The sequence below is a fragment of the Pogoniulus pusillus genome, chromosome 35 (genome assembly GCF_015220805.1).
Source record: "Pogoniulus pusillus isolate bPogPus1 chromosome 35, bPogPus1.pri, whole genome shotgun sequence".
Classification (NCBI taxonomy): domain Eukaryota; kingdom Metazoa; phylum Chordata; class Aves; order Piciformes; family Lybiidae; genus Pogoniulus; species Pogoniulus pusillus.
Genome location: NC_087298.1, coordinates 1,943,731 through 2,065,081, shown reverse-complemented (window position 1 = coordinate 2,065,081; position 121,351 = coordinate 1,943,731). Strand labels below are relative to the sequence as shown.

Sequence of the window (121,351 nt, the reverse complement as noted above, 5' to 3'; positions counted from 1 at the left end):
GCAGGACTGGACGTGGCACTTGGTGCCATGGTCTGGCCTTGAGCTCTGTGCTAAAGGGTTGGACTTGATGATCTGTGAGGTCTCTTCCAGCCCTGATGATACTGTGACACTGTGACACTGTGATCCTGTGATAACCAAATGCTGGATTACAAGCCCCAGGTGTGCCGGTGGCAGGGGACAGGAGCAGGGAGGGTGTGAGGGCAGAGTGCCAGTGTGCAGCACGGGCAGCAGTTCCTGGTGGTGCCAGGGCACAGCTGAGGTGGCTGTGGGGCTGGTTTGTGACATGTCCAGACGCAGCACATACTGCTTGAGAGGGAGGTAGGGCTGGCAGCAGACAGAGCTGCTGGGGCAGCCCAAAGCGTGGCCAGGTGAGAAGAGCACAGTGACAGAGCAGGGCCCAGCAGGACTTGGAGAAGGAGGATTTCACCTCCAGCCCCTGTGGGGCACATCTGCTCCTCACCCTTTTTTAGGGTGGAGTGAACCTCTGCCTGCACAGCAGCTTCCACTCTCTGGGTTTGTGTCCATCACACCACCAGAAGTGACAGGGCAGGAAGGCAGAGGGGAGCAGGGAATAGCTCAGAAGAATCCCTTGCAGCTGGGCTCCTGCAGCAAGTTTGACCTTGCAGCTCTGGTGCTGATTTAAAACTAGGACTATGCAGACATGGAATGGTTCTGGGGGGGAAGGACAAAGACCATGCCCCTAGCCAGCAGGTGCTCCAGGCTCCAGCCATGCTCCAAAGGCCTTAGGGAGCTGGTGGGAAGAGGTTAAAAGGAGTTTCTGTCGTCTGAGATGGACACAGCAGTGGTGGTTGGACAGGCAGAGGAATGTCTCCAGCTGGGGAAGACAGAAATGAAGACTGAGAGATGCCAGCCCTGAAGAAAAATGCCTTAAGTGACTGAGTTGCCCAGGCTCTGCCTCTGCTCAGAGGGGCTGCAGCTGCCCCAGCTAAGGGGAGATGGATCTGCAGGTGGCTGTCAGCACTGGAGACCAAGGGGGAACCCACAGCTGGGACCCAGGCCAGACCTACTCCCTCTGGCAATTAACCCAAGCAGACCACAGGAGTTCAGCTTCACTGCCCTCTGCCCTCCTGCGGACCTGCTTTAGTTTGGAGCTGCTTGTTCCGGAGCACTCCAAATTCCTTTCTTCTCCCCCCTGCCCCGCGGGTTCGAATGGAGAGGAGAAGGCAGCACAGAAGCTGCTCCCCCTTGCCCTGCAGGCTCGAAGGGGAGCAGCAGGAATCCTTCCCGCACCGTGCTGAGCCGGTGTCGGCTGGCGCTGGGGTGGGTTTTCGTGCCCAGTCTGAAATGGCAAATGGACACTGTCTGGAAAAGCATTGATAGAGCAAGGGAGAAGGTGCCAGGTGACCCCCACCTTGAAAGAGCTCCTGCCGTGGCAGAGCTCCCGCCGGGACAGGTTCCTGCCGTGACACACGTCCCGTCGGGGACTGGCTCTGCCGTTGGACGGCTCCTGCCTTTTACACGGCTCTCAGTTCTACACCGACCCTGCCTATGGATGGTTCTCCCCACGTGGCACCATTCTGTGCAAGCTTGCAAGCTGGGCAAGCCCTGGGGGGCACTGAGAGAGCTGCCAGTGGCACCTGGACCCGGCTACTCTCAGCCCCTGTCACAGCCAACTGTGCAGACCCCAGCAGTGGCTCTCCCCTGCCGCTGCAGCGTCGCTTCCACGAACCCCTGTCTTGTGGCAGCTGTGGCCAGAGACATTGCTGAGCTGGGCAGCTTTGCCACTGGCCTTGGGCTTCTGCTGCCTGGGTCCAGGCTGCTGGATATTGCTTGCAGCATCGGGAGGCAGCTGAGCGGCAGAGAGATCCAGCAAGGGATCATTGCCAGTACCTTTCTCACCTGTGTGAGCAAAGCCTGCTGCTGCCTTGATTCTCTGCTCAGCCTGACTGATAGTGGGGTAAAGCTGTGCTTGTAGCTTAGCCTTTTCCATTGCCTGACTTCCTACATCTCTCAATTTGTCCCTAACGTCCTTTGAAGAACTCCAGACTGAATCAGAATCTGTAAATAAACCTAAACAGTTCTCTGTGTGTAGTCTGGGGGCAGGGGCAGGGCCTCCAGCAAAATACAGTGATTCTGGGTTTAGAATTCATAGAATCACAGAATCAGTCAGGGTTGGAAGGGACCACAAGGAGCAGCCAGTCCCAACCCCCCTGCCATGCCCAGGGACACCCTACCCTAGAGCAGGCTGCACACAGCCTCAGCCAGCCTGGCCTCAAACACCTCCAGCCATGGGGCCTCAAACACCTCCCTGGGCAACCCCTGCCAGGCTCTCACCACTCTCCTGCTCAACAACTTCCTCCTCACCTCCAGCCTCACTCTCCCCACCTCCACCTTTGCTCCATTCCCCCCACTCCTGACACTCCCTCACACCCTCAAAAGTCCCTCCCCAGATATTTTGTAGCCCCATGCAGATGCTGGAAGGCCACAAGAAGGTCCCCTGGGAGCCTCCTCTGCTCCAGCCTGCACAGCCCCAACTCTTTCAGGCTGTGCTCACAGCAGAGATGCTGCAGCCTCTGAGCATCCCCCTGGCCCTTCCCGGACACTCTCCAGCACGGCCACATTAATTCCCTGCCTCCACAACACTGCTCTGCCTTCCTCAGAGGGATTATGAAGCCTTTTGCCTCTGATGAAGCTCCCCAAGGTTTTGGTTCTAAGTGTCAAGGATGGTGCTCAGAGATAAAGCCTTCTTCCTAAGAAAAAGAAGGTTAATGCTCTGTAAGAGCCTTAATGATCCAGTCCCTGCTCACTAAGCCACTGCTGGAGCTGAGAATCCCTCTGTGCCCTCCCCAGCACTGGATTTCATACAGTCACTGAATGGTTTGGGTGGGAAGAGACCTTCAGAGATTACCTACTGCAACCTTTCTGCATTCAGCAGGGACAGCTGCAGCAAGAGCAGGCTGCTCAGAGCCCCAAACAACCTCATCTGCAACGGTACCAGGGCAGGGCATCTCCAGCCTCTGGGCAATCTGGGCCAGGCTCTCCCCACCCTCAGTGTCAGACATTTCTCCCTTCTCTCCACTCTCAATCACCCTCTTTTAGTTTCAAACCCTCACCCCTTGGCCTGTCCCAACAGGCCCTGCTCAAGAGTCTGTCCCCAGCTTTCTGATCTGCCCTTGAAGCACTGCAAGGCCACCAGAAGGTCTCCCTGCAGCCTTCTCCTCTCCAGGCTGAACACCCCCAACTCCCCCAGCCTGGCCTCACAGCAGAGCCCTTCCAGTCCTGCCAGCACTGCTGTGGCCCCCTCTGGCCCTGCTCCAACAGGTCCCTGCCTGTGCTGAGGGCTCCAGAGCTGCCCCAGCACTGCAGGGGGGTCTGAGCAGAGCACAGCAGAGGGGCAGAATCCTCTCCCTGCCCCTGCTGCCCAGGCCTGGCTGGGGCTGGGCTGGCAGCGCTTGGTGCCAGCTCATGTCCAGCTCTGTTGGCACCTCTCAGACATTCCCTTATTTAAAGCATCAGCAGTTTCTACCTTCCTCTTCTTTCATCTACATCTGGGCCATTTGTACCTCTGGAGCTCTGATCTTGCCTTTTCAGCACTGCCCTCACTGCTGCCTGGTTCCTCACCTGCCAGCAGAGCAAACATCTGCCAGGTGCCACTTCCTGGCTCTAGGAAGTCAGCCAGAGAGCAACAAAAACACAAACGAGAGCCTCCTGCTTTCCCAGAAACGTCTCTTTTTATTAACCCTTGTCTGAAAGCCTAGAAACATTCACGTGTTTGTACCACACACAAAGCAGCAGCAGCTGCCCTCAGGCATGAGAGCAGGGGCAGCAGTGGTGCCAGATGTCCCTGCACCATGGCCAGTTTGCCCCACACCTGGGCAACAGGCAGGCAGCCAGGAACCACCCTGAAAACAGGGGAGAAGGCTTTGGAGTAACCTTCTCACTTTCCCAAGGAGGCAACCTGCTGGTCCAGGGCCCACCAAGACCTCAGAGTTTACAATCTTTGTTTTCAGACCTCTCCATTGCTGGCCCTAAACCAGCCTGTCTCAGGCTGACCTCTTTAACCCAGAGTGTTTCATGGTCCTTATGAATCTGTTCTGCCTTCAGCCTCCCCCTGCAATGGATCAGAAGAGGGACCTGACTGCTGGGACCCATCACTGGCCCATGTGTGGCCCTGGCTTTGCCTGAGCAGTGTGGAGCAGCACAGATTGGTGCAGCCATAGCACAGAATCCCAGCATGGGTGGGGTTGGAAGGGACCTCTGGGGATCATCCAGTCCAAGCCTCTGCTCAAGCAGGGCACCCACAGCAGCTTGCCCAGGAGCACAATGGCCAGGGGGGGTTTGGAAGCTCTCCACAGGAGGAGACTCCACAACCCCTCTGGGCAGCCTGCTCCAGGCCTCCAGCACCCTCACACCAAACAACTTTCTCCTCCTGCTGAGGTGGAACCTCCAGGGTTCCAGTTTGTGCCCACTGCCCCTTGAACCATGCTACCCCACAGCATGTTTGTTTGAAAGGAGCAGGATGCTGTCAGCTGCCCTCTGAACTCGTCTGAGGGTAGAAGCAGAAGCAGACCAAAGTGCTTTGCCTTCCCATGCTTTAGCAAATGGTTCATTTCTCTTCACCCTTGGTTGGTTTGAGGGTTCCCCTCCCATTACTCTGCCAACTCTGCTTCCTTTTCTCATTGGGATGGAACTTGTTCCAAGACTGCAGCTTTCAGAGGCATTAGTGGACAGAACCTGCTCTTCCCCACACTACCAGGTCATTTGCAAAGCCTGCACTGTTTTCTTTTCCACTGTCACTCATGTTTGGTTTTCTTTACAGAACACCAATGATCCCCCCCCACCATGCAGCCTTGCAGCAGCAAAGGAGCTGGAAATGAACAGCAGCACCTGAGTGCTGAAAGAGCAAAGATCCCCAAAGCTCATTGCCTGCCTGCCCTGGGGGAGCTCAGCTCTTGCTGCAGTCACAACAGCAACCATTCCAGTTCCAGTAACAGCGTTAGAGAACAACAGGAAACACACAGTGGAAAAGCTGCAGCCCCTTCTTGCTCCTGGTTTCCTGGGGTGGGGACCAGCAAACTCAGTTTCTGCAGTCATCCCCACCTCAACAATCAGCAGAACACCGTCTGGTGCAGCACAGAGCCAGAGCAAGTGCAGGAGAGCAGGATCTGGCTGCAGAGGGTCTTGCTTGGCTGCACTTAGCTGGCCTGCTCGTAGGGCATTTGAAGGGGCAGGGGCAGACACCTGTCCTTGCGGTGCCAGCTGCCTGTGAGCAGGCCCTCCTCGTGGGGGCTGTGTCACTGCAACTCCATTTTAGCACTACAAAAGTAAATTACAACTCAGTTATCCCTCCCACACTGTCGACTGAACTGCTGATGTGCATCTGTGCTGCTCCTTGAGCCCAAGGCCAGGGCAACCAGGGCAGTGGTCAGTGCCTGGCTAGATGCTGCTGCAGCCTCCTACAGTTCAGTCTCCAGAGGGAAGAAACGTTCCCCAAATCCAACCCATCACATCCCCTGCACAACCATGGGAGGCCAAAGCCACTCAAACACCCAGAAACCCCACGGGCACCAGGGAGCCAGGCAGGGGCCTCGAGTCCTTGGTGAATGCCAAGAGAGGCCACCCCATAAGGCAGGACATGAGTTTGGCTCCATCAGCTGCTTGAGGGGCTCAGTACTCCAGGCTGAGCAGGTCAAGAGGCTCTGCTTGCTAAAGGTCTATAGAGACAGTAGTGCTGTGATTGCTCAGCAATCATTTGGCTGCTGAGATGAGGAAAGAAGAGTGGAGTGCCCCCAGGACCTCACCAAGTGCAGCCTGTGTCCCTAAATGCAGCCTCTGCCCCTGGGATCATCCAGAACAGCCCTGGATTCACACAATGGTTTGGGTTGGAAGTGAGGTCACTGGATCATCCAGCTCCAACCCCCCTGCCACTAGAGCAGGTTGCTCAAGGCCTTCAACACCTTTAAGCCAATTTGAAGGACACTCTGACAGCAGCACAGTAACATGACACATTATTAGGCTGTATTAGTTACAACTTACTAAACACTCATGGAGAGATGAGGTTTAGCTTCCCTCCAGGTGGATTCCTTCTATCTCACATCCACAACACTTATTCCTTCCAGTCTTTTTCATGCTCTGTCAGGCTGAATCCATTTCTGGATCCAAGCATCTACCAGTTCCTGCCACTCTTCCATAGGTGACAGGCAGCCTGGGCACTATGCTGCACTGCAGGCAGAGACAGCAAACTCTGGGATCTCACTGCTAGCTTCTGCAGGACCGCCTGGGACAACAAGCACCACGGAGCAGCCCCACGGGCACTGACCCACCCATTCACCCATCAGCTGGGCTGGCAGCAGCAGGCTGACCTGCCAGCGAGACCAAACCAATCTGCAGTTGACTTTGGCTTTTGTTTCCACAACTGGGAACTGAAAATCGTTCCCTGGCAGGTGCAGAAAGCCAGGGGGGCTCTGCAGCCGCTGCGACAGGCACAGAGCCACGGGCAGCTGCACAGACGGCGTGGGAGGTGGCACTGCTGCTGGCTCTGCCTTGGGAGGGCACCTGTGTGGCTCCCCTCAGGAAGGGCTGGCTGTGTTGTCACCTCCAGGGGCTGTCCCAGCGAACCCCCCGGCATGGAGCGGCTCAGGGCTGGGCGTCCCTGCGGGTCGGTGTCCGGAGCTGGCAGCGTGGCTGGGGAAGGGTGACTCAACCCAGCACATCCTCTGAGGCACGGTTCCGGCAGCGTGTGCCAAGGGCCAGGGGCCCTGAAGGGCTTTTCAGCCACACACTAAGGTGCCTTTTGCTGGACCAAGACATTAATCAACGCTAAGTGTGGCTCTCAAACTGGGTTTGGGTGGGTTGAACGTTTGCACCAGACAGCAGGGCGAGCTTGGCCTTCCACCTCCTTCCCAGCTGGGGCGAAGGACATGCTCCCTTGCCCAGATCCTGCCAGGCTGGCCACTTCAGTTTCCATTCCTTCAGCCAACCCCACTCCTGCTGCCTGAGGGTGACGAAGCAAAGCAGCCTCTGGAGTCACTCTGCCTGCAGAGCCCTGGGAACCGGAACTGCCAAGCACAGGTCACTCAGGCACTCACGTCCCAGAACAAGAGCAGCTGTTTGTGAAGTGCAGGAGCGATGCTAATGGGCACGGAGAGGGAGAGCTCTGCCTTCCACATCCCTGCTCATGGCAAAACAACAGGGGGCAGCTGCGGGAGCATCTCCCCCAGACCCCAGCAGCAAGCCTGTGTGTGGAGACACAAAGCGAACACATACACAAGCACTCCAGCAGCCCCTGGGGTGCAAAACCTGTGCTGGGCTCCAGGCAGCAAGTCCAGGCTGAGAGACAAGGAACAAATCCACTTCCAGAGTCCTTCTGCAGAGGCAGAGCTGAGCCCCCCACGGGCCCTGGCTCCAGCAGGTCCAGAGGCAGCAGGAGGCAGAAGCCGGTGGGACCCCGTGGCGTGCACAGCGGAGTCCTCGCCCCGGGTGCAAGGAGCTGGCTGCTTGCCCTCAGCAGCCAGAGGTTTTGCTGCAGCTGCAGGGGTTGTTCTGTTGGGGTGTTTCATTTAGTGCAGGAAGGCATTCCCTGATAACCCATCCGTTCCCCACCCCAAGCCTGCAGGGCAGCTGCAGAGGGAAGCTGGAGGCTGCAGCGTGAGGCAAGGTGGGGAAAGCTCCATCTCAAATGTCTGCCTATTTCTGTGTCCCCCAGGTGACCTCAGTTTTCTTCTTCCCTTTCCTTCCCAGCCAAATGAGGGGAAAAGAGAAAAGCCTCTCTGGAAAACCCTGGTTTAGAGAAGTGCCACATCCAAGAACATGGCCTCCACCTCTGCCTCTGCAGCTGAGTGAATATCCTCTTCAGGCACCAGAGAACGTGGCCAGGGGCAGCAGACTGGACAGCTGATGCACTTGCTGCCTGCCCTTCTCTCCTCTCTCCTGAAGGTGACAATCAATCCCAGCCCTGCCATGACACAACCAGCAGAGCTCTCTGCTGACATCCACCAAGCCAGGCAAAGGGCTGGAGTCACATCCTGCTGGAATGCAGAAGCTTCCACAGGTGGCTGTGGTGAACGGCCAGGGCTGGCACCCATTCTAGCTATGCCAGTTTCATCTGCTTCTCTCCAGGGTTAACCAAGCGCCTACATTCCTCCAGCCCTTGCCAAAAGCAAATCCAAACCACACAGGAACTGCAGCAGCACTTCCCCATGGTGGTGCTGAGCAGAGTGGTCTGGCAGAGCCTGCTCTGCTCCTCGATGGAGCTCAGCTGCACCACAACCTGCTGGCTCCAACTACCCTGACGAGAGAGAAGCTCCAGCAGAGGCCATTCAGACAGCAGTCAGGGACTGGGAACCAATTGGCTTCGGGGATCCAGACTGACAGACCCCAGCGGCAGGCCCTTGATGGCTGGGACAAGCAGGGGGAAGGACAAATTGTGCCTTGTACTCAGCACAGCTTCTTCAGGCACAGAGCCCTGGGCACACAGGCACTGCCCGGGCCCATCCTCAACCTGCCACAGGGAGGATGCTGCAGAGGCTCTCAGGGCATGAGGAACAAGTGCTAGGAACAGGTGCTCAGGGCACTCAGCCTCTGCTAGGGGACATCCTGGCTGTGACCCTGCTGCATGCCGGCGGCAGGAGCACACCCAGAGGTCTCCCTTTGCAGGTCCAGCTGAGGAAGTTACAGGCTCTATTTTTAACTTTAAATAATTACAACTCTGGGGGGGCTTTGGTTTGGTTGTTTTTTTTTGCACCCTAGCCTCTGCTGAGCCCTTCCTTTCCCAGCAACCAGTCAAAAAGGGGGAAGAAATTAGCTCTCCTCTGCAAAGAACGGTTAACTTCAATGATGCTACTGGCACAAAGGACTTGAAACATCACAATTCTATTGTCTCTCCAGTCACAGCTTTTAGAGCATCTCAGCTCTTTAGTCAAGTGAACGCTACACAGGAAAGAATGAGGTCATAAACAGCACAAACGAGGAGGAGCAGAGATCTTTGGAAAAGAGAGGAATGCAGTTGGCGTTTGGCATCAGACCGCAGTCAGCTGCGCCGGGACGAGAGCCTGAGGCTCATCCGAACCTCCTCCTACAGGACTTATGCAACTGTACAACCTACCTTTCTACTCGGCACCCCTAGCTCTACAAGTGGTCAGTGAGCAGAGAGACAGCCTAGTTCTACAGGGGAATCACTCAGTGGATACACAGGCAGGGCCCTGCGGAGCTAAATACGACTTCAACAGTTCCACAATGCTACATTCATGCTACCAAGTTCACTGGATTGGGGGTTTACATCAGAAAAGAGAAGGGAAGAACAGTTTGTCTGCCTCAGGTGAGGGACATAACCACAGGAGGTAAAAGGGTCAGAAAGGGAGAGAGTTTGGGGTCAGCTTTTTAACCCTGCCACTGCCCTTTCCCTCCCCAAGTCACGTCCCCAGGCTCGCATCCTGCCTGCGGCTCCCACCTCTCATAGGCGCAGCTGGCAGGACCGACCCTGCTAAACAACAGAGAACTGCCACCAAACCTGCCCTCTATGCTAGCTGGCATTTCCCTCCAAAAGCCACAGACCAGTGTCTGTTAGCCCCTGCACCCCAAGCCTGGAGAACACGACCGAGTCAAGAGGACAAGAGTCCAGCCAGGGCTGAGTGGCAGCCACTAAACCTCCCAAGGTCAGGGCAGCGCCGCGGAGCAGCTCCCCACAGCTCCCACTTGCCTTCGGCCACTTCAAAGCATCTCTCCCTACCCAGTCCTCCTCTTACTTACTCTATGTACATTATTTCTTCACAAGTTTTTGCTATAAAACTGCTCTAAATGTACAGGGGTCAGCAGTTCCAGCCAGGAGTCCTGCTCCCCAAAACCACAACCACAGGTAAGTCACAGGGAAGGAGTAACTACAGAGCAGAACAAATTGCTCTTCTTCTAAGTAGTGAAAAGAAGATTTGTACATCTATTTTTTTTTTTTTTCCTTCACAATCAACTGATTTTAGGCACCAGGAAGCCAGGAAACCAAAGGAATCCTTCCTGGTTACTGCCCAGTGTATTTTGCTTGTATGAGAAACACCTGGTCTCAGCTCCCAGAGCCGCCAGAGTGACCTACACAGGCTGCAGGCACCGATTATCCTCTGAGCAGCAGAGCAGAAGATAAAAAAAACCCTTCCCAAAACAAAAAGTATGGAATTGTTTGGGTTGGAAAAGACCTCCAACTCGTTTTGAGTTCTCAACCCTCTTGCTTTTACCCTGTCCCTACCCAGGAAGGGTGGCGAGCAGCTCAGAGGCGAGTTACGCACAAGCAGCAATCGAGCGGAGAAGACTCAACCTCCTGCTCCATCCCCCCTGTGCTGTGCCCCTGCGAACACCTCAGTCCAGGGAGCATCTTCTGCTGGCTGTGCTGCTCCACAGGGCAGAGCAGAGAGCTGGTCCCCTCCACACACAGCAGCACACGGGCACGGACCAGTACTTACCATGGCTATTGATAGCTAATTCATTGTCGCGCCACAGCCGACCTGGCAGAGGCTCCCTCTCAGCAGCCAGGCCCTGCGGTTCTAACCTAAAGTAGTGCAGCAAAACTCAAGCCCCGTGGAAGTTTTGCAAAGCAGCAAAAATAGGAAGTAACAAAGCTGTGTCTAACTGGAGGAGAAATACAGGTGAGGGGCAGCGGGGAAGGGGAAGAGAGCAGGTAGGGATGGGGAAGAGAGCAGGTAGGGATGGGGAAGAGAGCAGGTAGGGATGGGGAAGAGAGCAGGTAGGGATTAGTGCAACACAGCTACTCTGAAAGGAACAACCAAACCACTGTGGTGGACAGCAGCAGACATGCAGGGTCTGCTAAGTTACCTTAACCCCATGTTTGCTGGTGATTAAATATGTCTACAGAAGATATATTACCCAGGTCTTGAATATATTTTCAAGCAGAACCCCCCCCCCCACCTCCCCCAAAAAATACCTCATCTATTGGTTACTGGTGTGATACTTTTAACTAATTAAATACTGGGAGGGATTTAAACCCTCCCTCCCAATTAAATACTGGGAGGGATTTAAACCCTCCCTCCCCACCCCCACCCCACCCCCCAGCCTCTCGCTGTAAAAATTGCACTTATTTGCTATTAAACAACCCAAAAAAGATTTCAACTCTATGCTCCAGTAGGTATTCACATGGAAACTGGATGATCTTGAGCTAAGCTTGCAGGAGTAGGTGCAGCAGTCCTTGCTCTCCCGAGACACCCCCCAGCACCGAAGGTCCCTCCTCGCGCCGTGCTCTGCTCACGTCATCGTAGTGCATGGGGAACTGATTCTGGTGGGGTTTTGTTGTGTAAGAAAACCTGAGCTTCAAAAGTCTTTAAAAGGACCTGGAATCAAATCTTGGCCCATTCTGACCCAAAACAGCTCAGTTCTGCAAGGATCTCTCGTCCTGTCCTCCTTTCACGCAGCTCCTCCCGAGGCGCCTGGGCTCCGAGCCGAGGCGAGCGAGGCGTCAAACCCTTTCCCCTCCAGTCTCTTTTGACCCAGGAGGAGACTTCCCTCCCGAGGGCTCCTCCTTCCCTCCCTCGAGCACTGCTGCTCCCTCTCAGGGCTTCGAAGGGCTCCCTGTGCCAATAAAAAAGTCTCTCTGCCATCAGCACGACTTCTTGGACACCGGCGATCGACTTCCTCCCGCGGCTCATAAAATGTCGTCGTAGTCCAAGAGCTTGGAGTGCTGCCGACTCTTCCACAGGCGGTACAGGCGGAAGTCAAAGTAAGTCTCAATCATCTGCTTACCTGCAAGGGAACCAAGCAGAGGGCTCACAGCCTGCGACCCAAGGCACAGATCACAGAATCAGCCAGGCTGGAAAAGACCTCCGAGATCGTCTGGCTACAGAGAGGCTGGGGAGGTGCACACAGGTTGCACAGAGTGCATCGGGTTGGAAGGGAGCCTCCAAGGGCATCCTCTCCAAGCCCCTACAGGCAGCAGGGACACCTCCAACTAGAGCAGGCTGCCCAGGAACCAGCAAGGCTGAGCTTGAAGGTCTCCAGGGATGAGGCCTCAACCAACTCCCTGAACAACCTGTTCCAGTATTTCACCATCCTCACCGAGCAGAACTTCCTCCTGATGTCCAACCTGAGCCCTCCCTGCCCCAGTTCAAACCACTGCCTCTCGTCCTGTCACCACAGCCCCTTCTGAACAGTCCCTCCCCAGCCCTCCTGCAGGTCTCCTAATGCAGCATCACAGCCCAAACACCACCAAAAAACTACCCAGATGACTCTGCAGCCACACACTCAGAATCTCAGAGTCAATCAGGCTGGAAGAGACCTTCAAGACCATCGAGTCCTACCTAGCACCCAACACCTTCTAATTCACTCACCCATGGCATTAAGTGCCTCATGCAGCCTCCTTTAAACACCTCCAGCCACAGAGACTCCACCACCTCCCTGGGCAGCCCATTCCAATGCCAATCACTCTCTCTGACAACAACTTCCTCCTCACATCCAGCCTCAACCTCCCCTGGCACAGCTTCAGGCAGTGTCCCCTTGTTCTGTCCCTGTCTGCCTGGCAGCAGAGCCCAACCCCACCTGGCTACAGCCTCCCTGCAGGCAGCAATGAGGTCTGCCGTGAGCCTCCTCTGCTGCAGGCTGCACACCCCCAGCTCCCTCAGCCCCTCCTCACAGGGCTCTGCTCCAGGCCCCTCCCCAGCCTTGCTGCCCTTCTCTGGGCACCTCGCAGCACCTCAGCATCTCTCTTGAATTGAGTGGCCCAGAACTGGACACAATACTCAGATCTCAGAGGCCATAGCAGCCCCAACCCACCCACAGGCAGAGCCATAGGAGAACCTGTCCAGATGCTCTGCTCTGAGAAGAAGCATCCAGCAACTCCTCAGGGCATGTGAAGGTGCCTGTGGGAATCAAACATCGCTTTAGGTCTCCCTTGCTCCTCTTTGCTGGATAAAGCACTGTTGGATGGGGTGATCAGTGGAGCTAAATCAGCTGGCAGCTGCTCACAAGTGGTGTCCCTCAGGGCTTAGTGTTGGGACCACTTCCCTTTAACATCTTTACTGATGATCTTGATGGAGACACAGAGTTGTGTCAGCAGGAAGCTGGCAGGTGGCACCAAGCTGGGTGTCATGAGGGCAGGGAGGCTCTGCAGAGGCACTTGGATAGGTTGGATCCATGGCCAATGTCAATGGGATGAGCTTCATCAAGGCTAAGTGCCAGGTCCTGCACTTGGGCCACAACAACCCCAAGCAAGGCTACAGGCTTGGGGCAGTGTGGCTGAAAGCTGTCAGCAGAAAGGGACCTGGGAGTTGTAATCAACAAGCAACTGAGTATGAGCCAGCAGTGCCCAGGGGGCAGAGAAAGCCAAAGGCAGCCTGGCTGGGATCAGAAGTGCTGTGTCCAGCAGGAGCAGGGAGGGGACTGTCCCCTTGGGCTCTGCTCTGGTGAGGCCACAGCTCGAGTGCTGTGCTCAGTTTGGGGCACTCAGTACAAGAGAGCTGTGGAGGTGCTGGAGTGAGTCCAGAGGAGGGTCTGGAGAAGAAATCCTGTGAGGAGAGACTGAGGGAGCTGGGGATGGTTGGTGTGAAACAGAGGAGGCTGAGGGCAGAGCTCATTGCTGTCTGCAGCTACCTGAAAGGAGGCTGTGCAGAGGCTGCTGCTGGGCTCTGCTCACAGGGAGTTAGTGACAGAACAGGAGGGAATGGCCTCAAGCTGTGACTGGGTAGGTTCACACTGGACATTAGGAACAATTTTTTCCCAGCAAGAGTGGTCAGGCACTGGCATGAGCTGCCCAGGGAGGTGCTGGAGTCACCACCCCTGGGTGTGTTTGGAAGTCCTTTGGATGGCTTGGGGCTGTGCTTTGGGGTGCACCTTGTAGGGCAGGGATTTGGGTTGGGCTTGGTGCTCCTGAGGGGCTTTGCCAAGCTGAGTGTTCTGTGATTCTGTGAAACCATGAAAGGCTTCTTACCAATCTCCTTGGCAGAGTTTCTCCATGGGGGAGGGAACTGAGCACAAAATCTGTCTCCAGACTTTGACCTCTCTGCACTGGCTGCAGAAAGAGGGGGCAGGAGCTTAGAGTGTCAGACACCAGCTCCAAAGCCTGGCACGGGGACGGCAGAAAACTACACACCAAGAGTGCAGCTTTGTGGGAAACAGCAGAAATAACCAACATGGAATACTCTAAACACTACTTTGGGGGTGCAAAATTAACCAATTGTCCCTGCCCTGCAGAGCAGAATCACAGAATGGGTTGGGTTGGACAAGACCTTTAAGACCACTGAGTCCAACCACTCCTAACTCTACCAAGGCTGGCACCAAAGCATGCCCCTGAGCACCACATCTCTGCCTCTGTTAAACCCCTCTGGGGATAGGGATTCAACCAGCTCCCTGGGCAGCCTGTTTGTGTCTTTGAGAACCCTTTCAGTGCAGAAGTTTCTTCTTATGTCCAACCCAAACCTCCCCTGGTGCAACTTGAGGCTGTTTCCTCTTGTCCTATTACTTGTTCCTTGGGAGCAGAGTCCAACTCCCACCTCACTGCAGCCTCCTCTGGGGGAGCTGCAGGCAGCAATGAGCTCTGCCCTCAGCCTCCTCTGCTCCAGGCTGCACACCCCCAGCTCCCTCAGCTGCTCCTCCCCAGCCCTCTTCTCCAGACCCTTCCCCTTCTCAGGACCTGCTCCAGCCTCTCAGTGTCCTTCTTGGTGTGAGGGACCCAAAACTGAACCCAGCACTGAAGCTGTGGCCTCACCAGTGCTGAGTACAGGGGGGCACAAGCCCTGCCCTGGCCCTGCTGCCCACTCTACTGCTGACCCAGCCCAGGAAGCCTTCTGACAGCAACCAGCTCAACAGGACACCCCAGTGCAGGCACTGGCACCAGTGCCCCCTGGCACTTCTGAGTGAAGGTGGGGAAGGGGCTGCCCAGGCAGCCAGGGGCTGGGCACTATGCAGGGGGCTGGCACTGCAGGCAGGCAGTGCATTTGAAAGCAGCAGGGCAAAGAACCCTGCCCTTGGGCACAGGCCTCAGCCAGAGGATTTCTGCTTCTGAGGCCTGATTAAGATTAGCTGGAGATGACTTTGGCCAGGATCAGAGAGGCTGTGCTCCTAGCATGGCCTGGATTGATCGAGGGGATCAGTTCAGACTCACTCTGCTGCCCAGCTTCCTGCTGAAATGCTCACACACACAGCCCAAGGCTTGGCCTGCCAAGCAGAGACACCCAGGAACTGCCCTGCAAGTGGTTTCTCAGCACACAGATCACAGATGTTAGGGGTTGCACCTCCATGGGTTGTTGATGCAACCCCCCTGCCAGAGCAGGAGCAGAGAATCCAGCACAGGTCACACAGGAGCACATCCAGACAGGGCTGGGAAGACTCTGGAGGAGACTCCACAGCCTCTCTGGGCAGCCTGTGCCAGGGCTGTGACCCTTACAGTACAGAAGTTCCTGCCCATGTTGAGGTGGAACCTCCTGTGCTGCAGTTTGTATCCACTGCCCTTGTCCTGTGCCAGGGCACAACTGAGCAGAGTTTGTCCCCCACCTCTTGACCCCCAGCCCTCAGATAATAATAAACATTGATCAGGTCCCCTCTGAGCCTTCTCCTCACCAGACCAAACAGCCCCAGGTCCCTCAGCCTCTCCTCATAGGGCACTGCTCCAGCACTTTGATCATCCTCACAGCCCTCCCTTGGACTCTCTCCAGCCCCTCCTGAACTGGGGAGCCCAAAACTGAATACAATATTCCAGGTGAGGTCTGACCAGGGCAGAGTAGAGCTGGAGAAGAACCTCCCTGGATCTGCTGGACACACTCCTCTTAATGCACCCCAGGATCCCATTGGCCTTCTTGGTCAGGCAGGAGCAGGTTCACTGTGCAAGCACTCTGAACGTGGCTCTGGAGCTCAGCAGGACTCACCCACAGAGCTCTGCACAGCAAGAACGTGCCCAGCTCCTGCCCCTTCCTGTGGCTGTGAGTGGGAGTTGAGAACAACCCAAGGGTGCTGCTGCCAGCTGTGAGCAGCAGAGGAAGTAGCTACAGTGCTGCATGGTTTTATCTTCCAAGATAACAAAGAGCCAAGGATACAGCAAGGACAACATAACAAAGGCAAAGGCAGAATGCACTGCACCCAGAATCACAAACTCATGGGGGCTGGAAGGGAGCTCTGAAGATCATCAAATCCAACACCCCCTGCCAGAGTAGGATGAGGTGGGGCAGGTCACACAAGGACACCTCCAGCCAGGCCTTGAAAGTCTCCAGAGATGGAGACTAAATAAATTTGCCAAAGAACAGGGAAAAATCTGTAGTCATCCTTGGAAGTATTTTGAGCTACAGGCAAAAAAAAGGGCTCAGGTCCAGCCAACATGGGTTTAGGGAGGGCAGATCCTGCCTCTCCAACCTGATCTCCTTCTATGCCCAGGTGACTGCTTGGTGGATGTGGGGAGGCCTGTGGATGTGCTCTGTCTGGACTTCAGCAAGGCCTTTGACACTGTCCCCCACAGCAAACTGCTGGCTAAGCTGTCAGCCCATGGCTTGGATGGCAACACTCTGTGCTGGGTTAGGAACTGGCTGGAGGGCTGAGCCCAGAGAGTGGTGGTGAATGGTGCCACATCCAGCTGGCAGCTGTCACTAGTGGTGTCCCTCAGGGATCAGTGCTGGGCCCCATCCTCTTTAACAGCTTCATAGATGATCTGGATGAGGGCATGGAGTCAGTCATCAGCAAGTGTGCAGATGACATCAAGCTGGGGGCAGATGTGGCTGGGTTGGAGGGCAGAAGGGCTCTGCAGTGGGACCTTGACTGCCTGCACAGATGGGCAGAGTCCAAGGGGATGGGGTTCAATAGCTCCAAGTGCAGGGTGCTGCAATTTGGCCACAACAACCCCATGCAGAGATACAGGCTGGGGTCAGAGTGGCTGAGAGCAGCCAGACAGAGAGGGATCTGGGGGTGCTGATTGATACCCACCTGAACATGAGCCAGCAGTGTGCCCAGGTGGCCAAGAGAGCCAGTGGCATCCTGGCCTGCATCAGGACAGGTGTGGCTAGCAGGAGCAGGGAGGTCATTCTGCCCCTGTACTCTGCCCTGGTTAGACCACACCTTGAGTGCTGTGTTCAGTTCTGGGCCCCCCAGTTTAGGAGGGACATTGAGATGCTTGAGCGTGTCCAGAGAAGGGCAACGAGGCTGGGGAGAGGCCTTGAGCACAGCCCTACGAGGAGAGGCTGAGGGAGCTGGGATTGGTTAGCCTGGAGAAGAGGAGGCTCAGGGCAGACCTCATTGCTGTCTGCAACTACCTGAGGGGAGGTTGTGGCCAGGAGGAGGTTGCTCTCTTCTCTCAGGTGGCCAGCACCAGAAGGAGAGGACACAGCCTCAGGCTGTGCCAGGGGAGATTTAGGCTGGAGGTGAGGAGAAAGTTCTTCCCTGAGAGAGTCATTGGACACTGGAATGGGCTGCCCGGGGAGGTGGTGGAGTCGCCGTCCCTGGAGCTGTTCAAGGCAGGACTGGACGTGGCACTTGGTGCCATGGTCTGGCCTTGAGCTCTGTGCTAAAGGGTTGGACTTGATGAGCTGTGAGGTCTCTTCCAACCTTGGTGATACTGTGATAAAACCCCAAACTCCAAAGGCCAGGCAAAGCTGCCTGAGATGCAGAATGGGTCTAATGGATTCCATCCCAAACACTTGCTGATGACACAACTCACTTGGTACCAGTGGTTTGAGTCCTGGAGAAGACAGCCCTGCACACCTGGTGACATGAGCAGCCAGTGTGAGCTTGCAGCCCAGAAGGCAAATCCCATCCTGGGCTGCAGCAAAAGCAGGGTGGGCAGCAGAGCCAGAAAGGGATTCTGCCACTTTGCTCTGCTCAGACCTCACCTGCAGTGCTGTGTCCTCTTCTGGAGCCCTCACTAGAGGAAGGACATGGACCTGATGGAGCAGGTCCAGAGGAGGCCATGACAATGAGGACAGGCTGAGGGAGCTGGGGGTGTGCAGCCTGCAGCAGAGGAGGAGGAGGCTCCAGGGGGACCTAACAGCAGCCTGCCAGTGCCTGAAGGGAGCTACAGGAGGGATGGAGAGAAGCTGCTGACAGAGGCCTGCAGTGACAGGATGAGGGCAATGGGTTCAAGCTCCAGAAGAGCAGATTTAGGTTGGATGTTAGGAACAAGTTCTTTACCATAAGGGTGGTGGAGCACTGGAACAGGCTGCCCAGGGAGCTGGTTGAAACCTCTGCCCTGGGGACATTCAAGGCGAAGCTTGATGGGGCCCTGGGTGACCTGGGCTGGGGGGGATGTCCCTGCTGACTGCAGGGGGGACAGGACTGGATGATCTCTGGAGGTCCCTTCTGGCCCAGACCAGTCTATGATTCTATGACAGCCATTGCCATCCTGGGCTGGCTCAGGAGCAGTGTGGGCAGCAGGACAAGGGAGGTTTTTCTGCCCCTGTGCTCAGCACTGCTCAGGCCACCCCTTGAGTGCTGTGCCCAGCTCTGGGCTCCTGAATTGCAGAGAGCTGTTGAGGTGCTGGAAGGTGTTGAGAGAAGGGCAGCAAGGCTGGGGAGTGGCCTGGAGCAGAGCCCTGTGAGGAGAGGCTGAGGGAGCTGGGGGGGTGCAGCCTGCAGCAGAGGAGGCTCAGGGCAGAGCTGATTGCTGCCTGCAGCTGCCTGCAGGGAGGCTGTAGCCAGGTGGGGTTGGGCTCTGCTGCCAGGCAGCCCGGGACAGAAGAAGGGGACACAGCCTGAAGCTGTGCCAGGGGAGGTTGAGGCTGGATGTTAGGAGGAAGTTGTTGTCAGAGAGAGTGATTGGCATTGGAATGGGCTGCCCAGGGAGGTGGTTCCAGTCCCCATCCCTGGAGGTGTTCAGGCAAAGCCTGGCTGGGGCACTTAGTGCCATGGTCTGGTTGGTTGGGCAGGGCTGGTTGCTAGGTTGGGCTGGCTGAGCTTGGAGCTCTCTTCCAACCTGGCTGATTCTGTGATTCCATGACAGAAAAGGGGAAGTGCTCCACACCTTCAGGCACAGCCAGCAGCACAGACTGAATGAGAATGAGGAAGAACTGCAAAAGGGCAAGACTAGGTTCAACAACTGAACTGCACAAGGTGGTTACAAGCAAAATGAAGCCCACAGCAGGACTTCAGAGAGCTCAAAAGTGCTTTTTCAGGAGGATGGCCACTGCAGGAGTCAGGCCAGGTGGGAAGGGCTGTGTCCTCCCACAGAAAGTAACCTACCTTGAGCTGATAGTTCAAGTGGAGACTCAAAAGCAACCCTATAAGGATTCATTAAGTTTTTCAGATTCTGAAATAGCTGAAAAAAAACAAAACCCAAACAAATCCAGAGTTAGGAGCTGGAAACAAAGATGAATTCTAGGGTACCCCAAATTCCCCATCCCTGTTGCCTGCCTCTTCCACTCTTGTCACAGGATCTCAGAATGGTAGGGTTGGAAAGGACCTCCAGAGAAGATTAAGTCCAACCCCTCTGCCAGAGCAGGGTCACCTAGGGCAGGGCACACAGGAACACATTCAGGTGGCTTTGGATGTCTCCAGAGCGACTGCAGGAGACTCCACAACCTCTCTGGGCAGCCTGCTCCAGGCTCCAGCAGCCTCACACTGACAAAGTTTCCCCTCCTGTTCCCTTGGCACCTCCTCTGCTCCAGCTAGCACCCAGTGCCCTTTGTGCTGCCCTTGGCCATGCCTGAGCAGAGCCTGGCTGTGTCCTCCCAACACTGCCCTGCACATCTTCAGCACAGCACTGAGGGCAGCCCTCAGGCTGCTCTGCTGCCAGCTCCCAGCCCCAGCTCCCCCAGCCTGGCCCCACAGGAGATGTTCACTGCCTGCAGCAGCTTTGGCTCTGGGCTGGACTCTCTCAAGCAGTTCCCTGAGGTCTTCCTGGACTGAGGGGCCCAGAACTGGACACAATATTCCAGATGTGACTTCACCAGGACAGGGTAGCAGGGAAGGAGAACCTCTCTGACCTACTCACCACAGCCTTTCTAATCCACTCCAGGATGCCCCTGGCCTTCTTGACCACCAGAGCACACAGCTGGCTTGTGGCCATCCTGCTGTCCACCACTCCCAGGTCCTTTTCCCCAGAGCTGCTCTCCAACAGGTCAGCTCCCAACCTGCTCTGGTTCATGAGGTTGTTGTTTCCCAGATGCAAGACTGTTTTGTCCTTCAAAACACCCAGCCCATCAGTGCACAAGAGAAGTGCTCTGAACACCTGTTCTCCTCCAAGGCTTCACTGTTTGTCCTGCTTGTCACTTGCCATCCCTCCCTGCCCTCTGGGGAAGGCACCATCCACTCCCTGGCCAGGCTGGCAGTGTTCCCACATGGCAGCACAAAGTGGTGCAGCCTTCACAGCCTGACTGCTGCCTCCCTGGCCTTGGTGCTACTCTGCAGACATGCCCAGAGAGGTGCCCTGGGCAGCTCTTACCTTCTCCCCATTGGGGTTTCCAAGAACATAGCAGCCCATGATGTGAATGATATTTGGTTCAGGATTGACTTTGCTCATCAGCCGGCTCAACCTCTTCCAGAAGCTGGGAGAGAGAGGAAAACAGCAGAATGTACAACTGGGAAAAAGAACTGTCCCTCGCATGCAGGAGTGTCTGTGCACTGCTCAGAGGGGGGTGGCAGCCTGAGGAGCAAGCTGGATCTTAGATGAGGAAGAGCAGGGGCAGAGCAAGGGCTGAGGAGCAGGTTTGAGTCATGCGGTAGAGACGGAGCAGCCAGGTCCACCAGGAGTGCTTCCAGCCTGAGCTTTACTAAGCACCCTCTTCTTGCAGCACTTCCTCCCAGTCTCTTCTCCCATTTCTGTCAACCATTTGTCTTTCTCAAGCTAGGAGTGCTAGCAGTGCTCTGCTTCCTCCCCAGGGCATGGCAGCAGCAGGAGACAGCTGCAGAGGATGTGCTTCTGCACAGGCTGTTTGACGTCAGTACCTGGTGCTGCCCACCAGTCAGACCCAGTGTTACTCTGTGCCTAAGCCCCATAAGGCACCACCCCCCCCCGTGCAGAGAGTTGGAGCAGTGGCTTCTGCTGAGCCCCAAAACCCTGCAGCTCCCCTGGGGGGGTCTGCACCTGACTGCAGTTTCAGCTTTCCTCAGGCCTTCTCCCCAGGGACACACAAGCTGGATGGGGAAATTCACTTCCAAGCATCCAAGCTTCCAGCTGGGTGCTGCTCACAGCTTGCTGAAAGTCTCCAAATTGCCAACTACAGCCCAGCTCTGGCTGGGAAGTGCTCAGGAGCAGGTAGACACAGGTGCTGCAGAGTTTTATCCCCAGTGTTTTGTGCCAGAGCAGGAGGGCACCCAGCAGGTGTTGATTCCCATGCCAGCAGAAAGCTGTGCAGCAGCAGGGTGTGCAACCTCTGCCCCACAGCACAGCACTGCTGGCCAAGTGAGCTGGAGCCAGCACAAGTGAGCAGGCAGCAGAACAGGCAAAGCTGAGCTCTCTGCAAGCAGCAGAATCGCCTCAGCAGCCCTGGCTGGCAGGGGCAGGCCACTGAAATTCCTTCTTGGGAACCTGCTGGACTTTGAGCAGGCTTTGCAGAGGCCAATTTCATTTCCCTCTGCAATTAGGAGGGCAGTTAACTGGAGACAGCTGAGGGGGAACCGTTTGGATTTCTGCCAGCTGCTTAGGAATGCTGACACAGCCACCTCTGAGGTGCAGAGCCACCAGAGGCATGTTCTGGTTTCTGGGCAGCAAAGGCTTTGGTTAGCAGAGGAAATATATTTCCCCCTCCCCCACCTCTCGGGAGCCTCTCTGAGCCAGCCAGACACTGAACAGCAGATAACAGCAGAAATCTCCTGGTGACTCGTCCCAGGGCTGAGATCAGCTCTGGCTTGCCTGCAACTCCCTGCAAAGGAGCTGAATGTTGCTCTAGATCCCCCCCTCAGCCTCCTCTTCCCCTGACCAAGCCACCTCAGCTCCTTCCACTCCTCCTCCACCACATGCTACAAACACTGTGCAAAGCCAAGCAGAAAAATGCTGCCAGAGCCCAGAAGCAGCAGCAGCAGCAGCAGGCACTCACAGGATCATATCTTCCTCCTTCTCCACCTTGGCAAAAGTGGCAACCTTGTTCTTTAACAAGTACAAGTGACCAGGACCTCCCTGCAAGAGACAGACAGACAGACAGCTGCACACACTCTGCACAGGCCCTGGAGACACAGAGCCTGCCTGGCCCCGGCCCTTGTCCTGCGCAGCCATACCCAGCAGTGCCAGGAGGGAGCAGAGCAGGCACACCAGGCTGCTGCAGCCTCCGGAGCAGACACTGCAGAGCTGAGGAAACAGCCCTGGGAGGTGGATTCTGCAGTGTTCACTGGGCTGTGCCCACCTCACCGCAGAAAGGCAGAGCAACAGGCAGGAATCTTCCCTGTGGGTGGCTGGAGAGCAGTAAGGAGGCAGAGAAAGCCTCTTTGGTTAGGGGATGCCAGGGGACTTGCTGTGGTTGGCAGATGAATCACAGAATTGTTAGGGTTGGAAAAGCCCTCTGAGAGCATCCACTCCAAGCAGCAACCCAACGCCAACACAGCCACTAAACCATAGAATCATAGAATCATAGAACCATAGAATCAAGCAGGTTGGAAGAGACCTCCAAGATCATCCAGTCCAACCTAGCACCCAGCCCTAGCCAGTCAACCAGACCATGGCACTAAGTGCCTCATCCAGGCTTTTCCTGAAGACCTTCAGGGATGGTGACTCCACCACCTCCCTGGGCAGCCCATTCCAATGCCAATCACTCTCTCTGTGAAGAACTTCTTCCTAACATCCAGCCTACACCTACCCTGGCACAACTTGAGACTGTGTCCCCTTGTTCTATTGCTGGTTGCCTGGGAGAAGAGCCCACCCCTCACCTGGCTACAGGTGTCTGGAACACCTCCAGGCATGGGGACTCCAGCACCTCCCTAGGCAGCCTGTGCCAGTCCCTGACCACTCTTGTAGCAAAGAATTTTTCCCTAATCTCCAACCTAACCCTCCCCTGGCACAGTTTCAGGCCATTGCCTCTCATCCTATCAGCTGATCCTACGGAGAAGAGACCAACCCCACCTCATGCCAATCATTCCAATGAGCTGAAAGAGCAATGAGGTCTCCCTCACTTTGTTAATGAGCAAAGCAGGAATAAGCAGATAAGAAGAACTGCACTTTGGCAGTAGCAGGCATAAAAAGATTGAGCACAACACCAGGGAAATGAAGTCAGAGTCTCCAGGTCAGCCCAGGTCAGCGTGCTGCAGGCTGCAGTTGCGCAGCGTGAGGCACGCAGGAGGAGCTCCATTCAGTTGCCTTCCTAACTTCTCCTTTCAAGGTTCCTTGCACAGCTGCTGGCAAAGCCTGAAGCAGACCACCCTGGGGAACAGGAGACTCAGCGAGGAAGTGAGCTCCAGATGGAGCAAGGCCTGACTCAGTCCCACCCCCAGCTCACAGCTGTCCCCTGGGTCCTCTCCACCTGCCTGTCTGCTGCACAGCACTGTCACACCCAAGCTGTGCGCAGGCTGCAGCCATCACATCCCAGCTGCTTCCTGCTTTCCCAGGAACCCTCCTTCTGAGGGCTGTGCTAATGCTGCTTAGCCTGGGGTTCCTTGAAAGCAGCTCAGGAGCAGCCCAGCTCTGGGCTTGGCCACACGAAGTCAGGTTTTATTTCTTGCTGTCACAGCAGCTCGAGGCTGCTCAGTGTCTGGGGGAGTGGGAAGCGAAAGCTGCACTCATCCAGTTCCTTTGACAGAGAGCTGACTTGGCAGTATTGGTTCCTCTGGGGCATGTTCCCTGGAGAAAAGAAAAGCCAAGTCTGTAACAAGCCACCCAAAAGTGCTTCAAGACTTTCACATACCTGGCAAAATATCAGCATCTTCCAGATCCTGCAGCCTTTCCGGTAAACGTTGAGCTTCTTCTCTATTTCCTCTGCCCAAAGGAAACATAAAGCAGCACCGTGGGGAAAGGAGCCAGGGGAGGAGGCAAACAATTCACCTTCCTCTCCACTAATCCAGCCCTGAACACGGGAGGGAAGGCTGTGAGAGGAGGGAGGGAGAGGTGCGAGAGGGAGGGAGGGAGTGCTGCAAGAGGAGGGAGGGAGGGAGTGCTGCAAGAGGAGGGAGGGAGGGAGTGCTGCAAGAGGAGGGAGGGAGGGAGGGAGTGCTGCGAGAGGATGGAGGGAGGGAGTGCTGCAAGAGGATGGAGGGAGGGAGGGAGAGCTGCGAGAGGGAGGGAGGGAGTGCTGCAAGAGGAGGGAGGGAGGGGTGTGAGAGGAGGGAGGGAGGGAGGGGTGCGAGAGGAGGGAGGGAGGGAGGGGTGTGAGAGGAGGGAGGGAGGGAGGGGTGTGAGAGGGCAGGAGGGAGAGGTGCGAGAGGGAGGGAGGGCAAGGAGTTTGAGGCCAGGCTGGCTGAGGCTGTGTGCAGCCTGCTCTAGGGTAGGGTGTCCCTGGGCATGGCAGGGGGTTGGAACTGGCTGCTCCTTGTGCTCCCTTCCAACCCTGACTGATGCTATGGTTCTAACTGAGGCACAGGTCAGTGGGAGGACTGGAACATACTGACCACTTCTATTTGCAATGGGCAGGAGTTAAGAGAATCATAGAATTGAGGGCTGGAAGGGAGCCCAAGGACCATCCAGCTCCAAACCCCTGCCATGGGCAGGGATACCTCACACCACATCAGGTTGCTCAGAGCCACATCCACTTTGGCCTTAAACACCTCCATGGATGAGGCTTCCACCACCTTCCTGGGCAACCTGTGCCAGTGTCTCACCACCCTCATGGTGAAGAACTTCTTTCTAACATCCAGTCTGAATCTCCCCACCTCCAGCTTTGCTCCATTGCCCCCAGTCCTACTTGACAGCCTAAAAAGTCCCTCCCCAGCTTTCCTGTAGGCCCCCTTCAGATACTGGAAGTAGGCAAGAAGGAAGTTAACACTCACATACCTAGGATGTCATCAAACGTGGCATGTTCATGGTCCTGCAGATCAAGAGAGAAGAGATACCAAGGGTCCCTGATGTGATATCAGCTCCACCACCTTGTGATAGCCTCCCACAATCCCACCCCCCAGGCAAACAGATGCTTTAAGAGCACTCTTCTATCAGCTGATGACTTCTAGTCACACCACAGTAACTACCACCCTAAAACATGTCTCAGCAAAGAAGCTGAAGCCTGAATGGTCCATGAGGACCAAGTCCATCCAGAGACTTGAAGATGAATCCTGCAGACAAGCCCCAGGCACACAGCATCCATCGGATGCCGCCAGCAGCAGCCTGTTTGCCTCTTGGCCCATGTTTTTCAGCCAGCCTCTGGACTTACAAGCAGCCTTCTGCCTCTCTGCAGCCAGACTCTGTCTCCTGACACGTCTAAGCAAATGGCCACACCCCCAGCACACCTGCCCCTGGCACATCACAGCCACCTGGGCAACTCTCAGGGGAAGAGAGAGGCAGCAAAGCTACCCCCCAGCAGCACTGCCTGCTGCACGTTGAGTTTTGGGGCTGCCAGTCCCACCCTTCCCTTTCAGATGAAGTGAAGATCAAGTGATTAGGGAAAAGACACCCAGCAGGGTGGACTCCTGCTCAGGCAAGACTCCGAGGTTCAAATAAGGACTGACACGGAAGCATCACCGTAGAGAGAGGGTGATGAGGCTCCAGGGTCTGAGCACAAGGAGGAGCCCTAAGCCCGGCAGCAGACAGCTCCACCTTCCCCCTTTCATCTTTCCCTGCTGCTGTTCTGTCTGCGCAGCCTGGCAGCCAACAAAGCAACTTTCACTCCGCTTTGCCCCTTCTACCCAGACCTGAGCTCTCACAAAGCTGCCCCAGACACCACGTCTGAGTCGAGCAGACCCCCAGCCCTTCCCTGACAGCTTCTCGAGTGTTTCAGAGGCACCAGGGACAGAGGTGATGTACTCACGTAGAGGATGGGGATGATGGAGGGATCGTCCCTGCGGATAATTGTTGGGACATACTCTGCTTTGGGCACCTTGGAAGAAATGAGCTGGAAAGGAGGGAAAAGAAAGGGTGCAACAGCCTGAGAAGAAGTCAACAGAGTCTGGACAGAAGCCCCAAGGCCATGACAACAGTGCTCTGTTCAGCTGCTCTCAAGTGTTACCCAAGCCAGCAGCATATCTGCACCCCTGGGGAAGGTCTCCAAGCCTTTGTTTCACTGCAGAGCAGCCCCAGGCCTGCCAAGCATCTCCACGTGTCACAGTCTCCTCAACCCCCAACAAATGAGCCTTAAGAAGCAGGACTGACTCTGAGAGAACAGTTTATAAAGGGCATACAGCAACTTGCAGTTATGCCTGCAGGCAGGATGAAGCAGCTTGTGCATTGCTACAAGTTGCTGTATCCCAGTAAAGACCAGTTCTGGACAGCCTTGCCTTGAGCCAAGGTCTGTGCTGGAAAGGGGCCTGGGGTGGAATGGCTGCAGGCCTGAAGAGGACTCAGCCACGGGATGGAATGGCCTCAGGCATGGGTAGGATGCCAGGCAGATGGAGGCTGCTTGGCAACCCTGGCTGAAGCTTCTGCTGGCTCCATCAGCATGAGAGCTCAGGGGGATAGAATCATTGAATGGGTTAGGTTGGAAGAGACCTCAAAGCTCAGCCAGGTCCAACCCTATGCCATAGGCAGGGACACCTCCCACTAGCACAGGTTGCTCATGGCCTCATCCAACCTGGTCCTGAACATCTCCAGGTAGGTTGTGGAGCACAGAAGCACCCAATGTGATCTTTGATCACATTGGGTGCTTCTGTGCTCCACAACCTCCCTGGGAAACCTGTGCCAGTGTCTCACCACCCTCAACCTGTGCCAGTGTCTCACCACCCTCACCCTGTGCCAGTGTCTCAGCACCCTCACTGCAAACAACTTCTTTTTCCTAACATCCAGTTTCAATCTCCCCTCTGCCAGTTTAAACCCATTCCTCCTTGTCCTGTCTTTACAAGACCTTTTAAACAGTCCCTCCCCAGCCTTCCTGTAGCCCCCTTCAGATACTGGAAGGTCACTCCAAGGTCTCCTCGAAGCTTTCTCTTCTCCATCAGCACCAGCTACAGGGCTACAGGCCTGGGGGCAGCTGGACTGTGCTGTGATTTGAGGCACCTCCGTTCAGTGCTGTGAGTGGGGCAGGCAGTGGTGCTGATGGGTTCCTAAGTGCAGCCTGGGCTCCAGCTGGCAGGCAGCACATCACTGCTTTGGCCACACTAGAGGTCAGGTGGTGCTTCTGAAGAGGCACAAAGTAAAGAGTCTAGGGATGGGCAATCACCACCTGGGGTGACACAATGGAAGTGCCAAGGAGTGAACAAATTCAGGTGTTTGGTTCCCAGTGCCAGGGTTTCACACCTGGTCACCCTGCCCTGAGGGTGCCTGAGGGCTGAGTCTGCCCAGCCAGCCTGGGAACACACATCACAGGCTCACAGGATATTAGGGGTTGGAAGGGACCCAAGGAGATTATCAAGTCCAACCCCCACTGCCAGAGCAGGACCATACAATCTAGTTCAGGTCACACAGGAACACATCCAGACAGGCCTGGAAAGTGTCCAGAGGAGGAGACTCCACAACCCCTCTGGGCAGCCTGTGCCAGTGCTCTGGGACCCCTACAGTAAAGAAGTTCTCCCTAGTGTTGAGCTGGAACCTCCTGTGCTGCAACTTGAAAAACATGAAAGCAGTTTCCCTGGCCAAGCCTCAGCAGGACCCAACCAAACACAGCACTGCTGGTGCTGGGCTGGGAACAAGCTGCCAGAGTCAGCCCCCACTCTGCCTGTGGCCAGAGGAGAGGTGGGACAGAACCTAATCCTGCCTGCCAAACCCCAGAGAGCAGAGCAGCAGGGAGCCCAGGGAAAGCCTAGCCCTGAGGAATGATACCAAAGCAGAAAGCATCTCAAGGGACAACCTCCATCTCCACAGCCAAGCAGGCAAGTAACAACAGCAGGGAGTGAGCACTGGGACTGTGGACTCAGGTCTCTCTTGCTGGGGTTATCAAGACTCAGGCTAACTGAATTCAGTGTGGGTGACAGCCCTGGTCTGACCTGGGGATGGGCTATGGGTCCCTCCACTTCTGGTTTTCCTTCACCACATTGTCCCCAGCTACAGCAGCTGCTGGGTACCCTGCCCTGTCCTGGCTGGTCTGTGAGTCCTGACAGCCCTGGTCTGACCTGGGGATGGGCTATGGGTCCCTCCACTTCTGGTCTTCCTTCACCACATTGTCCCCAGCTACAGCAGCTGCTGGGTACCCTGCCCTGTCCTGGCTGGTCTGTGAGTCCTGACAGCCCTGGTCTGACCTGGGGATGGGCTATGGGTCCCTCCACTTCTGGTCTTCCTTCACCACATTGTCCCCAGCTACAGCAGCTGCTGGGTACCCTGCCCTGTCCTGGCTGGTCTGTGAGTCCTGACAGCCCTGGTCTGACCTGGGGATGGGCTATGGGTCCCTCCACTTCTGGTTTTCCTTCACCACATTGTCCCCAGCTACAGCATCTGCTGGGTACCCTGCCCTGTCCTGGCTGGTCTGCGAGTGACCCTCAGGCACAGCTGAAGAGGTGCCCATCCAAGTCTTGCCTCTTCCCATGAAGATCTTAAACTTGGCAGCTCTGAAAGCAGAGGCACAGGCAGCTGAGCCGGAACCCCTCACCATTATTTTTGGTGGAATAAAGTCTTCTCCATCACAGGCCATGGCTTCAAGTTCCTTTTCTGCTTCCCAGTTCAAGTCGAAGTCTCCATCCAAAGTGCCGCAGGAATCCTGAAGGTCATGGCCTGCCAGAACACAGCCTGCATTACCAGGGTGCCCCAGGCTGCCTTCCCCACGCCATCCTGCCTGGCATCACAAGGGTGCAGCAGGCTGCCTTCCCCATGCCATCCTGCCTGGCATCACAAGGGTGCAGCAGGCTGCCTTCCCCATGCCATCCTGCCTGGCATCACAAGGGCGCAGCAGGCTGCCTTCCCCATGCCATCCTGCCTGGCATCACAAGGGCGCAGCAGGCTGCCTTCCCCACGCCATCCTGCCTGGCATCACAAGGGCACACCAGTCTGCCTTCCCCACGCCATCCTGCCTGGCATCACAAGGGCACACCAGTCTGCCTTCCCCACTCCATCCTGCCTGGCAGCCACCTCGCAAGGGGTGCCACCAGACACGAGACTCGGCGCCCTCCTTCCTTCCACAGAGCGACAGACAGCAGAGGCTGGGGCTGGCGTCTCCAACCAGACAGACACAGAACAATGAGGAGCACACAGAGCCCCAGGCCGTGCCACAGACCTGCTCACAGCCACCACTCGCAGCCACCGCCTGCCACGCTCAGACGCTGAACCACCACAGCCACCCTCTCGCTTCAGAGATGGAGAAGGAGACAGGACACAGACAGACTCTCTACGCTTCAACACTGCCAAGCTGATGAGCAAAGTCCAAAGACTTCCAAGCTGGTCTCCTTGGAACAATGACTGCTCTGACTACATCTTCTGAGTGACTACAAAGAAGTTCTGCCTCGGTGGTCAGACTGATCCTGGCAGAGACGTCCCAGAGCGTGAGGACAGCCGCAGCAGACACAGGAGTAGTGCCACAGTGTGCTTGGATTTGGTCTCCAAATGGACCTTACCTGTTGGCCTTCAATGCCTCCTGGGGAAAAAAACATCTGGAAGGAATATAATTGACCATTAAAGGTTAAAATTAGAGACGGTGCCCTGAAGCCAGGGACTGAGGAAAGAGAACCCAGATGCCTCTACTCGTGCCTTTTGGGATGTCCAAGTGCCAGTGGGCAGTGCCTGGAGCCTGTCTGAACCATGTCCTTGCCACTTGCCTCCGAGTTGGCTGAGGCAGAGGGGAGGAACCAGACTGCAGAGGAACGATCGGGTCGTGTTTTGAAGGTGGCCTCGCACACATCTCCCCTGCAGCCTGCTGCTGTGTCTTCTACAGCTAGGAGGGCTGCATCTCGTGCTTACCTGGTAGCTCAGCTCCTGTCACCTACAATACAACCCCCTGCAACGTGGGCAAACTCATCCACCGAGGCCCCTGCCTACAGGACTTCAATAAAAGCTGGGTAAGAGAGCTGTGCCCTTTATAAAGAGCCAGTGGCAAGATGCTGGCGTTGCCTCCTGTAAATGAACACAGCAGCATCTCAGTCTCCTCCAGCAGAACACTGCAGCATTACTGGGGATTACCAGGGGGATTCCTGGTGGCCCAAAGGAAGATCAGGTTGCCCCAAGCTATCATCTACGCAGGCGGCACGGGCAGGAAATCAAAGCTAGGTCTCACGCAGCGCTGCAGCTGTGCTCTGGAGCTGTTCTAGCCTAGGAAAGAGCTCCGAAGGGGCTTCTGCATGGGAAGCCAGGCAGGTCAGCCCCACCGTGGTGAGTGTAGCCTTGGACTGGTGTGCTTCCAGGTAGGTTGTTTAGGTCCCAAGTGAATAAAGGATGATGGGAAGAGAGGGCTGTAAGAGAGCTGCACCACTGGGTATCCTCTGGGAAGTGCACAGTGAGAGGAGGTCGGATGAGTCGTGCTCTACAGGCAGAGGTACAGACAGACGGACAGCAGCATCTGCCCAGGGGGTTACTGCCTCAGGTCTCACAAAGCTAAAAGGATCACAGATGGGACAAAAGGGCACAGAGGAGCTACTCCAGGCGACACCTCAGCTGGAGGGTTTGGCCACAGGAGGAAGCTCAAAGGACTCAGCACTCACTTTCTCGGGAGTCATGGAAGGGATCGGCTTTGATGGGAGTCGGGTCACTCCAGGACCTGCTGAAGCTCCTCTCACGCCGTTCGGCAAAGGCTAGGATAAAACCAAAGCACCACATTAACAGACTCCAAAGCCACCTCTGCTGCTGCCAGCAAAACAACACAGCCAGCAGCCACACATCACAGACTCCCCTGGGCTCCTCCTTCCGCTGGCCAAACGCGAGTCCTCTCCACACAACAAAGCAGAGTCTCTCTTCCAGACAGCAGAGGGCAAAGGGATGGCTCTCCGAGCAGGACCGTTACGGGGGAACACAGAGAAGGAAGGACACTTGGTGGTCTCTCCTTTGCACACAGCTCAAACCTCAACTTAATCCAGGCTACTCCAGCAACCCAGAGGAGATGCTCTGACTCACAAGTCTCACAGGATGGACTCAACAGCTAATGACGCACAGACACCAGAAGAAGGCAGTAGTGCTCCAGCCATGAAAGGAGTTTCATGCTCTACAGACATCCCAATCAGAGCTGGACCAAGCAGAGCAGAGGCTCTGGACAGCTCATGCATTCTAAACTCTGCTGTGGAAGAGGAAATCCTTCAGCTTCCCTTGCCTGCACACTCGGGAACACTTCCCCTCAGCACTTCTTTCCCCTGGGTGCATTAGCTTGTACCAGCAATTCCCAAGTGGAATCCAGGGAGCTTGGCCCAGCTGGCTGCACCGCAGGCTAATTCCTGGGAACTGCCAACCACCATCTCTGACTTGCCAAGCCCTGGCAGAGCCCTTACTCCTAGATTAACAGCCACTCATAGCCACTAGCATCTACTGCTGGCAGCAGACAGAGCAGGTTTGCTGCAGCGTGCCCAGTGACAGCAGCTCACGTCAGCAGCACAGCAATGCACTGCAGAGCTGCACTGCAAAAGCTGAGAAGCAGCCTGTCCTCTGCTGCAGTGTGTCCAAGTGTGGGTGTCCAGGGAGACAAATCACACAGGAAGTGCTTCAGCTGATCTCCATCCTCAGCCTTCATTTCCAAGCAGGCCTTTAGCTCTTGTGCAGAGGAAGAAAGCTTTGAAAACATGACCCGAGAGTTTCCAAGGCAGAGAGGCATGGCTGAGCTCACAGACAGCTCCAGGGGAGCTCAGCACAGGCAGTGCTGACTCAGATTCCAGTGAAGACACTTTCAGGGTAAGGCTCTTTGCTGTTCACCTCCCACAGCCCACGAGGAAGGAGAGGGAAGGATGCAAATCCATCTCAGCCACACACTGCCGTGGCCTGTCCGTACAGGATGCCTAGCCAGGGGGTGGGAAGAACAAGCTGCTTCCTCTTCTGCAGCAATCCTCAGCTCTTGGGAGCCACTTGCCCCAGCCAGGGGAGGGAGGAGAGTTGCTTTCCTCGGGAAAAGGGAGCTGCTGTTACCCAGGCCCAAGAGGTGATTTCTTTCCCAGTGAGGCATAATGCTCCTTTATCTCCCCCTTGCACCAGTCTCTTCCCTGTTCCTCTTCTGTCTGCCGTCCCCCATCCTTTTAGCTCCCACAAGGCAATGGTCCTCAGGTCCTGCTGTGGAGTAGATAGGGGAGGAGGAGGAAAGAGAAAGCCACCAGTCCTCTTGCACATGTTCCACAGCTTCCATAAGAGCCAGGCAGCCCTCACCAGCCCTGCTGAGCTCTCAGCTCAGCTTCTTCTCACAAGCTGGTGAGCACCAAACCCCACAAGCACACGGAACGAGGATGCTGCAGCTCTCCTTCCACTCTTTGCACTGCAGCCACAGAGATCTCCCACAGCCAGGGCAGAGGGTCCTCGGGAACAGCTTCCATCCACATGTCCTGGAGACTTGCAGCAGCCTGGCTGCTCTTTCACAGGGCAAAACGGCACCAGCAGGTCAGATCCTTCCTCTGTCCCAGCGCTAGGTCCTTCCTACCCACAAGGTTAGGTCCCCCACGTCCCACTGGCACCACCCCAGCTCCTGACAGCCACACCTGACAGGTTCTCACTTACTTTGTGCTTTAACCCTTCGGCTGCCCACCATGCGGAGGTGCTTCCGGAAATTCCTGCAAGAGAGGCAGACAGAGCTCTGAGCAGAGCGAGACAAAGCAGCACCTGGGGCCAGCAGGGCAGGCAAGGCAGGCAGGAAATGGAAGTGGGAAGACAGTGGCACTCGAAGGCTGGAGACCAGGCTGCCAGCCTGCCCCTGCTCACTGCTGGGGACAGTTATGCCTGCCCAGGGCAGGGCTGGCTTCTCTCAGCTCCCCGGGGCTGGTGGCACAAGGCAAGTGAGGTCCTACAGGGCAGTCCTCTTATAGCCTGCCCTCACTCCCCTCTGGCCAAGGCACACCTGTGCTGTAACTCTGCCAAGGACATGGCTGCTGGCTCCCTCTTCTCCTGGGGAAGAGCAGTAACTGCTCCCCTCTCACACTGAATGAAGCACGTTGGAAAAGCCCTCTGAGATCATCGAGGCCAACCCAGCACCTAACACCTTCTAATTCACTAACCCTGGCACGAGTGCCTCATCCAGCCTCCTCTCAAACACCTCCAGGGACAGCGACTCCACCACCTCCCTGCAACTGCAACTGCAGCCCATTCCAATGCCAATCTCTCTTGCTGGGAAGAACTTCCTCCTAACATCCAGCCTGAACCTGCCCTGGTGCAGTTTGAGGCTGTGTTCTCTTGTTCTGTCTCTCTCCCCTTCTCCCAGCCATGATTCAGCAGGCAGTGGGCACCCCAGGGCTGCCCTGCCAGGCAGCAGGCACACACCATGCTCATGGCTGGGCTCCCTGTTCCCAGCAGCTGCTGAAATCCCACCTGTGCTCTCAGCAACCATGCAGCCCATCCTGATCTCCAGGGCAAAGAACTGCAAGAGACTGAAGCATCTTCCTCCTCCTCAGAGAGCAGCATTGAGCAAGGCTGAGTGCCCTCATGGGTCTGCTCCCTGCTAATGCTGCCCAACCACATCCTTCCCTGGCCAGCACTCAGGCAGAGGTCAGTGGGGCAGTGGAGCACACACAGCTCCAGGGGAAAGTCCACCAGAGGGTAAGCCCTGGGGAGCAGCTGCACCTCATAGCCTGTGTCACAGGGACTGTCCTGGCCACTCCAGAGGGACTATGGCAAAGGGACTCTGTCCAGCCCCTCCCAGTGCAAGGGACATGTTGCCTTTAGCTTCTCAGCACTCACCCAGACAGGAACCAAACAGGACAGGAGCCAAACAGGACACCAGAAGAGATACAGGGAAGAAGCAGCATGTGGACTGTTAGGAAAAGTGTCACCTCTCTGTGACCCCACTTAGAGTGACTTCACCCTGCAGAGCAGCCCCTACAGTCGTGGAATCAGCCAGGCTGGAAGAGAGCTCCAAGCTCAGCCAGCACAACCTAGCACCCAGCCCTGCCCAACCAACCAGACCATGGCACTAAGTGCCCCAGCCAGGATTGGCTCCAACACCTCCAGCCACACAGACTCCACCACCTCCCTGGGCAGCCCATTCCAATGCCAATCACTCTCTCTGACAACAACTTCCTCCTAACAGCCACCCTGAACCTGCCCTGGCACAGCTTCAGGCTGTGTCCCCTTGTTCTATTGGTGGCTGCCTGAGGGAAGAGCCCAACCCCACCTGGCTACAGCCTCCCTGCAGGCAGCTGCAGGCAGCAATGAGCTCTGCCCTGAGCCTCCTCTGCTGCAGGCTGCACCCCCCCAGCTCCCTCAGCCTCTCCTCACAGGGCTGTGCTCCAGGCCCCTCCCCAGCTTCATTGCTCTTCTCTAGACACCTTCCAGCACCTCAACATCTCTCTTGAATGGAGGAGCCCAGAACTGGACACAGCACTCAAGGGGTGGCCTGAGCAGTGCTGAATACTGCTGGTTGCTCCCTAGCAAGAGTTCTTCACCCTTCAAAGGCCAACGAGCACCCCTCAAGCTGCACTGATAAAGTTTCCTGGTTACTCCCTTTCCTCAGCAGTCCCCTTCCTCCTGACAGGCTCCAGCTTGCTGTAGTCTGCACCATTTTGCCACCTCCACAGCACCCACCCCACTCGAAGGGTGTCCAAGACCCAGCAGCTCCACATGCTGCCTGCAGCAGGTCCCTTGGTGCCTGCAGAGAAGCATCTTCACCTCCCAGCCACAGGATTCCTGACACACATCGAGGTCTGGCAGAGCTTCAAGGGCACTGCTCACATCCTCCTCCCCAGCTCCTCCTTGCAGCGCTCACAGGGCTCAGCTCCTGCTCTCAAGGACACATCCACTGCGGGCACACCACACTGCAGCCTGCCTGGGCACCGGGCACATGGGGCAAGCACTGCCCAGCTCAACTCCCACAGCACTCTGGCAGGGCTGTGATGGACCTCACTGCCTGGGCAAGAGAGCTGAACACTTAACTGCCAGCAATCCAACCATGCTGCCTGCATGGCACAGCCAAACACCCACCAGTGCCAGGCTTGCCTGCGTGGCACAGCAGCACTGAACAACCACCAGCACCAGGCCTGTCTGTGGGCACAGCCAAACACCCACCAGTGCCAGGCCTGCCTGCATGGCACAGCCAAACACCCACCAGCACCAGGCCTGTCTGTGGGCACAGCCAAACACCCACCAGCACCAGGCCTGCCTGCATGGCACAGCCAAACACCCACCAGCACCAAGCCTGTCTGTGGGTACAGCCAAACACCCACCAGCACCAGGCCTGTCTGTGGGTACAGCCAAACACCCACCAGCACCAGGCCTGTCTGTGGGTACAGCCAAACACCCACCAGCGCCTCCTCTTTCACGACCAGACACCCGCGGGTGGGGTCCCACTGTGCCTCCCTGCCCAGCCCTGCAGTGCCCAGCAGATGAGGAGAGCCTCACAGCCGCTCATGCCAAGCAGCCAGCACTGCTCCCACTGTGCCAGCCTGCCCAGCCCTGCAGTACCCAGAGGACGAGAGCCTCACAGCCGCTCATGCCAAGCAGCCAGAGCTGCTCTCACTGTGCCACCCTGCCCAGCCCTGCAGTGCCCAGAGGAGGAGAACCTCACAGCCGCTCAGCCAAGCAGCCAGAGCTGCTCCCACTGTGCCACCCAGCCCAGTCCTGCAGTGCCCAGAGCAGGAGAGAAGCCTCACAGCCGCTCATCCAAGCAGCCAGAGCTGCTCTCACTGTGCCAGCCTGCCCAGCCCTGCAGTGCCCAGAGCAGGAGAGAAGCCTCACAGCCGCTCATCCAAGCAGCCAGAGCTGCTCTCACTGTGCCACCCTGCCCAGCCCTGCAGTGCCCAGAGGAGGAGAGCCTCACAGCTGCTCATCCAAGCAGCCAGAGCTGCTCTCACTGTGCCACCCTGCCCAGCCCTGCAGTGCCCAGAGGGTACTCATCCAAGCAGCCAGTGCTGTGCTCTCCCTGCTGCCGTCGCCGCCTCAGCCAGGGCAGGGCTGCCCCTCCTGCGCCCACAGCACCAAGCCTCCCCCCGGCAAAGCCTTCAGACAAACCCTGGCCCCTCTCTTTCTTTTTCAAGCCACACTGTCTGCTTATTTATAGCCCCTGCAAGCTGGCATCCTCATTTCCCTTCACCAGCCAGGAAAAAAATCCCCTTAAGCTGCTAAAAAAAAACAAAAGGCAATCAAAGTTCCTGGCAAATTCCCAGTTGAGGAAACCTGAAGGGTTCCCCCCCCTCCTCCCCACTTTGTTAGGAGCAGTGCTGGAGGGATGGTGACAGCTCTTAACCAGTGCCACAGATGCTGTGTTCTGCTGCTGAGCAGGCTGCCAAAGCACACCAGCCTCGCTGCACTCAGACCCCCTCCAGTGGCTCTGCTTGCACAGTGGCTACCTGGTGAAGCCAGCAGAGGCAAACCAGGGCTCCTCTGGAAAGGTGGTGACCTTCTTGGGGCCTTCCAGGATCTGAAGGGGGAGAGTGTCCAGAGCAGGGCCAGGAGGATGCTGAGAGGCTGCAGCAGCTCTGCTGTGAGCACAGACTGAAAGAGTTGGGGCTGTGCAGGCTGGAGCAGAGGAGGCTCCCAGGGGACCTTCTTGTGGCCTGCCAGGATCTGGAGGGGGCTGCAAAAAAGCTGGGGAGGGACTTTTGAGGCTGTGAGGGAGTGTCAGGAGTGGGGGGAAAGGAGCAAAGGTGGAGGTGGGGAGAGTGAGGCTGGAGGTGAGGAGGAAGTTGTTGAGCAGGAGAGTGGTGAGAGGCTGGAATGGGTTGCCCAGGGAGGTGGTTGAGGCCCCATGGCTGGAGGTGTTTGAGGCCAGGCTGGCTGAGGCTGTGTGCAGCCTGCTCTAGGGTAGGGTGTCCCTGGGCATGGCAGGGGGGTTGGGACTGGCTGCTCCTTGTGGTCCCTTCCAACCCTGCCTGATTCTGTGAGTCTATGAAATACCCAGAGGAGGAATCAGCCCAGCCCCAGGCCCTTTTAGTGCCTTTCTCTTTGTAACAATAAAAAATAAAATGAAGAACCAGAGTTGTAGCCACCAGAAAAGTTAATTTTGCCCAGCTCACAGATTCCTTGGGGTGCCATTTGTAGATGCAGCAGTAGCACATAAATGTACTCAGCTGTCCTCAAACAAACTGGGATTGCTCAGCCTGGAGAAGGCTCCAGGGAGACCTTCTGGTGGCCTTGCAGGGCTCCAAGGGGCTGAGCAGAAAGCTGGGGACAGACTTCTGAGCCAGGTCTGTTGTGACAGGCCAAAGGGTGATGGCTTGAAACTAAAAGAGGCTGGAGAGAGGGAAGAAATGTTTGAGACTGAGGGTGGTGAGAGCCTGTCCCAGGTTGCCCAGAGAGGTGGGAGCTGCTCCACCCCTAGAACCATCCCAGGTGAGGTTGTTTGGGGCTCTAGTTGCAGCAACCTGCTCTAGTTGCAGCAACCTGCTCTAGTTGCAGCTGTCCCTGCTGAATGTAGGGGGGGTTAGGCTGACCTTGAGAAGTCCCTTCCAACCCAGACTATGGACCTAGGAAATGCAGTCAGCTTTTCATTTCTTTTCTCATGTCTGACACATTTTGTGCCTGAGCCACAGCTCACATTGGGAAGCTGTGCTAGTTTGAAGCAGGCTAGAATGTTTTGGTGAGAGAAAGTAGATAATTGGCTATGAAAGGAAAACCTGGTGGTGTCTCTTCTCTCACAGTCCCACTGAGAAGTATGGGAACAAGAAGTGAACATGAGATAACATTCTCCATTTTTGTCTCTCACTTTGCTTTTGCCTTCAGACTGAGCAACATCTCCTTAACCTCACTGCCACTAACATTGCTCCCTAACCTCTTGGCTGCACCTCTATTCTTTTCTCAGGATTGGGGTAAGGTTGAGAGGGGCAGGGGGAGGTGTTGGGGTGGTTTGAGAACCCCTCCTGGGGACTCAGGTTTCTGGGAGGGGAGTTGTGCTTCTGTATTACTTTTTCCTTTGTATATTTCTGTATCTAACTGTATATATTGTAAATAGCTGCTTGTGTATTGTGCTGCTGTAAATAAATAGCTTCATTTATACTCCCAGAGCCAGTCTGAGTAGGCTGGGGCAATTTTCTACAGTGTGGGGGGGCAGGTAACAGCCAAACCACCACAGAAGCTCAAAAGAAACTTGACAGTGTCCCTTTAAGAAGAGACAGATCTTGAGCACGGCAGCATCCTTCACTCCCACACTTCCAACACAGCCACTGCCAATCACAGTATCACAGTATCCCAGTATCCCAGTATCATCAGGGGTTGGAAGAGACCTCACAGATCATCAAGTCCAACCCTTTAGCACAGAGCTCAAGGCCAGACCATGGCACCAAGTGCCACGTCCAGTCCTGCCTTGAACAGCTCCAGGGACGGCGACTCCACCACCTCCCCGGGCAGCCCATTCCAGTGTCCAATGACTCTCTCAGGGAAGAACTTTCTCCTCACCTCCAGCCTAAATCTCCCCCGGCACAGCCTGAGGCTGTGTCCTCTTGTTCTGGTGCTGGCCACCTGAGAGAAGAGAGCAACCTCCTCCTGGCCACAACCTCCCCTCAGGTAGTTGCAGACAGCAATGAGGTCTGCCCTGAGCCTCCTCTTCTCCAGGCTAACCAATCCCAGCTCCCTCAGCCTCTCCTCGTAGGGCTGTGCTCAAGGCCTCTCCCCAGCCTCGTTGCCCTTCTCTGGACATGCTCAAGCATCTCAATGTCCCTCCTAAACTGGGGGGCCCAGAACTGAACACAGCACTCAAGGTGAGGTCTAACCAGTGCAGAGTACAGGGGCAGAATGACCTCCCTGCTCCTGCTGGCCACACCATTCCTGATGCAGGCCAGGATGCCACTGGCTCTCTTGGCCACCTGGGCACACTGCTGGCTCATGTTCAGGTGGGTATCAATCAGCACCCCCAGATCCCTCTCTGTCTGGCTGCTCTCCAGCCACTCCAACCCCAGCCTGTATCTCTGCATGGGGTTGCTGTGGCCAAAGTGCAGCACCCTGCACTTGGAGCTATTGAACACCATCCCCTTGGACTCTGCCCATCTGTGCAGGTGGTCAAGGTCCCGTTGCAGAGCCCTTCTGCCCTCCAACCCAGCCACATCTGCCCCCAGCTTGGTGTCATCTGCACACTTGCTGATGACTGACTCCATGCCCTCATCCAGATCATCTATGAAGCTGCTAAAGAGGATGGGGCCCAGCACTGATCCCTGAGGGACAGCAAGACAGACAGGGACGGCCACGTTCAGAGTCACCCACGGTCACTACTGGCACCCAAAGGGCCCAGGCACACCAGGCAAGGTCACAGCTGCGGGAGGAAAGGGCCCTACCTCTGTATAACAGCAGCAGAATCATGCTCTCGTTTCCGTCTCTTCCTCTCTGCGTAGCCCCTGAACGCCCTGGGAAACCATTTTAAGCCATTAACCAACTACACAGCTTTGAACTGGGGAGGACACCAAACACAGACAGGGAAGCTCTCACCAGACACAACAGAGAGAGGTTAGGTTGACCAAAGAAGAGAGCCAGCCCTGGCAGGACCGCAGGAGAATCACCAAACCCGAAGGTCTTCGCTCTCTAGGGTAGGAGGAGGCTGGAGGAGTTGTTCCTAAAGCAAGTGTAAGAGTGGCCAGAGTGTGGCCCCCCAAAGAGTGGAGGCCAGCAGCCATCGTCCCTGCTACAGAGGAATGGACCTAGGAGGCTGCAGGCAGGAGCTCAGCATGCCAGGCTCAGGAGGGCCAAGGCAAGCTGGCAGCTGCAGCCATCTAACCTCTCCTGCCAGCTGCCAGACAGACCTAGCACAGGGAAAGCACGAGTGAGTGCGAGGGGCAGCAGAGGAGACTTTACCCAGGACAGCAGCAGACAAGGAAACCAAAACTCAACCCAAAAGAAGAGGGTACTTACGAGATGCTAGGGATCCCAGGAGGTGCAGGCAAAGAGGAAGAGAAGAGGAACTCGTTAGTGCCCAGCCCCAGGCAGCGTGCCGAGGGCATTCTCGCCCCGGGAGGAAGGGCTCTTGTTAGGTGGAAGGAAATGGCTTTTCAATCAAACACTGCTCAGAGGTGAGACTCCTCCTGGATGGAGCTAAGTCCTCCCCGGGGTGCTGCTGGCATGTGGCTTGGATGCAAATGAACTCCACGCAGACCCAGACAAGGTGCAGGTACACAACTGACAGCTGAATGTGGCCCACTGGGCTCCAGCAGGAGCTTGGCATCGTGGGCCTCTGGAGCAGGGAGACCTTCTCCACAGTGGCAGAGACCTGTGAGGTCAGCTCATGCTCTCTGCTCTGTGAAGGAGCCAAGCACACTGGCTTTGACTCCTTGGTGGACAGAGGCACCTGAAGGAGTCAACTCAAGCAGCCTGGGCAGTTGCTTTCGACTCCTGGAGAGGTGGCACAGGATCTCCAGCAATGGTAACCATGGAGCTAGATGCAGGGCAGGAGCTGTGCTCCTCCAGGCTTTCCTTAGGGCACACATCACTCCCCAGCACAACCTCACTTTGGTCTTCAATCCCTGCAAGCTCTGCCATGGGCCAGCATTCTGCAGCAAACTTTGTGCCCACCAAAGATGACTCCAGGCAGCAAAGGATGTGCCCAAAGGTTAAGGAGCTGATTCTGTGTGTGGTTTGGTGCACCAGGTCAGAACTGTACCACAACAGCCAACACCTCTGAAGAGCAAAGCCAGTGCCTGCCAGATTGCCCTTGGACTGCCCCCAGGCCCTGCCAGCCTGGTGCCCAGCAGTGTAACCATCTGGGATGCCAGATTTAATTCCCCTGCCTCCTTCTCAGGGACTGTAGGGTTCAGGTAAGAGAAGCAGCATCAGGACAAGAGACAGCAGAAGCCCACAGGAGCTCCTCACTCCCACTGTCAGGGTGGGATTTGCACCACATCACCACACATCAGACTGGCACCAGGCAAATGCCTTCCCCATGCTGCTCGCCCTGCCAGAAGGGTGGCTCACACCTCCTGGGAGGGCTGGAGGGGAAAGGCACAAAGATAAGCACTTTTGGGGGGATGCAGATCCTTTTCAATACCTCAGCAGCTACCCTTCTGCCCACACTGGTCCTTAGAGGTCTGATCCAGTCTGGGTTATCCAAAGATCAATAATCAGCCTCTTTTGGGACTTGGGAAGGGAAAGGCACAAGGGAAAGAAAAACAAGCAGAGAAATGGGGTACAAAAAGGGCACCAGATTAGAAAAGGAGAAATAAAGAGAGCAAGAGTGCTGAGGGTGACACAGCCATGGGAAGAACACAGGGACAAGGTGAGAAGGCTGGAGAAGGGCTTTAAAAGGCAGAACAGTGTCTGTCTGCTTCCCCTCAGTGCTCACCTTGGCTTTGCAGCCAGGAGGAAGGGAGATGACATTTCCTGACCAGCTGCTTACAACCCAGAAAGGTTTCTCTTACTCTCTCCAGTCCTTTCAGAACTGCCTCCTGCCAGCACACAGCAACCAGGGACACCAAACCCTGTGTGCAGTGTGGAGGGAAAGGCTGCTCCTCACTCTTCACACTTTGCAGAGATCTTAACCAGCACTTTCCTCCAGCAGCCAGAGCAGCACAGAAGCTGCAGGCTGAGAGCCCATCCTGCAGAGACACTCCTGTGAGCCAGGAGTGCAGGGCAAGCCTGGAGCAACACATTCCTTGGGGCAGTGGCCACAGCAGAAGCAAGTGGTGGAGGGTGTCAGGTGGTGCTCCCACAGCACCCTTGCCCTGCAGAAGCAGCCAGGGAGAGGGCACAGCCTCACACAGAAAGTCAGGGAAGCAGAGAAGAGCTGAGTAGCCCAAGGAGTTCAAGAAGGTAAACCCAAACCAGTGGGTGCAGCAGGAAAGAGAATCAGTGAGTGTGAGACAAGGTTAGTGTGAGACAAGGTTCTGTCTCTCAGCCCCAAAGTGAGGTGCCCAACACAGAGTGGGACTGTCCAAGCTCCCAGACACAGCTGGGACTGGGTCAGCAGCCCCCAGAGGCAGAAGAAGGGCTACAGCAGTCGCTTCACTTACGCTTGCATAGTTGTAGTAGCGGTTTGGAAACTGAAGAGGTTCTCTTTGGGGAACCAGGTTCGGATGGGGACATCATCTGGAAGAGAGCAGAGACATTGCTCAGACAGCAAGGCTTGCCAAGCTTCTTTTCTTCTTCCTGCCCTGTCCTGCATAGGAGAGTCTTGGCCTCCTCTTATATCTAAGGGAGACTCAGACTAGAGAGAGGGAGGACATTCTTTACACTGAGTGCTGAGACCCTGGCCCAGGTCCCAGCCAGAGGGGGGAGATGCCCCAGCCCTGGAACCATTCCAGGTCAGGTTGGACAGGCTCTGAGCAACCTCACAGCATCATAGAATGGTCTGGGTTGGAAGGGACCTCCAAAGCTCATCCAGTCCAACACCCCTGCAGTCAGTAGGGACATCCTCCACTAGGTCAGACTGCCCAGAGCCTTGTTGAGCCTGACCTAGAATATCTCCAGGGACGAGGCCTCGACTACCTCCCTGGGCAACCTGATGCAGGGTTCCACCAGCACCAAGTGCAGAACTTGTTCCTAACATCCAATCTAAACCTGCTCTTCTCTAATTTCAAACCATTGTCCCTTGTCCTGTCACTCCCAGCCCTTGTCAAAAGTCCCTCCCCAGCTCTCCTGGAGCCCCTTCATGCTGCTCTAAGGTGTCCCCAGAGGCTTCTTTTCTCCAGGCAGAACACTACCAGCTCCCTCAGCCTGTCCTTGTAGGAGAAGTGCTCCAGCCAATTACCTTCATGGCCCTTCTCTGGTCCAGAGGAGGCCACAAAGATGATCAAAGGGTTGGAGCAGCTCCCATAAGAGGAAAGGCTGAGAGGGTTGAGGCTGTTCAGCCTGGAGAAGAGAAGGCTGCAGGGAGACCTCATAACTACATTTCTGCCTTGGTGTGCTGGTTTGAGGCTAACTGGGGTATCTTTACAGGAGAAACTAGATCATTGGTTGTGAGAAGATAATAATGCTGAAGTCTTTATCATTCCTGGGTTTACTGAGAGGGGTAAAAGGCCAAAATGGCAACAGTTTGTCCCACTCTGGTCTGTGATGCTGCTCCCTTTTGCTTCTCCTTTGATCTGCTCTAATCTCTCTCATCTCAGCTAACTTTTGACAGCCTAAGCTTTGCTGCTGGCTTTGTCTGTCTGGGAAAGCAGAGGGAGAAAGAGAAGGTAGCTCTGAGCCCCTCTGGGCAGTTTTTGTCCAGGAGGCAGTTTGGGTTTCTGTGTTGTTTCTGGTTTGTCTGTAGTTGCAAATCCTTGTAAGCCTCTTGTGTCTATCTGCTTGTGAGCTGTGCTTTGCTGTACCTAGAGCTGTACCTGACTGCCAAACCCTCTGAGCTGGGCTGGACAATTCCAGTAGTGTGTGGGGAAGTTTCTAACCTACCACACTCAGAAGGGAACCCACAGGAAGGAAGGAAGGCTGAGGAGGGGCTGGTTAGAAGGGCCTGCAGTGGTTTGGAACTGGAATTTAGGCACTGGAGTGGACTGCCCAGGGAGGTGGTGGAGTCACCATCCCTGGTAAGAAGATGTGGCACTTGGTGGTTTGGTTTAGCTGAGGTGGTGGTGTCAGGGGATAGGCTGGACTTGATCATCTCAGAGGTCTTTTCCAGCCTCACTGATTCTGTGAAACTGGAGCAGGAGAGATTTAGGTTGGGTAACAGGAGGAAGTTCTGCACAATGAGGGTGGTGAGAGACTGGAACAGGTTACCCAGGGATGTGGTGGAGGCCACATCCCTGGAGACACTCAGGGTCAGGCTCAAGAAGGCTCTGAGCAACCTGGGCTAGTGGAGGACATCTCTGCTGCCTACAGGAGGGCTGACAAAGACCTCTGAGGGTCCCTTCCAACCCTATGCCATCTGTGAACAATTAGCAGCTGCAGAAGCTGTCATGCTTATGGTGACATCATTAGGAGGGGCTCTTTTTATGCCCTGTTGTTGGCCAAAGCCCAACTGAATCCCATGTGCCTCCTGTAAACAGAATCACCATGGGGCAGGGACCTCACCACATGGTTTGCAGAGATCATCTGCTGCAGGCTGCTCCTGCTCTTCCCTGGAAGCACAAAAAGTGGCTGCAATTCCAGATGTGAAAGAATGCTCAGCAGAGCTGGGGAGGCTTCCTTTGACTGAAGCTTCCAAGAGCTCCTACAGAAAGCTCTAACAGAGACTCAGCTAACAGTTTCTGTCAAGCCCTGCACAAAGGCACTCTAAGGAAACCTGGATCCCAAGTGAAAGCTGCATTCCAGCATGCTAAACACTGGTGATGAAGTTCCTGTGGCTGCTCTTCTCCAGCAAACACAGAAGAAATGCCAAGCAGCTCAGGCTGGAAATGAGGTTCCTGTTGGAAGTCTTGAGCACATAGCAGTGGTGATGGAGAAGCTGCACAAAGGCCTCTTAGCCAACGACTCTGTCCTGCCTCTTCAGGGACCACACATCATGAAGGACTGACTCTCTTCAGATGTTTTACAGCTTTTGAGCCACAGCTTTGACTCAAAGCAGAGCTAATGAACAGCAACCTTCTCTTGAGGAGAAGGCCTTGGGGGTGTCAGTTGGTGCCCAAGTGCCCCACAGCCAGCACTGGTCCCTGGCAGCCCAGAGCCAGCTGTGTGCTGGCTGCAGCCAGAGCAGGCAGAGCAGCAGCACAGGGAGGGGATTCTGCCCCTCCAATCTGCTCTGCTCAGACCTCACCTGCAGCACTGCCTCCAGCTCTGGGAACCCAGCATGAGGAGGACCTGGAGATGCTGGAGAGGGCCCAGAGGAGGCCACCAAGATGCTCAGAGGGCTGGAGAAGCTCTGCTGTGGGCACAGGCTAGGGAGAGTTGGGCTGTTTAGCTCAAAGAAGAGATGGCTGCAGGGAGACTTTAGAGCAGCCTTCCAGTGCCTGAAGGGGCTGCAGGAGAGCTGAGGAGGGACTTTGGAGAAGGGCTGGGAGTGCCAGGATGAGAGACAATGGCTTTGAGCTGGGAGAGGGGAGAGTGAGAGTGGAGAAAGGAGTCTTTTGAGTGAAGGTGGGGAGAGACTGGCACAGGCTGCTCAGAGAGGTCACAGATTTGAGTAATGGTTAAACTGTGACAGACAAGCAGGAATTCTTTGAATGGAATGGAATGATTGCAAGCCCTGTTCCCTGAAAACACTGAGCAACGGCTGGAGAGTGGAGGGGGAAGGTCACTGCTGTATTATCTGCTGCCGCTTAAGGAAAGGCCCCGAGGTGAGGGAGCCTGAACTGCCTCCAGCCATGCAGAGCAGCGTTTCAGGGACACACCAAAGCACAGCCCTGAGCACCTGAGCTGAGGCTCCGTGAAGCATCCTGGCACATTCAGAAAGATCCCACCTGCCTCAGAGGCAGAGGAGAGAGGGTCCTGCCTTGAGCTGCCTCCCAGATGAGCATGGATGTGGGGGCTTTGACACAGCTCTTGCTCTTCCTTCAGCAAAGGGGAGAGCAGCCTCACTAAGCTGCACGGAAAGCTCCCAGGCTGCCTGCTGCTGGCCGGCCAGGAGCAGGGACAGGGGAGCTGGAGTGAGCTGCCCTCAACCTGAACTGCCCCTTTGACAATCCCTCTCCACAGGGGTGCCAAAGGGGAGACCAGAGCAGGGCAGACTTAGGTTGGACGTCAGGAAGAAGTTCTGCACGGTGAGGGTGGGGAAAGGCTGGAGCAGGTTCCGCAGGGGACGTGCTGCAGAGCCAAGCCTGCGGCGCACGGCAAGGAGACCCCCACGCCAGGTCCTCCCAGCACCCCGCAGCCCTCCTCGCTTACCAGACACCCGATCCACACTGTACATCCTCTCCAGCCTCTTCCTGTGCCAGCCGGCGTCGCCCGCTGGGTGCTGCTCCAGGTCGAAGGACTGCTGGGAAGGGGCAGCCAGGCGGGCGCAGGTCGGGCACTCCTTGGAGCCCTGGCGGCTGCCCGGCCAGCCCTTGCAGTGCCTGCCGAGGCCGTGCGAGCCGCCGGCGCCCTGCGCCTGGTGCCCGTGGTGGCATTCCTCCTGGGCGGCTCCCTTCATCACCACCAGCTCCACGCCCTCGCTCCCGTGCTCCGCCAGCATCGGCCGCTCGCCGGAGATGGTGTAGACGCGCGGCTTGGGCGCCTCGCTCGGCAGCTTCTCCGCCTGCTCCTCCGAGAAGCTCCGCTCGAACTTGCCGTCCGAGATGACCGAGAGCCTGCGCTTGTGCTGCGCCGCCTGCTGCACCTCGGGGGAGTCCTCCTGCCCCACGTAGGAGTCTGCCAGCAGGTGATCTGCAACCAACAACCCCAAGCAGCGCTATAGGCTGGGGACTGAGAGGCTGGAGAGCAGCCAGGAGGAAAGGGACCTGGGGGTACTGATAGATAGTAGGCTGAAGATGAGGCAGCAGTGTGCCCAGGTGGGCAGCAGAGCCAACGGCATCCTGGGCTGGCTCAGGAGCAGTGTGGGCAGCAGGACAAGGGAGGTTCTTCTGCCCCTGTGCTCAGCACTGCTCAGGCCACACCTTGAGTGCTGTGTCCCGTTCTGGGCTCCTCAATTCAAGAGAGATGTTGAGGTGCTGGAGCATGTCCAGAGAAGGGCAACAAAGCTGGTGAGGGGCCTGGAACACAAACCCTGTGAGGAGAGGTTGAGGGAGCTGGGGGTGTTTAGCCTGCAGCAGAGGAGGCTCAGGGCAGAGCTCATTGCTGCTTGCAGCTGCCTGCAGGGAGGCTGTAGCCAGGTGGGGTTGGGCTCTGCTGCCAGGCAGCCAGGGACAGAACAAGGGGACACAGCCTCAAGCTGTGCCAGGGCAGGTCTAGGCTGGATGTTGTTAGGAAGTTGTTGTCAGAGAGAGTGATTGGCATTGGAATGGGCTGCCCAGGGAGGTGGTGGAGTCTCTGTGGCTGGAGGTGTTGAAGCCAAGCCTGGCTGGGGCACTTAGTGCCATGGTCTGGTTGACTGGATAGGGCTGGGTGCTAGGTTGTGCTGGCTGAGCTTGGAGCTCTCTTCCAGCCTGCTTGATTCTATGATTCTATGACTCAACAGTGCACAGCCCTTAATGCCCAGGCGCCGCCGCAGCCTGCAGGCTCTTGGTTACTGCTGCGCGAAGGGGAAGGAGGGGAAGAGATGTGGCAAGTGCCCTCCGGGGGGCGCTCTCCTGTGCCCATTGACTTCTAAGCCTCCAGAGCTGGCAGCAAAATCACAGACTTGTTTGGGTTGGAGAAGGCCTCTGAGATCATCCAGTCCAAGCAGCAGCCCAGCACCACCATGGCCACTGGACCATGGCCCCAGGTGCCAGGGGCACTCATTTCTTGACCACCTCCAGGCATGGGGACTGCACTGCCTCCCTGGGCAGCCTGTGCCAACTCCTGACCACTCTTGCAGCAAAGGCATTTTTCCTCATTTCCAACCTAGACCTCCTCTGCAGAGTTTCAGGCCACTTAGTCTGATCCTGTCACTTGTTACTAGGGAGCAGAGCCCAACCCCCACCTCACTGCAGCCTCCTCTTGGGGAGCTGTAGAGAGCAATGAGGTCTCCCCTCAGCCTCCTCCACACCAAACGCCCTCAGCTGCTCCCCCCCAGCCCTGTTCTCAGACCCTTCCCCTGCTCTGTTGCCCTTCTCTGGACCAGCTCCAGCTCCTCAATGTCCTTTTTGGAGTGAGGGGCCCAAAACTGAACCCAGTACTCAAGGTATGGCCTCAGCAGTGCTCAGTACAGAGGCACAATCCCACCTCTGGTCCTGCTGGCCACACTATGGCCTCAGCAGTGCTCAGTACAGAGGCACAATCCCACCCCTGGTCCTGCTGGCCACACTATGGCCTCAGCAGTGCTCAGTACAGAGGCACAATCCCACCCCTGGTCCTGCTGGCCACACTATGGCCTCACCAGTGCTCAGTACAGAGGAACAATTCCACCCCTGGTCCTGCTGGCCACACTGTTGCTGATCCAGGCCAGGATGCTGGTGGCCTTCTTGGCCACCTGAGTGCACTGCTGGCTCCCCTTCAGACAGCTATCAACCAGAACTGAGCCACTTCTCCCAAATGCATCCCACATGTGAAGCATGCATGGCCACCAAAGAAGGCTAGAGGCAAACACAGGTCTCACTGCACAGCCTGAGAAGCCTTAGGGGCAGAGCAGCTCCTGCTCAGCCCTGCCTGCTGCAGCCACACAAGAGCTGCTGGTCACAGCTGGTGGCACCAGCACCACCGCCAACCTCTCTAGGGAGTGACAGACTCCAAGTGGTTCTGTGCATCAAGTTTCTATTTCTCACCCCAAAAAGAAAAGGGTGAAGCAGCAGGGCTTGGGTTTCTCCTCCTCCCTGATTTTCTGCCAGTTGGTTTGACATGAGAGAAGCACAAAAGGCCTTGAGCTGGCTCCCTGTGGCACCCCTGGCCACTGGGTGCCCAGATGGCGAGGCCAGGGCCAGCAGAAGCTGGCCTGAAGTGAAAGACAGCACTGCTGTGTAGGGTGGGAAGATGGAAAGCAGACAGGCCCAGGAGTGAACTATCTTTGGAGCCCACACGCTGGATGCAGTGCCAGGAGATCTCAGCATTTCCATGGCAATTCCATGCCTGAACCCAGCATGCTCCCACCCACCTGCTAATCCTTCTTCAAGGGGCTGCTAATTACCTCTTCCACTTCCCTTCAGATGGGAAGCAGCCAGGGGACTGTTCTAAAGGCTCTGGCAGGAAATGCATTATTCAAGGGACTACTGCCCTAGCAAAACCAAACCCATTAATGTCCAGCCCAGACAGCACTTTGGGAAGCAGAAAGCAAGCTCAGGCCTTTACTCCACTGGATATTTAATGAACATTTTAGCCTGAGCTACTGAGTCATGGCCTGGAAGGACCTGGCAACAGCCTTGAGCTGGCCATGAAGAGATGAAAGAGGAAACATGGGACACGGAGATGTTGGGTGGAAGGTTGGACATGACAATCTTGGAGGTCTCCTCCAACCTTCACGACTCTGTGATGCTAGGAAGGGACCTGTCTCAGGACAAGTCTGATGTGGTACTTTCTGTCACCTTCTGCTTCCTAGGAAGTGCTCCTGTGCCCCTCTGGAAAGAGCCCTCCCAAGCTCAGGAGGCACACTTGCAGCTTCTGAATCTGAAGCCCACCCTGGATGCCACTCACTTGCCCAGGGTCTCTCCTCCTGCTCTGTCTGCCATGGAGACTGAACCAAACTGAGCTGGCACTGCCATGGTGTGCCACTCTCACCTCACCTTTCTGCTTGAGACACAACTTCCTCCTGCACTAGGAGGTAAATCCACCTCTGGCCACCCTGCTCAGGAAGTGACTGTCAGGACCACTCAGGCTGATGCAACTCAGGATCATTTCAGGTGTCTCCTAGGGACACCTCTCAGTCTCTGGCTACTGCAGCTGGCAGCTCTGTGGCTCCCTGAGCTGAGCAAGAGGCAGAAGGCCTCAAGGCAAAGCTCTGCCTCCTGGCTCTACAGCTGATGCTGGCCTGGAAGGCTTCACATGAAGTCCAAAACACAACCTAGGTGTGGTGTGGATTCAAGCACTTCAGTGAGACTGTCCAGGCAGATGCAAAAGTGAGCAGAGCTCTGCTTCAGCCATGGCCTCCTGCACCAGATACACCATGGACATCTGCTCCTCCTCCAGGAGAGCTGTGTGGACAGAGCCATCACTGGCAGGGGTAGGATAAAGGACAGAGGTTTGAAATTAGAGCAGGCTGGATTTAGATTGGACATGAGGAGAAAGTTCTTCACAAGCAGGGTGGTGGAACACTGGAACAGGTTGCCCAGGGGTGTCATAGAGGACTCATCTCTGGAGACATTCAAGGTCAAACTTGATGTGGCCCTGAGCAACCTGAGCTGCTCTAGCTGGAGATGTCCCTGCTCACTGCAGGAGGTTTGGACAAGATGACCTTCCAGGGTCAGCTCCAGCCTGATGCACTCTGTTCAATCACCAGAACCACTGCAGTCCAGTCAAGTGCTCCACCAGCTGCCATTCAGTAGCTTGTCACAGAACTGACCAGGCTGGAGAAGTCCTCTGAGCACCCAACCCTTCTAAGTCCCTAAGCCAGGGCACTGAGTGCCTCATGCAGCCTCCTCTTAAACACCTCCAGGCATGGCCACTCCACCACCTCCCTGGGCAGCCCATTCCAATGCCAATCACTCTCTCTGACAACAACTTCCTCCTAACAGCCACCCTGAACCTCCCCTGGCACAGCTTGAGCCTCTGTCCCCTTGCTCTATTGCTGCTGGCTGCCTGGCAGCAGAGCCCAACCCCACCTGGCTACAGCCTCCCTGCAGGCAGCTGCGGACAGCAATGAGCTCTACCCTGAGCCTCCTCTGCTGCAGGCTGCACACCCCCAGCTCCCTCAGCCTCTCCTCACAGGGCTCTGCTCCAGGCCCCTCCCCAGCCTTGCTGCCCTTCTCTCAACACCTTCCAGCACCTCAGCATCTCTCTTGAATGGAGGAGCCCAGAAATGGACACAGCACTCCAGGGGTGGCCTGAGCAGCACTGAGCACAGGGGCAGAATGCCCACTGTGTCCCACTAGCAGCAGCAGGACAATGTCCCCCCAGCCAGTGCAGGAAGTGTTCACAGGCCCCAGAGCCTCTCCAGCCACCTGCCCCCCCTCAGGAGGCAGCAGCACACCAGTGGCTCTCCAGCAGCTCAGACTCTCCTCGGTTCCAAGACTGAGCACGCTCTGGAACGAGCATGTCTTGGGGCCACACCACCAAGAGATGCTTCACTACCTGCCAAGACCTGAGCTGGCTGCCAGTGCCAGGCTCTCCACCTTCAGATGCAAAACAAAGGCCAGCCCCAAGCCCTCCTCTCAGCTACTCACACTCACTAATCACAGTACCACAGTACCATCAGGGTTGGAAGAGACCTCACAGCTCATCAAGTCCAACCCTTTAGCACAGAGCTCAAGGCCAGACCATGGCACCAAGTGCCACGTCCAGTCCTGCCTTGAACAGCTCCAGGGACGGCGACTCCACCACCTCCCCGGGCAGCCCATTCCAGTGCCCAATGACTCTCTCAGGGAAGAACTTTCTCCTCACCTCCAGCCTAAATCTCCCCTGGCACAGCTTGAGGCTGTGTCCTCTTGTTCTGGTGCTGGCCACCTGAGAGAAGAGAGCAACCTCCTCCTGGCCACAACCACCCCTCAGGTAGTTGCAGACAGCAATGAGGTCTGCCCTGAGCCTCCTCTTCTCCAGGCTAACCAATCCCAGCTCCCTCAGCCTCTCCTCGTAGGGCTGTGCTCAAGGCCTCTCCCCAGCCTCGTTGCCCTTCTCTGGACACACTCAAGCATCTCAATGTCCCTCCTAAACTGGGGGGCCCAGAACTGAACACAGCACTCAAGGTGTGGTCTAACCAGTGCAGAGTCCAGGGGCAGAATGACCTCCCTGCTCCTGCTGGCCACACCATTCCTGATGCATTCCTAATGCATGTGGGCACAGAGACTCCCTGTGTCTTGTGACGCCACAAGGCAGAGCCTCTCAGCTCTCTGTGCTTCCCCTGCCAGGGAAGCTGTGGAGCTTCATCAAAGCAAACACACAGAGCTGCAACCCAGAGAGAGGGTTCCTGATCTCTGCTGTCTCTGAACCGCTGAGCACTGGAACAAGAGAGTGCCCAAGGTACAGCATGGCTGAAAGGGCTGATGCTCCCCAGTGCAAACACCACTTCCAGGGGCTGGCTGATAAGCACTGAGGTCTCTTCAGCTCCAAGAAAGGTACAAAGGGAGATGTGAGTGCTGCAAGTAAGAGTCAGAATGGCAGGGTTAGAGCTCTTCATAGAAGGGCTTAGGCTGGAGGGGACCTCAGAGCTCATGACTCCAACCTCCCCAGCATGGGCAGGGACACCTCTCAGCTAGATTTGGCTGTCCAAGGCTTCATCCAGCCTGGCCTTCAACACCTCCAGAGAGCAGGCATCCACAAGGCTCCCTGGGCAGCCTGTGTCAGACTCTCACCACCCTCAGACTGAAGAACTTCTTCTTCAGATCCAGTCTAACTCTAATCTGCCTCAGCCCCAAACCAGTCCCCCTTGGCCTGGCTCAGACACCCTCAGCAAAAGTCTCTCTGCAGCCTTCCTGCAGGATCCCTTCAGGCACTGGCAGCAGCTCTGAGGTGCCCCTGGAGCCTTCTCCTCCCCAGGCTGCACCCCCCCAGCTCCCTCAGCCTGTGCTCACAGCAGAGCTGCTGCAGCCCTTGGAGCATCTTTGTGGCCTCCACTCCACAGCTCTGCATCCTTCTGCTGGGGGACACCAGGACTGGAGGCAGAGCAGAGCCAAGGGGCAGAATGTCTCCTCTTGCCCTTGGCCAGACTCCTCTGGCTGCAGCCCAGCACACAGCTGTCTGCTGCTCAGCAGCTGCCTCAGCTCCAAACCACCTCCCCTTGTCCTGCTGTTAGCCATCCATAGGAAAAGTTCCTCTGCAGCCCTCCTGTAGGATCCCTTCAGGTACTGGCAGGCAGCTCTAAGGTCCTGAAGGAATCTTCTCCTCCATGCTGCACACTCCCAGCTCCCTCAGCCTGTCCTCACAGCAGAGCTGCTCCAGCCCTTGCTATCTTGACTGGATCCATCTGACATGAGCTACCTGTCTGCAGGTAGCAAAATGCATGGACAATTCTTTCTTCCTGCCTTATCTTTTCCTCTAGGTGCTCTCACTTGTACCTGCTGGGACTGTTGTGGTCTGCACTGCACAGAGCTGCCATCACCCCAGGCTTTCCCCTTGCCAAACAGCAGGAGAGTTCTTCCCTTTTCATTCCCTTTAGCACCTGCAGTAATTACACACTGGAGAAGCAACTTCAGATACAAAGGGAATGTGAAGCTTTGTTCAAGTCTGCTACTTAATAAAGAATTCACCTACAGGAGAAGAAGAAAAAAACCAGGATGGAAGGAAAAGAGATGCCAAGAGCCAATAGAATGAGTTATTGGCTTCTAGAAACGTGGCTGCAGCAGCTCAGGGAGCGAGGCTGCCCTGGCACTCACACCCCCAGGCACTCACATGCACTACCTGCCCTGAGATGGTAACAGGGACCAGCTCCTTTGGTGGCTTGCAGTGAGCTGGATTTGGGTGCCAAAGCACTACACCTGCTTCCACTATGGTTTTGTAGCTGAATGGTTTGCTTCTGCTAAGAAAGAATCACAGAATCACAATGGTAGGGGTTGGAAGTGAGCTCTGGAGATCATCCAGTCCAAGCCTCCTGCCAGAGCAGGGTCACCCAGGGCAGGGCACACAGGAACACATCCAGGCAGGATTTGCAAGTCTCCAGAGAAGGAGACTCCACAGCCTCTCTGGGCAGCCTGCTCTTCTTTATACCCCTGCCTCATGCTTCCATGTTTTGAACAGTTTTCCTGACTCAGACCATGCCTGCCTCTTGCCTGCCAGAGCAGTGAGCTCAGACTCACAGAGTGGCAGGGGTTGGAAGGGAGCTCCAGAGATGGAGTCCTGGCCCCTGCCAGAGGGGCACCCAGGGCAGGTCACACAGGAACACATCCAGGCAGGGTTTGCAAGTCTCCAGAGAAGGAGACTCCACAGCCTCTCTGGGCAGCCTGCTCCAGCAGCTTCACACCAAAGAAGTTTCTCCTGATGTAGAGGTGGAACCTTCTGGGTTCCAGCTTGTACCTGTTGTTCCTTGTCCTGTCACTGGGCACCACCACAAAGAGCCTGGCACCTTCATCCTGACACCCACCCCTGGGACACCTACAGACATTGTCCAGATCCCCTCTCAGCCTTCTCTTCTCCAGACTGAAAGCTCCAGGGCTCTCAGCCTTAGAATCATAGAATCAGGCAGGTTGGAAGAGAGCTCCAAGCTCAGCCAGCACAACCTAGCACCCAGCCCTGCCCAACCAACCAGACCATGGCACTAAGTGCCCCAGCCAGGCTTGGCTTCAACACCTCCAGCCACACAGACTCCACCACCTCCCTGGGCAGCCCATTCCAGTGCCAATCACTCTCTCTGGCAAGAACTCCCTCCTAACATCCAGCCTGAACCTGCCCTGGCACAACATTCTCCACAGGAGAGATGCTCCAAATCCCCCAGTCACCCTCACAGCCTCCTTTGCAGAGCTGCTCCAGAAATCAGCACTGAATGAAATCTGAGAACCAAGGAACACTACCAGAGGACTTCAGCACTAACTGGAACCATCTTCTAAGAGTCAGCTGAAGCAGGCTGCTGTTAACAGCCTCTGCCTGGTTACTGCTGCTCCATTTCACCTGCACATTGCTCTTGCCACCTCTCCCACAAGCAGCTGCTGCAGCAAGCTGCCATGGACAGCAGGACTCGGGGAGCCTGGCAGGCAGCCCTGCTCTGCAGCCACTCCAATGAGCTGACCTGCTGACAACTTTGCTCTCCCACTTGCTTTCATCAGCAACACCTTTGCCTCACACAACTGCAAAGCTACCTTGGAGCAAACCAAGTGGCTCACACAGTGCTTTTCATCTGGGTTTGTGCTCTATGTGGGTGCCTGAGAACAGCAAAAGGAAGGGAAGAGGATCAATGTGCTTGAGCTGGAGCTCATGTTGGTGACAGAGATGTCAGAATCACCTTCTCATCACTTCCTTCTCTAGCTGAGTGGAGTCAGAGGAGGCCACAGCAGTGCTGGCAGGGCTGGAAGGGCTCTGCTGTGAGGCCAGGATGAGAGAGTTGGGCTTGTTCAGCCTGGAGAAGAGAAGGCTCTGGGCAGCCCTGGTGACCTTTCTGCACTTAAAGTGGGCTACAAGAAAGCTGGAGAGGGACTTTTATCATGGAGAGTACTGATGGGATGAGGAGAAGAGTTTCAGACTGAGAGGGGAGGGTTAGATGGGAAGGTAGGAATAAATCCTCCTGGTGAGGGTGGTGGCACAGAGGCCTGGGCTGCTCAGAGAAGCTGTGGATGCTCCATCCCTGAGGCGGTCGAAGCCAGGTTGGAAAGGGCATTGAGCAACCTGGGCTAGTGAGTGGTGTCCTTGCCCATGGCAGGGGGGTTGGAACTGGATGATCTTTCAGGCCCTATCCAAGCAAAACCCTTCTGTGACACCATGATTCTAACAGCCTGCCCACCCCCTGCAGGCTCAACAGCCCAGTCCCAAGGGCCAAACCATTTCTCCTCCACCTTATTTACCTGCACAACTCTGCTTAGCCTCAATTGCTCCTCTCTGACATTTACTTAGAATCACAGAATCAGGCAGGGTTGGAAGGGACCACAAGGATCAGCCAATTCCAACCCCCTGCCATGCCCAGGGACACCCTACCCTAGAGCAGGCTGCACACAGCCTCAGCCAGCCTGGCCTCAAACACCTCCAGCCATGGGGCCTCAACCCCCTCCCTGGGCAACCCATTCCAGCCTCTCACCACTCTCCTGCTCAACAACTTCCTCCTCACCTCCAGCCTCACTCTCCCCACCTCCACCTTTGCTCCATTCCCCCCACTCCTGCCACTCCCTCACACCCTCCAAAGTCCCTCCCCAGCTTTCTTGTAGCCCCCTCCAGATCCTGGCAGGCCACAAGAAGGTCCCCTGGGAGCCTCCTCTGCTCCAGCCTGCACAGCCCCAACTCTTTCAGTCTGTGCTCACAGCAGAGCTGCTGCAGCCTCTGAGCATCCTCCTGGCCCTGCTCTGGACACTCTCCAGCATCTCCACAGCCCTCTTGTCCCAGGGGCTCCAGACCTGGATGCAGTTCTCCTCCCCTTCCATGCAGCACTGCCCAACACACACCTGCCAGGGCATGTGCAGCACCCACAGCACAAGCACTGCCAGCAGCCATGACCTGCAGCTGTTCACTGGTGGCATCTTGGCAAAGGAAGAATCCCCACCCCAGTACATCTGCTTCCTGATAATTGGACACTTATTTCTGTTAGACACTTTGAAATCAATCCTTTCCCACTCAGTAGCTCTCACCTGAGCACTTGCTCTGACCCAGGTAACTACCCATGACAGCAGCCTGACATTTCCTCTGGTCACATTTTGAGGAGGAGGCAAAGTGCTGGGATGAGTCTCAGCTGAGTGATGCCCATTCACAACCGTGGAGAGAATCACAGAGCCAAACCCCTGCCTTGGAGCCCCACGGGAGGAGAAGTTTATAAATCAAAGCAGAAAACAGCCACAAGGCAAAGACAGAAGCTTGGGGCGGGGGGGGGAGAAGAGAAAGACCCTAATTTATTACTGCATTTAGCAGCCAAACTGATGATTAAAGCATCTTAGACTTAAAACCTCAGCTCCAGCATCAGTAGCTAAGTGGCAAAGGGGAATCCAGATAAGCCCCACAAGCCCTGCTGTCATCTCAGGAAAATGAACCTCAGTGAGACTTCTCTCTTCCCTACTGCACCTCAGCTGGAACCTCTCTGAACCTGGTGTTTAAGGCACCAGCTTTAAATAATAGAATCACAGATTCAAGCAGGTTGGAAGAGAGCTCCAAGCTCAGCCAGCACAACCTAGCACCCAGCCCTCCCCAACCAACCAGACCATGGCACTAAGTGCCCCAGCCAGGCTTGGCTTCAACACCTCCAGCCACAGCCACTCCACCACCTCCCTGGGCAGCCCATTCCAATGCCAATCACTCTCTCTGACAACAACTTCTTCCTAACATCCAGCCTAGACCTGCCCTGGCACAGCTTCAGGCTGTGTCCCCTTGTTCTGTTGCTGGCTGCCTGGCAGCAGAGCCCAACCCCACCTGGCTACAGCCTCCCTGCAGGTAGATCAGCGACAGGGAGGTGGTGGAGTCTCTGTGGCTGGAAGTGTTGAAGCCAAGCCTGGCTGGGGCACTTAGTGCCATGGTCTGGTTGGTTGGGCAGGGCTGGGTGCTAGGTTGGGCTGGAGGAGCTTGGAGCTCTCTTCCAACCTGCTTGATTCTATGAAGTCTCTCAGCCACCAAAGGTGACTTTAGGTGCACAGTATGTGGAGTTGCAGTATTTTTGGGTAGTATCCCAGAATCCAGCATGGGTGGGGTTGGAAGGGACCTCTGGAGGTCATCCAGTCCAGCCCCCTTGCAGAGCACCCACAGCAGCTTGCCCAGGAGCAGTTGGAAGCTCTGCAGAGCAGGAGACTCCACAACCTCTCTGAGCAGCCTGCTCCAGGCCTCCAGCACCCTCACACCAAACAACTTTCTCCTCCTCTTCAGATGCAACCTCCTGGGTTCCAGGTTGTGTTCATTGTCTCTTGTCCTGTCCCTGGGCACCACTGACAAGAGTCTGGCCTCAGCCTCTTAACTCCCAACAGGTCCTTTAGCTGTTGCTGAGCATTGTTCAGATCCCCTCTGGGGCTGCTCTTCTCCAGGCTCAACAGCCCCAAGGCTCTCAGAGATGCTCCAAGCCCCCCAGCATCTTTGTAGCCTCTGCTGGATTCTCTCCAGTAGCTGCCCATATGAATGAAATGAACGATTCTTTTACACCAGCAGGAGTGCAGCTGATGGCCTCAAGGACAGCAGTGGCTGCAGTGGCTGCAGCCCAGGACGTGTCCACACCAGGAACATCTTTCCAAGCAGCAGAGCTAAGCAGTTTCTCCTGCAGTTCTGAGCCCTTGCATATGCCTGTCAGAGCTCCTCAGGTGGAGTAAGAGGCTGTCAGGTCCTGTTCTCCTCTGCTGCCTCTCTGAGCGTGCACTGGAGCCTTAATGCAAAGCTCCCACCCATGTCAACTCTGCAGCTCCAGTGCTCACATACTGCAGCGTGCACACACCAGCACAGGGCTCCTGCCCCCAGACACCTCCCTCTGCTCTGCCCTGCTGAGACCACACCTGCAATCCTCTGTCCAGTTTTGGGCTCCCCAGTTCAGGAGAGACAGGGATCTGCTGGAGAGAGTCCAATGGAGAGCAAGGAGGGTGACTGGGGGACTTGAACGTTTCTCCTCTGAGGACAGGCTGAGAGCCCTGGGGGGGTTTAGCCTGGAGCAGAGAAGGCTGAGAGGGGATCTGGACAATGTGTGCAAGTACCTGAGGGGTGGGGGTCAAGGTGAGGGGCCAGGCTCTCTTGGGTGCAACGAAGGCTGCAAGCTGGAACCCAGGAGGTTCCACCTCTACATCAGGAGAAACTTCCTTGGTGTGAGGCTGCTGGAGCAGGCTGCCCAGAGAGGCTGTGGAGTCTCCTTCTCTGGAGGCTTGCAGACCCTGCCTGGATGTGTTCCTGTGTGACCTGCCCTGGGTGCCCCTCTGGCAGGGGCCTGGACTCCATCTCTGGAGCTCCCTTCCAACCCCTGCCACTCTGTGAGTCTGAGCTCACTGCTCTGGCAGGCAAGAGGCAGGCATGGTCTGAGTCAGGAAAAATGTTCAAAACATGGAAGCATGAGGCAGGGGTAGAAGAAAAGAGAGCTACAACAATTAGGGGAAGGTCAGAGTGGCATTTCAGCCCTGCAGCAGCTTGAGTCACACAGCTCCTGGCCCACACCACCTGCGCCAGGGACTCTCCCAAAGCCAGACCACAGCAGCCCTGCTGGGAATCTCTGGGGCACCCTGACCATGCTGCTCCCCAGGAAGGAGCCTCAGACACTGCTCTGCAAAGCCTCAGGCACAGCAACTCCACCACCTCCCTGGGCAGCCCATTCCAATGCCAATCACTCTCTCTGACAACAACTTCCTCCTCACATCCAGCCTAGACCTGCCCTGGCACAGCTCCAGGCTGTGTCCCCTTCTTCTGTCCCTGGCTGCCTGGCAGCAGAGCCCAACCCCACCTGGCTACAGCCTCCCTGCAGGCAGCTGCAGGCAGCAATGAGCTCTGCCCTGAGCCTCCTCTGCTGCAGGCTGCACACCCCCAGCTCCCTCAGCCTCTCCTCACAGGGCTCTGCTCCAGGCCCCTCCCCAGCCTTGCTGCCCTTCTCTCAACACCTTCCAGTGTCTCCCATCTCTCTGGGATGCATCACTGCTCCCCCAGACAGGGGAAGCTTCTCAGCTTGCTGCTCTTTCTCCTTTCACTGCTCTATGCCCTGGGTAGCTTTTTTCCTCTCCCAGTTCCAGTACATGGAGATCAAGAAATCTGAATCAGGATCACACATCCCCTGACCCTAAGCTGAGAGAAGAGGACTCAGGGCATGTCCAAACCTCCTTATCCCACGAGCTCTGGTGAGACTCCAGCTGATTCTTCTTTGTTTTGCTCTCTGCAGCCACCTGACACTTCCCTTTCTCAACACTTCAATCCTTTTCCCACTCTTCCTTCTGCCCTAAGGGACACCCACTCCTACACTAAAACCATGCCACAGACAAGATGAGAAACCTTCAGAAGGTACCAGAAAGCTCTCAGAGTCAGCAAGGACCCTGGCAGCAGCCCTGCAGGCAGAACAGATGCTGAACATGAGAATGCTCTTCTTGGGCACCTTCCCAGACCTTCAGCCTGCATGACTAAACCAGCAGCAGACAGGGGCAGGAGGGCAGCAGAAGCATTACCACCTCAGCTACCCTAACAGACTGTGTCCTGGCAGCTGCAGCAGAGCCCAGCCCTGCCTTTGGTTTCATTTCCCAGGGTCTCTTAAAGGTCAGGGCAAAACTGAGAGACCCCCAAGGGCCAAGTCCATCATCCAGAGGAGGCCACAACATTGACCAGAGGGTTGGGGCAGCTCTGCCCTGAGGACAGGCTGGGGGAGCTGGGGGTGTGCAGCCTGCAGCAGAGGAGGAGGAGGCTCTGGGGGCACCTGACAGCAGCCTGCCAGTGCCTGAAGGGAGCTACAGGAGGGATGGAGAGAAGCTGCTGACAGAGGCCTGCAGTGACAGGATGAGGGCAATGGGTTCAAGCTCCAGAAGAGCAGATTTAGGTTGGATGTTAGGCACTTAGTGCCATGGTCTGGTTGACTGGATAGGGCTGGAGGATAGGTTGGACTGGATGAGCTTGGAGGTCTCTTCCAACCTGGTTGATTCTATGATACTATTAACAAGTTCTTTACCATGAGGGTGGTGGAGCACTGGAACAGGCTGCCCAGGGAGCTGGTTGAGACCTCTGCCCTGGGGACAGTCAAGGTGAGGCTTGATGGGGCCCTGGGTGACCTGGGCTGGGGGGGGAGATGTCCCTGCTGACTGCAGGGGGGCAGGACTGGATGACCTCTGGAGGTCCCTTCTGGCTCAGAACAACCTATAACACTGTGATGCTCTGCCAGCAGCTCACATCCCATCAGCAGAGATCAGAGAAGGGTTTGGTGGGTGGAGGAGACCTCCAAAGGTCATCCATTCCAGCCTCCTCCACACCCAGCAGGGACACCCTGCACTAGATGTCCCTGCTGAGTGCAGGGGGCAGGACTGGATGACCTCTGGAAGTCCCTTCTGGCCCAAGTCTGTGATTCTATGATCCTCTGCTAGCAGCTCAGATCCCATCAGCAGAGATCAGAGAAGGGTTTGGAGTGGAGACCTCCAAAGGTCATCTAGTGCAGCCCCCTCCACACTCAGCAGGGACACCCTGCACTAGAGCAGGTTGGACAGAGCCCTGGAGAGCCTCACCTTGAGTATCTCCAGGGATGTGGCCTCAACCACCTCCCTGGGCAACCTGTGCCAGTGCTCCACCACCCTGGAGGTGCAGATGGGATGGGCTGCCCTGCTCCTGCGTGCCCTGCTCTAGGTGACCCTGCTCTGGCAGGGGGGTTGGACTGGATGAGCTTTCTGGGTCACTTCCACCCCTGAACATTCTGTGACAAGGGAAGCAAAGAGAGGAGAAATCTCTGTGGCCATCATCCCTCACTGGGGGTGACTCCCCAGGCTCCAGAAGAGGACAGAGAAGAGCTGCACAGACACAGCCACAGTGTGCTGAGCCATGGGGTGCTCAGGGCTCACAGCAGGAAGAACCAGAAGCTGTAAGCAGCAGCAAACTCTCTGCCCTGCCTGCCTCTCGCTGCATGCAGCCCCTGCAGCCCTCCTCACCCCCTGCTGATGTTCAGTCCCCCATGTCCTGCTCCAGTGAAGGCAGCAGAGGGTGGCCAGGCTGAAGTTTCAGCCAGAAGGGGAGGGAAGCAAAGCCTTGCAAGCCTCCCAGCACCAGCAGCTGGCCCACCCTGCTGAGGAACAGTCCCTCTGCAGCCCCTCAGGACCACTGCCCAGGCTCTCAAAGCCATTCTGCCACACACACAGAGCTCCCCAGAGGAGCCACCAGGAACAGCCTGAGGCTGCAGAGGTTACCAGCAAAGAAAAAGCTCCTCCAGCAGCGGTGGAATGTGAGGTAAGAGGAGGGATGCAAAACCCATCTCCTTTCCTTGGAGTCAAGGGACAGGACAAGGGCAATGGACACCAAGTGGGACACAGGAGGTTCCACCTCAACGTGAGGGAAAACTTCTCTGCTCTGAGGGTGCTGGAGGCCTGAAGCAGGCTGCCTAGAGAGGTGGTGGAGTCTCCTCTAGAGACTTCCAACACCCACCTGTGGTGTTCCATCTGTGGATGTGTTCCTGTGTGACCTGCCTCAGGTGATACTGCTTTGGCAGGAGGTTGGACTCGATCACACAGGATCAAGCAGGTTGGAAAAGACCTTCAGGGCCATCAAGTCCAACCTACCACCTACCACCTTCTCATTCACTAACCCCTGGCACTCAGTGCCTCATGCAGCCTCCTCTTCAACACCTCCAGGCACAGCCACTCCACCACCTCCCTGGGCAGCCCATTCCAATGCCAATCACTCTCTCTGACAACAACTTCCTAACAACATCCAGCCTAGACCTGCCCTGGCACAGCTTCAGCCTCTGTCCCCTTGCTCTGGAAAAATGTCTTTGCTGCCAGAGTGGTCAGGGATTGGCACAGGCTGCCCAGGGAGGTGCTGGAGTCCCCATGCCTGGAGGTGTTCCAGACACCTGTGCCCATGGCACCTGGGGCTGTGGCTCAGTGGCCATGGTGGTGCTGGGCTGCTGCTTGGTCTGGATGACCTCGGAGGGCTTCCCCAAGCCACCCCAGCCTGTGACTGCATGAGAAGAGGCAGAGCTGCACCGCGGCCGTGGCTCCCCAGCAGGCTGAGCTCCCTCCAGCCCAGCTCAGGAGCACCTTTGGGTGCTTCTGCACATGGTGCTGCACCTCCAGCCTGCAGAGAGCCCTTCCCTTGCTTCTCAGGGGCCACTGGCTGACAGCAGCCTAACAACCCAGCCTGAGCACTGTGCTGAGCCTTGGGTGAAGCCTTCAGACCCTTGCAAAACCAATGCTGAGATATAAAATGTCTCACTCCAGTCGATCCTACATCCACAGTCTCACAGTATCACAGTATCCCAGTATCATCAGGGTTGGAAGAGACCTCACAGCTCATCAAGTCCAACCCTTTACCACAGAGCTCAAGGCCAGACCATGGCACCAAGTGCCACGTCCAGTCCTGCCTTGAACAGCTCCAGGGACGGCGACTCCACCACCTCCCCGGGCAGCCCATTCCAGTGTCCAATGACTCTCTCAGGGAAGAACTTTCTCCTCACCTCCAGCCTAAATCTCCCCTGGCACAGCCTGAGGCTGTGTCCTCTCCTTCTGGTGCTGGCCACCTGAGAGAAGAGAGCAACCTCCTCCTGGCCACAACCACCCCTCAGGTAGTTGTAGACAGCAATAAGGTCTGCCCTGAGCCTCCTCTTCTCCAGGCTAACCAATCCCAGCTCCCTCAGCCTCTCCTCGTAGGGCTGTGCTCAAGGCCTCTCCCCAGCCTCGTTGCCCTTCTCTGGACACGCTCAAGCATCTCAATGTCCCTCCTAAACTGGGGGGCCCAGAACTGAACACAGCACTCAAGATGTGGTCTAACCAGTGCAAAGTACAGGGGCAGAATGACCTCCCTGCTCCTGCTGGCCACACCATTCCTGATGCAGGCCAGGATGCCACTGGCTCTCTTGGCCACCTGGGCACACTGCTGGCTCAGCACAGATACTCAGGCTGTACCAATACTCTGTTATTAGCCACTGGGACAAAGAAGAAGGGAGTCAAATTTTCTACTAACAACATCTGAGAGGACAGCAACCTTCCCACCATGGGGAGCTACAAAGAAATGACTGAATGATGACATTCTCCTCCCTCTCTCCCCTTCTTTGAGCATGCAGAGTCATCTACATTTCATAGACTCCTGGAATTGTTTGGGTGGGAAGGGACCTTAAAGGTCATCAAGTCTGAGCCCACTGCAGCCCCAGGGACATGTGCACCTAGAGCAGGTTACTCAGAGGCCCAAATAACCTCACCTGGGATGGTTCCAGGCACGGGGCAGCTACCAGCTCTCTGGGCAACCTGGGCCAGGCTCTCATCATCCTCAGTGTCAAACATTTCTTCCTTCTCTCCAGTCTGAATCTTCCTGGTTTAGTTCAAACCATCACCCCTTGGCCTCTCACAACAGCCCCTGCTCAAAAGTCTTTCTGATCACAGAATAGAACCAGTCAGGGCTGGAAGGGACCACAAGGAGCAGCCAGTCCCAACCCCCCTGCCATGCCCAGGGACACCCTACCCTAGAGCAGGCTGCACACAGCCTCAGCCAGCCTGGCCTCAAACACCTCCAGCCATGGGGCCTCAACCACCTCCCTGGGCAACCCATTCCAGCCTCTCACCACTCTCCTGCTCAACAACTTCCTCCTCACCTCCAGCCTCACTCTCCCCACCTCCACCTTTGCTCCATCCTCCCCACTCCTGGCACTGCCTGATCAGCCCTGCAAGGCCACCAGAAGGTCTCCCTGCAGCCTTCTCCTCTCCAGGCTGAACACCCCCAACTCCCCCAGCCTGCCCTCACAGCAGAGCCCTTCCAGCCCTGCCAGCACTGCTGTGGCCCCTCTGCTCCAGCAGGTCCCTGCCTGTGCTGAGCACTCCAGAGCTGCCCCAGCACTGCAGGAGGGTCTCAGCAGAGCACAGCAGAAGGACAGAATCCCCTCCCTGCCCCTGCTGCTCACACTGCTGGGGATCAGCCCAGGCCAGGCTGGCAGCACTCAGTGCCAGCTCATGTCCAGCTTCTCACCCACCAGCACCCCCAAATCCTTCTCCACAGATCTGCCTGTGCTGACATTGGGGATTGCCCTGACCCAGGACTTTGCACTTGGCCTTGTTGAACCTGGTGAAGTTCACATAGGTCCAGGTCCCTCTGGATGAACTCCAACCCCTCATGCAGGTCAGCTGCACCACTCAGCCTGTCTTCCCAACTCAATACTCCAGTATATCCTAAGGTGGGCAGCAGAGCCAATGGCATCCTGGGCTGGCTGAGGAGCAGTGTGGGCAGCAGGACAAGGGAGGTTCTTGTGCCCCTGTGCTCAGCACTACTCAGGACACACCTGGAGTGCTGTGTCCAGTTCTGGGCTACTCAATGCAAGAGAGATGTTGAGCTGCTGGAAGGTGTTTGGAGAAGGGCAGCAAGGCTGGGGAGGGGCCTGGAGCAGAGCCCTGTGAGGAGAGGCTGAGGGAGCTGGGGGGGTGCAGCCTGCAGCAGAGGAGGCTCAGGGCAGAGCTCATTGCTGCCTGCAGCTGCCTGCAGGGAGGCTGTAGCCAGGTGGGGTTGGGCTCTGCTGCCAGGCAGCCAGCACCAGAAGAAGGGGACACAGCCTGAAGCTGTGCCAGGGCAGGTCTAGGCTGGATGTTGTTAGGAAGTTGTTGTCAGAGAGAGTGATTGGCATTGGAATGGGCTGCCCAGGGAGGTGGTGGAGTCTCTGTGCCTGGAGGTGTTCAACACTGGCTGGGCCACTTAGTGCCATGGTTGATTTGGTTGGGCTGGGTGAGCTCGGAGGTCTCTTCCAACCTGGTTGAGTCTATGATTCTATGACTGCAGTACCTCATACATCTGCTGCAGATCACTGCTTGGTTCTTATCTGCAGCAACTAAACTTGCTGGGATTCAGGAGCAGAGGCCAGCAAGAGGGCAGTGCTAAGCAAAGGTTTCCCTGGAGAGCTTCCTGGTGTGTTACAAGCACAGAGAGGTCTTAAGATCAGAGCGTGGAGCTCAGCAGTGCTACATTGCCCAGGAGCCACAGCAGCTCTGTTTCCATGTTCTCCTTGTCTACAGTCAGACAGAGGAACAAGCAACTAGGAGCACCCCTAAGGCAAACAACAGCTTTGCAAGCCAGCATCAGAGAGGCTCCTTCTGCCTGGCTCCCCAGAGAGGTTGTGGAGTGTCCTTCTCTGGAGACTTTCCAGCCCTGTCTGGATGTGCTCCTGCCTGACCTGTGCTGGATTCCATGGTCCTGCTCTGGCAGGGAGGTTGGGCTCGATGCTCTCTGGAGGTCCCTTCCAACCCCTAACATCCATGATCCTGTGACCAGGGTCCCCCAGGTCTCAGACATCTGAACAGATCTCCAGTTTCCCCTCAGAGGTCCTCCACCTGGCCTGAACATGAGCTCACAGCTCCTCTGAGGGCACCACCAAGGGAGCAGGAGCCAGCACCCCTCCCTGCTGGGAAGAGGGGTAGGGCACTGCAGCAAAGCCTGCAGCTGACAGAGGCAGCTGCAGCAATGCCAGGGCAGAGGAGCATCTGCCACCACCTCTGCTATTCAGAGCTTTTATCAAGGACAGAGGCAGTGGGATCAAGGGCACCATCAGCAAGTGTGCAGATGACACCACACTGAGGGGTGGTGTTGACACACCAGAGGGACTGGAGGGCACCCAGAGGGACCTGGACAGGCTGGAGAGGTGAGCCCAGATGAACCTCACCAAGTCCAACAAGAGCAAGTTCAGGGTCTGCAGCTGGGATGGAACAATCCTCACTGTCAGTACAGGCTGGGGGAGGAGGGGTTGGAGAGCAGCCCTGTGGAAAGGGACTAGGGGGTGCTGATGGATGAGAAGCTGGACACGAGCAGCCAGTGTGAGCTTGCAGCCCAGAAGGCAAATCCCATCCTGGGCTGCAGCAAAAGCAGGGTGGGCAGCAGAGCCAGAAAGGAATTCTGCCACTTTGCTCTGCTCAGACCTCACCTGCAGTGCTGTGTCCTCTTCTGGAGCCCTCACTAGAGGAAGGACATGGAGCTGATGGAGCAGGTCCAGAGGAGGCCATGACAATGATCAGAGGGTTGGGGCAGCTCTGCTATGAGGACAGGCTGAGGGAGCTGGGGGTGTGCAGCCTGCAGCAGAGGAGGAGGAGGCTCCGGGGGGACCTAGCAGCAGCCTGCCAGTGCCTGAAGGGAGCTACAGGAGGGATGGAGAGAAGCTGCTGACAGAGGCCTGCAGTGACAGGATGAGGGCAATGGGTCCAAGCTCCAGAAGAGCAGATTTAGGTTGGATGTTAGGAACATGAGGGTGGTGGAGCACTGGAAGAGGCTGCCCAGGGAGCTGGTTGAGACCTCTGCCCTGGGGACGTTCAAGGTGAAGCTTGATGGGGCCCTGGGTGACCTGGGCTGGGGGGGGGATGTCCCTGCTGACTGCAGGGGGGCAGGACTGGATGACCTCTGGAGGTCACTTCTGGCTCAGAACAACCTATAACTCTGTGATCCTCTGCCAGCAGCTCACATCCCATCAGCAGAGATCAGAGAAGGGTTTGGAGCATGGAGGAGACCTCCAAAGGTCATCTAGGCAAACCTCCTCCACACTCAGCAGGGACACCCTGCACTAGAGGCAGGACTGGATAAGAGGTCCCTTCTGGCTCAGACCAGTCTGTGATTCTATGATCCTCTGCCAGCAGCTCAGATCCCATCAGCAGAGATCACAGAATCAGAGAAGGGTTTGAGGTGGAGGAGACAAAGTCTATGACTCTGTGATCCTCTGACAGCAGCTCAGATCCCATCGGTAGAGGTCATAGAATCAGAGAAGGGATTGGGGAGAGGAGAAGACCTCCAAAGGTCATCTAGTCCAGCCCCCTCCACACTCAGCAGGGACACCCTGCACTAGATGTCCCTGCTGACTGCAGGGGGCAGGACTGGATGATCTCTGGAGGTCCATTCTGGTCCAGACCAGTCTAGGATTCTATGAACCCACATTAGGCCTGCCCTGCCTCACAAACACTGCTGTGCCCCAGGGGTCAGTGCTGGGCACAGTCCTGTTCAATATCTTTACTGATGATCTGGACCAGGGGACTGAGTCCAGCAGCAGTGAGTTTGCAGATGGCACCAAGCTAGGAGCAGATGTGGATCTGCTGGAAGGTAGCAGAGCCCTGCAGAGGGACCTGGCCAGGCTGCATGGGTGGGCAGAGGCCAAGGGGATGAGACTGAACGAGGCCAAGGGCAGGTTGTGCACTTTGGCCACAACAACTGCAAGCAGCACTACAGGCTGGGGCCAGAGTGGCTGAGAGCAGCCAGGCAGAGAGGGCCCTGGGGGGGCTGGGAGAGAGGAGCTGCAGATGAGGCAGCAGAGTGCCCAGGTGGGCAGCAGAGCCAATGGCATCCTGGGCTGGCTCAGGAGCAGTGTGGGCAGCAGGACAAGGGAGGTTCTTGTGCCCCTGTGCTCAGCACTGCTCAGGCCACCCCTGGAGTGCTGTGTCCAGTTCTGGGCTCCTCAATGCAAGAGAGATGCTGAGGTGCTGGAAGGTGTTTGGAGAAGGGCAGCAAGGCTGGGGAGGGGCCTGGAGCAGAGCCCTGTGAGGAGAGGCTGAGGGAGCTGGGGGGGTGCAGCCTGCAGCAGAGGAGGCTCAGGGCAGAGCTCATTGCTGCCTGCAGCTGCCTGCAGGGAGGCTGTAGCCAGGTGGGGTTGGGCTCTGCTGCCAGGCAGCCAGGGACAGAAGGAGACACAGCCTGGAGTTGTGCCAGGGCAGGTCTAGGCTGGATGTTAGGAGGAAGTTGTTGTCAGAGAGAGTGATTGGCATTGGAATGGGCTGCCCAGGGAGGTGGTGGAGTTGCCATGCCTGGAGGTGTTCAAGAAAAGACTGGATGAGGCACTTAGTGCCATGATTTAGTTGACTGGATAGGGCTGGGGGATAGGTTGGACTGGAAGAGACCTCCAAGATCATCCAACCTGCTTCATTCTATGATTCAGCTGCATTAAACCCCAGCCTGCTTCTGCCTTGCTCTTCCTACCCCCATGGGCTGAGCTTAGCCCAAACATTTCAGTCATGTGTCAGAATTCCTCATGCCAACAAGGCAAGAAAACAACCCCTCAGGGGAGAAAAAACCCCCAACCCTCAGAGAGGACTGCAGTGTCTTCTTTTCAAGTCCTGCCATGCACCAAGTTATCACAGATCACTCAACAACAACTTGAAGGTCAAAGCCAAACAGCAGTGACTCACTCAGCTGCCTGACAGAGACCAGCATGGTTGGGCTGCTCCTGCAGCAAGAGGCACAGAATGGGTTGGAAGGGACCTCAAAGATCATCCTGTGCCAACATCCTTGCCATGGGCAGGGATACCTCTTACCAGCAGCACAGCTTGCTCAAGGACTCACCCAGCCTGGTCCTGAACACCTCCAGGGAGGTTGTGGAGCACAGAAGCACCCAACGTGATCTTTGATCACGTTGGGTGCTTCTGTGCTCCACAACCTCCCTGGGAAACCTGTGCCAGTGTCTCCCCACCCTCAACCTGTGCCAGTGTCTCCCCACCCTCAACCTGTGCCAGTCTCTCCCCACCCTCAACCTGTGCCAGTCTCTCCCCACCCTCACTCCCAACAATTTCTTCCTCCTCTCCACCCTCACTCTCCCCTCTCCCAGCTCAAAGCTCATCCTGGCACTCCAATCCCTTGTCCAAAGTCCCTCCCCAGCTCTCCTGCAGCTCCTTCAAGCCCTGGAAGGTTGCTCTGAGGTCTCCCTGCAGCCTTCTTCTCTTCTCCAGGCTGAGCAGCCCCAACTCTCCTGCCTGCAGGGGTTTAAGCATGCTTAAGAGCTTACATAAAACGATAACATCACTCTGCATTACATTCCATTTAATAACTTTATCCACTGCAAACCAGCTGAAGCTACAGAATCCCCTCCCTCCTTGCTCACACAAGGATTTTCCATGGATTCCACAGGATTTCTAGGTAGGTTTTGCAATGGGTTTATTGTCTGCCAAACATTGCCTGCCCTCCCAAAGCACACAGCCCTGTTCGAAGGTGAGTGAGTTTCTCTTGCAGAACTCATCCCAAGCTGACAGGGACAATGTCAGGGCAATGGCAAGCACCAATGCAGGCTGGACAGTGCCAGGCTGGAGAGCAGCCCTGAGGAGAGGGACTTGAGGGTGCTGCTGGAGGAGAAGCTCAGCAGGAGCCAGCAGTGTGCACTTGCAGCCCAGAAAGCCAAGCAGAGCCTGGGCTGCAGCAGCAGCAGTGTGGCCAGCAGGGCCAGGGAGGGGATTCTCCCCCTCTGCTCTGCTCTGCTGAGAGCCCACCTGGAGTCCTGCATCCAGTTCTGGAGCCCCTGGGACAAGAGGGCTGTGGAGATGCTGGAGAGTGTCCAGAGCAGGGCCAGGAGGATGCTGAGAGGCTGCAGCAGCTCTGCTGTGAGCACAGACTGAAAGAGTTGGGGCTGTGCAGGCTGGAGCAGAGGAGGCTCCCAGGGGACCTTCTTGTGGCCTGCCAGGATCTGGAGGGGGCTGCAAAAAAGCTGGGGAGGGACTTTGGAGGGTGTGAGGGAGTGGCAGGAGTGGGGGGAATGGAGCAAAGGTGGAGGTGGGGAGAGTGAGGCTGGAGGTGAGGAGGAAGTTGCTGAGCAGGAGAGTGGTGAGAGGCTGGAATGGGTTGCCCAGGGAGGTGGTTGAGGCCCCATGGCTGGAGGTGTTTGAGGCCAGGCTGGCTGAGGCTGTGTGCAGCCTGCTCTAGGGTAGGGTGTCCCTGGGCATGGCAGGGGGGGTGGAATTGGCTGCTCCTTGTGGTCCCTTCCAACCCTGACTGATTCTGTAATCCTTAAAATCATCAGCCCATCTCTTAGCTCATAGTCTTAGAACTCCAAGCTGGAAGACTCTGAAATCCCTGCTAGATGTGCTCCATGGTTAGACAGGATGCTGAGATATCAGATTTGTCACCTGGCTGCTCCTTGTGGTCCCTTCCAACCCTGAGTAATTCTGTGAGTCTCTGACTCTATCTGCAGCTGAAGGAGGAGCACACCAGGCAGCATGTGCTGCTGTGCCCCACTGACAAGGCAGATCTCCTGTCAGTGCCTGTTGAGGCAAATGCTGGCAGTGAGTGCAGCTGGCAGTGAGTGCAGATGGCAGTGAGTGCAGATGGCAGTGAGTGCAGCTTCACCAGCCCACGGCACAGGCACTGAGCACAGCAGTCAGTGCTCCAGAGCTCACCTTTGGCTACTCCCCAGGGAAAGCAAGATCTGGCAGGGACAAACCAGTGCAGGAGCCTTTCACCTCCCAGCTGCAACTCCTTCCAAGGAGATGAGCTCTGGAGGGTGAATTTATGCCAGGGCACCTGTCCACTGAATCTGACCCCACACTCCTGGAGACACCAAGCTGCCTTTCCTCCTCCTCCTGCCCCTCTGCTGCTGAGACCTCAGCCTGCTCCCTGGAGATCAGCAAGGGCAGTTCTAAGGCCTGTTAGCCAGGAGCTGCATGCACAGGTGGAGCTGAAGGAGGCTCCCATCCTCTTACCTGAGCCGTTCCTACCCTCGGGGTGGTTCTGTGACAGGTACTCTCCAAAAGCCCGAGCCGCTCTGCACCCAAGCACCACAGAAGGCAGCCAAGGAGAGAAAGAGAGAAGGGACAAGGTTAGAGGCCAAGGAAAGAAGGAACAGTTCATCACCAACCTACTGCCGTTCTCTTGCAGCTGCTCCTTCCCTCAGCTTCAGGTGACAGCAATTTCAACAGGCTGCAGCAGCAGTGGGGCTCCCTGGTGCCACACCTGGGCCAGAGGAGACACAGCTGAGCTGCACGCCCAGGGCTGCTTCAGGCTTTGGCTTCTCTGCTCAAGCAAACAAACCAAACTGGAATGCAGCTGCATTAAACTCAGCCTTGCTTTGGTGGTGCTGATAGGAAATGGCTTCCTGCCTCTAACCACCCTCTGGCAGCAGAGGAGAAGGAACTTCCACCCCAGTCCCAACCATCTCCAAAGCTTTGGTGCTGAATGATGCTGGCTGAGAGCTATCACAGCTCAATCCTAGCACCCATTTTACCTACCTTAGGGCAATGCCAAGCACTGATATAGGCTGGGCAGTGAGTGGCCTGAGAGCCACCCTGGGAGAGGGACTTGGAGTGCTGGTGGAGGAGAAGCTCAGCAGGAGCCAGCAGTGTGCACTTGCAGCCCAGAAAGCCAAGCAGAGCCTGGGCTGCAGCAGCAGCAGTGTGGCCAGCAGGGCCAGGGAGGGGATTCTGCCCCTCTGCTGAGACCCCACCTGGAGTCCTGCATCCAGGTCTGGAGCTCCTGGGACAAGAGGACTATGGAGGTGCTGGAGAGTGTCCAGAGCAGGGCCAGGAGGATGAGCAGAGGGCTGCAGCTGCTCTGTTATGGAGATGGACTGAGGGAGTTTGGGTTGTTCAGTCTGGAGAGGAGAAGGCTCCAGGAGGACCTTGTTGGGGCCTTTCAGTATCTGAAGTGGGCTACAAGAAAGCTGAGGAGGGACTTTTTAGGCTGTCAGGTAGCAATAGGAGTGGGGGAAATGGAACAAAGCTGGAAATGGGGAGATTCAGACTGGATGTTAGAAAGTAGTTCTTCACCATGAGAGTGGTGAGAGACTGGAACACGTTGCCCAAGGAGGTGGTGGAGGTGTTCAAGGCCAGGCTGGATGTGGCTCTTGAGTAACCTGATGTAGTGTGAGGTGTCTCTGGGCATGGCAGGGGGTTGGAACTGGATGATCTTAGGGGTCCCTTCCAGCCCTGACCATTCTGTGATTCTATACCTTAACCCTCAGCTCTCAAGCACCAGCTATGGCAGCAGTTGGATTACTGAAGAACTTCAGCTGAGGACCCCCCCAACCCCCCTCAAAAGCAGCTGATGGTTCTCTGATGGATCCAGGTCCCATGGATGGCTTTGGTTTTACACCAAGGCCCATGGAGGAGAGCAAACCTATGAATATCCCAAGCAGGGAGAAACTTTCTGCTTGCAGCCCACACTGGAAGGGAATCCTTGGGCAAGGCATGCACTGCTTGGCACACAGCAAGGGCAGTCTCCAGTCTCCTCCTGCCAGGACGTTCAGAGCACCCTGGTGCTGTGCTGCCCCTCTGGTGCCCCAGACCTGTGACTCAGGAGGGCTAACACCACAGAATCACAGAGCTGTCAGGGTTGGAAGGGACCTCAAGGATCCTTCAATTCCATCCTCCTGCCACAGGCAAGGACACCTCACACTAGATCAGATTGCTCAGAGCCACATCCACTTTGGCCTTAAACACCTCCATGGATGAGGCTTCCACCACCTCCCTGGCCAACCTGTGCCAGGCTCTCACCATCCTCACGGTGAAGAACTTCTTCCCAACACCCAATCTGAATGACCCCTCCATTTCCAGCTTTGCTCCATTCCCCCAGTCCTATCACTACCTGACACCCTAAAAAGCCCCTCCTCAGCTCTCCCATAGGCCCCCTTATGACACTGGAAGGCCACAACAAGGCCCCCCCTGGAGCCTTCTCCTCTCCAGACTGAACAACCCCAACTGCCTCAGTCCATCTCCACAGTAGAGGAGCTGCAGACAGCGCCCATGGCCCTCCTCTGGGCAGCTCCAGCAGGTCCATGCCCTTCCTGCAGCAGGGGTTCCAGACCTGGCCACAGCACCCAAGGTGCCCAAGTGTCACCTGGCCACAGCACCCAAGGTGCCCAAGTGTCAGCCTTCCCCCAGCCATCCACTCGCCCCACGCCTGTGGATCCTGCACAGCAGCGTGTCCTGGGGGAAGAGACACAGACTTGCTGCTACAGGGGAGACTTCTCCACACCAAGGCATCACCTCTGCTGTCCTTCAGAGCTGCCCAACCCCACAACATCCCTCCCCAGTCCAAGCTGCCACAAAAGGCTAAGCTCCTAAGAGCCATTAAACATCCAAGTGGAAAGTGGCTTTGACCTCCAAATCAACCTTCTGCTTTGCCACTCAGTGCAGCAGTGCATCCCAGCTTGGGCTGGACCCTCTGCTTTTACACAGCTCCTCCCAAAGGGGAGAGATTAACAAAGCCACAAGGCAGCTCCCAGAGCAGCTAGAGCTGGGAAGGAGTGGGAAGTCCATCTGTCATCCACAGCCAGCAAGAAAGGATCGATATGAGGGATGAAGAAAGAGTCATTTAACCTCCCTGGGACTACATTTCAGCACAGCCAGATACAAAACGCTGTGGAGCAGCAGCTGGAGCTGCCTGAGAAGCAAGGTTCTGCATCACTACAGCCTACCACACAGTGCTGAGGGCTGTTCTGTTCCCAGATTCTTCCTGTCTAGAACCCAGCTGCACCTTTAGAGACCAGCCTGGGGTGGTAGCTGCCCAAAACACCTCCCCGAGTGAATAAACACCTCCAGAGATCACAGAATGGTCTGGGTTGGAAGGGACATTAAAGATCCTGTGGTTTTAAGCCCATGCCATGGGCAGGGACATTTTCCACTAGACCAGGCTGCTCAAGGCCTCATTTGACCTGGCCTTCAATGCCTCCAGGAAGGGGGCATCAACCTCCCTGGGCAACCTGTGCCAGTGTCTCCTCACCCTCACTGTCCAGAAAACCACAAGGATGCTCCAATGACAATGGACAGCACCACCAGCATGCAGCTCCCACCAGGAAGGACAAAGGCAGAGCTGTCACAGGAGGTCAAGTCCCTGCACTCCACACCTGGGCAAAAAGCAGCACTTGCTGCTGGAGCAATACACAGATGAGGTTGGGAGCTGAAACGTGACAGCTCCAGGGGAAGTGGCTGAGTCACCATCCCTGGAGGCATTCCATAGATGTGGCACTTGGTGACAAGGTTTAGCAGTGGACTTGGCAGCATCAGGTTTGGTTGGACTCAGTATCTTTAAGGTCTTCTCCAACCTAAATGATTCCATGCAGCAACAAGAGCACTCCTGAGCTGCTCCTGCCCTCTGCCACTCAGGGGTGGTTGGGGCTCAGGCAAAGCCATGCCTGACCCCACCTAGCACTGACAGCAGCCATGCTTTGAGCAGAAGGCTGGGCTCGAGGTTGCCAAGAGCTCTTCCAGCAGCAATCCAAGGCTTGCCATGGGAATGCCTGTCCTTGCAAGAGAGCACCAAATCCATTCACAAAGACTGAGGCTCCTCTTGTCCCTCAGCAGTCATTCCATGCACAACAACACTAACAACAAGCATCTACTCAGGGAAATACTCAGAGAGAAAAATCTCTGAACCAAGCAGGTTGGAAAAGACCTTCAAGCTCCTCCAGCCCAACCTAGCACCCAGCCCTGCCCAACCAACCAGACCATGGCACTAAGTGCCCCAGCCAGGCTTGGCTTCAACACCTCCAGCCACACAGACTCCACCACCTCCCTGGGCAGCCCATTCCAGTGCCAATCACTCTCTCTGACAACAACTTCCTAACAACATCCAGCCTAGACCTGCCCTGGCACAGCTTGAGGCTGTGTCCCCTTGTTCTGGTGCAGCACTTCTCTCTGCCTCTGTGGCAGCTACTTGCAGTTTGGAGCTTGGGAAGTGCTCAGTCTGACCTTTTGAGCCTGTGGTTTACAAGTTAAGGGTGAAGCAACAATTCAGTTTTTCATGGGGCTTTGGGCACTGCTGGAGAGATGAAGAAGGGAAATGACAGATGAGCTAACATGGCCTTGGAGCTCTGAACTGCTTACAGACTACATTTTTAATCATATTTTTGGACCTCACCACTTAAGAAAGATGTTGAGATGCTGGAAGATGCCCAGAGAAGGGCAGCAAGGCTGGGGAGGGGCCTGGAGCAGTGCCCTGTGAGGAGAGGCTGAGGGAGCTGGGGGTGTGCAGCCTGCAGCAGAGGAGGCTCAGGGCAGAGCTCATTGCTGCCTGCAGCTGCCTGCAGGGAGGCTGTAGCCAGGTGGGGTTGGGCTCTGGGACAGAACAAGGGGACACAGCCTCAAGCTGTGCCAGGGCAGGTTCAGGCTGGATGTGAGGAGGAAGTTGTCAGAGAGAGTGATTGGCATTGGAATGGGCTGCCCAGGGAGGTGGTGGAGTCTGTGTGGCTGAAGGTGTTGCAGCCAAGCCTGGCTGGGGCACTTAGTGCCATGGTCTGGTTGGTTGGCCAGGGCTGGGTGCTAGGTTGTGCTGGAGGAGCTTGGAGCTCTCTTCCAACCTGCTTGATTCTATGATTCTAAGTAAAATTCACAGCACAGCAAAATTCAGAAGCATCTCTCTGCAGACACCAGAGAGATATTTACAAGCATATATAGGTTAGAAATAATACAGGAATCCAAATCCCCTCCTGGACCAAGAAACTGCCCAGAAGGGACTCAAAGCCTCTCCTCTCCCCTAGACAGAAAACAACCAGCAAAGCTTCACACCTTATCTGTTAGAGGAAGAGATCAGAGTGGAGCAAAGGAGAAGTGAAAGGAGCAATGATCCCAGAGCAGAGAGGGACAAATTGTCTACATTTTGGCTTTTTAATCCCTTTCAGCAACTCAATGAATGATGCAGAGTTTATAATTATTGTTCTTTTTACATCCAACAATCTAATTTCTCTCATTGGAATATTCCAATTAGCCTCAAAACAGCACAATGGGGACAGGCTGGGAGAGTTTGGGGCTTGTTCAGCCTGGAGAAGAGAAGGCTTCAGGGAGACCTTAGAGCAGCCTTCCAGCTACAGAAGAGCCTGGGCCCCCAGCACAAGAAGGACCTGGAGCTGCTGGAGAGGGACCAGAGGAAGCCACCAAGATGCTCAGAGGGCTGGAGAAGCTCTGCTGTGGGGACAGGCTGGGAGAGTTGGGGCTGTTCAGCCTGGAGAAGAGAAGGCTGCAGGGAGACCTTAGAGCAGCTTCCAGTGTCTGAAGGGGATGCAGGAGAGCTGGGGAGGGACTGCTGAGAAGCAGCTATGGGGACAGAACAAGGGGCAGTGGTTTGAAACTGGAGCAAGGCAGAGTTAGGTTGGACACCAGGAGGAAGCTCTGCACAGTGGGGGTGGTCAGATGCTGGAACGGGTTGCTCAGGGATGTAGTTGAGGCCCCATCCCTGGAGACATTCAAGGTCAGACTCTATGTGGTCCTGGGCAGCCTGACCTAGGTGAAGGTGTCCCTGGTCACAGGGGGTTGGACAAGATGGCCTCTGAGGGTCCCTTCTGACCCAGTGCAGCCTGTGGGGCTGAGGACCCCAAGTGCCAGAGCTCCCTGAGCACAGGCAATGCCCAGACCTCTCCCTGCAGCTCAGAAGCAGTCAGCAGCACAAAACCATGACTGCCCAGCCCAAGCTGAACCTGCAGCTCTGACACTGCTGTTCCACAGCTCTCAGATGCTGGAGGCCAACCCAAGAGCAAACAAAAGTGGACACTTGATCACAGTTATCTAGCAGCAGCTAATGAGGCAGGGAGGCCTGCACAGCACAGTCTGCAGCAGGCATTTTCCAGCCAATTACACTGCAAACTTCAGACTAATTCTTTTGCTTATTATCTCAGTGGGTCCCTTCCACATTCCTGCTTCCCAAAGTGCCATCATCCTTGGCTGGGCCTCAGATGCTCTCCCACAGATATCTGCATGTGCTCTTTGCCAAGGGGACTTTGCTAGCCACACTTCTCCTTATGCCTGACCTCCCTTTGCCAAGCCTTTTGTCTTCCTTCCCTGCCCTGGCTGTGCTCAGTCACCTCTGTTTAGCAGCTCTTGCCCACACCATTAATGTGTCACTTCCTCCTCCCCTTCCTTGCCCACTGACTTGCTCGAAATAAGTTCAGAGCAAAACTCAAACTGATGCCAGCTGCTCTGCCCATCCCATGCTCCTCCATCCCTTTCATCACCACACTGCATTTACACTGCAGGCTGGGCAGTGAGTGGCTGGAGAGCAGCCTTGGGCAGAGGGATTTGGGGGTGCTGCTGGAGGAGAAGCTCAAGAGGAGCTGGCAGTGTGCACTTGCAGCCCAGAAAGCTGCAAGGAGGGGACAGGCTCTGCTCACTGCTCCCTGGGATAGGACAAGGAGCAATGGGTGTAAGTTGCAGTAAAAAAGGTTCCAGCTCAACACAAAGGGGAACTTCTTTACTGGCACAGGCTTCCCAGAGAGGTTGTGGAGTCTCCCTCTCTGGAGACTTTCAAGGTCTGTCTGAATGTGTTCCTGTGTGACCTGTGTTAGATAGGATTGTCCTGCTCTGGCAGGGGGGTTGGACCTGATGATCTCCTTGGGTTCCTTCCAACCCCTAACATCCTGTGAGCCTGGGATTGCCAACCAGAGCCTGGGCTGCAGCAGGAGCAGTGTGGCCAGCAGGGCCAGGGAGGGGACTCTCCCCCTCTGCTCTGCTGAGACCCCATCTGGAGTCCTGCATCCAGCTCTGGAGCCCCTGGGACAAGAGGGCTGTGGAGATGCTGGAGAGTGTCCAGAGCAGGGCCAGGAGGATGCTGAGAGGCTGCAGCAGCTCTGCTGTGAGCACAGCCTGAAAGAGTTGGGGCTGTGCAGGCTGGAGCAGAGGAGGCTCCCAGGTGACCTTCTTGTGGCCTTTCAGCATCTGAAGGGGGCTCCAAAAAAGCTGGGGAGGGACTTTTGAGGGTGTGAGGGAGTGGCAGGAGTGGGGGGAATAGAGCAGAGCTGGAGGTGGGGAGAGTGAGGCTGGAGGTGAGGAGGAAGTTGTTGAGCAGGAGAGTGGTGAGAGGCTGGAATGGGTTGCCCAGGGAGGTGGTTGAGGCCCCATGGCTGGAGGTGTTTGAGGCCAGGCTGGCTGAGGCTGTGTGCAGCCTGCTCTAGGGTAGGGTGTCCCTGGGCATGGCAGGGGGGTTGGAACTGGCTGATCCTTGTGCTCCCTTCCAACCCTGACCGATTCTATGAACACAAGCCACACAACCACACTTCTCTCTCAGCTCAGTTTTGCCTCCAGTGTAGAATCACAGAATGGTTTGAGTTGGAAGGGACCTTAAAGATCATCCAATTCCATGGGCAGAGACCCCTCCCACTAGAGCAGGTTGCTCAAGCTCCCACCCAACCTGGCTTTGAACACTTCCACAACCTCTCAGAGCAAACTGTTCCAGTCCCTCACCACCCTCCCGGGGAAGAACTTCCTCCTAATAGCTGATCTCAATCCAGCTTCTTCCCGTTTGAAGCCATTATCCCTTGTCCTGCCACTACCTGCCCTTGCAAACGTTCCCTTCTAGTAGTTCACCTCTTGACCAGCTTGGTCTAGAGGGAGATGTCCCTGTCATAGAATTCATAGAATTTCATAGAATCAACCAGGTTGGAAGAGACCTCCAAGCTCATCCAGTCCAACCTAGCACCCAGCCCTATCCAATCAACCAGACCATAGCACTAAGTGCCTCATCCAGGCTTTCCTTGAAGACCCCCAGGCACGGTGCCTCCACCACCTCCCTAGGCAGCCCATTCCAGTGCCAATCACTCTCTCTGTGAAGAACTTCTTCCTAACATCCAGCCTAGACCTACCCTGGCACAACTTGAGACTGTGTCCCCTTGTTCTATTGCTGGTTGCCTGGGAGAAGAGGCCACCCCCACCTGGCTACAATGCCCCTTCTGGTAGCTGTAGACAGCAATAAGATCACCTCTGAGCCTCCTCTTCTCCAGGCTAAACAGGCCCAGCTCCCTCAACCTCTCCTCATAGGATTTGTGCTCCAGGCCCCTCACCAGCTTTGTTGCCCTTCTCTGGACATGTTCCAGCACCTCAACATCTTTCTTGAATTGAGGGGCCCTGTCCATGGCAGGAGGGTTAGAACTGGATGATCTTTAAGGTCCCTTCCGACCCAAGCTGATGGCTTGGATGGCAAGTCCCACCAAACCACTGGATGGCACTGAACAAACCCCTTCAGCTGGGCTCAGAGCAGACACACCTCAGGGTAATTTAACTAGCAAGAGATTAAAGAAGAGAAGTTGTTCCTCCTAAGAGGTGAAGCAGAAGGTGCCCTACAGATACCTGGGCCCATGAGCTATAACCCTGAGCGTGTGGCACTGCAAAAGCTGCACAGAAAGGAGCAGGTAGCACTGCCAGGTGATCAGCTGATGACAGGTTCAGCCCTGACTCATCTGGAGAGGCTTTCATTTCTGTGGCAGATCAGACCTGCACGTTACAGAGTCTCAGCACAGCTTGGCTGAACAAAAGGACATCAACCAGAGACCACAGCCTCGGCACACTGCACCACTGAGCCAGACCAGGAGGGACCAGACTGCCGCTGAGCAAGCACCAGCAGCTCCTCCAGCAGAACGACTTCAGTGCAGGGGGTAGCACAGGGCAGCAATGGCAGTTGCCCGTCTGAGGGCAGCTCTCGGCGCTCGCTGTGCATTAGACGTCAAAGCTGGACTCGGGTCTGGAAGAGAAATGGAGATGTCTGGAAGAAGCGCAGGCTGTCTAGACAGACGTTTGCTAGAAGGAGGAAAGCCATCAAGTAACAAAGATCTCAATTACAACCTGATGGGCATGGAATAGCCCTCCTGTCACTGAAACAATCACATCAACAGGCTGCAAGGGGCCGCGATGCATACCAGCGGCTGCGAGAAAGAGATGCACACAAAGGTACCAGATCCACCAGAGCGACACTGAACTGAGCGGGGAAAGGCATCTTGAAAGGCTCAGGGCTGCCTGAAAGACCTGAGGTAACTCCATTTGGAGCACGGCAGCGAGCTCAGCACAACCTGGGCTGTTCAGGAGCATCACATGGAAAAAGAAAGAACACCCACCATCTTCTCATGCTCTTTCAGAAGCACTGCCCAGAGGAGCTGCAGCAGGAATCTGTTGTGACAGCACCTGACAGAGCTGCATCTCAGGAAAACAAGAGAGGAGAGATCTCCTGCATCATCAGGACCTACGTCCTCCTCCTCCAGCAGCAAGCCTGCTCTTGTCACTAAGCAGGGAGGAGAACACTGCCAGCATCTCCACAGTTAACGGCTCAGTCATTAAAGACTGCTGACACCTACGTTGTTTAAACCCGAGAGTAACAATACCCTGACAAAAACCAAGTTCGCTGAAATCTCTATGTGGGAGATGGCAGCTAGGAAATGTTCATTTCAGACGGGAAAGTCTAAGTTCTCCCTCTCCAGAACGGGAAATAGGGATGCCAGCAAGGGGTCTTCAAGTCAACCCCACCCCCCCAGGCTCGCATAGGAATTCAGAGCCACAAAGCCTGGAGGGGGGCGGGTAGAAGTGGAAAGGAGAAGGCAATCAGAGCACCAGAGCTCACACCAGCGCCGGGAAAACGCCAAGGGCAACCTCAACCTAAGCGCAGGCAATAAAGAACTTGGGACAAGGACACCTTTGAGTACCCTGGGATTTTGTCACTGCAAGACTGACCCTTTTGCAGCAGTTAACTCTTCGTGGCCCCGTTTAAACCCACTGCCCAGCCCTCTCCGGTCAGCAGAGAGGGAGCGAGACCAAACCTGAGCTCTCCGAGGGCTGTCTTGGACTAGACACCGAGTCTCAAATTGGGTAAGCTGAACCACACTCTCAGCTGCAGTGTATTTCTGGTGCTAAGCACGGCAAGGAGAGATGGTTCTGGAACAGCCAAGTGAAAGCTTCGTGTCTGCCTGCTCACACTACTGGGCACTCGCAAAGCAAAGCTGGAGGTCCAAAGCAGAGCTGCAGGAAGAGCCTCAAGGGACTGCCACATCTGGAGTGCCAGAATTGCTCTGTAGGCAGCAAGGACAGAGAGAGCTCATTTCACAGACTCATGGAGTGCTTTCCGTTCGAAGGGACATTTAAAGGTCATCCAGTCTGACCGACATGCAGTGAGCAGGGACATCTTCAACTAGATCAGGTCACAGAATCACAGAAGGTCAGGGGGTGGAAGGGACCTTGAAAGCTCATCTGGTCCAGCCCCCCTGCCAGAGCAGGATCACCTAGAGCAGACCGCACTGGAGCACATCCAGACGGTTCCTGACTGTCGCTCAGAGCCCCACCCAACCTGACCTACTCTCAGGGATGGGACTTCTACCACCTTCCCCGGGCCACTTGTCTCAAAGACTTTGCTTGATCTATGCTCCTGAAGGGTGCTAAGGAGCTGAGGAACATGTGTCAGACACTGCCCAGGCTGGAACCCTGAAGAGAACCTGCGCCAGCCTAAACCACAGCAGCCTGGGAGCTGTCGGCGAGGGGCAGCACCAAGGTCACCAGTCAAGGACAACTGCGTCATGCCTGCCTTCAGCACTGGTGCCCTGGGAGCCGCCAGGCAAAAAGGCAGACAGAGGAAGGAAAGAGCTCAAAAGCGAGATCCTGTGTCCGGGCGCTTGAGGTGCGACCCAAGCAACAGCCCCGAGCCACAGCCCCCGCACGGTGTCGGGCACGGAGCCTTCTCTGAGGAGCAGGCAAGAGCACAGAGAGCAAAGTTACCAACACCGCGGATGCTCTCAACAACGCCACCCCAGAGCAGCTCTGCCACTGTGCTGTTAGAAGCTATTTAAAAGATGTAGCACCGAAGAAACTGTGTGGAGCTTAATTAATTCTTCTGGGACAAGAGACTCCCCTGAGCCTCCGCTCTGCAGAGATTTTGATTTCAGACCCTAGGGAGCCTGCACCTTCTGCTTCCATCGCTTCGCTCACGGCGGCGAGCAAACGACGCTCCCCGCTCAGCAGGACACTCACCCACCCACCCTGGCCACTCACAAGAGACAGACACCAGTGGCCACTTGGGCTTGCAGCAGATTTTGGAGTCTTTTAGAGAGAAAAATCAGAAGTACTAACAGGGCAGAGCTCAGGAGGTGCAGAGAAACAGTCCCAGGGCATCTCCTTCTGCAGCATGAGAACACGAGTCCACAGTTGCCTACAGAGAGCTGCAGGGGACCTGACCGTTGCAGCAGTGCTACCCACACAGGTGGTGCCGGTTGCCAACCCTCATGAGCAGGGCAGCACAATCTGGCTCTATCCTGCAGAGTCCTCACTGTAGGTATGGAAAATGAGGACACAAGAGACGCACAGAAGAGGACCCAGAGCCGAGGACCTGAGTGCTCCAGGAAGCCCAGAGGAAACCTTTCAGCAGGTGGGTCACCACTGCTGTAGAAACTGCTAATGTGGCAGAAAGCACACGAGGAAGGGACTGAGATGTGCCCGGGTGGAGGCACACTGGCAGCACTTATGCCCACCAGCACCTTCTCCATGCAAAGGGGCAACGCAGGTTGCTCCTCTGCAAGTTCTCGGCTCTCCCCAGAGGCTTCAATTAGGCATTTTCAGTACAGGACACAAACAGGGAGACAGAGAGAATCACAGAATCAGTCAGGGTTGGAAGGGACCACAAGGATCATCCAGTTCCAGCCTCCCTGCCATGGGCAGGGACACCCTACCCTAGATCAGGTTGGCCACAGCCTCATAAGAGCACCTGTGCTATGGCACACTCTACATGACCCCACGCTCCTCAAGGACTTTCTGTTCCCCACCTCAAGCCTGCTCAGATAACTTTTCTGGTCAAACAACCCCAATTCACACCTCTGAGACACCTCAGAGCTCCCACGGAACAGCAGCAGGTCAGTAGCTAAAGCAGGTATAGAACAAAACAGCCTCAGAGGCACCTCCTGGGCTTTACACAGTTGCTACTACCCGAGTAGCATCTGCCCATCCTGGGGCAGGCTAACAAGCCACTGCACTCAATGCTATTACCTGCTCCCAGACACCCACACAAGCATCTGACACCTTGCCCATCAGCCAGCGTATGTTGTTTGTGTACCTGGCTGTCTAATCCCACACCCGGAGCCCCACTACAGCACTGCTGCTGCATTCTGTGCCACTTCTGTGTACCCAGCTGGCTGACACCTGCCAAAACGAATCCCACTTCCAGGTCTCAGAACACTGCTGAGAGCAGTGATGGGTTCGTTGCTGGTTATGAACGGGGCACAGGATAACACGAGGAAAAGTTCCAGGCTCTGCCTGGACAGCTTTCTCCAGAGACACTCCAGACTTTGAAGGATGGATTCCTTCACGACACAGACAGCAACAGATCTTTGGATCTTTTCACTCCAAGCTGTGAGTCTGCCTCCCCTTCAAGCACGGCACAGATGCCATAATGGTGAGTTACAGCCACAGAGAGGTGACAGAGCTCTCAGCACCACAGATCGAGTCCCGCACATGACTCTGGGTTATTCTAATGCAGTTTTGCCTCACACAACGGAGATGTTATATAACCTAGCTGAAAAAGTTTATTTCTTTCCATCTTTTTCAGCAGCAAAGAGCTAGTCTGGATGCAGCTGAGACGCCAGAGCCCTACCCCCCTCTGCACAGCTGTAGGAGCAGCAAAAGAGCTGCGCCAATGGCCCCCAGGTAGCCACTGGGCAACTGCTGTGACTTCCATCTTCCCGGGCACTGTGGCCAAGCTCACCTGTGACAGCTTTTCCAACAGAAGTAAATCAAGCAGCAATACGTTCGCTAGGATCCCCCATGTTTGATGCTAAGAAGCAGGGGACCAGGCTACACTGTAGGATAAGCAAGGTAACCTCGCAGGCACAACGCAGCACCCGAACCGGCTGACGGAGCGGCTTGGGACACTGCCCGAGGGGGGAGGAAGAGATGGCGGATCCAGATTTGCATGCTTCCCACTCTGAGGAGCAAGACCTCTCGAAGGCAGGCGATGACTTTGCCCTCGGACACACAGCTGGCGTTTCAGCCCGTGAGAAACCGCCGAGCAAACAGACCACGCTCCCAGCTACCGAGGATGAGAAAGATCCAGCCCTGGCGAATCCCACTCTGACCTATTCCGTGCCAAGCCAGCAAATGAAAACCTGCGGCTGATGCTGTCCGGGCCGGCGGCAAGAAGCGGGGACACCTTTAGGGACGAGCCGCCCCTCCAGAGGCTGAGTCTCCGCCGTGTGCGGGAGGAGCGCGGTCGACCGCAGCCACCGGCGGGCTGCGAGCGGGTGTCCGCAGCGGCAGCCAGCGAGGAGGACTGGTCGCCGGTGTCCCGTGGGCACAACCCGGGGTCCCTCCAAGGTCTCCTGCCCCAGGCTGCCGTTCCCGAGCCCCGGAGCAGATAGCCGCCCTGCCCCGATGGTCCTGCACCGCCGCCACTCGGCCCTGGGGGACAGCCCCGGGGTCATGCCCGCAGCCGGGCACCTGGGCTCCTTTCGAGGCGCTCGGGGCCTTACCCTCAGCTCGGCGCCCCGCGGGCACAGCCTCCGGCACAGCCGGGGCGAGCAGGGTCCCCGGCACCGCGGGGCTCCCTGGGGCGCTGCCGGCGGAGCCCCGCCCGACACCCACCTACCTCACTTTAGCCGCCACCGACGACATGGCCTCGTTCCTCAGCGTCTTCCTTTTGGACACGGCTGTGCCCATATTCGCTCGGAGAGGAGCCGCCGGGGGAGCGTTCATCGCACGACCCCGCGGCTGCCCATGCCGCGGCGGGGCCGGGTGCCGGGGCGCGCCGCCGCCGCCGCCGCCTCCTCCTCCGCCGCCCCTCGCTGCCTCAGCGCCCCGCCATGCCGCGGCACCCCCCGGCCCCGCTGCCCCCCGGCGAGTGCAGCGCTCCGCCGCCGCCGCTGCCTCCTCATTGACTGCGGCAGGAGGGAGGACCCGGGCGCCGCCCGCCGCCCAGGAAGCGCTGCTATATTTGGCCGGCGGCTCCCGCTTCTCCGCCCCCGCCGCCTCCCGGCTGACATCATGGGGCCCGGCCCCGCCCGGGGGGGACGCGGCGGGCGGCAGGCGGCTGCCTCGGGTCGGCGGCACCGCGGAAGGGCAGTCGTGGGATCGGCGAATCGCTCCGGCTGGAAGAGATCGTTCAGGTCATGCCCAGCTCTCATCCAGCACTGCCAGGTCGCCGCTGGATGTCCCAGGGCATCGGCACGGCTGTGAAGCCGCTTCGGGAGCGGGGACTCCGCCGCTGCCCTCGGCAGCCTGTGCCAAGGCTTAGCCACTCTTTCAGGGAGGAAATTGTTCCTCCTGTCCGGCCTAAGACTCACCTGGGGGCAACTTGAGGCCACTTACTCTCATCCTGTCACTCGTTCCCAGGGAGCAGAGCCCAACCCCCGCCTCGCTGCAGCCTCCTCTCAGGGAGCTGTAGAGAGCAATGAGGTCTCCCCTCAGCCTCCTTTCCTCCAGGCTAAATAACTCCAATTCCCTCAGCTGCTCCTCCCCAGGCCTGGTCTCCAGACCTTTGCCATTGGGATGGGCTGCCCAGGGAGGTGGTGGAGGCACCAACCCTGGAGGTGTTCAAGCAAAGCCTGGATGAGGCACTTAGTGCCATGGTCTAGATGACTGGATAGGGCTGGGTGCTAGGTTGGACTGGATGAGCTTGGAGCTCTCTTCCAACCTGGTTGATTCTGTGATTCTCTGGACACACTCCAGCCCCTCAATGTCCTTTTTGGAGTGAGGAAGCAAAAACTGAGCCCAGTACTCAAGATGTGACCTCACCAGTGCCCAGTACAGGGGCACAATCACTACCCTGGTCCTGCTGGTCACACCATCACTGACCCAGGCTAGGGTGCTAATGAGCTTCATGGCCACCTGGGCATACAATGGCTTCTATTCAGCTGCTGTCAACCAAGCACTCCCAGGTCTTTCTCTCCTGGGCAGTTTCCAGCCACTCTGCCTCACACCTGGGGTTCTTGGGGTTTTTGTGACCCAAGTGCAGGACCCAACACTTGGCCTTCTAGAAAGACATCCCATTGGCCTTGGCCTATCAATCCATCCTGCCCAGGTCCCTCTGCACAGCCTCCTTACCCTCAAGCAGATCAACACTCCCCCCTAACTTGATGTCACCTACAAACTTGCTGAAGGTGCCCTTCATCCCCTCGTTCAGACCACTGGTAAAGATACCAAAGAGCACTGGCCCCAGTGCTGGGCCTGCAGAGCAGCACTTGTGGCTGGCCACCAGCTGGATGCCACTCCACTCCCCACCACGCTCTGGCCATCAGCCAGCCTGTTTATCCAGTGCTGCCTCCACCCATCCACGCCATGAGCCCAGCAGGATGCTGTGGGAAACATTGAGAAAGGCTTCACTGAAGTGCAGGTGGACATCTGCAGCAGTTTCCCCATCCATCAGGCAGGTCACCTTGCCATAGAAGGAGATCAGGTTCATTGAGCAGGGCCTGCCTTTCACAAACCTGTGCCTACTCGCCCAGTTCCCCTCTATGTGCCACATGATGGCACTCAGGATGGTCTGCTGCATGGCCTTCCCTGGCACCAAGGTCAGACTGGCAGGTCTGTAGCTTCCTAGATCATAGTTCTGGCCCTTCTTGTAGACAGGCTGTCCACAGCTACCTGAAGGCACATCGTGGACAGGCTGCTGCTGGGCTCCTCTCTCAGGTAGTTGGAGACAGAATAAGGGGGAATGACCTCAAGCTGAGCCTGGGGAGGTTTAGATTGGACATTAGGAAGAAGTTTTTCATGGAGAGGGTGGCCAGGGACTGGAATGAGCTGCCCAGGGAGGTGCTGGAGTCCCCCAGCCTGGCTGTGTTTCAGGGTGGTTTGGATGTGGTGCTTGGGGCTGTGGTTTAAGGTGAGTCTTGTAGAGCAGGGCTCTGGGTTGGGCTTGGTGCTCCTGAGGGGCTGTGCCAGCCTGGATGGTTCTGTGCTAGGCATCATATTTTCTAACCCTCAGTCAAGTGAGACCTCCTTAGTTAGGCAGGACTGCTGGTTAAGGATGGTGCAGCCATCAGCAGAGTCCCACACAGCATCATAGAATGGTTTAGGTTGGAAGTGACCTCAAAGCTCAGCCAGGCAGGGACACCTCCCACTAGAACAGGTCACTCAAGACCTCATCCAGCCTGGTCCTGAGCACCTTCAGGGAGGTTGTGGAGCACAGAAGCACCCAATGTGATCTTTGATCACATTGGGTGCTTCTGTGCTCCACAACCTCCCTGGGAAATCTGTGCCAGTGCCTCACCACCCTCACTGCAAACAACTTCTTCCTCACATCCAGTTTCATTCTCCCCTCTCCCAGCCCAAACCCATTCCTCCTGCTCCTGCCATTCCAATGCCTTGTCAGTAGTCCCTCCCCAGCCCTCCTGCAGGTCCTCTTAAAACAAAGCTAACCAATATGTTATTGTAAGGTCTTTGCTATTTAAAGTAGCATGGAAAATGGTGTCCAGCTGTCTGCTGGCAGATACTGCTGGTGAGGAGAGGAGGTTGCCTCTGGGCTCCTGTCAGGAAACACCTTGCAGCCTGCAAAGAAAGCAGTCACTGTGCCACGGGCCCCTGGCCTGCCTGGGACAGCAGCAGGGAAAGGCTTTACACAGGGTGTGTTTCCCACAGCTGGGTGCTCTGTTGATGCTGATGGGTGGATGGACATGGTCCCAAAGGTTGGGTTTTGAACACCACATCTTTGAAGGACTGATGCAAGTGTCTGTTCTCCACTGACCTTGTGCCTTCAGCATGTCTCTGCTCACTGCCACTGTAGCAGAGTGGGTCTCAGGGCAGCACAGGAGTTGCTGGAGGAGAGTTGAGACAGCAGAGCCATAAGGCAGTCAGGTGTTCAGACACCTCCTTGTCCCCACTGTCAGCTGCCAGACCATGCACTTCCCTCGAGGTCACTGAGTGCCTGCAAATGAACTCCCCATGAGGAACTGCTCAGCTACTCAAGGCATTTCCAGTTGAAAGAATCACAGAATTGGATTGCTTGGATTGGAAGGCAGCTTCCAAGACCACATAGTCCGACCCCCTGCCATGGGCAGATACATCTTGTTCTAGACCTGGAGGCTCCAAGTCCCATCCAACCTGACCTTGAACACTTCCAGTGAGGAGGGGACAGCCACAACTGCTCTGGGCAACCTGTTCCAGGGTCTCACCACCCTCACAGTGAAGAATCTCTTCTTTATGTCCAATCTAAACTTTCCCTCTTTCAGCTTCAAATGCCCAATCTAAACTTTCCCTCTTTCAGTTTTCAAATGTCCAATCTAAACTTTCCCTCTTTCAGCTTCAAATGTCCAATCTAAACTTTCCCTCTTTCAGCTTCAAATGCCCAATCTAAACTTTCCCTCTTTCAGCCTCAAATGTCCAATCTAAACTTTCCCTCTTTCAGCTTCAAATGTCCAGTCTAAACTTTCCCTCTTTCAGCTTCAAATGTCCAATCTAAACTTTCCCTCTTTCAGCTTCAAATGCCCAATCTAAACTTTCCCTCTTTCAGCTTCAAATGTCCAGTCTAAACTTTCCCTCTTTCAGCTTCAAATGCCCAATCTAAACTTTCCCTCTTTCAGCTTCAAATGCCCAATCTAAACTTTCCCTCTTTCAGTTTTCAAATGCCCAATCTAAACTTTCCCTCTTTCAGTTTTCAAATGCCCAATCTAAACTTTCCCTCTTTCAGTTTTCAAATGTCCAATCTAAACTTTCCCTCTTTCAGCTTTAAACTGTTTTCCCCTCTTCTGTCCCTGCAGGCCCTCCTGAAAAGTCTTCATCTTTCTTCTAATCCCCCTTCATATGTTGGAAGGCTGCAAAAAGGTCTCCCAGTAGCATCCTCTATCTGAACAATCCCAACTCCTTCAGCTGTTCTTCGCAGCAGAGGTCATCCAGCCCTCAGACCAGTTTCATGGATGTAGGCTTTGATTCCCAGGAGGATTTGGGAAAGTGCTTCTCCTTGAGAAAGCATTTCACAAAGCTGCTCTCAAGGCACCTGAGGCAGCAGGGTTTAAAGTGCTGCTCACAACACACAGGGAAGCAGCGCTCCAGCGGTGCCCCAGCCCTGCGAGCGCGCACGGAGCTCAGCACTGCAGAGCCAACGCTCTGCAGAGCCAACGCTCAGCTGTATCTGGCAGAAAGGAAGAAGTTTTAGGGGGGATTAAACTGCCTACAGGCTCTGTGAGAAGAGGCAGCTGAAGGAGGGAGTGATGGGCAGACACACCTCGTCTTGTCCTTACCTGCAGGCTGAGCTCCTGTTTCACTGTCCTTCAGAGGCACTGCATGGAAGAGATGTGGGAAAACCTCCAGTCAGGACTCTGCAGGGTCCAAAGTCAAATCTGCAAGGAAACCTATCAGGATTTAAACAAATTTAATTGCTCTATGAGTGTACAGTTTGGGAAAATGAAGTCACAGCATCACAGTGTCACAGTGTCACAGTATCACAGTATCACAGTATCACCAAGGTTGGAAGAGACCTCACAGATCATCAAGTCCAACCCTTTAGCACAGAGCTCAAGGCCAGACCATGGCACCAAGTGCCACGTCCAGTCCTGCCTTGAACAGCTCCAGGGACGGCGACTCCACCACCTCCCCGGGCAGCCCATTCCAGTGTCCAATGACTCTCTCAGGGAAGAACTTTCTCCTCACCTCCAGCCTAAATCTCCCCTGGCACAGCCTGAGGCTGTGTCCTCTCATTCTGGTGCTGGCCACCTGAGAGAAGAGAGCAACCTCCTCCTGGCCACAACCTCCCCTCAGGTAGTTGCAGACAGCAATAATGTCTGCCCTGAGCCTCCTCTTCTCCAGGCTAACCAATCCCAGCTCCCTCAGCCTCTCCTCGTAGGGCTGTGCTCAAGGCCTCTCCCCAGCCTCGTTGCCCTTCTCTGGACACGCTCAAGCATCTCAGTGTCCCTCCTAAACTGGGGGGGCCCAGAACTGAACACAGCACTCAAGGTGTGGTCTAACCAGTGCAGAGTCCAGGGGCAGAATGACCTCCCTGCTCCTGCTGACCACACCATTCCTGATGCAGGCCAGGATGCCACTGGCTCTCTTGGCCACCTGGGCACACTGCTGGCTCATGTTCAGGTGGGTATCAATCAGCACCCCCAGATCCCTCTCTGTCTGGCTGCTCTCAGCCACTCTGACCCCAGCCTGTATCTCTGCATGGGGTTGCTGTGGCCAAAGTGCAGCACCCTGCACTTGGAGCTATTGAACACCATCCCCTTGGACTCTGCCCATCTGTGCAGGCAGTCAAGGTCCCACTGCAGAGCCCTTCTGCCCTCCAACCCAGCCACATCTGCCCCCAGCTTGGTGTCATCTGCAAACTTGCTGATGACTGACTCCATGCCCTCATCCAGATCATCTATGAAGATATTAAAGAGGATGGGGCCCAGCAGGGAGAAGGAAAGATGAAGAAGATGGAGAGAGAGAAAAGATGAGGGAAGTACCCAACTGCTCTGCTGTGTGTGGACATCAGAAGTGGGGTGCAGATATCTCATCAGCTGGGGCATACCCTGGGGAGTTCATTGTGAATGACAAACTGAGAAATGCATTTTTGCTCAGACCCAAGGTGTGAGCAGGAGAAGTGCAAAATAAAGGCTTTGCCCCTGCTGTTCAGCTTGGAGCAGTGGAGTGGAGAAGTGCTAAGTGCCATTGGCTGTTCCGTCAGTGCCGCCGAGCGAGCTGCCTCCGTGTCCCGCTCTGCAGAGCTGCTCTTCCAGAGGGGATTTGCTCCTCTTCCTGTGAGATTCTGTAGCTCAGGCAGGATGGACACTGCTGGCATCCTGGCCTGATTCAGGAGCAGTGTGGCCAGCAGGAGCAGGGCAGTCCTTCTGCCCCTGTGCTCAGCACTGCTCAGCCCACACCTGGAGTGCAGTGTCCAGTTCTGGGCTCCTCCATTGCAGAGAGATGTTGAGGTGCTGGAAGGTGTTGAGAGAAGGGCAGCAAGGCTGGGGAGGGGCCTGGAGCAGAGCCCTGTGAGGAGAGGCTGAGGGAGCTGGGGGGGTGCAGCCTGCAGCAGAGGAGGCTCAGGGCAGAGCTCATTGCTGCCTGCAGCTGCCTGCAAGGAGGCTGTAGCCAGGTGGGGTTGGGCTCTGCTGCCAGGCAAACAGCAACAGAACAAGGGGACAGAGGCTCAAGCTGTGCCAGGGCAGGTCTAGGCTGGCTGTTGTTAGGAAGTTGTTGTCAGAGAGAGTGATTGGCATTGGAATGGGCTGCCCAGGGAGGTGGTGGAGTGGCTGTGGCTGGAGGTGTTGAAGCCAAGCCTGGCTGGGGCACTTAGTGCCATGGTCTGGTTGGTTGTCTTGGGCTGGGTGCTAGGTTGGGCTGGCTGAGCTTGGAGCTCTCTTCCAGCCTGGTTGGTTCTATGACTCTGATGCACAGCACTGAACTGAGTGATGAGACTGCTCTAAACATTATGGTCTTGGTCCCACAGGGTAATCACAGACCAGAATTAGAGAATGGTTTAGGTTGGAAGGGACCTCGAAGCTTATCCAGGCAGGGACACCTCCCACTAGAATAGGTCACTCAAGGCCTCATCCAGCCTGGTCCTGAGCACCTTCAGGGAGGGAGCATCCACGGCCTCCCTGGTCAAGCCATTCCAGATAACAGTGGTGAAGAGATTTTAGGACAGGTACCTCTCCATCCTGGGTGCTGGAAGCAAGTGTGTTCGAGTTGGTGCATGCTCACAGTGCAGAGCTTGTCCCTAACTTCCCATCTAAGTCTTCTCTTCTCTAGTTGGCAGCCTTTGCCCTGGTCCTGGCACTGCAGGCGTTTGGTAAGTCTCTCTCCCTTCTTCTTCAAGGACCCCTTCATGTACTGGAAAGTTGCTATTAGGTCTCCCTGGAGCCTTCTCTTCTCCAGGCTGAACACCCCCAGCTGCCTCAGCCTGTCCCCACAGGAGAGGTGTTCCAACCCTGTGATCATTTTCATGGCCTTCCTCTGCACCCACTCCATCAGATCCTTCCTGTATGTAGGGCTCCAGGCTGGACCCTATTCCAGGTGGGGTATCCCCAGAGCAGAGCAGAGCAGAGCAGAGGGGCAGGATCCCCACTCTCCATCTGCTGGCCACGCTCCTTTAGATGCAGCCCAGGATGCCATTGGCCTTCTGGGCTGCAAGCACAAACTGTCTGCTCATATCCAGCTTCTCATCCATCAGCACCCCCAAACCATTTTCTGCAGGGCTGCTTTCAATTAATTGGTCATCTAATTGGCTGCCTTGTCTTGCTGCATGCAACCAGAGGCACAGAGATCTGAAGGTGCACACACAGTTGAGAGAAGGGAGAAAAGAGAACTACATGGGGATGCTTCAAAAGTGAGGGCAGCCCAGGACTGGGCTCTGCTCCCTTTCCCCCTGTTAAATTAGAAGAGAAATGTGCTCTTTGGGTCTCAGTTTAAATATTATAGAATAGAATAGAATAGAATAGAATAGAATAGAATAGAATAGAATAGAATAGAATAGAATAGAATAGAATCAGCCAGGTTGGAAGAGAGCTCCAAGCTCATCCAGCCCAACCTAGCACCCAGCCCTGCCCAACCAACCAGACCATGGCACTAAGTGCCCCAGCCAGGCTTGGCTTCAACACCTCCAGCCACACAGACTCCACCACCTCCCTGGGCAGCCCATTCCAATGCCAATCACTCTCTCTGACAACAACTTCCTAACAACAGCCAGCCTAGACCTGCCCTGGCACAGCTTGAGCCTCTGTCCCCTTGTTCTGTTGCTGGCTGCCTGGCAGCAGAGCCCAACCCCACCTGGCTACAGCCTCCCTGCAGGCAGCTGCAGGCAGCAATGAGCTCTGCCCTGAGCCTCCTCTGCTGCAGGCTGCACCCCCCCAGCTCCCTCAGCCTCTCCTCACAGGGCTCTGCTCCAGGCCCCTCCCCAGCCTTGTTGCCCTTCTCCAAACACCTTCCAGCACCTCAGCATCTCTCTTGAATTCAGGAGCCCAGAACTGGACACAGCACTCCAGGTGTGGCCTGAGCAGTGCTGAGCACAGGGGCAGAAGAACCTCCCTTGTCCTGCTGCCCACACTGCTCCTGAGCCAGCCCAGGATGCCATTGGCTCTGCTGCCCACCTGGGCACTGCTGCCTCCTCTTCAGCTCCTCTCTCCCAGCACCCCCAGCTCCCTCTCTGCCTGGCTGCTCTCAGACACTCTGGCCCCAGCCTGTAGCACTGCTTGGGGTGGTTGTGGCTTGTTGTGGTTGTTGTCAGTTATAGCAAATGCTTTCATTTAAAACCACAAACAACACCCAACCCCCCCCCAGCCCAAACTAACAGACAGGTCTGTCCTACCCTTGACATAATCCCCAACCAGATCTACCTGGAAACACCCCAAAGTTGCTCACAGTGACATTTGTCAGGTGCAAAACAAACCCCCAGCATCAGTGCATTGGATTTCTTCCCACAGAAGATGACTCCCATTAAACTTCTACTTATGACTATCCCCCGCCTGCACCTCAGTTTTTCTTGCACAGTCATCTCACCAAAGAGCTCCTCCAGCAGAAAAGCAGAGAAAATCCATCTGGGTTTAGGAATCAGCTGAAAAACACTGTAGAGAACTTGAGCTGTGCAAGCAGTTGGAGCCTTGGGGGCATGGAGTCCAGTATTGGCAATTCCCAAAGCTATAAAGCAGGGATGTCTCCATGCTCACCCTGTTCTCATCTCCCTTCCTACCATATTCATGCCTCTTGGAGATCACTTAAATTCCCAGCTAGGACTTGTTCTTTCAGTGCTGACCTCGCTTCAAAGGCACATTGTGTGTTCAGGGCTTGGCCAGATGGGTTTTGCAGGAGCCCCAGGCTGGAGATGCCACCACTCCTCTGGCCCATGGCCTGGGGCTGCTCCACTCTCACAGAGAAGGGATTTTCCCACAGATCTAATGGGAATTTCCCTTGGCACCTTGTCATCTGAGGGTACAGGTGCCCACTGCCTCTTTGTCTGTGTGCCCATCTTTCCCTGCTCCATAGCACCCCAGGAGCAGTGCTCTGTCTCCCTGCAGTTTGCCCTCTTGTTTTCTGCTACTTCCCTGCCTCCCTTTAGGCTTTCCTTCCTGCCTTTGGCTTTTTCCCACCTGTTTGAGGGTCTGGGTTAGCCTAATGTGTCACAGAAGTGGAGGCAGTGGGCTTCCAGCTCACTACAGCTGGAGAAATGCCTTTGCTTCGTGCTGGGAGAAGAGTGAGGCAAGCCAAGCAGACTGTTCCCCATCGCTTCTCCATGGCAACAGCCTTCCAGACACACACACGTAGGCAAGCAGGACGAGGAGGCAGGGAGCACCACACAAGCCCCCAGACCTCCACTCGTGGGGCTCTGCCTGCTGGGCTCACGTCATCATCCTGGGGGAGCACAGCTCAAAACACCTTCCAGAAGCACCAGAGCTGCTCAAATGCTGCCCTCCTTCCAGCCATGAAGGGGCCACATCCTCAAGCCCAAGCAAGGCAAAACTCAGAATCACAGGATTAGGCAGGTTGGAAAAGACCTTCAAGATCATTGAGTCCAACCTAGCAGCTGACACCTTCTAATCAACCAACCCAGGGCACTGAGTGCCTCCTGCAGCCTCCTCTTAAACACCTCCAGGGATGAGGATTCCAGCACCTCCCTGGGCAGCCCATTCCAATGCCAATCACTCTCTCTGACAACAACTTCCTAACAACATCCAGCCTAGACCTGCCCTGGCACAGCTTCAGGCTCTGTCCCCTTGTTCTGTCCCTGGCTACCTGGCAGCAGAGCCCAACCCCACCTGGCTACAGCCTCCCTGCAGGCAGCTGCAGGCAGCAATCAGCTCTGCCCTGAGCCTCCTCTGCTGCAGGCTGCACACCCCCAGCTCCCTCAGCCTCTCCTCACAGGGCTCTGCTCCAGGCCCCTCCCCAGCCTTGCTGCCCTTCTCCAAACACCTTCCAGCACCTCAACAGCTCTCTGGAGTTCAGGAGCCCAGAACTGAACACTGCACTCCAGGTGTGGGCTGAGCAGTGCTGAGCACAGGGGCAGAAGGACTGCCCTGCTCCTGCTGGCCACACTGCTCCTGAGCCAGCCCAGGATGCCATTGGCCTTCTTGACCACCTGGGCACACTGCTTGCTCATGTTCAGCTGCCAACTGGCACCCCCCAGCTCCCTCTCTGCCTGCCTGCTCTCAGCCACTCTGGCCCCAGCCTGTAGTGCTGCTTGGGGTTGTTGTGGCCAAAGTGTAGAACTCTGCACTTGGCCTTGTTAAAGCTCCTGGGATTGGACTGTGCCCATCTGTGCAGCCTGCCCAGGTCCCTCTGCAGAACTCTCCTGCCCTCTAACAGATCCACACTTGCTCCCAGTTTGGTGTCATCTGCAATCTTACTGATGATGGATTGAATCCACTCATCCAGATCATCCATGACGATATCAAACAGTTCATCCTGGCCAGTGCTGATATTGAGCCATAGAAACATTTCAGAGGTGACAAATCTGATATCTCAGCATCCTGTCAAACCATGGAGCACATCTAGCAGGAATCTCAGAGTCTTACAGCTTGGAGTTCTAAGACTGTGGGCTAAGAGCATCTAAGAGATGGGCTGATGACTTTAAGGCTCACAGAATCAGGCAGGGTTGGAAGGGACCACAAGCATCAGCCAGTTCCAACCCCCCTGCCATGCCCAGGGACACCCTACCCTAGAGCAGGCTGCACACAGCCTCAGCCAGCCTGGCCTCAAACACCTCCAGCCATGGGGCCTCAACCACCTCCCTGGGCAACCCATTCCAGCCTCTCACCACCCTCCTGCTCAACAACTTCCTCCTCACCTCCAGCCTCACTCTCCCCACCTCCACCTTTGCTCCATTCCCCCCACTCCTGACACTCCCTCACACCCTCAAAAGTCCCTCCCCAGCTCTTTTGTAGGTGCCCTTCAGATGCTGGCAGGCCACAAGAAGGTCACCTGGGAGCCTCCTCTGCTCCAGCCTGCACAGCCCCAACTCTTTCAGTCTGTGCTCACAGCAGAGCTGCTGCAGCCTCTCAGCATCCTCCTGGCCCTGCTCTGGACACTCTCCAGCATCTCCACAGCCCTCTTGTCCCAGGGGCTCCAGAGCTGGATGCAGGACTCCAGGTGGGGTCTCAGCAGAGTAGAGCAGAGGGGGAGAATCCCCTCCCTGGCCCTGCTGGCCACACTTCTTCCCTGAGAGAGTCATTGGACACTGGAATGGGCTGCCCGGGGAGGTGGTGGAGTCGCCGTCCCTGGAGCTGTTCAAGGCAGGACTGGACGTGGCACTTGGTGCCATGGTCTGGCCTTGAGCTCTGTGCTAAAGGGTTGGACTTGATGAGCTGTGAGGTCTCTTCCAACCCTGATGATACTGTGAGACTGTGATACTTCTGCTGCTGCAGCCCAGGCTCTGCTTGGCTTTCTGGGCTGCAAGTGCACACTGCTGGCTCCTGCTGAGCTTCTCCTCCAGCAGCACCCCCAAGTCCCTCTCCTCAGGGCTGCTCTCCAGCCTGGCACTGCCCAGCCTGCATTGGTGCTTGTTACCCATCATTGTCTAAAGCAGTGACAAACCTGCATCCTGAGCTCTGAAATGCAAAAAGAGGGAGTAAGGCAAGCCAGAACCAGCCACAGAAACAACCTGCAGAAGGCAAAAGCAAACTAACAACCACTACCTAAGCCCCACCAAGGACAGGAGGCCTGTTGGGAGAATCTGGAGAGTCAGAAGCTGGGCACGGTGCAAGAGGAGCAGTCAGAGGAGATAAGGTCAGGACAGAGAAACAATGAATATTTGGCATCTGTAGTCAGGGAGGAAAAGCTCAGAGCAGCTCCCGTGCCAAAAGCCAGCTTTATATGGACATGGCATTGGATCTGGCTCGTATCCAAGTGTCAGCAGAAGAGGCTTGAGGAATAAATAGCTAAACCAAAGAGTCTGAATTCAACCAGCAGGAGATGGGGCACCTAAGTGCACAGGGAGGTCAGAGATGAGAGGGTTTCATTACTCAGTTGTATCATGGAATCACTGTGCCTGATGGCCTTGATGGCTGAGAACTGCAAGGTGACTAATGGGAAGGGTTTGGGGTTGTTGGAAACTGTGAATGCTGAGGTAGCTCTGGGCACAGTGATGGAAACTGCAATAAAGAATATGGCTGGTGCTGGGCTGGACACATCCAAAACAGAGGGCAGAAGCACCACAGAGCCTGGGAGGTTGGAAGGGACCTCCAGAGCTCATCAGTCCAAGCCCTGTGCCAAGCAGGATGCCCTAGGGCAGGGCACGCAGGGATGTTCTGCTTTGCTTGAGGTGAAGGCACATCAGAGCTGTGCCAGAGAGGCTCAGGCACCTTGTCCTGGCAGCTGGAGCTGCCTGCAGGGCAAAGCAGCTTCACCTTTGCTCCTGCCATTCAGCCTTGCCAGTGCACAGAGAACTGCCAGCTGCTGCTCTCTGGGCATCACTGCACAGAGCCACAGAACCTCAGAGGTCAGAAGGCACCTCCAGAGCTCAGCCAGTCCAAGCTCCCTGCCAAGAGCAGGGCAGGGCACACAGGAATGCAGCCAGGAGGCTTTGAAGGTCTCCAGAGGAGACTCCACAGCCTCTCTGGGCAGCCTGCTCCAGGCCTCCAGCACCCTCACACCACACAAGCTTCTCCTCATGGTGAGCTGGAACCTTCTCTGCTCCACTTTGTAGCTGCTGCTCCTTGGCTTATTGCTGCTGAGCACCCAGAAGAGATTGGCCTCAGGCACTGCCCCCCACCCCTCAGCTGTCTGTGCACATTGCTCAGGTCCCCTCTCAGCCTTCTCCTCTCCAGACCAAGCAGCCCCAGGGCTCTCAGGCTCTGCACAGGGGAGATGCTCAAGTCCCCCACTCACCCTGGTGGCTCTCTGCTGGGCTTTCTCCAGCAGGTCTCTGCCTCTCCTGAACTGGGGAGCCCAGAACTGGACACAGTGTTCCAGCTGTGGTCTCAGCAGGGCAGAGCAGAAGAAGTGATGAACAAAGGAAAGCTTCATAAATCCATTGCAGTTCTTAGTCAGGAGAAGGCTGAGAGGAGAGCTTGTGAATATTTACAATTACCTGAGGGGTGGTGTCAAGAAGGAGCCAGGCTCTATTCACTGCTGTTCTGTGGCAGGACAAAGGGGAAATGGCCACAAACTGCTGTTCCAGAGAAGGGCAGCAAGCTGGGGAGGGGCCTGGAGCACAGCTCTGTGAGGAGAGGCTGAGGGAGCTGGGGGTGTGCAGCCTGCAGCAGAGGAGGCTCTGGGCAGAGCTGATTGCTGCCTGCAGCTGCCTGCAGGGAGGCTATAGCCAGGTGGGGTTGGGCTCTGCTGCCAGGCAGCCAGGGACAGAAGAAGGGGACACAGCCTGAAGCTGTGCCAGGGCAGGTCTAGGCTGGATGTTGTTAGGAAGTTGTTGTCAGAGAGAGTGATTGGCATTGGAATGGGCTGCCCAGGGAGGTGGTGGAGTCTGTGTGGCTGGAGGTGTTCTTGCCAAGCCTGGCTGGGGCACTTAGTGCCATGGTCTGGTTGGTTGGGCAGGGCTGGGTGCTAGGTTGGGCTGTTTGAGCTTGGAGCTCTCTTCCAACCTGCCTGATTCTGTGATTCTATGACACTGGAAGCCAAGAAGCTCCACCTCAACATGAGGAGAAACTTCTTTGATGCTTGGGTGGCTGAGCCCTGGAGCAGGCTGCCCAGAGAGGTTGTGGAGTCTTCTTCTCTGGAGACTTTCAAGACCTGTCTGCATGCATTCCTGTGCCAACTACCCTACTGGATCCTGCTTGGCAGGGAGGTTAGACTGGATCATCTCTGGAGGTCCCCTCCAACCTCTAAGGTTCTGTGATTCTTCTTCCCAGTGTTTTGGATGTATCCAGTCAAGCACTTTGGCAGGGGGGTTGGAGTGGATGATCTCCAGGTCCTTTCCAAGTCCTCCCCTCTTGGTGATTGTTTAGAGGAGTCAAGAGCTGTGCAGTGCAGCCTGCCTGGATTCCCACCAGGTCTGAGTTCCTTGCAGAAACACAGCTCCTGTGGGGTCAGCTGAACAGGCTTGCAACAGAGAAAGGCTTCTCAAAGAGCAGCTGTCAATAAACAGGCTCCTGAGTGGGGACAGGACTTGGCAGGAGCCCCAAAAGCATCTGTGTTGGGGGCTGCTCACTTCAGTGTATTCAGGAATGATCTTGAAAAGGGATTGAACCATAAAAAAAGAGGTGCCAAAGCTTGCTGCTGCTGCTGCTGAGGTGTTCAGGGTCATAAAGACAGGAGATGCTGTAAGGAGTTATGCAAGGCCATGGTGAGAGTGAATAACTGGGTAATAAAATGGCTCAGGACACCCAGAGCAGAGGAGCACTGAGGCAAGCAGGCAGGACAAGACCAACCCTCACCTCAGCAGCACAGCACTGGGCTCAGCACTGATCCTCACCCTCAGCAATGACCTCTCTTTCTTCCAGCCTCATCTGAATCTTGACCTCACCTGAGCTGCATTTGTGCCTCCTGCACTGCTGGCTGGCTTGGGAGGGAGCACAAACCCAGCAGGTAGAGGGAAGGGACTCAGCAGCACAGCAGGCATGAAAGGACAAAGCAGGAGGTTTGCTGGGCTGTGTTTGCAGGTTCTTTGGGTCCCGGGAGGTGAGGGGTTGGAAGGGACCCTAAGAGGTCATTGAGTCCAATCTCCCTGCCAGAGCAGGACCAGGGCACACAGGAACACATCCAGACAGGCCTGGCAAGGCTCCAGAGAGGGAGACTCCACAACCTCTCTGGGCAACCTGTGCCAGTCTCTCCCCACCCTCACTCTCAACAATTTCTTCCTCATCTCCACTTTCAGTCTCCCCTTTCCCAGCTCAAAGCCATTGTCCTTCTTCCTGGCACTCCAAGCCCTTGTCCAAAGCCCCTTCCCAGCTCTCCTGTAGCCCTTTCAGGTACTGAAAAGCTGCTCAGAGATCTTCCTGGAGTCTTCCCCAGGTTGAGCAGCCCTCAATCTCTCAGCCTGTTCCCACAGGAGAGGTTCTCCAGCCCTCTGGTCACTCTCTGGCCTCCTCTGGCTCCACTGTGAGGTCAATGACCCCTGGATGAACAGTTGTGACCCAGCCTGGATATGGACCACTCCAACCCAGCTTTAGCCCAGCTCACCCACCTAGCAGGGCTGCATCCAGCCCCTCAGCCTTGCTCTCTGACACAGCCCACCCCTGCTGCACTACTGAGGCAGGAGGGCAATTCAGACCCCCTTAGATCCTGATCACAGGACTACCTGTGCTTGGAGATCAAATCCTCTTCTCCACCCACCCAAGGCACTGCACCTTCCCAAGCCTCATTTCCCAGCATTCTGAAGAAGCTAACTACTGCTCTGTATTGCCTGCCTGCTCCTGCAGAAGCCAGCAAGGTCCCTGGCAGGACAAGCCAGAAGCAATCATGGGCCCAGCTGGAGATTGGAAAGGCAGGATCTGTGCTTAGCCCTTTCCAACCTGGCCTTGGACACGTCCAGGGCTGGGGCATGCACAGCTTCTCTGGGCAACCTGGGCCAGCATCTCACCCATGGAGGGTTTCTTCCCAACAGCTACCCAAATTCTCTCCTCTTTCAGTTTGAAACCATTGCCCCTCAGCCTGTCACTACACTCCCTGGTCAAGAATCCCTCCATGTCTTTCTTAGAGGCTCCCTTGAAGGAGTGGAAGGCTGCAATATGCTCTGTCCAGAGCCCTCTCCAGACAGAAGAACCCCAACTTGCCCAGCCTTGATAGGAGAGGTGCTCCTTCACTGGGTCAGCCTTCTGTCCCTCCTCTGGACTCTCTCCAAGGAGGGAAAGAGTCCTTCTTGTCCTTGTGCTGAGGCTCCCCAGCTGGCTGCAGCACTGCAGGGGAGTGCCACCAAAGCAGAGGAGCAGAATCACAGCATCACAGTGTCCCAGTATCATCAGGGTTGGAAGAGACCTCACAGATCATCAAGTCCAACCCTTTAGCACAGAGCTCAAGGCCAGACCATGGCACCAAGTGCCACGTCCAGTCCTGCCTTGAACAGCTCCAGGGACGGCGACTCCACCACCTCCCCGGGCAGCCCATTCCAGTGCCCAATGACTCTCTCAGGGAAGAACTTTCTCCTCACCTCCAGCCTAAATCTCCCCTGGCACAGCCTGAGGCTGTGTCCTCTCCTTCTGGTGCTGGCCACCTGAGAGAAGAGAGCAACCTCCTCCTGGCCACAACCTCCCCTCAGGTAGTTGCAGACAGCAATAAGGTCTGCCCTGAGCCTCCTCTTCTCCAGGCTAACCAATCCCAGCTCCCTCAGCCTCTCCTCGTAGGGCTGTGCTCAAGGCCTCTCTCCAGCCTTGTTGCCCTTCTCTGGACATGCTCAAGCATCTCAATGTCCCTCCTAAACTGGGGGGCCCAGAACTGAACACAGCACTCAAGGTGTGGTCTAACCAGTGCAGAGTACAGGGGCAGAATGACCTCCCTGCTCCTGCTGGCCACACCAATCCTGATGCAGGCCAGGATGCCACTGGCTCTCTTGGCCACCTGGGCACCTGCTGGGGACAGCCAGCCAGGCACATACATCCTGCCTGTGCTTCCCTCAAGACAGCCTTGGAGCCATGCTCTGGCCAGGCTCATCTAGGCTAGGGTGTCCCTGCCCATGGCAGGAGGGTTGGGACTAGATGAGCCTTGTGGCCCCTTCCAACCTTGACTGATGCTATGGAGCCACTTCAGCAGCCCCTGCTGACCTTCCAAGCTGGGTCAGATAACCACAGAACCATGCAGGTTGGCAAAGCCCCTCAGGAGCACCAAGCCCAACCATTATCCCTCCTCTACAAAGTTCACCCTTAAACCACATCCCCAAGCACCACATCCAAAGGACTTCTAAACACACCCAGGGTGGATGGCTCCAGCACCTCTCTGGGCAGCTCATTCCAGTGCCTGACCACTCTGGCTGGGAAAAAAATTGTTCCTGATGTCCAGTCTGAACCTACCCAGTCACAGCCTGAGGCCTTTCCCTCTTGCTCTATCACTAATTCCCTGTGAGAAGAGCCCAGCAGCAGCCTCTCCTCTAAGTCCTTTCAGGTAGCTGTAGACAGTGATGAGGTCTGCTCTCTGCCTCCTCTTCTAACTAAGCATCCCCAGCTCCCCTCAGTCACTCTTCATGAGATTGATTTTTCAGGCCCTTCACAGCTGTGTTGAAGGGCTCCAAGCAAGACCTCACCCCAGCCAGGCTCAGGGCAGCAGCCACAGCTGTTGTTGAAGGGCTCCAAGCAGGACCATGGCCAAGCCAGGCTCAGGGCAGCAGCCACAGCTGTGTTGAAGGGCTCCAAGCAGGACCTGGCTCAAGCCAGGCTCAGGGCAGCAGCCACAGCTGTTGTTGAAGGGCTCCAAGCAGGACCTGGCCCAAGCCAGGCTCAGGGCAGCAGCCACAGCTGTGTTGAAGGGCTCCAAGCAGGACCTGACTCAAGCCAGGCTCAGGGCAGCAGCCACAGCTGTGTTGAAGGGCTCCAAGCAGGACCTGACCCAAGCCAGGCTCAGGGCAGCAGCCACAGCTGTTGTTGAAGGGCTCCAAGCAGGACCTGGCCCAAGCCAGGCTCAAGGCAGCAGCCACAGCTGTTGTTGAAGGGCTCCAAGCAGGACCTGTCCCAAGCCAGGCTCAGGGCAGCAGCCACAGCTGTGTTGAAGGGCTCCAAGCAGGACTATGGCCAAGCCAGGCTCAGGGCAGCAGCCACAGCTGTGTTGAAGGGCTCCAAGCAGGACTATGGCCAAGCCAGGCTCAGGGCAGCAGCCACAGCTGTGTTGAAGGGCTCCAAGCAGGACCTGACCCAAGCCAGGCTCAGGGCAGCAGCCACAGCTGTTGTTGAAGGGCTCCAAGCAGGACCTGACCCAAGCCAGGCTCAGGGCAGCAGCCACAGCTGTTGTTGAAGGGCTCCAAGCAGGACCTGAGCCAAGCCAGGCTCAGGGCAGCAGCCACAGCTGTGTTGAAGGACTTTGAGCAGGACCTGACCCAAGCCAGGCTCAGGGCAGCAGCCACAGCTGTTGTTGAAGGACTTTGAGCAGGACCTGACCCAAGCCAGGCTCAGGGCAGCAGCCACAGCTGTGTTGAAGGACTTTGAGCAGGACCTGACCCAAGCCAGGCTCAGGGCAGCAGCCACAGCTGTTGTTGAAGGGCTCCAAGCAGGACCTGACCCAAGCCAGGCTCAGGGCAGCAGCCACAGCTGTGTTGAAGGACTTTGAGCAGGACCTGACCCAAGCCAGGCTCAGGGCAGCAGCCACAGCTGTTGTTGAAGGACTTTGAGCAGGACCTGGCCCAAGCCAGGCTCAGGGCAGCAGCCACAGCTGTGTTGAAGGGCTCCAAGCAGGACCTGGCTCAAGCCAGGCTCAGGGCAGCAGCCACAGCTGTGTTGAAGGGCTCCAAGCAGGACCTGGCTCAAGCCAGGCTCAGGGCAGCAGCCACAGCTGTGTTGAAGGGCTCCAAGCAGGACCTGGCTCAAGCCAGGCTCAGGGCAGCAGCCACAGCTGTTGTTGAAGGGCTCCAAGCAGGACCTGGCCCAAGCCAGGCTCAGGGCAGCAGCCACAGCTGTTGTTGAAGGACTTTGAGCAGGACCTGACCCAAGCCAGGCTCAGGGCAGCAGCCTGGGAGCCTCCCAGCTCAGCACTGACCTGCCCTGGGTCTGCCCAGCTCTGCAGGGCGACCTGAGCAGCCTTTGCTGCCGCTGCCCCGCACAGAGGCAGGAAGGTGATGAAGCTGCAGGATTTACTTTGCCAGCTCTTTCCAAGAGCAGTGCAGAGGCCTTGGCAGCTCTCTCTGAGCGTCAGAGATGTCTGGAGGGTGGGCTTCAGCTTTGCACCCCTCTGGCTGGGCACAGCCTCTGCCTGCTCCTGCTGCACTGCAGCACTGGCACGGCTCAGCCCTGGTGGGAAGCATCACACTGCTTGAAGAAAATGATGGTGCTGGCCTTTTCATTATGTTGCCCAGCAAATGTTCTCCTGAAATATAGGCCTCATTATCTACCCACAGCCAGATTACCCTAAGATGCAATTTCCTTCTACTCTGTGGAGTTTTGCTTTGCTTCTGTGGCTCCCATGATTGAAATACACTCAATTAGCTATTACTCTGCTGGCTCCAACCTTCAGCTGCCTTCCTGACACGGCTGCTGGGCCCAGAGCCACCCCTGTGCCACTGCTACCCACCCCTGTGTGCCCACTGTGCCACCCTGAGCCACTGCTACCCACCCAGAGCCACCCTGTGCCACTGCTACCCATCCCTGTGCCACTCTGTGCCATTGCTACCCACCCCTGAGCCACCCAGAGCCACCCCTGTGCCACTGCTACCCATCCCTGTGCCACTCTGTGCCACTGCTACCCACCCCTGTGCCACCCAGAGCCACCCCTGTGCCGTGCTGGCGCTCAGCAGTGCCAGGATCTCCTGGCACCGGGGTGGGCACCGACCTGCTCACACCCACCCCTGTGCCCTCTGTGCCACCCTGAGCCACCCTGAGCTGTGCTGGCGCTCAGCAGTGCCAGGATCTCCTGGCACACCTGGCACCGGGGTGGGCACCGACCTGCTCACACCCACCCCTGTGCCCTCTGTGCCACCCTGAGCCACCCTGAGCTGTGCTGGTGCTCAGCAGCGCCAGGATCTCCTGGCACACCTGGCACCGGGGTGGGCACCGACCCCGGCACCTGCGGTAGGCAGGTGACACAAACTCACCAGGAAGCCACAAAGATGTCTCAGCACTCAGCCAGGCCTCTTCTTTATGAGGTTTGTGCTGCAAACAGGCAGGCTCCTTGGGACCGAGGGCTGGAAACGGAGCATGGAGCACACCTGGCACAAAACGTGGCCCCAGAAGGCTGAGATCGTGCTCTAAATGCATGCCATGGCCTCTGCCAGCCAGGCTGGGGCCAGGAGGCTTGGTTTCATCAGCACCCTCGTTACTGAGCAGGCACAGCAAGTCACGGAGTAGTAGCAGCATTAATAAGAGTAATGGTAATAGAGCTGAGGCACTTAGGGCCAGGAGGATGCTGAGAGGCTGCAGCAGCTCTGCTGTGAGCACAGCCTGAAAGAGTTGGGGCTGTGCAGGCTGGAGCAGAGGAGGCTCCCAGGTGACCTTCTTGTGGCCTGCCAGGATCTGGAGGGGGCTCCAAAAAAGCTGGGGAGGGACTTTTGAGGGTGTGAGGGAGTGGCAGGAGTGGGGGGAATGGAGCAAAGGTGGAGGTGGGGAGAGTCAGACTGGAGGTGAGGAGGAAGTTGTTGAGCAGGAGAGTGGTGAGAGGCTGGAATGGGTTGCCCAGGGAGGTGGTTGAGGCCCCATGGCTGGAGGTGTTTGAGGCCAGGCTGGCTGAGGCTGTGTGCAGCCTGCTCTAGGGTAGGGTGTCCCTGGGCATGGCAGGGGGGTTGGAACTGGCTGCTCCTTGTGGTCCTTTCCAACCCTGACTGATTCTGTGAGAGAGGACAAGAGCCTGTCCACATAACCCTTCCTGAACCCCCTCTGTCCTTTCTCACACTCCACCTTGGGCACAGCCAGAACAATTCCCATCACTGCTTCCCACTCCCTGCAGTCCTGGCTGGGAGTCCTGCTCCCCATCTTGTGCCAGCCTAAAAGCCTTTGCTCCTTGCTGCCAAATCAGTTTTCTGGCCCTTTCCTGAGCCCAGGAGCACCTGGGTACCAGTCTGGGATGTTCAGAGCCCACGCAGGCAGGCAGAGCTGCCAAGGAGCCCCAAGCAAGGTAACACTGCCAGCACAGGAGGCTGCTGTGGTCTGCATCTATCCCCTGGGGAGAGATCATTCCCACAGTGTGCTCCTAAGTGGCTAAAAGGGAACTTGAAGAGTTGGGACACATCTCTGAGCCAGCAGAACGTGCATTTCAAGAGCACCATGATATTGGGTAGCCTTTTGGGTTTCCCCCTTAGAATGATGGAGCAGGTGAAAAGAAACAGAAGAATCTGAAGTGAAACAGAAGAAACAAGCAGGAGGGAGGGTGTGAGCAGGATGCTGAGGTCATGTGAAGGCTGCCTTGTGGGATGCCACCTGGAGCACTGTGCCTGCTGCAATACAGGAAAGATCTGGAAGTGCTGGGAGATGTCCAGAGCAGGGCCAGGAGGATGCTCAGAGGGCTGGAGCTGCTCTGCTGTGGGCACAGGCTGAGAGAGTCAGAGCTGTTCAGTCTGGAGAGGAGAAGGCTCCGAGGAGACCTTCTTGTGGCCTTCCAGGATCTGAAGGGGGCTACAGAAAAGCTGGGGAGGGACTTTTTAAGATCTTGGGTGGTGATAAGAGCCAGGGGGGATGGAGCCAAGCTAGAGCAGGGATTTAGAATAGATGTTAGGAAGAAGTTCTTCACCATCAGGGTGGTAGGACACTGGCACAGGTTGCCCAGGGAGGTGGTGGAAGCCTCATCCCTGGAAGTTTTTAAGGCCAGGCTGGATGTGGCTCTGAGCAACCTGATCTAATGGAGGGTGTCCCTGCAGGGGGGTTGGAACTGGGTGATCCTGTGGGTCCCTTCCAACCCTGACAATTCTGTGGTGCTGTGAGGGTCTGTGCTGGTTTGAGCCTACCTGGAATATTTTCCTGAGAGACATTAACTCCTTAGCTGTGAGAAGGAAGAAGAAACCCAACAGCCCCCCAGAGCCCTCATTCTTCTGCTGGGAGAGGCAACCAGGCCAGACAGAGACAGGGCACTCACTGCTCACACACTGCTCACTTAGCTCCCAGTTCTGCTCCTTATTTCAGGTGCTCTGTGTGCTTGCCTCTGCCTTAGCTCTTCAATCCAACCTAACCCTTTTCTCCTCTAACCTCCTCGGTGTCTTTTGGACATCTCACCTCAGATCTCTGCAGATCTATATACAGGGATTGCTCTGGTTATTTATTTCTGAGGGGAGGGAAACAGGGGGAGGAGGTTTGGATCCCAGGCTCAGAGGATGTTAGGGGTTGGAAGGGACCCAAAGAGCTCATCCAGTCCAAGCCCTCTGCCAGAGCAGGACAATCCTATCTGACACAGATCACACAGGAACACATCCAGACAGGCCTGGAAAGGCTCCACACAAGGAGACTCCACAGCCTCTCTGGGCAGCCTGTGCCAGGCTTTGGGACCCTTCCAGGCAAGAAGTTCCCCTTGTGTTGAGCTGCAACCTCCTGTGCTGCAGCTTCCATCCATTGCTGTTTGTCCTATCCCAGTGAGCAGAGCCTGCCCCCCCCTCCTGACCCCCAGCCCTCAGAGAGTTACAGACATTGATTCAATCCCCTCTCAGCCTTCTCCAGAGTAAGCAGCCCCTGGGCCCTCAGCCTCTCCTCACCAGCCATGCCCTCCAGTCCCCTCATCATCCTCTCCAGCAGATCCCTGTCCCTTTGCAACTGGGGAGCCCAAAACTGAACACAGCATTCAAGAGGAGGTCTCAGCAGGGCAGAGCAGAGGGGGAGGAGAACCTCCCTTGATCTGCTGGACACACTCCTGCCAACACATCCCAGGATCCCATAGGCTTTCTTGGCCACCAGGGCACATTGCTGTGCCATGGGGAACTTGCAAACCCCCAGGACCCCCAGGACCTTCTCCCCAGGGCTGCTCTCCAGCAGATCACCTCCCAGGGTCAGGAGCCTCCAGGGTCTCTGATTTCTGGGGGAGGGAGGGAGTTGTGTTTCTGTGTTACTTGTGTGTAACTGTACATATTGTACATATCTCTGCTTGCAAATGGTGCTAAGCTGTAAATAGAGCTTCATGCCCTAACTTCCAGCTGGCTGAGCCTAGGTGGGTGATTTCACTGTGTGTGTGGGGGTGGGTAACTCCCAAACCATCACAGGGTCCTTGCTCCTGTTGCCTCATGAAGCAGGACTGATGTTTGTAGGAGAGCAGCTTTGCTTGGCCAGGTTGTGCCAGCCCTGCTGTCTGGTGATCCCCTCCCCAGGGTGATGTGCTCCCATCCTGCTGAAGGGACAAGGATTTTGCACCTACCAGAGACAGGTTTTGTGCTCAGGTTGCCCAGAGGTGGCAAGGTCCACTCAGTATCTGTGGAGATGCAGGGTTTGGCCCTTGCAATGGAGATTCACAGTGTCACAGTGTCACAGTATCATCAGGGTTGGAAGAGACCTCACAGACCATCCAGTCCAACCCTTTAGCACAGAGCTCAAGGCCAGACCATGGCACCAAGTGCCACGTCCAGTCCTGCCTTGAACAGCTCCAGGGATGGTGACTCCACCACCTCCCCGGGCAGCCCATTCCAGTGTCCAATGACTCTCTCAGGGAAGAACTTTCTCCTCACCTCCAGCCTAAATCTCCCCTGGCACAGCTTGAGGCTGTGTCCTCTTGTTCTGGTGCTGGCCACCTGAGAGAAGAGAGCAACCTCCTCCTGGCCACAACCTCCCCTCAGGTAGTTGTAGACAGCAATAAGGTCACCCAGGGTTTGGCCCTTGCAATGGAGATTCCTCAAGGTCTGGACTCCCAAAACAGCTCCAAGGTCCATCTGATGGTGATTGATGGCTGAATGACTCAGTCATTGCTCAGTTTTTGCTCCATCCCCATCTCAGCATTTCATTGCCTGGCAATTATCAGCCTGACCTTGTCCAGATGTGGGCACCAGGCAGCAGAGGAGCTGAGGTTCAGCGTGGCTGGCTCACACTTAAGGCAGAGGAAAAAGAGTTGCTGCTGAAAGCAAAGATGGTGTGAAACATCTCCCTCCTGAAGCTCTGCTCCTGCCCTGCCTAGCACCACCTGCAGCACCCTGACTGTGTTTAAAGTTGCTGTGCACAGAGGTGAAATCACTCCCAGCTGTTTGTGCATTTACCAGTACCAGGTATGGGTGGGAAGGGACCTTAAAGCTCATCCAGTGCCAACCCTGTGCCATGGGCAGGGACACCTCTCACCAGCACAGCTTGCTCAAGGACTCATCCAGCCTGGTCCTGAACACCTCCAGGGAGGTTGTGGAGCACAGAAGCACCCAACGTGATCAAAGATCACGTTGGGTGCTTCTGTGCTCCACAACCTCCCTGGGAAACCTGTGCCAGTGTCTCACCACCCTCAACCTGTGCCAGTCTCTCCCCACTCTCACTCTCAACAATTTCTTTCTCCTCTCCACTCTCACTCTCCCAGCTCAAAGCCATTGTCCCTCAGCCTGCTACTCCCAGACCTCACAAGTCCCTCCCCAGCTCTCCTGCAGCCCCTTCAGGCACTGGAAAGCTGCTCTAAGGTCTCCCTTGAGCCTTCTCTTCTGCAGGCTGACCAGCCCCAACTCTCCCAGCCTGTCCTGAAGTTCTCCAGCTTTCTGATCACTCTTGTGGCCTCTGACCACTGGAAACTGCACTCCAGGGAGAGAGCATCCAGAGGCAAAAGGGCTTACAGAGAGCTGGAAATGCAGCACCCACAGCCCAGGGCACAGTGCTGCACAAGGCAGAGGCAGCTGTGTGTGGAGACTGATCCTGCAGCTCTGTGCTGGGCTGCAGCAAGAGCAGTGTGGGCACAGGGCAAGGGAGGGGATTCTGCCCCTTGGCTCTGCTCTCCTCACACCCCACCTGCAGTCCTGGGGGCAGTTCTGGAGTCCCCAGCACAAGCAGGACATGGAAGTGTTGGAGCCAGCCCAGAGGAGGCCACCAAGATGCTGAGAGGGCTGCAGCAGCTCTGCTCTGAGCACAGGCTGAGAGAGTTGGGGCTGTGCAGCCTGGAGAGGAGAAGGCTTGGAGGAGACCTTGGAGTGGCCTTGCAGGATGTGAAGGGGGCTGCAGGAGGGATGGGGAGGGACTATTGACAAGGTCTGGGAATGAGAGGAGGAGGAGGAGGAGGAATGGGTTTGGACTGGCAGAGGGGAGACTGAAACTGGATGTTAGGAAAAAGAAGTTGTTTGCAGTGAGGGTGGTGAGAGACTGGCACAGGTTGAGAGTAGTGAGACACTGGCACAGGTTGAGGGTAGTGAGACACTGGCACAGGTTTCCCAGGGAGGTTGTGGAGCACAGAAGCACCCAATGTGATCTTTGATCACATTGGGTGCTTCTGTGCTCCACAACCTCCCTAAAGGTGTTCAGGACCAGGCTGGATGGGGCCTTGAGTGACCTGTTCTAGTGGGAGGTGTCCCTGCCTATGGCACAGGGTGGGTTGGAACTGGCTGAGCTTTGAGGTCCCTTCCAACCTAAGCCATTCTGTGCTAGAGCAAGGCCAAGAGCAAAGGGAAAAGCAGGTAGAGATGTACTGGGAGGATGACTCAGAGAGCTCAGCTGGAGGGTGAGGAAGGATGCATTTAGCCTTTCCCTCTTGGTGGGTGGAAGGGAACTATTTGTGATGGTTATGGCAGGATTGAGAAGCTGAAAGGGAGGTGAGGAAAAAGGAGAGCAGGGCTCTGCTACCTCGTGTGCAGAGCTCCCCGTGGCTGCTCTCTCTGGCCTGAAGCACAGAGCTGCATCTGTGCCGCAGCTCGGAGCAGCATGGAGAGGTTGACTCAGGGCTGCAGACACTCAGAAGGGTGTCAGCAGCTCCTGACTGCCAGGAGTGCTGCCTTCAGTTTGGGGCTCCCCAGATGAAGAGGGAAAGGGATCTGCTGGAGAGGGTCCAAGAGAGGGCTGTGAGGATGATGAGGGGACTGGAGGGCATGGCTGGTGAGGAGAGGCTGAGGGCCCTGGGGCTGCTTACTCTGGAGAAGAGAAGACTGAGAGGGGATTGAATCAATGTCTACAACTATCTGAGGGCTGGGGGCCAGGAGGGGGGGGACAGGCTCTGCTCACTGCTGCCTGGGATAGGACAAGCAGCAATGGATGGAAGCTGCAGCACAGGAGGTTCCAGCTCAGCACAAGGGGCAACTTCTTGCCTGGAAGGGTCCCAGAGCCTGGCACAGGCTGCCCAGAGAGGTTGTGGAGTCTCCTTGTGTGGAGCCTTTGCAGGCCTGTCTGGATGTGTTCCTGTGTGATCTGTGTCAGATAGGATTGTCCTGCTCTGGCAGGGGCTTGGACTGGATGAACTCTTTGGGTCACTTCCAACCCCTGACACCTGTGAGCCTGTGATGAGGGCACAACACAGGTGCCAGCTTCTTCAGCTTCTGCTGCTGCACAGAGCAGAAGGCAGCAAAGGGTCTCTAGGTCAGACCTTGTTGGCAAGGATAACAAATTCCAAATCACAGAAGGGCTCAGGCTGAGAGGGACTTTAGAGATAACAAAATAGGCCAGGGCACAGGGAAGGAGTGGCTGTGGTGTGGGGAGGGTAGATGAGGGTTGTCTGTTCTGCTGTCTCTGCCAGTGCCCCACTGCCAAGCTGTCCTGTGGAGGTGAGGAGGACTCCATTTCAAACAAGCACTGGCTGCAGCAGGAGGGTAATGGCATTTCATTTCTGCCAGCTAGAGCAGTGACAGCACACTGACACAAGCCAAACTACACTACATAAACCAAATCAACAGGACAAGGTGGGGACAGCACACAGGAAAGTGATTCCTTGGTTTCAGGCCAGGGATGTGGAAGCTTTGGTGTGAAGGATGCCTGCAGGTCTGTGTTCCTGCTGCCTGCCCAAGGCAGGACTATGACCTACACCAAAGCTCTGGCTGGATGCTGATCTCCTTCCCCAGGGTGATGTACTGGAGTGGGGAATGTCACAGAATCACAGCACCACCCAGGCTGGCACAGCCCCTCAGGAGCACCAAGCCCAACCCAGAGCCCTGCTCTACAAGACTCACCTTAAACCACAGCCCCAAGCACCACATCCAAACCACCCTGAAACACAGCCAGGCTGGGGGACTCCAGCACCTCCCTGGGCAGCTCAGTCCAGTCCCTGACCACTCTCCCCATGAAAAACTCTTTACTAATGTCCAATCTAAACCTCCCCAGGCTCAGCTTGAGGCCATTCCCCCTTGTTCTGTCTGCAGTTGCCTGTGAGCAGAGCCCAGCAGCAGCCTCTGCACAATGTCCCTGCAGGCAGCTGCAGACAGCAATGAGCTCTGCCCTCAGCCTCCTCTGTTTCACACTGCCCATCCCCAGCTCCCTCAGTCTCTCCTCATCAGATTTATTCTCCAGCCCCTTCACAGCTTCCTTGCCCTCCTCTGGACCTGCTCCAGCACCTCCACAGCTCTCTTGTATTGAGGTGCCCAAATCTGAACACAACACTTGAGCTGTGGCCTCACCAGAGCAGAGTCCAAGGGCACAATCCCCTCCCTGCTCCTGCTGGACACAGCATTTTTAACCCAAGCCAGGATGCCTTTGGCCTTCTTGGCCACCTGGGCACACTGCTGGCTCCTGTTCAGCTCCTGTCTATTACAACCCCCAGGTCCCTTTCCCAGCCACACTGCCCCAAGCCTGCAGCCCATGGCCTCACACCCAGCTCCAGTTTGGCAGTGAGACCAGACAGATGCTGAGCAAGACTCAGCAGGGAGCTTGGCTGGGCCAGCAGCTGCAGCCATCACCATTCTGCAGGGCAAGGCCTGGCTGCTGTTGCAGCTCTCCAGCTGAAGCAGAGCCAGCTGGGATGTGCTGGTGTGGAGAAGGTGAATGGCACAGCACCAGGAGCAGCACAGGAAAGTGCCATTGTGAACAGCCTGCAGAGCTCTGCTATGGCACTGGCTGGGGGACTTGGCCTGGCTCTGGCATTCCATGGGCAGATCTGGGCTGGCTACAGGAGGCACCAGGAGGGGTCTGGTGGTGCAGCCTGTGAGCAAAGTCTGAAACCAAGAATGATGTCCCCAGAAAATGAAAGCCTTGGAAGGAGCCACAGCAACACAACCTGGTTAGGTGCAAGGCTGGAGGCAGGACAGAGCACAGAGCAGTGGGATCAGACTGTGGTGAGCTTTGCACTTAGCCCTGAAGAAGAAGTGTTTAAGGGCAGTGAAGCAGTGGAGCAGACTGCCAAGGAGAGCAGAGATGCTCCAGTGTGGGGAGAAAGCTCAGGTGCTCTGCCAGGTGTGACCACCCAGAGCCTCCCTTGGGCACCAGGGCAGGCAGCACAAACAGCTCCAGCCTGCTGTGCCAAGGTGTCACAGAGCTGTCCCATGGGCTGCTGTGCCCTTGGTGCATGAAGGGCATTGAACTTCTGGAGAGGGTCCAGAGGAGGCCATGAAGGTGATCAGAGGCTGGAGAATATCCCCATGGGGACAGGCTGGGAGAGTTGGGGCTGCTCAGCCTGCAGAAGAGAAGGCTACAGGGAGACCTCAGAGCAGCCCTGCAGTGCCTGAAGGGGCTGCAAGGGAGCTGGGGAGGGACTTTGGACAAGGCTGAGGGGCAATGGCCTTGATCTGGGGAGAGGGGAGACTGAGAGTGGAGAGGAGGGAAAAATTGCTGAGAGTGAGGGTGGGGAGAGACTGGCACAGGTTGCCCAGGGAGCTTTGTGGATGTCCCCTGCCTGGGGATCAGATTCAAGGCCAGGTTGGATGAGGCCTGGAGCAAGCTGTGCTGGTGGGAGGTGTCCCTGCCCATGGCAGGAGGTTGGAACTTTAAGGTCCCTTCCAAGCCAACCCATTTTATGACTCGTGGAAGCAACAGCAGCAGCAGCTTCACAGACTTCATGGAGATGGTGGCAGTGATGAGGAAAACTGAGGGGGAAAAGCCCACCCTGTGGAGTGAGAAATCAGCTCCTTGAGCAGAGCCTGCAATGGGGCAGCAAAGCTGATACTGCAGAGCCCAGAAAGTCCACCTGGAATCCAACCCTGTGAGTTGGTGCCCTGCAAACAGCAGCTGGAAGCAAAAGTGACAGCACACAAGGAGGAAGACAGAGAGAGATCAATGTGCAGCAAGCACCACAATGAGCTCTGCAGCTATTGACAGAGCAGGGGAAACAGAGAGGGCAGAATGCAGCCCTGGCAAAGCCACTGCCAGGACAAAGCTGAGCAGGTTAGAAATGAAAGAGACATCAGTGCTGCTCCTGGCTTGTTTCACACACCTAGAGGAGCATAAAGAGCCTTTGCTCAGGAGTAACCTGTCCAGCCCAGGCTGCAGTGGAGCAACACTGATGGCAAGTCTTGCCCAGAGGCTGCCCAGCTGAGCTTAGAACTTGTGCAAGCACAGGACTCAGAGACTGCCTTGGGCTGGAAGGGACCTCACAGGGCATCGTCTTCAGAGCCCTGCAGGCAGCAGGGACACCTCCAGCTAGAGCAGGCTGCCCAAGGCTGAGCTTGAGTGTCTCCAGGGATGGGACTCAACCACATCCCCCCTGTGCAGCCTGTGCCAGTCTCTCCCCACCCTCACTGTGCAGAACTCCCTCCTGATGTCTAACCTAACCCTGCCTCGTTTCAGTTTCAAACTGCTGCTCTCATCCTACCCCCACAGGTCCTTCTGGACAGTCCCTCCCCAGCCTGCCTGCAGGTCCCCTTCAGATACTGAAACACAGCTCTAAGGTCTCCCTGGAGCCTTCTCTTCTCCAGACTTCTCTAGCAACCAACCTCCCTGGGCAACCTGTGCCAGTTTCTCCCCACCCTCACTCTCAACAATTTCTCCCTCATTTCCACTCTCACTCTCCCCCTTCCCAGCTCAAAGCTGTTATCCCTCATCCTGGCACTCCCAGCCCTTGTCAAAGTCCCTCTCCAGCTCTTCTGGAGCCCTGTTCAGGTATTGGAAGGCTGCTCTGAGGTCTCCCTGGAGCCTTCTCTTCTGCAGGCTGAGCAGCCCCAACTCCCTCCTGTCCCCATAGCAGAGGTTCTCCAGCCCTCTCATCATCTTTATGCCCTCCTCTGGGCCCACTCCAGCAGGTCGATGTCTCTCTTGTGTTGGGGGCCCCATGGCTGGACACAGCAGTGCAGGTGAGGCTCTCCCCAGAGCAGAGCAGAGCAGAGGGGCAGAGTCAGCTCTCTGCTGGCCTCGCTGCTTGTGCTGCAGCCCAGCCTGTGGGTCCCATCTGCGCTGGCGACGCCAGCCACAGGCATGGCAAAACACTCTCTGCTCTGCTACCAGCCCAGAGCATCTCAGGGGACATCTGTGGGGTTTCTAAACCAGCAGAGCCTCATGATCTGCACCTGAGGGCCCTCAAGCAAGTGCGTGGAGCTGAGCTGCTGCTCTCCCTGCTGAAGAGCTGCGGTGCCTGGGGAGGAGCCAGCCTTGGCAGGGGGATCAGTGGGCGAAGTGGGTGCCCTGGTTAGCAGTCCAGCATCACACTCAGGCTGAGAAAATGGAGAGGCCAGAGAGGATTCGACCAATCTGGGAGCCAGGGATTAAAAATAGAGCCCTTAGCGTGGTGCAAGGGGAAGTGCCTCATCAGATGAGCCTCGCTTGGTCCTGGGAGGATGCTCCGAGTGCAGGCGAAGGTTGCCACGCAGCCCTTATCTGCTTAGCTTTTGGCAGCCTCTTTAACATCCTGTGACACCCTGATTACAAACTGAGCACGGGAGGGCCTCCACAAAGCCCACATTAAGAGGATGGAGAGCTGCAAAGCCATCTCCAAACCCAGGAAGCCACCAGTGAGCAGAGCCAACTCAGAGGCGTCCTGCAGGAGCCCACCCCAGGGCTGACGCTAATCAATGTTTCCATCATTGATGGAGACAGCAGCACAAAACACAGCTGATGAATTATACAGCTGCAGGAGGACTGGCAGTAAATAATTGTGACAGGGAAGCTACACAGAGCAACTGGGAGCTGGCCTGAGCACAAACCCACTTGCAGTTGGCAGGATTAAAATAGGGCAGCGCTCAAGCAGCGGCGGAGGAAACCTTCCAGCCACTGAAGATGAGATGCAACAAAGCATCCAAGCAGCATCAGGGGAAGGCAAGGCAGAGAGATGCTTCAGCTGCACTCCAGGAGCATGGGCCCAGCCCCACAGGGGCAGAAAGTGGAGGCAGAGAGTGGAGGTTGCTGGAAAGGGTCCAGAGAAGGGCAGCAAAGCTGGGGAAGGGTCTGGAGAAGAGGCTTGGGAAGGAGCAGCTGAGGGAGCTGGGAGGGTTTAGCCTGGAGAAGAGGAGGCTCTGGGGAGACCTCATTGCTCTCCAGGAGGCTGCAGTGAGGTGGGGGTTGGGCTCTGCTCCCTAGTCTCAGGTGATAGAGAATTATGCCAGGGGAGGGTTAGGTTGGAGATGAGGAAAAATTTGCTGCTAAGAATGGCCAGGGACTGGCAGAGGCTGCCCAGGGAGGTGGTGGAGTCCCCATGCCTGGAGGTGTTCCAGACTCCTGTGGCCATGGCACCTGGGGACCTGGTGGTGCTGGGTAGACTCAGAGATCTCAGAGGACTTTTCCAACCCAAACAAGTCTATGGTTTGACAAGTAGGACAGTCCTGGCTCTGCTTTTATGCAGATTACAGAGTGGTGGCCAGGGAGGGGGCAGCTGAAATCCCAAGGGAGGCAGATGGAGTCCCAAAGGGGCTAGACAAAGTCCCCAGCTGGAGGCAGCCCATGGGTGTGAGCCCAGAGTCTGCTGCCAGCACTGCCCCACAGCAACCTGAGCAGCCTCATGCCAGCAGCACACTCCAGGGCACTCACCTCCATCCTCCTGGCACTTCCTGACCCAGAGGAATCCAAGCTGCTCTGCTGAGCTCCTGCACCAGCCTTGGGCTGCAATTCTCCCCCAGCAGCCTTTTCTGCCACTCATCCTTGACAGCTTCACAACAAAGGGCAGCTGAGGTGTGTTTGGAGGAGGCTGAGGATGACACACCCAAGGCTCTGCAAGGAGCAGGGGCCCAGCTGCAACCTGCCTCAGGTTCACCAATTGATGGCACCAGCAGAGAGGCATTTTCCTGGGTGGAGTGTGGCCCTGCAACCCCAGAGGGGCTGTGCTCTGCTCTGCTCTGCTCTGCTCCTAAACCACAGAATCCCAGACCTGTCAGGGCTGGAAGGGACCCCAAAGATCACAGGATTAGGCAGGCTGGAAAAGACCTCTAAGATCACCTAACTCTTCTAATTCACTAACCCATGGCACTGAGTGCCTCATGCAGCCTCCTCCTAAACACCTCCAGGGCTGGGGACTGCACCACCTCCCTGGGCAGCCCATTCCAATGCCAGTCTCTTTTGCTGGGAAGAACTTCCTAACATCCTGGGCCTGACAAAGGCCTCTGACACTGTCCCCCACCACATCCTGCTCTCCAAGCTGGTGCCACATGGGTTTGATGGGTGGAGCACTGGATGGATAAAGAGGTGGCTTGATGGCTGCACCCACAGAGTGGCTGTCAGTGGCTCCATGGCCAAGTGCAGGCAGTGACAAGTGCAGTCCCTCAGGGAGCAGCCCTGGGACCAGTCTGGTTCAACATCTCTGTGGGTGCCATGGGCAGAGGCACTGAGTGCAGCCTCAGCAAGTTTGCTGCCCACACCAAGCTGTGTGGTGCAGCAGCCAGGCTGGAGGGCAGGATCCAGCCAGAGGGAGCTGGGCAGGCTGCAGAGGTGGGCACAAGCCAAGCTCAGGAGGCTCAACAACACCAAGGGTAAGGTCCTGCAGCTGGGTGGAGGCAATGGCAAGCACCAATGCAGGCTGGGCAGTGCCAGGCTGGAGAGCAGCCCTGAGGAGAGGGACTTGGGGGTGCTGCTGGAGGAGAAGCTCAGCAGGAGCCAGCAGTGTGCACTTGCAGCCCAGAGAGCCAAGCAGAGCCTGGGCTGCAGCAGCAGCAGTGTGGCCAGCAGGGCCAGGGAGGGGATTCTGCCCCTCTGCTCTGCTCTGCTGAGACCCCACCTGGAGTGCTGCATCCAGCTCTGGAGCCCCTGGGACAAGAGGGCTGTGGAGATGCTGGAGAGTGTCCAGAGCAGGGCCAGGAGGATGCTGAGAGGCTGCAGCAGCTCTGCTGTGAGCACAGACTGAAAGAGTTGGGGCTGTGCAGGCTGGAGCAGAGGAGGCTCCCAGGAGACCTTCTCGTGGCCTCCCTGGGTCTGAAGGGGGCTCCAAAAAAGCTGGGGAGGGACTTTTGAGGGTGTGAGGGAGTGGCAGGAGTGGGGGGAATGGAGCAAAGGTGGAGGAGGGGAGAGTGAGGCTGGAGGTGAGGAGGAAGTTGTTGAGCAGGAGAGTGGTGAGAGGCTGGAATGGGTTGCCCAGGGAGGGGGTTGAGGCCCCATGGCTGGAGGTGTTTGAGGCCAGGCTGGCTGAGGCTGTGTGCAGCCTGCTCTAGGGTAGGGTGTCCCTGGGCATGGCAGGGGGGTTGGAACTGGCTGCTCCTTGTGGTCCCTTCCAACCCTGACTGATTCTATGATCCAGCCTGAACCTGCACTGGCACAGCTTGAGGCTGTGTCCTTTTGTTCTGTCCCTGGCTGCCTGGCAGCAGAGCCCAACCCCACCTGGCCACAGCCTCCCTGCAGGCAGCTGCAGACAGCAATGAGCTCTGCCATTAATAATAAGATCATCCATTTCCAACCCCCTGCCATGGGCAGGGGCACCTGACACTAGACCACCTCATCCCCAGCCCCAGCAGCCCACAGGCCCTGGAGCCAGGAGCAGAAGCAGGAGCAGGACCAGGGCCACCTCCCAGCCCCCAGCCGCAGGAGCTCCTCCCTGCCGCTGTTTTTGGCTGCACCACTGCCTGGCTGCAGCTGCCAGCGTGACCCACTGCGGGCAGGCACAGCACACCCCTGCCCAGCCCCGTGCTGGCCCTGGCAATGGCACCACAGCCCTGGCACAGGGATCAGCACAGCCACCCCAGGGGCAGGTTTTGGGCAGCAGGAGGAGGAGGAGGAAGGTCCTGTGGGTGCCAAGGGCTGCCTGCAGCGGGGACATGCACAGGGTCCTGGGGCCCGTGGGGGCTTTGCAGCCTTTTGGGCAGGGTTCTGTGCCTCTTTCCACCTTCTTCCTGCCTTCTGCAGCATGGACACAGCCTGGGTTGGGGTCCTCAAGGGAGCTGCCTTCAACAGGTCACTTCCAGCCAGCCCAACCGTACAGGCAGCCTGGCTGGGCCCTGCAGAGCCCCACACAGCTCCACTCTGGCAGCGAAGAGCAGAGCTGCCAAGGTGCACCCATGCCCAAACTCTGGTGTCCACCCTGCCTGTGGGTCCAGCAGGGACCAGGCTCAGCCCTGGCAGTGCTCAGGAGCTGATGCACCAGCCCTGACCATCTGTGGAGCCCTCCCTGGCAGCTGCCACGCTGAGGGCTCGGTGGCAGGCTTGGCTCCCTGTGCCATGCCACCATGGTGCTGAAGGGGTGGAGGCTGGCAGGGTGCTGCCAGCCACACCAGCCAGCTGCTATTTTAAGTCATCCTTGCCCTGCCAACTCTTTAAGCACCCAAGTTGTTGCCCCAGTTTCCCTGCCAGGGGCCTCAGCAGGAGCTCTCCTCCCACTGCCCGTTCTGCACCAGGGACCGCTCTGTGCAGACACCACCCCCAGGGACGTGGCAGCTCTTGGGCACTTAGAGAAGCTCTTTGCTGGCACTTGGAGTGTGCTGGAACGTTCCTTGCCCTCAGGAAAAGGCACTCTCAGCCCTCTGGGCCCTGCAAGGCTCAGCTCTCCCCTCTGCTCTGGGACCAGCATCTCCCTCACTGCCGGGGACCCGGGGGGAGGTGGCAGCAGCTGGCTGGCTTGGGCACTGCTGGCCACGGCCCGAGCACTGAGCCAGGAGGCTGGCACAGCCTTCTCCTGCCAGCTCTTTCCCACCTCGTTACCCCAGAATCCCAGGGGCACTGCTCTGCCTGTCCTGCTCTGGAAGCTTTCCCCATCTCAGCCTGGTTAAAAGCTTTCTATTTGCAGCCAGGACGCCGGCAGGGCAGAGCCTCGGGTGACCCAGTGCCACTCCTGAGCCCTGGAACAGCCACTGAAGGGCTGTCCTGAGCTGGGCTGGCACCCTGCAGCTCGGCAGTGGGGACAGAAGTGACCTACCAGCCACTTCCAGCACCGAACCTGGCAGAGGGGCAGCAGCCACAGTCCCCTCACCTGCTGGGGGATCAGACCCACGGCAGCAGGGGAGGGAAAACCACCAAGAGAGAGTCAGAATGGCAGAGCCAAGGAGGGCAGAGCCAGCAGGAGGTGATAGGTTCACAGAATCAGTCAGGGTTGGAAGGGACCACAAGGAGCAGCCAGTTCCAACCCCCCTGCCATGCCCAGGGACACCCTACCCTAGAGCAGGCTGCACACAGCCTCAGCCAGCCTGGCCTCAAACACCTCCAGCCATGGGGCCTCAACCCCCTCCCTGGGCAACCCATTCCAGCCTCTCACCACTCTCCTGCTCAACAACTTCCTCCTCACCTCCAGGCTGTGTCCTGCTCTGCCACATCTGGCCACAGGAGAGCCAATGCACCGCACCCGGGCCAGTGCTTGCCCAGAGAGCAGGGAGAGTCCTTCTGGCAGCTGGCTGCAGCCTGCCACAGTGCCTCTGCCTCGGGGCAGCCTTCAGCCACCATGAGGAGCAAGAGCTGCACAGTTCAGCCCAGGCAGAGGTGGACACAGAGGAGCCCAAGGCGGAGCGAACATCACCGTGGCTGCAAGTGCAGCCTCGGGCACAGCCAGGGCCACAAAGCACCACTCTGTGCCTGCCCGAGCCCCGCAGAGCAGCCTGGCAGCCACCGCCGAGGGCCAAGAGGGCATCTAGGACCCTCTGTGCCCGCCCGCATCGGCCCACGCAGCATCCCGAGCGCAGCACGAAGCTCACCCCGCGGTGCCCGAGGGCACATGGGCAGGTCGGAGCCGCTGCAGCGAGGCAGCAGCCTGGGTGAGCACAGTCCCCTGGGGCTGTGCATCGCAGCCGCTGTGCCTGCTTCGAGGGAAGGCTGTGCCACTTAGGGTGCGTTTAGAATTAATGCACATTTGGTGTTCTCTCAGCTCCCAAATTGCTCCCCACGTGAGTGCTGCAAGGAGGAGCTGCCAGCACGGTGCCCAGCCTGCCCCCCACCCCCTCAGCAAAGACAAGCTGCCAGGAAGAGGTATTTCTAGCAGCACTGATGGCGTTTGAACCACACTGGTACCAGCTTCTGCCTGGTGCTGAGGTGTCCTGTGCCAGCCTGGGGCTTGGGCTCAGCACAGCTCTCTGTTGAGGTCATGCTGGACCCAAATGGTCACTGCTTGGATGTGCTGAGGTGTGCAGGAGGAGGTGTGGGACAGCAGGACCTGGGCAGCTCTGCAAGCTGCTGGGGAGCCTCAGCAACAGCCCTGCAAAACCACAGCATCGTAGAATGGGTTGGCTTGGAAAAGGTCATCCAGGCCAAGCAGCAGCCCAGCACCACCATGGCCCCAGGTGCCATGGGCACAGGTGTCTGGAACACCTCCAGGCATGGGGGCTCCAGCACCTCCCTGGGCAGCCTGTGCCAGGCCCTGACTTCTCTTGCAGCAAGGAAATTTCTCCAACCTAACCCTCCCCTGGCACAATTCCAGGCCATTTGGTCTCCTTCCATCACCTGACTCTAGGGAGCAGAGCCCAACCCTCACCTGGCCCAAACTCCTTCCAGGGAGCTGCAGAGAGCAGTGAGCTCTGCCCTCAGCCTCCTCTTCTCCACACTGCACACCCCCAGCTCCCTCAGCTGCTCCTCCCCAGCCCTCTTCTCCAGACCTTTCCCCAGCTTTGTTGCCCTTCCCTGGATCCCATCCAGCCTCTCAGTGTCCTTCTGGGGGTGCAGGGCCCAAAACTGAACCCAGCATTTGAGGTGCAGCCTCACCAGTGCCCAGTACAGGAGCACAATCCCTGCTCTGCTCCCACTGGCCACACCAGTGCTGCTCCAGGGCAGGCTGCTGGTGCCCTGCTTGGCCACCTTCAGGCACTGTCAACCACCACCCTCAGGTCTTTTTTTGGCCAGGCAGCTTTCCAGACACTGTGCCCCAAGCCTGGAGCCTCCATGGGATCGTTGTGACCCAAGTGCAGGACCTGGCACTTGGCCTTGTTGAACCTCATCCCACTGACCCCAGCCTGTCAATCCACCCTGCACAGGTCCCTCTGTACAGCCTTCCAACCCTCCAGCAGATCAACACAGCCACCCAGTGCAGTGCCAGCTGCAAAGTGACTGAGGCTGCCCTCAGCCCTCTCCTCCAGACCATTGGCAAAGACACCAAAGAGGGCTTGGGGGCCCCAGTGCTGAGCCCTGGGGAACACCACCTGTGGGTGGCCACCAGCTGGGTTTGGCTCTGTTCTCTGCCACTCTGGGCCCAGCCATCAGCCTCTCTTTCAGCCAGTAACCTGTCACTCCTGGGTGCCAAGGCTCTGAGAGCCCAGCTGCTCCACGGCAGCAGGCACAGTCCTGTCCACGACCCCCCCCCCACACACAGAGGGAGGCTTAATTAAGAGCCATCCCTGCTGCTGCTGGCTGCCCGGAGAGCTGTGAGGGGAGGCTCTGCCAATTGCCTGTTCGTGGAGCTGGAGCTCAGGTGGATTCCCAGTGCCTGGAACACTGCTCAGGGCTGCCCCTGCAGGACCAACCCTGACACACTGCCGCTGAGGCTCGTGGTGGATGCTCTCAGAGAGCAGAGGCACTTTCATGCTTCTGTGGTAGCTTTGCCTTACTATTAGCATCAGCCTCTTTTTAAAGCAGCTGGCAAAGGCCTTCATTGCTTTTCTAGTGCCAGGGGTTCCCCTAGGCCCTGCTCTCAGTGAGGGCAGTGCCCTTGGCAGAGCTGACTTGCCCAGCTCTGGACACGCTGATGTTTCCCAGCTTTCATCCCCAAAGGCAGCTGGGACCCAGCCCTGCTTCCCAAGGTGTGGGATGCAGCTGCAGGCACGGATGCCCTGCCAGCTCCCAGCACCTTTCTCAGGCCA

General features: G+C 56.6%; 1 protein-coding gene and 1 long non-coding RNA gene across 5 annotated transcripts; both read right to left on the bottom strand.

Annotated features, from left to right (window-relative positions):
- Positions 1-8,816: 8,816 nt before the first annotated feature.
- On the bottom strand, positions 8,817-83,791 carry NSMF (NMDA receptor synaptonuclear signaling and neuronal migration factor). Of its 3 annotated transcripts, XM_064171471.1 has the most exons (15): positions 83,612-83,791; positions 70,006-70,067; positions 45,566-46,045; positions 41,821-41,896; positions 39,160-39,228; positions 32,468-32,520; positions 30,484-30,573; positions 28,446-28,567; positions 25,740-25,823; positions 24,773-24,806; positions 23,691-23,761; positions 21,897-21,976; positions 20,303-20,405; positions 19,102-19,177; positions 8,817-11,697 (listed from the first exon to the last, which is right to left on the bottom strand). In XM_064171471.1, exons 1-15 carry the CDS (start codon positions 83,716-83,718, stop codon positions 11,600-11,602), a joined length of 1,605 nt encoding a protein of 534 aa, XP_064027541.1. In that variant the 5' UTR covers positions 83,719-83,791; the 3' UTR covers positions 8,817-11,599. The 3 variants fall into 3 exon arrangements, with proteins under 3 accessions (XP_064027541.1, XP_064027543.1, XP_064027542.1); XM_064171473.1 differs by lacking the exon at positions 30,484-30,573; XM_064171472.1 differs by lacking the exon at positions 39,160-39,228.
- Positions 83,792-86,386: 2,595 nt separating this feature from the next.
- On the bottom strand, positions 86,387-115,274 carry LOC135190263 (uncharacterized). Of its 2 annotated transcripts, XR_010308467.1 has the most exons (4): positions 115,188-115,274; positions 88,197-88,307; positions 86,705-86,884; positions 86,387-86,508 (listed from the first exon to the last, which is right to left on the bottom strand). It is a non-coding gene; the product is annotated as an uncharacterized LOC135190263 (long non-coding RNA). The 2 variants fall into 2 exon arrangements; XR_010308466.1 differs by having other exon boundaries at positions 86,387-86,884.
- Positions 115,275-121,351: the final 6,077 nt, after the last annotated feature.

Coding starts and splice junctions, on each gene's coding strand:
- NSMF (XM_064171471.1), bottom strand. CDS start 83,718: ATGAACGCTCCCCCGGCGGCTCCTCTCCGAGCGAATATGGGCACAGCC. Junction 41,897..45,565: donor CAGTGTGGATCGGGTGTCTG/GTAAGCGAGGAG, acceptor GCTCTCTTCCAG/ATGATGTCCCCATCCGAACC. Junction 21,977..23,690: donor AGATGCTGATATTTTGCCAG/GTATGTGAAAGT, acceptor TGTCTCTTGCAG/GGAGGTCCTGGTCACTTGTA.